Here is a 144,179-nt window from a genome sequence, read left to right as displayed (position 1 = left end):
ACCCTGGCAGTGGCGGGCTGCACAGACTGCCGGGAGGTGGTGGATAGTGATCTGTGCTTGCACACAGGCCTCTTGGGGGCTGTAGCAGCAGCCTTAGCGTCTCATGCGCGTCTCTGGGGTCTGCGCTTTTAGCCACGGCTCGTACTCGTCTCTGGAACTCCTTTAAGCAGTGCTCTTAATCCCCTCTCCTCACGCACCAGGAAACAAAGAGGGAAGAAAAAGTCTCTTGTCTCTTCGGCAGGTCCAGACTTTTCCCGGATTCCCTCCCGGCTAGCCGTGGCGCACTAACCCCTTCAGGCTGTGTTCACACCGCCAGTCCTCTCCCTGCGATCCGACCGAAGCCTGAGCCTCAGCTTCCAGCCACGCCCGCCCCGGCAGGTGAATAGACAAGCCTCTCGGGCTGGTGAGTGCCAGTCGGCACCGATCCTCTGTGCGGGAATCTCTCCACTTTGCCCTCTGCACCCCTGCCCTACCCAGGTACGTGGGGACTTTCTTGACTTTCAGGAGGTCTGAGGTCTTCTGCCAGTGTTCAGTAGGTGTTCTGTAGGGGTTGTTCCACACGTAGATGTATTTCTGATGTATTTGTGGGGAGGAAGGTGATCTCCGTGTCTTACTCCTCCGCCATCTTGAAACTCCTCCGGCTCATGACATTTTAAAAGCAATTCATTTGGTCTTGTTGGCATTAACTTGAGTGTTGATGTTGTTGCAATAGTAGGACAGATTTTCTCCAAAGAAATAGCATGTACTCCCCCCCTTTATTGCACAAAGTGACCAACAGAATACTCAAAATGAATTTAATCTGATTTAATTGCACACTTTTATTTCTTGCTTAATGTAGGAAATAAATTTAGATGTTAGGTACCACAACAAAATGCATGTAGAATGAGGTTTATTTAAATTTATACCTCCCTACATCCAGCTTTATTGTTTTGCTTCTTTTCTTGCATTTATTTGTGTCCTACAGCTGATCTTGAAACCAAGAAAATGATGATTTGATAAATGAATATAGTATTTTTTGAAATAGGTTTCCATTCTTGATTTCTGGAGTTATACTTTAAGGACAAGAGGTAGTTCTGTATGATTACAATTCTCTTATTATTTGGTCCATATCAAGAGATTTGACTGTTGATGTCTCTACTCATTATAATCTGAATGTACAATCCTTGTTTCTGATATTATCCCAGTCACATCTGACTGATATCTGTGGTGTTTCTAATCTATAAAGTGCTCAAACAATAGTAATCATCTTATTCAATGTCTGCTCCCTTTTGTACACCCCAGTCACCATAACTGCAAAACTTAACATAATTGTTAGTAGACATCAGTGGGCATGCTATCAGTGGGGTGATAGGACTGAGGGAAAGGAAAGGGGTTAGTGAGCCAGAACTGATATTAGCATCCTTATAAAGGACAGCTATACAGAAACAAGAATCTAGGAAAGCAGGAAGAGAAGTTCAAGTATCTGAAATTATTTTATCTACTTCAGACAGGTAGATGCAAAAACATTATTTTTATGACTATTCAAGAAATGTATGCAAATAGAAATACATACAAATAAGAATTTACTAATTTTAGTCCTGGTATTTTATTCTGGAAACAAGGACAGGAAGCGTTGAAAAACAGTTTGTCTGAGATGAAAAAATTAAATCTGATAGATCTTTAATTAAAATGAAACTTATTTTATAGATGAGAAAATTGAAGGGAATGTGAAAAGACTTGCTTAGTCTCAAATTTAAGTATTCCTTAGTTCAGCAAGAGATATCTCCCAGTCCAACATTCAGTTAGCTGTACAGGAGAGCAAGTTGCCATGAGTATGAGGTAGGGTGATATTAATTATCCCACCTTTATGCCAGTTTTAGAAGTAAACACATGGAAAAGCAACAACAACAACAAAATGAACCTCACTATTCTTGAAATGTTATGACATGAAGAAAGCATTTAATATTCCATTAATTAACCAATAATTTGTTCTCATTCAAGAGACATTTATTGAGTGCCTACTATGACAAAACTCTTACATAACCTGGAATAAATATCAAAGGACACTTACATACTTTCTTCTTTCTTCTATTGCCTGTCCTTTATCTTTGGCCAAAGATGAAAGTTATTTCCTCTTTTATAAATGTTTCTGTCTTAAACGTGTTTTTCAAAATCTACATTCACGGAAAGTTTGGAAATATAAGGAAAATAATTATTGTCTATGCTTTCTTCGTTGTTGTTTTTTTTTTTCCTTTCTTCCAATTGATTGATCCTATTTCTAGGAAAGTTTGAGGGGTTTGATTTGTACTTCCCTATTTCAGTTGAACTATTAGATATTCTCATGGACACTACTAATCACTTACTTCCTAAAACTAAGTGGAAACTGGCAGAAGGACTCCTGTACAACCACAGCTGTAAGAAAGATACACACATAATCAGGTAAGAAGGGGAGAAATATGATTGGGTCAGGATCTGTGCCCCTGGGAGGGGACTCAGAGGAAAAGGGAGATTACACAGGTTGACATCCACCTTGGGGAGTGAGCACCTCGAGCCACAGATTGGGCACCCCAGTCCTGGGGTCCTAAGTGGAGGAGACAAGCCCTCTTCTCTGGTTGGAGGATCATTGAGACTAATAGAAGGCCAGTGAGAATCCTGGACTCCACTCATGAAGAGCATATGCACACTCGCACCTGAGGCAGGGTGGAGAGAGGTCTGCTCTAGCAGCTGTCTGGTTTCCCATGACTGCCCAATCACACACCCTAGCCAAAGCCAAGCGAATGCTCAGGCCCTGCTCACTCCACATCACAGCATAGCACTAGATATGGGATGGCCATGACTGGGGAAAAGACTCAACAGTGGGACGCAGAGATGACCCAGTCCTGGAACAAAGACTGGGTGAAGCAGCAGAGGCCATTGTTGATACTCAAGCAAAATGTCAGAAGCAGCCCAGAGCTCTCACAGTGACCACTTCACCACAGCTTATCCCTGATACATGGCCAGAGGCCATGTGGGCCCCATCTGGCGTGTGGAAAAATTCCACAACAGGCTGAGGGAAGCAGAGGTTGGGGGCAGTGATTGACTGTGAGAACCAAAGGGGACTTGCACCCAAGACTGCGAGCAGAGCAGTGGGTGGCTGCATAGGCAGCTCATTGGACCTCTGTGGCCTACACAAGCTGAGAGCCCACACAGGTCTCACTTGTTTCTTCACTCACCCCCTGTGGGGCAAAGTTCTGGTACAGGGAGAGTAAAAAACACATAGTTAAAGGGAACAGAACCAGCTTGGGTCCAATCCTCAGGGCTTCTGCTGCAGCAACTTGGGATGAGACCCCACCCCTGATACAGTGGTAATGGCCACTGAGCAGAGGGGAAGTCCCACCTCATACCCAGCTCCAGCTCTATCCCTTTCATCTCCTGCTCCACCTCCTATCAAGTTGATAGCTGCCAGCACACCCTGAGGAAGGATTTTACTTGCATCCAAATCATACCCAGCTCTCCCAGCAAAGGCATTGGGCACACTCAGTCTGCATAGGGAGGCCCCCACATAAAATCAACTTTTTAAGACCACAATAGGTAAGTATTTCACCTAAATTCGTAGAGGCAGAGAAAGGTAAGAAAAATGGAAAAGCAGAGGAAGTACTCTCAATTGAAGGAACAGAAGAAAAGCCCTGAAAAAATAAATCATGAAACAGAAGTAAACAATTTACCAGATAAAATATTGAAAGCATAGGTAATAAAAATGTTAAATGAATTAAGGGGGGAAAATTGATTTACACAGTGAATACTTTAATAAGGAACTAGAGAATATAAAAAGACCCAATCAGAAATGAGGAATGCAATAGCTGAAATAAAAAAACACACTAGAAGGAATGAATAGCAGACTAAATGATACAGAAAAATGCATAAGTGGTCTAGAAGATAGAATAATCAAAATGACCCAATCAGAACAGCAAAAAGAAACACAAATTTTAAAAAATGAAAACAATTTAAGAGGTCTCTGTGATAACATTAAGTGTACAAACACTTGCATATTTTCTGTAGAAGAAGAAGAGAGAGGTGATCAAAAATGTGTTTGAGGGGGCTTCCCTGGTGGCACAGTGGTTGAGAGTCCGCCTGCTGATTCAGGGGACATGGGTTCATGCCCTGGTCCGGGAAGATCCCACATGCCACGGAGTGGCTAGGCCCATAAGCCATGGCCGCTGAGCCTGTGCGTCCGGAGCCTGTGCTCCACAACGGGAGAGGCCACAACAGTGAGAGGCCCACGTACCGCAAAAAAAAAAAAAAAAAAAAAGGGTTCGAGGAAATTATGGCTGAAAATTTCCCAAACATGAAGAAAGGAACAAATATCAAGGTAAATGAAGCACAGAGGGTTCTAAGCAGGATGAACCCAAATAGACCCCCATTCCAAGGCATATAATTAGAACAACAAAAGTTAAAGATAAAGAGATTATTCTAAAGGCAGCACAAGAAAAACAATTAATTACAAGGGAATCCCCATAAGGCTATCAGCTGATTTCTCTGCAGAAACTGTGAAGACCAGAAGGGAGTAGCATGACATAGTCAAAGGGCTGAAAGAGAAAAACCTGTAACCTAGAATAACCTATCCAGCAAGATTATCATTTAGAATAAAAGAGATAAAGACATTCTCTGACAAGCAAGAACTAAAAGAATTCATCAACTCTAAACCTATTCTAAAAGAAATGGTAAAATGTCCTAAGTGGAAAGAAGTAAGAATCTATAGGAAAGGGAAAATCCCACTTGGAAAGACAAATATATAGTAAGGACTGAAGATCGAACACTTAAGCCAGTACAAAGATTAAAAACACACACACACACAAATTGTAAAAGCAACTATAACTAAAATAAGGGATAAGGGATAAGCATGAAGTTGTAAAATATGGCATGAAAAACACAAAATCTAGGGGAACAGAGTAAAAAATATAGAACGTTTAGAAAGTGTGTGACCTTAAATGACTACCAATTTAAAATAAGTAGATATATAGTTATAGGTCAACATGTATGAACCTCAAGGTAACCACAAGTGAAAACCTACAATAGTTACAAAAAAACTAAAAAGAAAGGAACACAAGCATGCTACTGAAGAAAATCATCAAACCACAAGGGAAGAAATAAAAAGCAAAAGTAATGATCAGAAAAGAACTACCAAAACAACAAGAAAACAAGTAACAAAATTGCAATAAGTACATATTATCAATAATTACTTTAGGAGAGGAATCAACGTGGCAGAATAGAAGAATGTATAACTCACCTCTTCCCACAAATACATCAAAAATACATCTACATGTGGAATAATTCTCACAGGAGAACTTACTGAATGCTGGCAAAAGATATCAGACACTCAGAAGTGCAAGAAAGATCTCCATGTAACCAGGTAGGACAAAATAAAAAAAGAAAACAAGAATTGGGCCAGGACCTGTACCCCTGGGAGGGGGCTGAAAAAGAGGAAAGGTTCCCGCACCCCGGGAAGCCCATTCACTGGTGGGGAGATCAGCTGGGACAGAAAGGGAGCTTCAAAGGCTTGGAGGAGAGTGCAATGGCCAGTTGGTGTCAGGCAGAACAGAGAGAGACTGGCACAGAGGATCCTTGCTACCTTGCTGCAATCCCCAGACCAAGATACACATCTGCTGGTACATGCAGGGGCAGGGTGTGGAACCTTGGGCTTTATAGGACAGACCTCAGGAGAAGACTGGGGTTGGCTACACAGAGACAGCCTGATGGGGCTGGAGTGTGGTACAGTCCGCAACCAGGGGTGTACATGGAGGAAGCCTGGCCCTGCCATAGAAGTGAACCATCGCTAAGGAGCACAAGATGGGAGGGTCAGGGCCTACCATAGCAGCCTCACTTTCGGAGTGCTCATGGCAGACATGCATAGCCATTGAAATCCCACTGTTAATGCACAAGTGAGGGAAGGGCTGGACCTGCCATGGCAGCCTCTTTCTCAGTGCTGCCTCTGTGAGCTCTGGGAGCAGGAAAATACATACTCCCATGGCTGGGAGAGGTCCAGCCTTAGCATCTGTGGGCTTTGTGGGAGTGTACACATAGAGGAAGGGCAAGGGTCTAGGCTGCTTCCATAGCTCCCACAGCAGGTCCAGGTACTGTGCTCCTGGTACCTGACTTCTTCAGTGGATCAGTGCCTAAGGATCTCTGCTGGAAGCTTTGTGAACACAGCACCTGAGGGAAACCAGGGCAGATTACCTGCATTCCAACAGTGGAGGTGGAGACAGTGGCAGTGCCAACAGTAGTGTACTTTGTGAGCACACACAGGCAACACCATGGAGCACACTCCCCAGTGGACAACTCTGGCAAAGGAATACTCAGAGGCTCCTCTCCCAGTGAGAGTGATCCAGTCGCACCTATCTCACACTGTAGCCCAGAAACAGATCTAAGGGCTTCTACTCTAATAACTAGGGAGCAGACCTTGCCCCTGACAGGGTAGTGACAACCACAGAACAAAGAAGAGACCCCACTCAATAGCCAGTGCAGGCTCTGGTCACCACGACACCAGTCACACCCCCTATCAAGGGGATAATAGCTGGCACACACTGAGGAAAGAGATGGTAGGCATCCATACTAAAAACAGCCCTTGCACCAAAAATATTAAACCCACACAGGCCACACAAGGACATTCCCACATAAAAAATAGCCCTCCAAGACTGCAGTAAATAACTGTTTATCCTAAACTCATGAAGTAAGACAAATATAAATCAAATGAAAAAGCAAAGGGACCACTCCCAATTAAAAGATCAAAATAATTCCCCTGAAAGAACAATGAAACAGACCGCTTTAGTCTAGTAGACACCGAGTTTGAAAAGGAGATAATGAAAATACTGAAGGAATTAAGAAGGGCTATTGATAGAAATGAAGGTTACTGTAAAAAGGAACTAGAAACTATAAAGAGGAACCAAGAAGTATTAAAAATCACATTTGCCAATGTGAAAGATGAGCTAAAGGCAATGAATAGCAGAATGAATAATGCAGAAGAACAAATAAGTCATCTGGAAGACAGAATAATGGAAATCACCCAATCGGGACAGCAGAGAGAAAACCAAATTAAAAAAAAAAAGAAAGCAACATAAGAGACCTATGGTGTAATATAAAGTATGCGAATCTATACATAATAGGGATCCCAGAAGGAGAAGAAAGAGAAAAGGGGATTGAAAATGTATTTGAAGAAATTATGGATGAAAACTTCCTAAACCTAAAGAAAGAAACATATCCAGGTACAGGAAGCACAGAGGGTCCCAAATAAGATGAATCCAAACAGACCTACACCAAAACAAAATGGCAAAAGTTAAAGAGAGGATTCTAAAGGCAGCAGGAGAAAAACAAAGAGTTAATTAAAAGGGAACCCCCATAAGGCGATTTCTTTGCAGAAACATAGCAGGCCAGAAGGGAGTGGCAAGATTTATTAAAGTCCTGAAAGGGAAAAGACTGCAACCTAGAATACTCTACCCAGCAAGATTATCATTTAGAATAGAAGGAGAGATAAAGAATTTCTCAGACAAGCAAAATCTAAAAAGATTACAGCAATACTAAATCTATCCTAAAGGAAATATTAAAGGTCTTCTCTAAATAAAAAAGCAGCAGGAATCTATAGGAAAGAGGAAATCACAATTGGAAAGTAAATCACTTAAATAAACCAGTACACAGATTAAAAAAGAATCAAAAAAATTTCTATGAACGTGATGATAACCACAATGAACAGCAAAAGGATGAACATGAAGATGTAAAAGAAGACATCAAAATCATAAAATATTGGAGATAAGAGTAACAAAATATAAATTTTTTTTTCCCACAATGTGTTTGAGTCTATATGATTACCAGTCTAAAGCAGATATAGATATAGGAAGGGGTTAACATGGTTGAAAAACAGGGTAACCACAAATCAAAAACATACAATAGATTCACAAAAACCAAAAAGAAGAGAACACAAGAATACTACAAAAGAAAATGATCGAACCACAAAAGGAAAAAGAAAAAGAAAGGGACAAATAAGAAATATAAAATCAATGGGAAAAAAAGGTTTAAAATGGCAACAAATACATATCCATCAATAATTACCTTAAATGTCAGTGGTCTAAATGCTCCAATCAAAAGACACGGAGTGGCATATTGGATTTAAGAAAAAAAAAAAAAATCCTACAATATGCTCCCTATAAGAGACTCACTTCAGGGCTAAAGACACACACAGACTGGAAGTGAGGGGATGTAAAAAGATATTTCATGCAAACAGAAAAAGCAAGAAAACGGAGGTCAAAATACTCATATCAGACAAAATAGTCTTCAAAACAAAGGGTAGAAAGAAAGATAAAGAAGGACACAATATAATGATAAAAGGATCAATACAAGAAGAGGATATTACATTTGTCAACATATATGCACTCAATATAGGAGCACCCAAATGCATAAAACAAATATTAACAGACAAAAAGGGAGAAAATTATGGGAATACAATAATAGCAGGAGACTTTAACACCCTACTCACATTAATGGGCATTGCTTCAAGACAGAAAATAAATAAGGCAACAGAGATCCTAAATGATACAATAGAACAATTAGACTTAATTGATATTTTCAGGACATTGCATCCAAAAAACAGAATACACATTCTTTTCAAGTGCACATGGAACATTCTCTAGGACTGACCACATACTAGGGCATTAAATAAGCCTCAACAAATGTAAGAGAATAGAAATTATTTCAAGCACCTTTTCTGACCATAATGGCATGAAACTAGAAAAAAAAAGAAATGAGAGAAAAACAAATCCATGGAGACTAAACAACATGCTACTAAAAAATCCAATGGGTAAACAATGAAATCAAAGAAGAAATTAAAAAATATGTTGAAGCAAATGACAATGAAAACACACCATACAAAATCTATGAGATGCAGCAAAAGCAGTTCTTAGAGGGAAGTTCATAGTGATACAGGCCTTCTTCAAGAAACAAGAAAAATCTCAAATAAGCAACCTAACCCACCACCAGAAGAATTAGAAAAAGAAGAATAAATAAAACCTAAAGTCAGCAGAAAGAAGGAAATAATAAAGATCAGAGAGGAAATAAATAAAATAGAGATTAAAAAAACAATAGAAAAAATCAATAAAACCAAGAGCCGGTTCTTTGAAAGGGTAAAAAAAATTGACAAATCTCTGGCCAGGCTCACCAAGGAGAAAAGAGAGAAGACCCAAGTAAACAAAATAAGAAATGAAAGGGAAGAAATCACAACTGATGCTACAGAAATACAAAAAACTGTAAGAGAATACTATGAACAATTATACATCAGCAATTTGACAACGTAGAAGAAATGGACAAGTTTCTAGAAACATACAGCTCAGCAAAACTGGATTAAGAAGAAATAGATAACTTGAACAGACTGATCACTAGAAGTGAAATAGAATCTGTAAAAAAAAAAAAAAAAAAATTCCCTACAAACAAAAGTCCAGGACCAGATGGCTTCACACATGAATTCAACCAAGCATACAAAGAACTCATACCGATCCTTCTCAAATTCTTACAAAAGATTGAAGAGGAAGGAACACTTCCAAAGACATTTTATGAAGCCACCATCTCCCTGATACCAAACAAAAAAACAGACAAAGAAACTACCAAAAAAAATTACAATCCAAAACCTTTGATGAATATAGATGCAAAAATTCTCAATAAAATACTAGCAAACCAAATCCAACAACACATAAAAAACATCATACACCACGACCAAGTTGGATTCATCCCAGGATCACAAGGATGGTTCAACATATGCAAATCAATCAATGTGATACACCATGTCAACAAAAGAAAAGACAAAAACCACATGATCATCTCAAGAGATGCAGAAAAAGTGTTTGATGAAATTCAACCCTTATGATAAAAACCCTTATGAAAGTGTGTATAAAGAGAACGTATCTCAACATAAGAAAGGCCATTTATGACAAACCCACAGCTAACATCATACTCAATGGTGAAAAGCTGAAAGCCTTTCCTCTAAATTTAGGAACAGGGCAAGGATGCCCACTCTCACCACTTCTACTTAACGTATTATTGGAAGTCCTAGCCACAGCAGTCAGATAAGAAAATGAATAAAAGTTCATTGGAAGGAAAGAAGTAAAACTGTCACTATTTTCAGATGACATTATACTTTATATAGAAAACCCTAAAATCTCCACCCCCAAAATATTAGAATTAATAAATGAATTCAGCAAAGTAGCAGGATACAAGATTAATATACAAAAATATGTTGCTTTTCTGTACACTAATTGTAAACTATCAGAAAGAGAAACTAAAAAATAATCCGATTTGAAATTGCATCAAAAATAATTAAGTACTTAGGAATATAATTAACCAAGGAGGTGAAATACCTGTACTCTGAATACTATAAAACATTGATAAAGGAAATTGAAGATGATACAAAGAAATGGAATGATATCCCATGCTCTTGAATTGGAAGAATTAATATTGTTAAAATGTCCATACTACCGAAAGCAATCTACAGATTTAATGAAATCTCTATAAAAATACCTATGACATTTCTCAAAGAACTAGAACAAATAATCCTAAAATTCATATGGAACCACAAAAGACCCCAAATTTACAAAGTAATCTTGAGAAAAATGAACAAAGCTTCAGGTATCACCCTCCCAGACTTCAGCCTACAAAGCTACAGTAATCAAAATAGCATAGTACTGGAACAAAAACAGACACATAGATCAATGGAACAGAATAGAGAGCCCAGAATTAAAACCGCATACTTATGGTCAATTAACATATGGCAAAGTAGGTAAGCATGTACAATGTAGAATAGACAGTTTCTTCATTAAGTGGTGTTGTGAAAACTGAACAGCTGCATGTTAAACAATGAGATTAGAACATTTCCTCACACCATACAAAAATAAACTCAAAATAGATTAAAGACCAAATATAAGACCTGAACCCAGTAAAAACCCTAGAAGAGAACATAGGCAGAACACTCTTTGATATAAGTTGTAGCAATAATTTTTGGATCTGTCTTCTAAGTTAAAAGAAACAAAAGCAAATATTTTAAAAGTTAAATACAGGCCAGTGTGTGGGGAAAAAAGAAACAAAAGCAAAAATAAACAAATGGGACCTAATTAAACATAAAAGCTTTTGCACAGCAAAGGAAATCATCAACAAAAGGAAAAAACAACCTACAGAAAGTACAAAAATGTTTGCAAATGATGTGACTTACAAGGGGTTAATATCCAAAATATATAAACAGCTCATACAACTAAATATCAAAAAGCAAGTAACTTAATCATAAAATGGTCAGAAGACATGAATAGACATTTTTCCAAAGAAGACATACAGATAGCTAACAGATGCATGAAAAGAGATTAACATCACTAACTACTAGAGAAATGCAAATCAAAACAACAATGAGATATCACATCACACCTGTCAGAATGGCCATCATCAAAATACCAACAAATAATAAATGCTGGAGAGGGTGTGGAGAAAAGGGAACCCTCCTACACTGTCGGTGGGAATGTAAATTTGTTCAGCCACTATGGAAAACTGTATGGAAATTCCTTAAAAAAATAAAAATAGAGCTACCATGTGATCCAGTAATCCCACTCCTGGATATATCCAGAACAAAAACTCTATTTAGAAAAGATACATGCACTGCAATGTTCATAGCAGGAGTATTTACAATAGCCAAGTCATGGAAGCAATGTAAATGTCTACTGACAGATGAATGGATAAAAAACATGTGGAATATATATATATATATATATATATATATATATATATATATATATATATATATATATATATATGTGTGTGTGTGTATATAAACAAACACAATGGAATATACACAAGCACAATGGAATAATGTATATACACAAACACAATGGAATAATGCACAAACACAATGGAATAATACTCAGCCATAAAAAAAAGAATGAAATAATGCCATTTGCTGCAACATGGGTGGACCTAGAGACTATTATATCAAATGAAGAAAGTTGGTTCTCAAGACAATTTGGCCTTATATAACCTGAATCCTGATAATAATTTAGGTTAAGTTCTTAATATCGTTGGGTGGGAATACTTATTCTTTTTCTTAATGTTTTAAAAAATGTTTTAGTCAGAAATTAGTCAAGACAAATATTAGGTCTCCACTGAAGGCAATCTTTATGATTGGCTCATGTTATATAAAGGTTTTATTTTTCCAACAGGCTGCTTATGAATCATATTGCTTCAGTTTTAATTTTTCTTTTAGATAAACGTTCACTTTTTCCTCATTATCTTGATTAAAAATAATTTATGCAAAATTTTAATTCCTTCAATACATATAGGCATAAGTTAACATTTTTCCTGTAAAATACATCTTGGAATTCAAACTTAGTAGAATGTACATATCTCTAATTGCATCACTAAAATTTTTTCTTCACTATAAAATTTTAATTAGTAAATATTTTATTAACAATAAATTTATTAAATAAGGTAATTAAAAAGAGATAATACACTATACATGATCTAACAGAAGTATATTATTAAGCATTATTTGGACAATTAAATGTAAATCTAATACTAAGGTAAACTGGGATATTTGTTGTATAGTAGAGACCAAGATAAACAATATTTCAGCCTGAAAATGGGTACATCTTGACCCTTGCTTGGCTTTTATTGTGGAATGTTGTGTCAATCAAGTCAGGAGCTAAAGTGAGTTTGGATTTTGTTGTTCTAAGGGCACCCTAATTGTATCACAAGCTTCACATTTCTTTAGAGTCACCTTACTTTTGAATTGTCCTTACTTCAAAAGAAGGGAGGGGAAGTATTGGATTACAGTGTATGTTCTCAGTGCTTGCTCCACCCTCAGCTTTAGGTCTTGCTTTTCCTCTGTGCCTGAGAGAAGGTAAGCTGCTCCATGCTCTTGATATCTTCAACTAACTGCAGAATTCTGTTTCCTGTATCTCAGTGGCCTTTAGCTAGGTTGGTGGCAGGGAATATTCTCTGTTGTTCTTGTTCACCCTCTATTTTGGGCAGTTACTGTGTCCCTGAGTCTCAGGCCTGGCTTTCTCAGTGATTCTGCCCCATTCTCAGATTTAGGAAGACATTTCTAATGGTCTGGGTCCAAGACATATTCTTGCCCCTTTCCCCAGATTCAACAGGTCTTCTTTACCTGTGCTCCAAAGATATCAGGGTTTATTGCCTTTTTCTAGGGTCTTAAGGCCTTTGCTCTATAGGGGAGTTATGGAAGAAGGTGGAATATTATGCCTTTCTTGCTGTGGCAGCCATCCCCTTCCACTATGCCTGCCTCACCAGGGAGGATTTCCCAAGACTCTCCATCTAGTCCCCAGTCCTATGTTCGAAAAGAGCCTGTGAATAGGTACAAATTTCCCTTGTGTCTTTGGCTCCCAGGGTTATTCTCATGATAGCCACATGCAGCATCTAGCAATTCATTACAAATTTTAGCTGAATTCTCCTTACTGGTTTGTATGGCATTGGTGTCCATGTAATCTAGGTAAGCAAAAGTTGGGTCCTGTGTCTCCTTGCATTCCTCTTAGATTCAAGTTACTAAACTTACCTGTAACCAACAACTGTCCAGCAAATTCAAGAAAAGTTGTGGTTTTTCAGAGTAGTCAACTTTTTTGTTGTTTAAAAAGTGGTAGCATTATGATCTTTCCAGATTTCCTTATTCCAGGCAGAAGTAAGAATCTCCACATTTTGAAGTGTAAGCAAAACAAACTTCTTTTTAAGAAATTATGTTGCTAAAATTGACCTATCATAAAGTAGAAATTCTTAGCAACTCAGTGTTAATGGACGAAGCTGATGAAATATGTCTTGGTGCAAGGAGTTTTCAGTTTCGTGCTAGCAACCTTGTGGCTATCAAAAGCATTACATGTTTTCTGAGTTGTTTTCCTCTGTTACTTGGGAAAGAGCAGAGCAGTTAATTGGATATGTGTATTATAGGTGACATGCAACACATGGACTTTTCCTGGATTAGAATTTCTTTTAATGTAATTCAAATAATGTAGTCCAAACCTAAAATTAACCCCAACTATTAGTTTTACTTTATATTGTAGGTATAGAGTCTCAGACATTCTGGAAGAAATAGTTACAATATTAGTATTGTAAACTTTGTTTTGTATATTCTGAAAACATCAGAGAAGTTTGCTAATAATATAAAATGTTATCTCTTTGGTCTGTTTTCTCATTTTAATTTGACAGTTTTCCTATTGTGTCATAAAGAGTTTCATAACTTAAGCCTTTTGTACCCAGTGCAAAGTCTCACATACTTTATGAGGCAGTGATTGTAGAAATGGGAGTACCATTCATCACTTTATCCTCCTTAATGCAAAGTTGGCATTTAGTAACATATCAGTTGGTTAGAATGGTCATAGGGAGGGTGAGGGGGAGGGAGACACAAGAGGAAAGAGATATGGGGATATATGTATATGTATAGCTGATTCACTTTGTTATAAAGCAGAAACTAACACACCATTATAAAGCAATTATACTCCAATAAAGATGTTAAAAAAAAAGAACGTCATAAAATTCTCAAAATGTAGTGAATATGAATATTAGAGTTGGGCAGAATTTCTTAGTTTAATGGTTGCTCATTAGCTTGGAAAACTTATGAGTTAAATGAGCTTTGAGTCTATATTTTCCTCCTAAAAACTTATATTTCATGAAACTATTTCTGATAGAGGTGAATAATAAAATGAATATTGGAAAATACCTGATATAATTTTAATTGAAAATTTAGAAAGATTACATCTTGGAGATGCTCACTCATTGGGGTACTTCATTACCTTCAAATAATTTGTATTTAAATTGATTTAAAATTCACTTTTAGTAATTGCCAACTAATAAATATTTTTTGGATTACATTATGAGTGAAGAAATGAGAAACTGAAATATTTAGTCCATGTTTCACTGAGAAACTACTGTCATTGTTGAAGCCTTTATAGAATTAGAATTGGAAATTTGTTGAACACAGAGTTCTATGCAATTTTTACTAATTATTCTTAACAGTATAGTAATTACCTCAGAAGGATTTAGAAAGTTAAGTTTCTAATCTGGCTTCAGTGTTCGTATTTTATTTGCCAAAGAAAAATGGCTTTAATTCTCTAGTAAATATTTATTTAAAGTAGGTAAATCTCACAGTGCTAAGGGAATCAGATTAATTTTAGAGCATCCTCTAGTCACTTTAATTCTATTTTTCTTTATTGTTATTCATGGAACTACTATTGAAGGAATATATACATTAAGTAGCCATTCAAAAGAAATCATGGTCTGTTTACTTTGAATTCATTACTAGTCTTTTTTATTATTAGCTATTTCCAATATGTGAATGAATATTCCATCATCAAAAAGTGGTTTTTCCTACAATAAATTCCCTAGAATCAAAATATGGAAATAGGGTCAAGAAAATTATTAATAAGTTGGAAATTTTAGGACTGTTTTCATAAACTAAATATCATTTTGATATTTATATCATTTCAATGATATTTGCAATACAAACAATAATAATCAGAAAGATTCAGGCATTCATTTTTATTGTTCCATTTTATCTGAACTGCATAGACTCATATTACACAGACAAAATATTTTTTTACTATCATATGATTGAAATTTAATAATAGCAGTCTATCTTGTTGACTTTTTCCAGTGATGATTAAATGACAGATTTTGAAAATTAACTTACTAGGAGTTCTTTGAGAACTTATATTTGAAATGAACCAGCCCTTCCCATCCAAGTCACTGTTCACATTTCAAGAATGCAAATTTGACAAAAACAAAACCTTTCCCCCCAAAATAGCAAAGCATGAATAATAAAGTAACAATGAATTTTATTTCCTTTGGCAATCAATTTATAGTGATTCTATTAGTCCTTTTAAGATTTTATTATTTTTTATTAGTCCTAGATGTTTATGCAGGGTATGTATGCATATCGTTTCCTGATTTGTAAAAATACTTGGCAATCTACACAACTGAAAGCCAGAGGAGGTAATAGGTAATACATATAGTCCAACTAGCAACCTCTTGATTTATAGTGGACACTCCTAACATTTTATCATTAGAATTCATAATTCAATAGCCAATTTCTATTCTTACCATCTGTATTGGATGTGTATTAAGTGCTCTAATAAAGACGGTCAAACCTTCACTGGTTCAAAGCGGATAGATTACTTCTCTCTCATTTAACATTTCAGAGGAAAGTTAATGATAGGATGGATAGGTTCCTCTGGTTCACAAGATGATCCAGGAATTTAAATCTCTTCTAACTTTGTACTCCACTGGGGATAGATGGTCAAAGCTGGCTTACAGAACCACATGCTCATAGAAAGAATTAAATAGAGGATGTGGAGGGCAAGCAGTTTCTTCTTGAAAATGTAAGGTGGAAGTTGCATGCATGAATTCTGGTTTCATCTCACTGACTAGAATTTACTTACATCATCAAAATCAACATCTGAGAGATTGGAAAATGTAGTCTGTAGATATGCATGTACCTTAATAAATTTAGGGGATTCTCTGCCACTAAAAGAAGAAAAGAGAGAACACAGAGAAAATGAAAAATTGGCTCTGTTGCTGGTGATACTGATAAACAATGTTTTTAAGTAAACCATATTGTTGTTGCAAAAACTGACTTTTGATGGGAACCAGTGATGTTCCCCAGCTCCATTTTGTTCTTCCCACCTCCTGAACAAGGATTAGGATATTTAATTGTTGAATTGCCCTCACTCCTGGGCATTATCCAATCCAGACCTAGTCCCTCCCCTTCTCTAATTTCTCTTTGTAGTCACTTAGCATAAGTCCAAATCCTATAATAAACCCCTCCCAACTTTGAGACACCTTTCCCTTCCTTGTTTGAATTCAGTCATGTTCCTGGTGGTCTTTGGCTGGTTGGCTTTGACAAGGGAGAATCGATATAGGTATACAATTGGTAGTCACTGCTATATCTTGCTTCATAAAATGTTGTGTGTACTATTGTGAATTAAGTAAAGGGGAGGAAGACATTGTCCTTGCTCTCTAAATGTTCTCAGTCTCATGTGGGCAATATAAGCAAGCATGGATACATGTAATATGAGATAAACTAAGACAGTACTGTAACACAAGTATAAAATGCACTGTTATGGAGGGGAATGGGGAGATATTAATTAATGCTCTTAAGGCCAAGTAGAAAAATTTGAATAGTCCCTTTGGAAGAAGAGTGATGTCAACTGACACTAGAAAGATACGTTAAATTTATATTGAAGAAGGGCAATCTAGCTTCTGGACCAAATAAGCACAGATGTGAGTAAGAAAATAGAAGAGCGTAGTAGATGGATATGGCAGGAGTGTGGGTTGATTGAGGATGTAAGATGAAATGGTAGACACCAAATTTAGAGTTTTAAATATAAGATTAAGAAGTTTAGATCCTTATCTCCAGGCAATATGTGATACTGGAATACTGCCTTGAGATTAAAACAAGTTGCATTATTTTATTGGGAAGAGGTAGGTGGATACTTTAGGGAAAAGAGAGAGAATTAGAATATCTGGAGTCTGGAAGACAAGTTAAGAAAGAATTATAGTAATGTAGGTTTGAAGTTATAAATTACAGCAGCAGCAGTAAAGAAAGGATTGCATATAAGGTTGAGAGAGAAGCACTTACAGAATTAAATGTCTACATATGATGCCAAACAAAAAGGAGCTGAAATTTTGAGCTTTCATGACTTGGAGAAAAGTGGAGATATTAAGACAGAGAGATAAACAATGCTCTTGATGGAAACAGTAATGAGTTCTGATTTAGATCTGCTGAAGATGAGTTATCTGGAAACTTGGGTCTAAAAATGAGAGGAATAGCCATATCTAGAGCTAAAAAAACTGGAGAGTCAGCTGTGCAATTTATCAGTGAGTGATTAGACTGGGATACCAGCACTGATCATGGTCTCTCTAATGTTGCTGGCCTCTAGCTCCTTACATTGTCCTCTAAATTCCTTTGCATTAAATGTTTCATATGTGTCTTAAAGCAGGAACCTTGGCTTCTCTCTTTGTATTTGTATCTACTCTACCTACTTCCGGCTTCTAGAGGTAACAACTCAAACAAATTTAACAATTCCTAGAACCTGCTTACATTCCTTCTCCTCTCCCCATGTGGCCATTTTCCTTCTAGAGTTTTCATAGGCCTCTGAAAGAAATAGGACATTTTTGGTAATTCAGGTTTTTTTAGTACCTCTGCATCATCACTGTGAAAATCAGATTTTTCTCTTCTGTTGCATTCTGCTGGCCAGCAATACATGAAACTAGCATATTAAATCATATAACTTTTAACCTAAAGTGTATGTTTGATATACATAAGTTATACTGAAATACATACAGCAAAGTCCATGAAGAGAGTACTTAAATGTTCTGATTACTAAAAGTGTCAATCACCAGGTATGGTTTAATTTCACTCTTGGTTTTTACAACTTTTTTTGCCTATTGCCTACCCAACTCAATTTTTCTGTTATTTTACTTCATTAAGTTTTAACTGTTTGTACAATTTGTATATTAAAAAGTAAAATTTTTAAACTTATAATTGCTTTTAAAGAAAAACAATATATTTTAAGTTAAAATGCCTTCTTTCATTGCTGTATATAATTTCCCTATATCTATAATTGAGTACCCTTATACTGGGGTTTTGTCTAAATTTTCCTTCTAAGCAATTCATGAACACATTGCTTCCCTATTGGTGAGGTTAATGAATAGAACCAGATCTAGGGTGGGGGGATGTATGGAACAGAGGGAGCAAAAGGAACTAATCAAAGCAAAGCCCAGCTCATAGCACCAGAGAGGGAAATCTGGACACAAAATTGAAATATAAAAATTTTAAATCACATGAAGCTTTTTAAATAGCACAAAAACTGTTACTTAAAATATGTCTACACATAAAAGAAAATCTAAAAGATGACTAATTAAAACTTGACACAGATTTAGTTTCAATTCAGAGATGTCGGAAACTGGAAAGAGTGTTTGCTCTTACTCCTAAGAAAGGGGAAAAAAGGTGGACAAACTGCTAATTAATTACTTTGTTTTGAAACAGTCAGAAAACTGAAATTGCAGGGAAAACAACTAACTTGAATTTTAAGGTTGATCCATGTTGATGCATGACTCAATATTCATAACTCTTTACTGCTGATTAGTATGTCATTGTATACATATGCCAGGTGTTGACAGATACCTGAGGTATTTCCAGTTTGGGGAAATTATAAAGTTGCTATAAACACAGATGCCAAAAATTTACAGTCAACTTGTTTATATCTATTTGCTGGGATTTTTACTGAAATTATATTGAATATATAGATCTAATTGTTAAGAATAAGAACTTAACAATATTGAGTTTTCTAATCCATAAATATGGTTAATCTCTCCATTTATTTAGATCTTCGACTTCTTTCATCAACATTTTGCTGTTTTCAGAATAGAGATTCTACATATATTTTGTTAGATTTATACCCAAGTACTTATTTTTCATACTATCATAAATTATCTATTTACTTATATCTCTCTAAATATTGGGCTGGCCAAAAAGTTTGCTCTGGTTTTTCCATAACATGAAAAACCCGAACGCACTTGTTGGCCAACCAATATTTATAGCTATATCTATTCTTTCTATCTACCTATCTGTCTATCTATATTTTAGTTTCAGTTTCCAGTCATTCTTTGCTTTTATGTAGGAAGATGATTGACTCTTGTACATTGACTTTATATGCTGTGACTTGGCTACATTCACACCTTTGTTCTAGAAGATTTGGATAGATTTAATGAGATTTTCCACTTGTATAATTATGTGCTTTGTGAATAGAGAGGAAATCACTTAAAATTTCTATTACATTGGATTTAGTTCTGCCTGTTGAGACTATTCTAGAATGATTCTTATCTTATTTCCATATCACTGCTCTTTCTATACTGGAAGTTCTCCTTTATATCTCCCCAGCACTTAACAGTACTCCATACATCTGCTTCTTTTACTGTTTCTCTTTAAACTCATATTCAGGATACCTCAAAAAACGAGTCAATCTACTCTATGTGACCACATTATTTTAATATATATTCCTTTGAAAAGGTAGTGCCCAGATTATATGCAGCATTCAAGTACTAACTGTTTCAGAGTCAAATTGTACTCTTTGTGGTAGCAGAGCTGTAATAATGGTAATAGACTATGTAAGCACATATAATTCTCACAGTGAACCTATGAATAAGTATTTTTATTTCTAATTTGTAGATAAAGAGACTGAGGCTTGAAAAAATTAGCAAATGTGCCCAGAGTTTCTCAGGTATATGTGGTACAGCTGGTATTTGTACCCAAGTCTCTTATATCAAACCCTTTGCTCTTAAACATTATTCTAGCTTAAACCAGCAGTATAATTGATAGCACATTTTTTTTGTGTATGAAATTGTATTTACACTATAATTTTTGATAATAAAATTAGTGCTATAACTAATAGATAAATAAAATGTTGATTTTATTTCTGTATTACTTATTTATATAGCTCTACTTTTACCTTTCATTCTTATGGATTTTGTCAGTTCTTCAGCCTTAAGATTAATAATAAGACACAGGAGATAACTTATTTAATAATTGCCTTTTATGAAATATTATCTGCTAATTGTTAGTTTCTGCAAATGTTTTTCAAACCCTAGCTTACAAATATGTTTCCACTTTGAGTGAGAGTTTAAATTTTACACAATGAGATAAAATAGTAATTAAAGCAACATCCAAATAGTAGAAGAAATACAATTTTGAAAAGAGAAAAAAACAATATAAATAAGTACTTTTATGTTCTTAAGCTAGCTCATAGCTTCCAGAAATCAAAGAGCATCTGAGAGCACAATTATTAATTAACTAGATTCCCAGAGAGAGATATTTACACAAGCTGTTTTCAGGGTTAAGGTTTTTTTAGATTGCACGTTAGCAGAAGTTTATTAAATACTGATAGGCTAGTGAGAGTGCAATAAAACATTATGAGTAGCTCAATTTATAGCTGAGCAGTTTTCTCTGATCATTACTTTGGCAGCCTTGCCCAACTCTGGTACAGCAGAGCAAAAAGACCAGACTAGGAAATAAGGTAAGTTTACCAATCATATGTCTTCGTTACTTTCGTGTTTCCAAGTAATTGCGTGTTCCTTTAATTCATGTTAGCAATATTCCTGTCTATCTGCACTTGTTTAAAATAGCAACTATAACATATTTTCATTTGCCATTTTAAATATATAGCCCCTTGTACTAAAACAGGAAAAAACATTTCTAAATTTCTTTAAAGAGAATATTTTCTTTGCCCAGCTCTTCATTAAAATTTTTGTCAGACTCAAGTAGAATCATAGCAAGTTTAGTTGAATTGCTCTATATAGATGAAAATAAAGATCAAAAATATTTTGAAATGTAAAGAAATACTCTATGTATGATTAAATATATTTTATTTAAAAAATATATATATGCAGAATAGAATGCTACATTTATAAAGCATTTAATCTTTTGTATCTGATCTTTTTTTTTTTTTTTTTTTTTTGCGGTACGCGGGCCTCTCACTGTTGTGGCCTCTCCCGTTGCGGAGCACAGGCTCCGGATGCGCAGGCCCAGGGGCCATGGCCCACGGGCCCAGCCACTCCGCGGCATGTGGGATCCTCCCAGACTGGGGCACGAACCCATGTCCCCTGCGCCACCAGGGAAGCCCTGTATCTGATCTTTTAAAGATCAGTCAAGTTAGCATCTTATAAAGTATTACTCATTTTGAAAATAAATATACAGAGAAAGGACATCAGTATATAATTTCCCCAAAAATATTTTGCTTAAAATTACTGTGATCCAAAATACGATCACTGTAATTACCACCCACAGCATATGAACAGCTTTAGTACTGATCATTTATAAGTACTCATATGAATAATTTAATTTTGGTACATTAATTTTATTCTGATTATTTTAGCTTAAAGAGGGTTAGCTTCAGGACAATGTGCACTTTTTCTTAGATTTCCCTTAAAAGAAATGCATAATCCTTTTTATTGGCTTTTTGATCTCAAAGTGAAATTACTTTGAGTGATAGTTAAACTTATTTAAAGTGAAACATTAAATGCAACTGTGTTGTTTCTCACATAACATTGAGCAACTGGGTTTCATTTTCTAAACAACTGCTTAGATCATGTAGCTTTATTTAAATTTAGCTTACATTCATTCAGGTTCTCTGAAGATTCCTGATGTAATAAACAGTTTACATATCTATAACAGGAAATCATATGCTAAAATTGAATGCTAATCTTTAAACATTCAATCATAAGGTATATTTTAAAAATTGAGCTTGTACTTATTCGATGTCAGACTCTGAACTACTTTCATGATTCTTGCTATTAGGAATATAACAATCCAGTGGAGGAAATTAACACATGTTTAAATAATTGCAATAGATATACTATGTGCTATTGTAAAATGGGAAGAGGATAGATAAACTCTGCTTCTGAAAGTAGGAAAACATTCACAGATGACATGGCACTTGAACTGGGCATAAATTGGAACTAACCCAGAAGAGCAAATGTGGAAGAATTGAAGAAAGATTAAACAGTGTTTACTAAGAAGACATGTTATTCAAAAAAAAAAGATATTTCATTGGTGGGGATAAGATAAGGGTATAATTCTGAAAATATTCTGGAGGTAGAATCAACAGGACTTGTTGAATAAGTTAATGTGGTAGAAAGATATGAAAGAGGGAAAAGAAGTTTTTAGGTTGGAACAACTGAGTATGTGAGCTGACATAGATAGCTACAGGAGGAGGGACTGGTATGAGAGGGCAAAAAATTTTATTTTAAAACCAGCAATCCAATCTATAAGAGCAATTACTGTGAAAATTCTGAATTTCTATCTAGGTATATGCCATTGAATTAAAACATATAAAAACATAAAATACAGAAAAGCCATGGAAACTTAAAGACTAGGAGAGATAAGAGATGTATGGTCAAAACTAAGTTAAACAAATAAGTTTTAAGATAATTACTAGAGAATAGCTCTTCCCTACCTACATTTAGGCATCTCTGGATGCTAACTCAGATGCATAATGTTATCTGAAATGAATATATATTTTTGATATGAGAGTTTGGTATATTTTATTTGCTATTTAAGGGTGGAACTTGGAGAGCATGTAGTTTAATTTTTTTTATTTTTTTAAGAAACAACTTCTAAATGTATACCATATGTATGTGTGTATATATATATCTGTGTGTGTGTGTGTGGTGTATATATATTTTACATTTTGTATTGTATTCTTTTATATAATTATATTTATTTTCTTTACCACATATTTATATTTATATTCTTTTCCACAATATCCTTATAAGAAAGCACTGTTGGAATTGGAGCGCAATAGTTATAGTATGAAGAACTGGATTTCTTGACTTTGAAAAATATAATATTTTCTCTAAGCCTGAAGTTCCTAATGAGTAAAATATGAATAACAGCATCTCCTTCATACAATTGTTGTGGAATTAAGGAACATAATGCAAGCATAAGCTTTCTTTGACTTGAAAAAATGTTCTAAAATGAGAGAGCAAGATGCACCTACTTGGAGACCTTTTTCCTTTTGTATTTTCATTTTAGTGTACTACTATAATGTGCATCACTAATTCATTCTTTTTACTTAAAACTGCATGTTTTGTTTACACTTTTGCCAATGTGTATTATTTTAGATTATAAACTGATAGAGCTGTCTGTGGCTCTGCTTGTGTTATGCTTAGTAGACAAAAAAAACCCAAATATGTATAATTTTATATTAATAATGGTCACTTATTGTAGTTGTATATTCTACATTTCAAACATATATTCCTTTTCTTTCTTTAGATGGCAAGGAAGAAATTTACTGGATTAGAAATCTCTCTGATTGTCCTCTTTGCTATAGTTACAATAATAGCTATTGCCCTAATTGCTGTTTTAGCAACTAAGACACCTGCTGTTGAAGGTAAATAATGTTGAAAATACTTATTATAGTGAGGTTGAGATAAAGTTTACTACATAATAATTATGGATTTTGAAAAGTAATCTATATGAGATGAAATGCATGAAGAAAGGTCTCAGGTACGTTACACAATTACTCCAATTTTTTCTATCCATTATATTGCAGGTTTTTCAATGAAGCATCATTTAATTAAGGAATCTATGTCCTTTGACATTAATGGCCTTCCCCATATTGTGTTCCTTAAGAAATAGCAAAGAGGCAAAAGGATCAGGATGTTAATGAACAGTGGAATAATCATCTATAGTTACCAGTGAGGTTCTTCTAACTAGTAGGAAATCTCATTAGTGGGGTTTTGCTCTGGGTTTCAGATACCTGCAGGGAGGCGGGGGGGAAATTTAGGGGGATAATCTCTTTGTCATAGGCTTAATTTTTTATTAAGAAGAGAGACGTTGTATGAGAAAACAGGTAGCAGGAATGAAACAGGCTTGAAACGTTTATCTTTTTTTTCTGAATATTTCTATCCATGTTTCTCCACCTTCTTTCTTCATCTCTAAAACACAATTTTTAAGCACAGTGGGAATATACATTTTGTTTCCTTTTAAATCTACCTCAGGACCTCCTGTGAATGTATTTTGATTCTCTGAAGGAACAGTCAACAGGGCTTTTTGACAGTTTTAAATATCATTTGGATCTTTCCCTTTTGGTGACTAGGACTTGAATTTGTGGGGTTTATTTAAATGCAAAGTTTATGTTAATTTTCATTATATATACATTTTTGAATACTTTCAATGTATTTGTTACTTGAAAAATTAATTTAAAATGATGTTTTCTTTTATTGACCTTTTTCTTTCCCAGAAGTCAGTGGTTCTACTTCAACCCCTGCTACCATTCACACAACCACTGTGTATCCTGGTTCAGGAAAATGTCCAAGTGTGCTAAATGATCTCATCAATGAGAGAATAAACTGCATTCCAGAACAATTTCCAACACAGGTCTGCAACAAAAGTCTTTAATATTTTTATGAATAGATATATAGTATGATAATTATATTAAGATAATTATATTAAGATAATTATTTAATATTGGATCAATTCCATATTTTTAAAACTCTAGCCATTAATTAGGCTGCATTTCTTTTTATTGTATTTATGTATGAACAGATGAGAGATAATGGAAATTACTGAGCTTGCTTTTCTGTACTTCCTTTCAATTCAAATTAACAAGTTAATATTTTCCCATGCTTAACAAACTATTGTTAAAATATAAATCTTCATGAAATTCTATCCTCTCCAATCTACTTCTTAAAAAAAATGTATAACCTTTGACAATATAGAACATTTCAGAAAGATATCTACATTCTATTAAAGTATTTGTGATGATAACATTAAGAATAGTCTGTGGAAAACTAAGTAACGTTGATTCTTCTAATTTTTAAAAATTATTTATTTTTATTATTTGGTAATTGGGCAGAAGGGGCTCAAATGGAGAAAATTAAGTGTAACTGAATGGATTCACATAACCTTGACTCTCCCTTGGTCTTCATGACTTGCATGGGATTAAAATGTCAATGAGTGAATTTGTGTGTGTGTGTGTGTGTGTGTGTGTGTGTGTGTGTGTGTGTGTGTGTGTATGTATTCCCATTTTGCAATGTCTATATCAAAAGTCACACATACTTTAGATTCTGTTAGGTAATGACCCTCCAAAATGCTCAGCTCCTATTTGCTCTCATTTGCAATATACATATTTGCATGTGTATGGGTGAACGCGTGTGTGTATGTGTACCTGATGCCATTTTAATTTGATGTTAAAAATAGGAGAGAAGTTAACATGTATACCGTCAGCTGGTGAAAGTGGAGGCTTTTAACATTTTTTTCAAGACAAATAGCCAAGAAGAAAAAGCTCACAAGCATTCAAATTATGAAAACATGTCACACTAATAAATTTAAATATTAAATAGATTTTTGATTATACCATTGTTAACACACAGCAGCACCATGTGACTCAACTTTTACTATAAACATATATAATTTTTCTTCCACTTCATATAAACTTTCCATATAGATCATAAAATTACTGAGAATTTAGTATTTTACTTTATTCATTGGATTTTGCAACAACTGGCACAAACTAGTTTAAATCATATTGAACTACTAATTTTCTGGAAATAACTACCTTAAACATTTTATGTAGACTTAAGTTTAGGGCCATATCTTCATCTTTATAGCCTCACTTGCAACTTGATACATAATTGGTACACAATAAATATTTTAGTTCTTCTGCATTGACTACATGACAACAGAATAGACTGTAATTATCCAGAGGGCAGGAACCTTTAAAATAACATGAGCTTACAATAATGTGTATTGCTATGTAAATTTGATAAATCACAACTCAGAACATCAGTCTCTGATAGGGTGTAATCAATTCAATTCATCAAATATTTATATTTCTTCCAAGTGAAAGGAACAAAAGGATAAATGATATTTTAGCACATTATATATTTGAAGAAATAAGATTTTTTTTAAACATTCACTCAGACATTTATTGGAATGAGTGTATGTTTAAAAAGTAGAGATTGACCCATATGATATCAATACTAACCCCATGATTCCTTTAATAAATGTTTTATCAGACACTTTGTGCAGCTCGAGGTTGCTGCTGGAGGCCATGGAATAATTCTGTTATTCCTTGGTGCTTCTTCGTAGATAACCATGGCTATAATGCTGAGGGAACAACATCAACAAATACTGGTGAGAAGTATTCTATCATGATGATCCAACATATTTTAAGTTGAATGAAAAAAGTACATTTAAAAATTTTCTTTGGAAAGATATCTTAAATAAAATCAAATGGGAAATATGTACACAAAAATGTTCAATTTGGTTTATTAAGGACATTTTTTGCATGATTGTATCTTCCAAATGAAAAAACAAAGTCATTATATGTGACAGGAAAGAAAATTAGAAAATGTGAAAACATTTAATACTTATTAATCTTTGTAAATAAAGTCATAATTCATGCAAACATTTTTTCTTTCTTTAAGGACTTGAAGCCAAATTAAACAGGATACCTTCACCAACACTATTTGGAAATGACATTAACACTGTTCTCCTCACAACTCAAAGTCAGACACCCAAGCGTTTCCGGTTCAAGGTTTGGTCTTTGAGATTTCTAAAGAAAAGTTATTAATAAAACACATTATGAATAGACTTTTCACCCCAACAAGACATTTCCCTCTTAGTAAATATTTATTCCAAAGCAAAGAACTAGTTTAGACTCTTTACTCCACTTCTATGAGACAGTCTAGTCAAATATAACATAAGAAATTTTTCTCTGGCAGTAGTTTTTGGAGAATTTAATAATATAGTCAATGTAAAATATTTGGTACAGTGTCCTGAGAATAAACACTCAAAAAACTTTAGTAATTTTTGTTATTCAACTAAAGACTGTGATAAAACATTAGTTTAAAATTTAATTTGAGAAAGATGTTAATTGTTCTATATCAATGTGACACACTCTCTAGTTCTTTTTACTGATATCACTTCTAGTCATGATTTCTTTTTGAATTTTATTTTTTTTTATACATCAGGTTCTTATTAGTTATCTATTTTATACATATTAGGGCATATATGTCAATCCAAATCTCCCAATTCATCCCACCACAACAACCCTCCACTCCCACTTTCCCCCCTTGGTGTCCATACATTTGTTCTCTACATCTGTATCTCTATTTCTGACTTGCACACCGGTTCCTCTGTACCGTTTTGCTAGATTACACATATATGCGTTCATATACAGTATTTCTTTTTCTCTTTCTGACTTATTTTACTCTGTATGACAGTCTCTAGGTCCATCCACATCTCTACAAATGACCCAATTTCATTTCTTTTTATGAGAGTAATATTCCATTGTATATATGTACCACATCTTCTTTATCCATTTGTCTGTCGATGGGCATTTAGGTTACTTCCATGACCTGGCTGTTGTAAATAGTGCTGCAATGAATATTGGGGTGCATGTGTCTTTTTTTTTTTTTTTTTTTTTTTTTTTTTTCATGTGTCTTTTTGAATTATGGTTTTCTCTGGGTATATGCCCAGTAGTGGGATTGCTGGGTCATATGGTAGTTCTATTTTTAGTTTTTTAAGGAACCTCCATACTGTTCTCCATAGTGGCTGTATCAATTTACATTCCCACCAAGAGTGCAAGAGGGTTCCCTTTTCTCCACACCCTCTCCAGCATTTGTTGTTTATAGATTTTCTGATGATGCCCATTCTAAGCGGTGTGAGGTGATACCTCATAGTAGTTTTGATTTGCATTTCTCTAATAATTGGTGATGTTGAGCAGCTTTTCATGTGCCTCTTGGCCGTCTGTATGTCTTCTTTGGAGAAATGTCTGTTTAGATATTCTGCCCTTTTTTTTTTTTTTTTTTTTTTTTTTTTTATTTTTTTTTATTTTTTTTTTTGTAGTACGCGGGCCTCTCACTGTTGTGGCCTCTCCCGTTGCGGAGCACAGGCTCCGGATGCGCAGACTCAGCGGCCATGGCTCACAGGCCCAGCCGCTCCGCGGCATGTGGGATCTTCCCAGACCGGGGCACGAACCCGTGTCCCCTGCATCGGCAGGCGGACTCTCAACCACTGCGCCACCAGGGAAGCCCTGCCCATTTTTTGATTAGATTGTTTTTTATTTTTATTGAGCTGAATGAGCTGTCTATGTATTTTGGAGATTAATCCTTTTTTTGTTGATTCGTTTGCAAAAGTTATCTCCCATTCTGAGGGTTGTCATTATATTTTGTTTATAGTTTCCTTTGCTGTGCAAAAGCTTTTAAGTTTCATGACGTCCCATTTGTTTATTTTTGTTTTTATTTCCACTACTCTAGGAGTTGGATCGAAAAGGATCTTGCTGTGATTTATGTCAAAGAGTGTTCTTCCTATGTTTTCCTCTAAGAGTTTTATAGTGTCCGGTGTTACATTTAGGTCTTTAATCCATTAGGAGTTTATTTTTGTGGATGGTGTTAGGGAGTGTTCTAATTTCATTATTTTACATGTAGCTGTCCAGTCTTCTCAGCACCACTTATTGAAGAGACTGTCTTTTTGCCATTGTATATCCTTGCCTCCATTGTCATAGATTAGTTGACAATAGGTGCGTGGGTTTATCTCTGGGCTTTCTATCCTTTTCCATTGATCTGTTTTTGTGCCAGTACCATATTGTCTTGATTACCATAGATTTGTGGTATAGTCTGAAGTCAGCGAATCTGACTCCTCTAGGTCTGTTTTTCCCCTCAAGATTCCTTTGGCTATCCAGGATCTTTTGTGTCCATACAAATTTTAAAATTTTCATTTTCTAGATCTGTAAAAAATGCTTTTGGTAATTTGATAGGGATTGCACTGAATCTGTAGATTGCTTTAGGTAGAATAGTCATTTTCACAATATTGATGCTTCCTATCCAAGAACATGGTATATCTCTCCATCTGTTTGTGTCATCTTTGATTTCTTTCATCAGTGTCTAGTAGTTTTCTGAGTTCAGGTCTCTTACTTCCTTAGGTAGGTTTATTCCTAGGTATTTTACTCATTTTGTTGCAGTGATAAATGGAAGTGTTTCCTTAATTTCTCTTTCAGATTTTGCATCATTAATGTAGAGGAATGCAAGAGATTTCTGTGAATTAATTTTGTATCTTGCAACTTTATAAAATTCATTGATCAGCTCTAGCAGTTTTCTGGTGGCATCTTTAGGATTATCTATGTATAGTATCATGTCATCTGCAAACAGTGACAGTTTTACTTCTTTTCCAATTTTTATTCCTTTTGTTTCTTTTTCTTCTCTGAATGCCGTGGCTAGGACTTCCAAACCTATGTTGAATAATAGTGGTGAAAATGGACATCCTTGTCTGGTTCCTGATCTTAGGGGAAATGCTTTCAGTTTTTCACCATTGAGAATGATGTTTGCTGTGGATTTGTCGTATATGGCTTTTATTATGTTGAGTTAGATTCCCTCTATGCCCACTTTCTGGAGGGTTTTTATCATAAATGGGTGTTGAATTTTGTCGAAAGCTTTCTCTGCATCTACTGAGATGATCATATGTTTTTTATTCTTCAGTTTGTTAATATGGTGTATCACATTGATTGATTTGTGTATATTGAAGAATCCTTTCATCCTTGGGAAAAATCCCACTTGATGTGGTGTATGACACTTTTAAGGAGTTGTATTCTGTTTGCTAGTATTTTGCTGAGTATTTTTGCATTTATATTCATCAGTGATATTGGCGTGTCATTTTCTTTCTGTGTAGTATCTTTGTCTGGTTTTGGTATCAGGGTGATGGTGGCCTTGTAGAATGAGTTTGGGAGTGTTCCTTCCTCTGCAATTTTTTGGAAGAGCTTGAGAAAGATGGGTGTTAGCTCTTCTCTAAATGTTTGATAGATTTCACTTTAACCATCTGGTCCTGGACTTTTGTTTGTTGGAAGATTTTAATCACAGTTCAAATTTCAGTGCTTGTGATTGGTCTGCTCGTATTTTCTATTTCTTCCTGGTTCAGTCTTGGAAGCTTATAGCTGTCTAAGAATTTGTCCTTTTCTTCCAGGTTGTCCATTTTATTGGCATAAATTTGCTTGTGGTCGTCTCTTATGATGTTTGTATTTCTGCGGTGTCCATTGTAACTTTTCCTTTTCATTTCTAATTTTATTGATTTGGGTCCTCTCCCTCTTTTTCTTGATGAGTCTGGCTAAAGGTTTATCAATTTTGTTTATCATCTCAAAGAACCAGCTTTTAGTTGTATTGATTTTTGCTATTGTTTTCTTTGTTTCTATTTCATTTATTTCTGCTCTGATATTTGTGATTTCTTTCCTTCTACTAACTTTGGGTATTGTTTGGTCTTCCTTCTCTAGTCCCTTTAGGTTTAGGTTAGACTGAGATTTTTCTTGTTTTTTGAGGTAGGATTGTATTGCTATATACTTCCCTCTTAGAACTGCTTTTGCTGCATCCCATGGGTTTTGGATCATCGTTTTTTCATTGTCATTTGTCTCTAGATATATTTTGATTTCCTCTTTGGTTTCTCCAGTGATCTCTTGGTTATTTAGCCACATATTGTTTAGCCTCCATGTGTCTTTGTTTTTTATGTTTTAGTCCCTGTAATTGATTTCTAATCCCATAGCATTGTTGTCAGAAAACATGTTTGATATAATTTCAATTTTCTTAAATTTACTGAGGCTTGATTTGTGACCCAAGATGTGATCTATCCTGGAGAATGTTCCATGTGCACTTGAGAAGAAAGTGCAATCTTCTGATTTTGGATGGAATGTCCTATAAATATCAATTAAATCTATCTGGTCTATTGTGTCATTTAAAGCTTGTGTTTCCTTATTAATTTTCTGTCTGGATGATCTGTCCATTGGTGTAAGTGAGGTGTTAAAGTCCCCCACTATTTTTTGTGTTATTGCCAATTCCCTCTTTTATAGCTGTTATTTATTGAGGTGCTGCTATGTTGGGTGCATATGTATTTATAATTGTTACGTCTTCTTCTTGGATTGAACCCTTGATCATTATGTAGTGTCCTTCCTTTTCTCTTCTAACATTCTCTATTTTAAAGTCTATTTTATCTGATATAAGTATTTCTACTCCTTTTGATTTCCGTTTGCATGGAATATTTTTCCAACCCCTCACTTTCATTCTGTATGTGTCTCTAGGTCTGAAGTGGGTCTCTTGTAGACAGCATATATATTTGTCTTCTTTTTGTATCCTTTCAGTGAATCTGTGTCTTTTGGTTAGAGCATTTAATCCATATATTTTAAGGTAATTATCAATATGTATGTTCCTGTTACCATTTTCTTAATTGTTTTGGGTTTGTTTTGTAGGTCTTTTTCTTCTCTTGTGTTCCCAGTTAGAAAAGTTCCTTTAACATTTGTTGTAGAGCTGGTTTGGTGGTGCTGAATTCTCTTAGCTTTTGCTTGTCTGTAAAGCTTTGATATCTCCATCGAATCTGAATGAGATCCTTGCCGGGTAGAGTAATCTTGGTTGCAGTTTCTTTCCTTTAGAAAGAAAATAGTTTTTCTTTCCTTTCATCATTAAAATATATCATGCCACTCCGTTCTGGCTTGTAGAGTTTCTGCTAAGAAATTAGCTGTTAACCTTATGGGATTTCCCTTGTATCTTGTCATTTTTCCCTTGTTGCTTTTAATAGTTTTTCTTTTCCTTTAATTTTTGTCAATTTCATTACCATGTGTCTCGGCTCGTTTCTCCTTGGGTTTATCCTGCCTGGGACACTCTGCACTTCCTGGACTTGGGTGGCCATTTCTTTTCCCACGTTAGGGAAGTTTTTGACAATAATCTCTTCAAATATTTTCTCGGGTCCTTTCTCTCTTCTCCTTCTGGGACCCCTATATTGCAAGTGTTGGTGCATTTTATATTGTCCCAGATGTCTCTTAGGCTCTCTTCATTTCTTTTCATTCTTTTATCTCTATTCTGTTCCATGGCAGTGAAGCCTACCATTCTGCCTTCCAGGTAACTTATCCATTCTTCTGCCTCAGTTATTCTGCTATTGATTCCTTCTAGTGTATTTTTCATTTCAGTTATTGTATTGATCATCTATGTCTGTTTGTTCTTTAATTCCTCTAGGTCTTTGTTAAACATTTCTTGCACCTTCTCAATCTTTGCCTCCATTCTTTTTCCAAGGTCCTGGATCATCTTCCCTATCACTATTCTGAATTCTTTTTCTGGAAGGTTGCTTATCTCCACTTTATTTAGCATTTTTCTGGTTTTTATCTTGTTCCTTCATCTGGTACATAGTCCTCTGCCTTTTCATTTTGTTTCTCTTTCTGTGAATGTGGTTTTCCTTCCACAGGTGGCAGGATTGTAGTTCTTTTTGTTTCTTCTGTCTGCCTTCTGGTGGATGAGGTCATCTAAGAGGCTTGTGCAAGCTTCCTGATGGGAGGGACTGGTGGTGGGTAGAGCTAGGTTTTACTCTGGTCAGCAGAGTTCAGTAAAACTTTAATCCACTTGTCTGCTGGTAGGTGGGGCTGAGTTACCTCCCTGTTGGTTGTTTGGCCTGAGGTGACTGAGCACTGGAGGCTACAGGCTCTTTGGTGGGGCTAATGGCAGACTCTGGGAGGGCTCATGCCAAGGAGTACTTCCCAGAACTTCTGCTGCCAGTGTCCTTGTCCCCATGGTGAGCTACAGCCACCCCCCGCCTCTGCAGGAGACCCTCCAAACCAGCAGGTAGGTCTGGTTCAGTCTCCTATGGGGTCACTGCTCCTTTCTCCTGGGTCCTTATATGCACACTACTTTGTTTGTGCCCTCCAAGAGTAGAGTTTCTGTTTCCCTCAGTCCTATTGAAGTTCTGCAATCAAATCCCACTAGCCTTCAAAGTCTGATTCTCTGGGAATTCCTCATCACATTGCCAGACCCCTAGGCTCAGGAGCCTGATGTGGGGCTCAGAACCTTCACTCTAGTGGGTAGACTTCTGTGGTATAATTGTTCTCCAGTTTGTGAGTCACCCACCCAGTGCTTATGGGATATGATTTTTATTGTAATTGTACCCCTCCTTCCATCTCACTGAGGCTTCTCCTTTGTCTTTGGATGTCAGGTATTTTTTTGGTGAGTTCCAATGTCTTCCTGCTGATGACTGTTCATTAATTAGTTGCGATTCCAGTGTTCTCACAAGAGGGAGTGCTGTAGTCATGATTGTAAAGAAATTAATTTCTGCTATTATTTTACCAAGTAGCTTATTAGTATCGTCTTTTGGATTTGGCAGTGAAAACACTATATCCTTTGTACATTACCTTTTAGCCACAATTTCACAAAAATTAAGATTTTATTTTAAACAAAATTCAAAATTCTTGCAGGAGTTTTAAGCAGGTGATCACTGAAATGTAACAAGGATAACTAAATTACAAAATCCCAGTATTCAAGAATCAATATGTAGTAATACTATCATTTTTTTATATTGGTCAATAAAAATTTTTATTTGATTTAGTACCATTATGACCAACTACTTCTATTAATTCTTTTACAATTTATTCTGTACATATCCATTCAGCAATATTAAAGTTAAGTTTATGACTAGATTAATAGCTCATCTATAAAATTATTAAATTTATTATTTCGTGTTTAGAACTCGCATTTAATACTTAGTTCAGAATTGAAAAATTAAGTAACAGTTTTGAATCAAATAATGCTAATTTTTCAAAATCTTTGCAGATTACTGATCCAAATAATAGAAGATATGAAGTTCCTCATCAGTTTGTAAAAGAATTTAGTGGAACTGCAGCTTCTGATACATTGTATGATGTGAAGGTTATAGACAATCCATTTAGCATTAAAGTTTATAGAAAAAGCAATGATAGACTTTTGTAAGTAATTATTTTATATTAATAAAAGATTAAATAATTGATCACTTTTATTATATTATCATAGAATTATGAAAGTCTTAATTTTAGGACATTTTCAGAAAGATTAAATTTCCTTCCAAAAGAGGGTGGGTGTACATGTTTTAAAGATTATAATGTTAAAGGGATTTTAATTTCTCATGGAAGAAAGGAACAAGAACATGAATGAAAGTATAGAAATAGGGCCAACCAAAGTTGAAGGTGAAGAGCATCACTGATACAATCTAAGCCTTGTTTATATTTTTGCATACTTAAAACTCCTGTTGTGTCTTTTCCCCAGTATTTATCATATTCTGTTGTCAATTTGTAGTGTCAAATAGTTACTAAGCAGAGAGTGATGAATTTCCATAGTACAATTAGAGGATTTTTCATATATATGTATGAAATTAAATTGAGTATATATTAACATACAATAAATTTAAATTACTATACATATATTAATTTAAATATTACCTGAATGGCTTCATTATAAATGTATTTTGAGGGATACTTGTTGCAAAGAATTTAATAACTTTCAAGATTATAGCTCTTGAATCTCCAAGAAAGGTTAATTAAACAATTGTCAAGACTGAATCTCAGCAATTATTTTCTGTAAATATATTTTAATAACTTGTGATTGAGTTTATGTTAAATCACAAAAGAAATGCTGTTTAACATTTCTCATAGTATATATTTAATATGCATAAAACATATAACCTTTCTGTTTTTGGAAAAATAATTTTGAACTTAATTTTAATATATATATTAGAGGTGCAGAAACCAGTATAGTACTGTATTTTAAAACTCTGTCTCTATAGCAAAGCAGAACTATGTCTGAAATTTGGCTCTGCTGCCTAACCTTGAAAACATGAATAAATTTGTCCAATTTGTGTCGTTTGTGAAATGAAATTTATAATGGTAGTTATGCTTTAGGATTTTGGTGAAGATAAAAGGAGAGAATGCATGTGAAGAATCATATTGATGATGAAACAAATTGTGTTGATGGAATTAACAAGTTCTGGTTATGGTATAAAATTCATGTGTTACTAAGAATTGATCACAGCTAAAGACTGACATATTTAAAATGAAATATTCTGGATGATAATATAGACCTGTATTTAGTAGAACATTTTATATGTTTCTAGCTCATTTATTTATTTATTTCATACTACAGGTTTGACACCAGCATTGGTCCACTGGTATACTCTGACCAGTATTTACAGATCTCAGCCAGACTTTCCAGTGAATATATTTATGGTATTGGGGAACATATTCATAAGAGATTTCGTCATGATTTATATTGGAAAACATGGCCAATTTTTACTCGGGATCAACTTCCTGGTGATGTAAGCTACTCTCTTTCTTGTTATAGATAAAATAGGTATATTTGAGGATAATTTTAGCCTATTTGAAACCATCATTTATTTGATGTCAGTGATACACATTCCAGAAGCTTGTTTACTTTAGGGGTGAGGATTGATATCAAAGTCCTAAAATAAATAAGTGACCAACTGATTTTATGAATATTTAAAAAGATATTTCCAATTTATGAATGTTTTCTTTTGATTTTCACTTTTATACTTTATCATTCCACTCTTGTACTTAAACCTATCCAGGGTTAGTTATTGCACAAGAATAATTCCAAACACCTTGTTCTACATGGCTTCGTATGATATAGTGTCTGCCTGTCTATTGAACATCATGTCCTGCATCTATACCCACTTTTTCCTTTACCATAACATATGATCATCTTTCTTAAGTTCACATATTTTCACAAGAGGTTGGTTCTCTTTGTACGTGCTAAACCTTGAAGTTCTTTATCATTTATACAATTCATTGATAGTTCGGTTGGTTTCACCTCATAATAACTTTTCCCAAACTCCTCCATGCAGAATTAATCTTTACTTTCTAACCCTTTATTCATATTTTAATATGATAACCATCACAGTGTATTATTTGTATATACATTTGTCTGTACTTCTAGAATATGTGACTCTTCGGGACAAAGACCATACCATTAAAAAAAACTCTTTTTTTATTCATTCATGATTGCTTTGAGTCAAATGTTAATGATTTTTAAAATGCTGATGCTCTTTCATTCCTCAAAATGAGTGTGAGTTATTGTTTTAAAGACCCTCATTTCGTACAAAAATATTAATAAATTTTGCCAATCTTTGTTTACAGCATCACTGTCTATAATAAACACCAGGCTAATAAATACCTCATAGCTATTTTCATACATCTTTCCTTTGAACTTCCATACCCAATCAGTCAAGAAGCCTTTCTTCTTTCACTTTTTAAGTTCATTTCCAATTTTCCTCCACCACTTCATCTACTCATCAGCTCTCAACCACTGTACTGCAAAAGTTCTATGAGGGTGGACATCATTTTGGAATTCCCTGCAATACCTTGGGCATACATGAGACATAATGGATAAGCATGCTATTACCCTATCACAGACAGCTTTATTTTTAAATTGAAGTATAGTTGATTAATATCTTATTAAAACTCATTTAATCATAATAAAACATAAAGGAAAGTAAACTATTAATAGTATAATATATAGTTATATATTTATATCTTAATGTATTAATAATTAAAATATGTTCAATGTTTTTTGTGCTACAATATTTCATATGGCACTTATATAGAGAAAATTGTTATAGGAGTATGGGAGTAAGTTAAATATGAAGAGTAAATTATAAGAATAAATTGGAATCCATAAAGTCCATTTTCAGTGTATAATCTTTTTATTTTAAATAAATTTATGCCTTATAGAATAATAATAATTTATATGGCCATCAAACATTCTTCATGTGCATTGAAGATACTTCTGGAAAGTCATTTGGTGTTTTCTTAATGAACAGCAATGCAATGGGTAAGAGTAATTTATCTGATAATATATTTAAATGAGACTTGAAATGTTTTAATTGCTTTCTTTATTCCAATCATAGGTATTGTATACCAGAGTAAACTTTGTTGTTACTGATTTAGAAGGTGAAATTATTATAAGCATGTTTTGTAGTTAGTGAGACATGGATTTTTGCATATCTGTGCTTCTGTCTGGGGGAAAGTATGCTGTATTGTGATATTCAGGCACTTCATTTTCCCTGCAGAGGAACACTGAACACATCCATACAAATGAATATTCCCATTCACATAGCCTCATTTGTTAAGATAAGTTAATATGTCACTCCAGATAAAAAAGAGAAAGGTCTATATGGGTATAAAAAGAAGGAAGAATGATTTTTTTTTAAGTTTATCATGATTCAAGTAGTGTAGAACCTTTTGTTTTTTAATGTTGTGAATAATGCAATACCTCAATTGGATAGGTGAATCAGTGATAGTAAAAACTACAAAAATTCAAGCAAGAGCTGTATACCATATGGTTATACAGACAATTACTATGTCTTGCATATAGACAAATTAAAAACCTATGTAGTTTTTTTCTTAGAAATCAACATGTGATAATATGATCTTTCACAGAATCTTCAATTAAAATAACTAATTGAAATGCAATTTTGAAAAGAAATCTTTTTGTTGTAAAAAGATGGATCCTCTCTCCCCTGCTAAGCAGTTTCTAGAGGAGCTTTTGCCAACATCTGTAAAAGGCAGCTCTGGAATATCCTATCTTAAACCTCATGTATGGTGGCATTCCACTTTTCTCCTATATTCTTATCTTCAATACCTTATCTTAATCATTTAAAAAAACTGTAAAACTATGTGATTAATACAAAGTACTTTAAATAGACATTGCAATTATTTTATCATATGTACATGTTTACTATTTACATATGCTTCTCCAATTTTTGTTTTGTAGAGATTTTCATCCAGCCTACTCCAATAGTAACTTACAGAGTTACAGGTGGCATTCTGGACTTTTACATTTTTCTAGGAGATACTCCAGAACAAGTAGTTCAACAGTATCAAGAGGTGTGTTTCAGGTTTATTTTATAAATTTTTTTCTACCATACTTTCAAACATGTCTACATATTAAAATGATTTTAGCTAAGATATTTGAGGCCTCTTAGCTAAATATATTTTTAAACCGTACCATTTTTCAGATATGAGAAAGTGGTTTTTATTTTTGTTTTTATTATACAGTGAGACACCTAGGTATATTTAGATGTCTACATTTCAGATATCAAGTTTTTTCTTGCTTCTAGGTAGGTGAGTTCAGTAGTTGGATTCCTTTGAGATGTTGCATATTAAATCTTTACTTATTCATGACCTTCTTTGGTGGGATAAAACAAAAGGAAGTATCTTATTTTCAAGTCTGAGGATACATAATGGACATATAGGTCATACATCCCTTTGATAAGAATCTTAGAGGCAAGTGAGTTATGAGGAAGCCTAGTGAAACTTGCTGTTAATGTACCATAGGTAAATTCCAGGAAAATTGGCTCTGACACTCAGGCTTAGAAGGACAGATATTGAAACATAGTCTGAAGTCTTAACTTCTTGAGGTTATGTCTAAACAACTCTCATTTACCTGTTAAATAGCATCTTAGTGTACCTGAGCCCAAGATGGACCTTAGAAAGTTGAGGAATCCAAGGCTTATTTTAAGCCTAATTCTAGACGTTTCTCCCATGTAAATTGTTCTCCTGTGACTGTTAGTGTATATAATTTCTGGTGTTATGAAAAATCATTTTTATAGATACAAGATTTAAGAATAGTGCCTATTTATAACATCTTGTTTTATTGATAAATCTCTTGATATATAAGTCCCATTTTCAAAATGATCTCAAAAGAGAAGCAATTACTATCAAAAACTTTAGTTAGAATTTAAAAACCTGAAATAAGTGTAGGTAGAGTTTTACACAATTGAGTAATTTACAATGTCTAGCAATTCCCAAATTGCTGTTCATAAATGTGAATTTCAGAAAGGCAACAAGATTTACAGTCTCTATAATATGAAATCATGGTTATTATATACAGTTATCACACCATCAAAAGAGGGGACAGCACATTTTTGTAAGAATTTGATATTTTATTTGTGAAGTATTAGTTGGGATAGTTGTCTATTACATACTGGGTAAAGTCTGTGGTCAGCAGTAGTTGAGTTTGAGTCATGTTTGACATGAGAATGCAGCATTCATGTGATATAGCAGTCCACTTGCATACATCATTTTATGGGCAGACTTGTAGAAGCTTGAATTTAAAGAATAAGATAAATGACTTGTATAGAATATAGCACTATTAATCACTGCTGCATTTCAATGGGGCTCAAATTATGTAGAGAGAAGCAAAAGAAACTACTTCTTGTTTGAAGAAAAACAAATTATCCTCTCTGTATAAATTAATACATTAGTGGTCCCAGTATGTCAACATTTAAAACATAATGCATTTGAATGACTAGATCGTTTCATAAGGTTTAAAGATAATATATACATATGAGGTATAAGATGAATAGTACATAAATTAATATAATATATAATAAAATATGTTTTATATACTTCTATGAAAATAAATTATGTGATACATATAATACATACACACACACAGAAATTTTAATCACATGTCCAAATCTTTAAAGAAGTTCAATGGAACATAAGGTGTTTATGAATAGAGTTTAAACATACTGAGTTTTGGGGGATTTTTATTTGATACCAAGTTTTTAAAAATTAATTTAATGCTTAAATTGAATAGAATACAATAACCTGAGTATATTTTTTTATTTTTACATAGCACTTTTTTTTAACATCTTTATTGGAGTATAATTGCTTTACAATAGTGTGTTAGTTTCTGCTTTATAACAAAGTGAATCAGTTATACATACACATATATCCCCATATCTCTTCCCTCTTGCGTCTCCCTCCCTCCCACCCTCACTATCCCACCTCTCTAGGTGGTCACAAAGCACCAAGCTGATCTCCCTGTGCTATGCGATTGCTTCCCCCTAGCTATCTATTTTATATTTGGTAGTGTATATATGTCCATGCCACTCTCTCACTTTGTCCTAGCTTACCCTTCCCCCTCCCCATATCCTCAAGTTCATTCCCTAGTAGGTCTGCGTCTTTACTCCCGTCTTGCCCATAGCACTTTTTAGACATATATGATGAAGAAATCATGGATCCAAAAAAAATGTATATTACATAAAGATACATATATATAAACATATATATATAAATACCTAAACCAAAGAAAACCCATCATGCCAAATAAGATATTTGTCTTAATGTAACCTAATACTTAGTTTTTGGTGAAAAAACTTAATATCAATTGCACTCATCTTTCCATGTGCAAAATCCTGTGCTCTGTTGTGATGAGGCACTGGTGCTCTGTTGTGAGTTTGCAGTGAGCCTGCTTGGGCCACCAGAGAGCAGGAGGAGAAGGGCCCATTTGGTCCTTGGTGGAGGGAAGAAACCAATGTCCTACATGGGAATATAAGTACCTTATGAAATAACTGCCTGGCATCCTTGTAGAAATATATTTTATTAATATTTTTGCAAACTCAGAGAGAAATAAGTGCCAAAATGCAAGGGAATAGAAATTGTATACTTTTAAATGTCATTTTTTTCTTATGTGATGATCATTCATTCATTCATTCATTTTGTTGCTACAAGAAGTGGGAGTATGGTGGGACAAGTTTCTTTTTCTCAAATCTCTTTAATGCTATTATTTTATTCTCTTTTTTAACTTTCCACGCAGGGCAAAATATACTTTTGTAGATGCTACTTTTTTAAGTGCTACCTTTCTGATTTTTTAACACAAAATTAACAAAAGATGAGTGACAGAACATAAACTTGCTAAGTGTTTCATAACAAAATTCTAAGAGAATATCCAGGACACATTTAGAATGCAGACACAAAATCTTTGTTTAAAATATATAGTTAAACTCAAATCAATATTAGAGATGTAACAATAAGAAGCATATTAATATTTGTTTCTAATATTCGTTATTGAGACTAATTAAATATCCATTTACTTCAAGCTCATTGGACGACCAACAATGCCAGCATATTGGAGTCTTGGATTCCAACTTAGTCGCTGGAATTATAAGTCACTTGATGTAGTGAAAGAAGTGGTACGAAGAAATCGGGAAGCTGGCATACCATTTGTAAGTAGAATGAAGGGTTTGTGGGAATATATTTCAAGTTAAATGTTGTCATATAATAATAAGTGTAGGAAATTGTCAGGATTATCATATATACCATATAGATATAAATATAAATTATTAAGCTGCTTTTTTAATGATAAAGTACACATTATGTCCATATGCAATGTATAGGCCTACCTGAATTTTGAGAACTGATTATGAGTTATAATACACTAGAACACATGTTGAAGTGTGAACAAAATTATAGTCAGTTTTTTAAATATACTTTATTTTTAGAGCTTATATACTTTTTAATGTAATAAAATTTTAATGTATTTTATGTAATGTGCAGTTTTGTTTTTTATACAAAGAACCCATATATGTACATATACATATATATATATATATATATATTGACCTAATACATACCCAGTGATCATAACTGAAACAAATGTGAATAATCATTTAATGCTTTTGTACTTTAGAATTAGAAAAACTAGTTTTATAAGCAATATCATTGTGTCTTTAGTGAAATAAAAGATATCTAAGTTCATTTACTTTTTTTTTTTTTTTTTTTGCGGTATGCGGGCCTCTCACTGTTGTGGCCTCTCCCGTTGTGGAGCACAGGCTCCGGACGTGCAGGCTCAGTGGCCATGGCTCACGGGCCTAGCTGCCTCATGGCATGTGGGGTCTTCCCAGACCGGGGCATGAACCCGTGTCCCCTGCATCGGCAGGCGGACTCTCAACCACTGCTCCACCAGGGAAGCCCTAAGTTCATTTACTTTTTAATCATTATATTTATAATATAAATTCTTTGGACTTAAAGGTCGAGGTGATTAGAGGCTTCTTTCAGTACTGTTTATTGAAATATACTCTGCTAATTTTCAGGATACACAGGTCACTGATATTGACTATATGGAAGACAAGAAAGACTTTACTTATGATCAAGTTGCATTTAATGGCCTCCCTGAATTTGTTCAAGATTTGCATGACCATGGGCAGAAATATGTCATCATCTTGGTAATAACTGATTATATATATTAATTTTTACTATTTACACCTTTGTAAATTAATTGATTTTCTATAGTTTCTTTTCTCAATTATTAGGACCCTGCAATTTCCATAGAGAAACGTGCCAATGGAGCAGCATATGAAACCTATGAAAGGGGAACTGCACAAAATGTGTGGGTAAATGAGTCAGATGGGACTACAGCAATTATTGGAGAGGTAAAGCATGATATTCATTAAGTTTGTGTTGCTCAGATTTTCTGTTGTGCAACATCAAAGTGTTTCTGAGTGTGTGTGTGTGTGTGTGTGTGTGAGTTTGTATGTGTGTGTGTGTGGTTTTATTTCCTTTCAAATCTGGATTTGATATTTAACTGCATAGAGAAATTTTAGAGGAAATATTTCAATTATCTCTAAAACAGTTTTTTTAGAAAGATAATTTTCAGTGACATAAACAAAACTAATGGTAAAAAATATGATAAATTATTTGGATTATTGTAAAATTCTGATCATTTGATGTAAAATAATTGTATGTATAAACTGAGTACTTAAATGCTGGGTAATAAGATTTATAGTGTACATCTTCACAATGAAATCATAAGATAGCTATGATTAAAATTATTACTTTACATGTGGAAAAAAGTGAATTTGAGAGAGGTAAGGTAACTTTCCTCATGTCAGAGAATTAATAAGGAGCAGTGTCAGGAAACAGCCTAGCTCCAAAAGGCATAATTTTTAACCAGGACAAATATTCTTTTGGAGACAACTTTATAAGAATATCAAAAACTCATATCAGATAAAATAGACTTTAAAATAAAGAATGTTACAAGAGACAAGGAAGGACACTACATAATGATCAAGGGATCAATCCAAGAAGAAGATACAACAATTATAAATATATATGCACCCAACATAGGAGCACCTCAATACATAAGGCAACTGCTAACAGCTATAAAACAGGAAATCGACAGTAACACAATAATAGTGGGGGACTTTAACACCTCACTTACACGAATGGACAGATCATCCAAAATGAAAATAAACAAGGAAACAGAAGCTTTAAATGACACAATAGACCAGATAGATTTAATTGATATTTATAGGACATTCCATCACAAAGCAGCAGATTACACTTTCTTCTCAAGGGCAAATGGAACATTCTCCAGGATAGATCACATCTTGGGTCACAAATTAAGCCTAAGTAAATTTAAGAAAATTGAAATCAAACCAAGGATCTTTTCTGACCACAACGCTGATTTCCCTGAAATCAATTACAGGGAAAAAAACGTAAAAAACACAAACACATGGAGGCTAAACAATACGTTACTAAATAAGCAAGAGATTACTGGAGAAATCAAAGAGGAAATAAAAAAATACCTAGAGACAAATGACAATGAAAACACGATGATCCAAAACCCATGAGATGCAGCAAAAGCAGTTCTAAGAGGGAAGTTTATAGCTATACAAGCCTACCTCAAGAAACAAGAAAAATCTCAAATAAACAATCTAAGCTTACACAAAAGGAACTAGAGAAAAAAGAACGAACAAAACCCAAAGTTAGCAGAAGGAAAGAAATCATAAAGATCAGAACAAAAATAAATGAAAGAGAAACTAAGAAAACAATAGCAAAGATGAATAAAACGAAAAGCTGGTTCTTTGAGAAGAAAAACAAAATTGATAAACCATTAGCCAGAATCATCAAGAAAAAGAGGGAGGGGACTCAAATCAATAAAATTAAAAATGAAAAAGGCGAAGTAACAACAGACACCACAGAAATACAAAGCATCCTAAGAGAACACTACAAGCAACTCTATGCCAACAAAATGGACAACCAGGAAGAAATGGACAAGTTCTTAGAAAGGTATAACCTTCTAAGACTGAACCAGGAAGAAATAAAAAATGTGAACAGACCAATCACAAGTAATGAAATTGAAACTGTGATTAAAATCTTCCAACAAACAAAAGTCCAGGACTAGATGGCTTCACAGGTGAATTCTATCAAACATTTAGAGAAGAGCTAACACCCATCTTTCTCAAACTCTTCCAAAAAATTATGGAGGAAGGAACTCTTCCAAACTCATTCTATGAGGTTACTATCACCCTGATACCAAAACCAGACAAAGATACTAGAAAAAGAGAAAATTACAGACCAATATCACTGATGAATATAGATACAAAAATCCTCAACAGAATACTAGCAAACTGAATCCAACAACACATTAAAAGGATCATACACCATGATCAAGTGGGATTTATCCTAGGGATGCAAGGATTCTTCAATATATGCAAATCAATCAATGTGATACACCACATTAACAAATTGAAGAATAAAAACCATATGATCATCTCAATAAATGCAGAAGAAGCTTTTGACAGAACTCAACACCAATTTATGATAAAAACTCTCCAGAAAGTGGTCATAGAGGGAACCTACCGCAACATAATAAAGGCAATATATGACAAACCCACAGCAAATATTATTCTCAATGGTGAAAAACTGAAAGCATTTCCTCTAAGATCAGGAACAAGACAAGGTTGCCCACTCTCACCACTATTATTCAACATGGTTTTGGAAGTCCTACCACGGCAACAGAGAAGAAAAAGAAATAAAAGGAATAAAAATTGGAAAAGAAGTAAAACTGTCACTGTTTGCAGATGACATGATATTATACATAAAGAATCCTAAAATTGCCACCAGAAAACTACTAGAGCTGATCAATGAATTTGGTAAAGTTGCAGGATACAAAATTATTGCACAGAAATTTCTTGCATTCCTCTACACTATTCATGCAAAATCTGAAAGAGAAATTAAGGAAACACTCCCATTTACCATTGCAACAAAAGGAAAATAATATTAGGAATAAAGCTACCTAGGGAGACAAAAGACCTGTATGCAGAAAACTATAAGACACTGATGAAAGAAATTAAAGATGATACAAACAGATGGAGAGATATACCATGTTCTTGGATTGGAAGAATCAATATTTTGAAAATAACTATACTACCCAAAACAATCTACAGATTCAATGCAATCCCTATCAAATTACCAATGACATGTTTTACAGAACTAGAACAAAAAATCTTAAAATATGTATGGAGACACCAAAGACCCCGAATAGCCAGAGCGGTCTTGAGGGAAAAAAATGGAGCTGGAGGAATCAGACTCCGTGAATTCAGACTACACTGCAAAACTACAGTAATCAAGACAATATGGTACTGGCACAAAAACAGAAACATAGATCAATGGAACAAGATAGGAAGCCCAGAGATAAACCCACACACCTATGGTCAACTAATCTATGACAAGAAGGCAAGGATATACAATGGAGAAAAGACAGTCTCTTCAATATCAATAAGTGGTGCTGGGAAAACTGGACAGCTACATAAAAGACAGCTACAGTAAAATAATGAAATTAGAACAGTCCCTGACACCATACACAAAAATAAACTCAAAATGGATTTGAGACCTAAATGTAAGACCAGACACTATAAAACTCTTAGAGGAAAACGTAGGAAGAACACTCTTTGACATAAATCACAGCAAGATCTTTTTTGACCCACCTCCTAGAGTAATGGAAATAAAAACAAAAATATACAAATTGGACCTAAGGAAACTAAACTTAAAAGTTTTGCACAGCAAAGGAAACCATAAACAAAATGAAAAGACAACCCTCAGAATGGGAGAAAATATTTGCAAATGAATCAACAGACAGAGGATTAATCTCCAAAATATATAAACAGCTCATGCAGCTCAATATTAAAAAAACAAACAACCCAATCCAAAAATGGGCAGAAGACCTAAATGGACTTTTCTCCAAAGAAGACATACAGATGGCCAAGAAGCACATGAAAACCTGCTCAACATCACTAATTATTAGAGAAATGCAAATCAAAACTACAATGAGGTATCACCTCACACCAGTTAGAATGGGCATCATCAGAAAATCCACAAACAACAAATGCTGGAGAGGATGTGGAGAAAATGGAACCCTCTTGCACTGTTGGTGGGAATGTAAATTGATACAGCCACTATGGAGAACAGTATGGAGGTTCCTTAAAAAACTAAAAATAGAATTACCATATGACTCAGCAATCCCACTACTGGGCATATACCCAGAGAAAACCATAATTCAAAAAGACACATGCACCGCAATGTTCATTGCAGCACTATTTACAATAGCCAGGTCATGGAAGCAACCTAAATGCTCATCAACAGATGAATGGATAAAGAAGATGTGGTACCTATATACAATGGAATATTACTCAGCCATAAAAAGGAACAAAATTGAGTCATTTGTTGAGGTGTGGTTGGATCTACAGACTGTCAGACAGAGTGAAGTAAGTCAGAAAGAGAAAAACAAATATTGTATATTAATGCATGTATGTGGAACCTAGAAAAATGGTGCAGATGAACTGGTTTGCAGGGCAGAAGTTGAGACACAGATGTAGAGAACAAACGTATGGATGCCAAGGGGGGAAAGCCACAGGAGTGTGGGGATGGTGGTGTGCTGAATTGGGCGCTTGGGATTGACATGTATACACTGATGTGTATAAAATTGACGACTAATAAGAACCTGCTGTATAAAAAAATAAATAAAATAAAATTAAAAAAAGAACTAAACTTTCTTTGGTTTATTTGTATGGAAATATGTTTATATAAATGTTTCAGATATTACATGAAATTCCTAAAAATCTTATATGTTCTGGTAAAATGTTATAAGTCATAATTCTAGTTATTACCTTAAAATGTATATCTCAGAAATAACTAAATTTCCTTGTCAATTGCATTGTTATGAACTGTCTTCAAATTTTTAACTGTGGTCATTTTTAAGTCTTTTGTCATTTAGAGATAGTTCTGGGTGTACTCTGTTGCTTTTGCAAAACTGTTCCTATGAAAGGGTTTCATCTTCAAGGAATTCATGGATAAGACTCTGACAAGTACAGGTTTCTGGTAACTGACTATACTGCTGAACTGAATGAATAAGCATTTTCAGAACTCTAATGGAAAACTGATGAATTCATAAAAGTGCGAACAAAAGATCAAGATAAAAAAAAATTAATTACATGGGACTGAGTGAACTGATGAGGATGATTATAATTTTTGTGACTTTCTGCTTGAATAATAAAACAAAGGAACAAAAAAAAACGTGATTCTGGATACATTGACTTGATAATTCCACTTCTGTTATTTAATCAAAGGAAATAAAACAGGAGAAAAATATCAATTTATAAAAACATTTTATTATTTACAATAATAATAATATTATTATTATATTATTTACAATAATTATTTACAATAATAAAGAATATCCTGACCATCACATTCATCAAAGTTAAAATTACTACTGAAAGTTTTCTTCAAATAATTATGAGCTCCATCAGGAAACAAAACACAATATTCCTCCCCATAATGCCCATTAATATCTCACAGAATACATTTTGTTATGACCTGTTCTATTGAATATGGACAGATCAGATAGCCAATATGCATAATTTGGATATAAAACAATATTATTTATCCCAATATATCTGAAATTGAATTCCTCTTGTTGAATGTCATTATTTTAAATAGTAAGTAAAATAATTTGAAGAAGCATAAATCATAAAGAGGTAACATAGTACATGTAGTGTTTAATAGCGTGGAATCAGATATGAGATTGCCTAGATTTGAATTCCTTCTGTACCACTTAGTAGCGGTGTGACCTTGAAAAACATCTCTGTTCATCACTTCCCCCATCTGTAAAATGGGTTTAATTATACTACTTACCTCAGCTGTAAAGTGATGATAAAATTAGTACCTATCTCCTAAAGTTCTAATGAAGATTTAATGAATTAATAACTAAAAGCACTTGAAACAGTCCCCAGCACACAATAAAAGTTATATTCACACTTGTTAAATAAAAATAAATACACAAGGAATACTTTTGCTTGAATTTCTTGGAAACAAATGTCTTTGGAAATTAACTAATGTAATTTCTTTTATCAGACAATGAATATATTATACAGTTTTTGTTTATTTGTTTTTTAACTTAACCCACTAGATGCTAAAAACTAAATTAGTGAAGTCAAAATAGCAGCTGCATCCCATATTCTTATATTTTTCCCAACTTAAATGCTTCATGTTCTCGCTCTCTCTTTATTTTAACTATCAATACTTTCCCTTAAATGAACTTTAAAGTAGACCTGAGATTATTGTAAATATAGATGGTGCATGGATCACATATACATAAAGAAGTACAATGTCATAACTTCAATAATTTTTTACTCTTCTTCACTCAATTTGATTTTTCATTAATTTTTGAATTTTCATTTATTTATGTTTCCTTTTATTTATGTATATATGTGAATGATCTATTCTTCCAGGTATGGCCAGGATTAACAGTATACCCTGATTTCACTAATCCAAACTGCATAGAATGGTGGGCAAATGAATGCAGTATTTTCCATCAACAAGTGAATTATGATGGACTTTGGATTGTAAGTGGTTACTTTAGACTTGTGATTTTGGACAATGAGCATAGAATTATTTTTCCATAAAAATGATTATTAAGTTGACAAAAATATTTTATAACATATTGAACATAAAAATAATGTTCTTATATTTTTCTAGAATGTACAAATATCATACCTGTCATGTTCATGGGTCAGAAAAAGAATACAAACCTAAAACTGTAAATTGAGATTTTTCTTATCCAGTAATATACTTTATAGGATAAAGTTCATTTCTGTCACTAAGGTGTTGTACCTTTATGACTAATAATTTATGTTGAAAAGAGTTAACAAAATTTGGAGATTAGCCTATAGTAGTGCAACTTCAAAAACTTTTACTAAAGTCTGCAGTAGTCAAGCAATTGCAGCAACATGAACTTAAATAAGCTCTCAGCCTTTAGAAACTTTCTTTTTAGTAAGTTATTAAGTGGAACAAATCAAAATTGGCAATAGGTTAAGTGTTTTATCTCAAGGTAAACAACAATAAGAAACAAATAATATCCTAGATTACTGGTAAAGTTATTAAAGGAAAACACTTTTTTTTTTTTTTTTTTTTTTTGCGGTACGCGGGCTTCTCACTGTTGTGGCCTCTCCCGTGTCCCTTGCATCGTCAGGCGGACTCTCAACCACTGCACCACCAGGGAAGCCCAACACACTAATTGTTAAAAGTTTCTTTGGATGAAGTTTTATGTCTGTAGCTATTGATGCCTGCTGATAGGTTTATAATTTAGGGCTTCCTTACAGTTAAGGAAACTGTAACAATATTTGGGGAATGAAACTACTTGGTGATCCCAGAATTCTATATTTCAGAAAAAAATATGTAATAATCTTGAGCACAGAGAGAACGTGAGGGATTTTTTTCAAAGGTATTACAACTGTACGGAATTTTGGAAGGAGAGATAATGGATATCTGGGAATAGTTAAATTTTTTGATGGTTTAGATCACAGTATCTCTACTTTCCTAAAGTTCTCATTATTAATTCAGTCATTATTTAAATTATTTATTTATTCAATCAATTACAAGTGTTTATTTTGCATCATCATGAAAACGTGGAGTTGAGTAGAAGGTTAGCATAGCCGTCAGAATTCCTATGAAGGTAATAGAATGAAGATGGAGAGGCTTTGTTATTTGACACAAAATCAGTGAGATTACAGTGATGATACCTAGCTGCTGGTAGAAATAACAAAAAAAATTGCAATCTGCTCTTGCGTTTTGTTTTTAATTCTAGCTCCAATTTCAATTATATTATTTAATTTAAATTAAAAGTACATTCTTTCCTTTATTTTTCTTTCATTTCTTTCTTTCTTTTTCTTGTATAGGAAAAATTTGAATCCATTAGAGCAGAGTTACAAGTATAAATTACATTTAGGGATAGTGAAAAAGAATCTGATTGTGCTACATATAGAGAATATACTTCATTTCCTACATCCATTGAAGACTGAAATACACGATTCATCTCCAAAGAGAGGGAGGGATGGGAAGAAGAGGAGCATCTGAGAAAAACAGAGTAGTTATGATACTAATACAGAAGCATTTTGACTAATGCTTATGATAACCAGTATGATCTCAAAGCTCACTAAATATCACTGAATTAATATATGCTATGTATAAGCAGTGAATATTCTGCTTCTAGCTCTTACCTGAATAATTGCCAAACCCTACTGCTAGGTTGTTTCTCAAATTCTTTTTCTTTCTTCAGATTATTTTTTCTGACAGAATGAATATATAGTAAAGCAGCGTTATTTAACTGATGAAATTTTATTTTCATGTCAAATTTTTAGTTTTATAATTTTCTAGATTTTTAATTTAGATTCAATGCTAATGCTTTTAATTTTAAGTTTAAATATTACAATAATTTTGGGAAATGATATGAGCTTAATTGTAATTGAAAAAATAGATTTTTGCTTATAAACACACATTATGGTTGAATTCTCTTTTTTTGTATCATTCTTAAGATAATCTCCTAATATTTGAAAAATAAGAGCCTACTTTATTTGGTATAATTAAGACTAATGCTGTGATTTCAAAATAAGAACACTAGTATTTTTAAAATTCAAAGAATATTTTCATTTTTCTGAAAAAGTAAGCATATTTTTGTGATCATGTTGTTACTATGATTTTATTCTTTAAAATCTAACAAGCAGAATTCTTCCATAAAGAAGTCGAATAATTTAACATATAGTTTTGGGAAACTTAAAATTCATTGAGACGATATATCCAAACACATTCATATATCCAAATAACTGGGGGCTTAATTGGATATATTATCTGTACATTTTAAAGGATTCTTAGGAAAAAAATCAGTTATTTAAAAATTTCTTTGAAAATAGGGTTATTTTTATTTAGATTTAGTTTAAAAGGGAAGTCATGAAATGCCACCAGATTTTTATACAGTTTTCAATAGATTTTAAAGAAATATTCCTAAAAATGGTATTGACAATTCCTAGAAATGGTCATTACTAGACTTGAGATGATTTTAATGATACTGTACGAGTACTTATTACTATCAATCCACTGAGTCCTTTGTCTCATGACTTACAATGCTTGAATCTACTGGCTGTAATATTGACAATACTAATCAAATTCACTTTCACATGACATTAAATAAACATAACATCACTTAAATCCTTGAATAGGTTAGAGAAAAATATTTTCAGAATTTTGAAAGAAGCAAAAATACAAAATACATTAAAAGAGATACAAATAAATTCTATTAAATTATGAGTAGTAAGTTTAACCCATTAATAATATAATCTTGTCAAATAGACATTTTAATAAAAAATAATCAAATATTAAATGCTTTATTTGTTTTAAATATGGTTAAAATCATGTAAAAGTGATTAAATTTTAAGTTATTTTATTATTATATTACATTTATTAAATTCTTTTATTTATTCTTAAATTACATAAAATAAAGCCTATTTTGAGTGAGTGCTATAAGAGCTTGTGAATTTTATTTCAAGTTTGCAAATACTTAGTTCAAATAAAATAACATTAATTTTAGAGTTAAATGTTTTGCCCTTGCACTTCCTTGGTGAATATTATATACAAGAGGTAATAAAATGGTTTAGAAAAAGACTCTTAAAACTTAAGATAATGCAACTCAGTTCCATTTATGAGTTTCAGTAGTTGAAGCTGTTTTTGAATTTAATTCAGTTGGTACATTCATGAAGAAAAAATACTTAGGTTCATCTAAAATTATTGGCTGTACAACTGTAGTATCTCTTTGTATTAATTTTACTGAACATAGGACAACAAAATTGAATATATCAGGTCATTTTAGTAAAATAACCCCAATATGTACTTTAGAATAACTACATAATTGTCCTTTGTGGCTATTAAGAAAACAAAAATCTGTTTCACAATGAGAAATTTATTCTTTTCTCCCTTGAGCAGCCTTCATTTCTCACATTAATTCCATCTGGGCATCATTTTGATGGGAGAAGGGAAGAGTGATAAAGAGAATATACTTCTGAGGAAAACAAAATTAACAAGGGACTTGAATGAGTGTGATGCCTTTGTGAGAGCAGAGAGAACGTATTATAGAGATGTGGGAAATAAGGCTCAAAAATTCTTTGGTGCCATTAACAGAGTTGGAGAAAGACATACACATTTCTTGAGCATGTGTAGTATAATATATGATTTTATATGAATAATCTTTTTTAGTCCAAAGATTTTACTTAACTGGTTATGGACTAGAACTAGTAAACAGCAAGACAATACGGGGGCCTCAGTTTACAAGGCAAGAAAATCCATAAACACAATACCCCACAACTCTGACTCCAAGAGATGTTTAGGTCACTGGTTCTCATAATGTGGCCCAGGAGTGCTAGGATTCCCTGAGAGTCTTCCAAGGATTCAATAAGCTCATAACCATTTTCATTAGAATACTAAAATGCTCTTTGACTTTTTTCACTTTCATTCTCTCATGAAAGTGTAGGAGCTGTGTGCTAGGCAAAAAGTGTTGTGCCTAGCTGCTAGCAAGGCACATCATAGAAAATAGATAAATGCCAGCTGAAATTAATAAACTATGTTGAATAAATGAATGTGCTGGAAATATGTACAATGATAGGCTCACAGTGAGAAGACTGATACAACTATTTAGAAAAGACAGTTGCTTAATACTTTTAATGTAATGTAATATAATTAATGCTTTATATGTATAATTAAAACTAGGTAAATCACATACATTTTGGTTGTAAAAATCCTTTAATCCCACCTAAGATACCCTCTTATCTGGTATATACATTTATGAAAAAACAAATAATATTACTTTTCTCGCTATAATGACTTGTTCATGCTGGAAGTATTTTGGAATCAAGTAGTGAGAACAGTTAAGCAAGTTTGTTTGTAGGTTGGTAGCTTATATATGTCTTCTAAGATAAAATATTTACAAACAAGTAGAGAGTTTCCGCTTATATGATTTAGAATTACTTAAAATCTTCTGTTCTTTATCTTATATCCATTCAGGACATGAATGAAGTTTCCAGCTTTATTCATGGTTCAAAGAAAGGATGCAGTGACAACAAACTGAATTACCCAGCTTTTACTCCTGGTAAATTTCATTTAACTATCTCCTTAACATTAATTGAGAACAATTATCTTTATTTACTGCTAAATTGTAGCATATATTTTTAAATCACAAACTTTGATATAATTTTGAGACCCTGAAATAACTGTGGTATTTTGTTTACTTTTTTGTTTTATTTCTGGCCAAAATATTTATGTCTAAGAGAAGGAGCATGTTTTTAAATTTTGGTGTAGATTATTGATTTGTCTTTACCTCTGATGAACTGCCCATGATTAAATGATTAATGAAAAGAAACAAAATTTGTTTGAAATCATAATTTAAGTGATCAAAATTTTTCCTTGAGCACTTTGCTTTAAGTCTCTGCAGTTATTAGATGTACCTGATGTGAATAGTTACATCTCACTTATTCCAAAAAGCATGTTTTCATCATTAAAATCGGTAAAAAAAATTTCACCAAAGAAAAAGAAGTGCTCTGAGGGGAGTAGATTATTATAAGGACCTGAATAAAGATAACAATAATTATCACAGTACAATATAAGCCTGCAAATTAAAGCACAATAAAAACTGAAAAACAGAGATTTAAATGATTTGTTATTGTGTAACAGGTCTACATGTGTGGAATTACGTTATATTTAAATAAATTATAAAGCTTTCAAATGGGTCTATAGTTATATGATTTATAATAAATATATATATATTTATATATGCATATTAAAGTCTATTTTCTCCATGGCTTTATTTATTACTGAAGTTAGGAAACAGGGTATTCATAATTGTAAGTGCAAATGTAATTGTTAATCAGTAAGAGTAAAGGGTGAAGACCCAACTGGAACTTAGCATAAGTTGTGTCTTTCATTACTTTTTAACTAAATATGGTATTACATAGCACATCACATAAGGATTATAAAGTTTAAAATGGCAAAATATTCCTTAAGAAATTATTTCTTATATTTTTTTCTAAGATATTCTTGACAAAATCCTGTATTCCAAAACAATTTGCATGGATGCTGTGCAACACTGGGGGAAACAGTATGATGTTCACAGCCTCTATGGATACAGTATGGCTATAGCCACAGAGAAGTAAGTGCAATTTCACTCAGAAAGCCCTTTAATATTTATTGTCTAGAAACATATTTGGTAATATACATATAGTGGAAAATAACAAGAGTAGGAAAGCAACAAAATATATTTTCATGGTGAAAAATTAGGGCATTAAAAGCATCGCCTCTTTTACTAATCTTCATAAATTTGAAACTTAGTTATCAAGAGCTACATGATATATGAATAAATCTGATTCTTTTTTAATTCATAAATTGAAATTTTCCTTCGAAATTTTGATTCAGTTTGGTATCTCTGAATATGTGCTCTAAGCATGAAATCCACAATTGGCCTGAGAGAATGATGCTTCTAAAACAAGTCTTTATTTTTAAAAAACAAGAGTTTCAGGCTTCTGCACATGGGACCCTAAGCTGAGGTGTCAACACAGTTGTTTCATAGGAGGAACTCTGGTCTGAAGGGCCAGGTGTGAGGCCTCAGCATTGAGCCCCCTGTGAACAAGTGAAACTAGGCTTAAGCACAAAGGAAAAGAAAAAGTTCTTGAGACCAGGAAATCCAAGATCAAGGTGCCTGCTGATCCAGTGTCTGAACGTGGTTCACACAGTTATGGAGGCTGGCAAGTCCAAAATCTCTAGGATGGCTCAGCAAGTTGAAGACCAGGGTCTTGGTGCTCCAGCCTGGTGTCAGGCTTGAGCCTCTGAGGTGAGAGAGCTGAGCTCAGGACACAGGACCACCAGAGACCTCCCAGCCCCACATAATATCAAATGGTGAGAGCTCTCCCAGAGATCTCCATCTCAAAACGAAGACCAAGCTCCACCCAATGGCCAGCAAGTTTCAGTGCTAGACAACCCATGCCAAACAACTAGCAAGACAGGAACACAACCCCAGCCATTAGCAGAGAGGCTGCCTAAAATCATAATAAGGTCACAGACACCCCAAAACACACAACTGGACGTGGTACTGCCCACCAGAAAGACAAGTACCAGCCTAACCCAGCAGAACACAGGCACTAGTGCCCTCCAGCAGGAAGCATACACAACCCACTGAACCAACCTTAGCCACTGGAAGCAGACACCAAAAAAAAAGGGAACTATGGACATGCAGCCTACGAAAAGGAGACTGCAAGCATATTAAGTTAAGCAAATTGAGAAGACAGAGAAACACACAGCAGATGAAGGAGCAAGGCAAAAACCCACCAGACCAAACAAATGAAGAGGAAATAGGCAGTCTACCTGAAAAAGAATTAAGAGTAATCACAGTAAAGATGATCCAAAATCCTGGAAATAGAATGGAGAAAGAAGAAAAAAAGTTTAACAAGGACCTAGAAGAACAGAAGAGCAAACAAACAATGATGAACAACACAATAAATGAAATTAAAAATTCTCTGGAAGGAATGAAGAGCAGAATAACTGAGGAAGAAGAACGGATAAGTGACCTGGAAGATAAAATAGTAGAAATAACTACCTCAGAAAAGTATAAAGAAAAAAGAATGAAAATAATTGAAGACAGTCTCAGAGACCTCTGGGACAACATTAAACACACCAACATTCGAATTATAGGGGTCCCAGAAGAAGAAGAGCAAAAGGGACTGAGAAAATATATGAAGAGATTATAGTTGAAAACTTCCCTAATATGGGAAAGGAAATAGTCAATCAAGTGCAGGAAGCACAAAGAGTCGCATACAGTATATATCCAAGGAGAAATACATCAAGACACATAATAATCAAACTATCAAAAATTAAATAGAAAAGAAAAAATGCTAAAAGCAGCAAGGGAAAAACAACAAATAACATACAAAGGAATCCCCATAAGGTTAACAGCTGATCTTTCAGCAGAAACTATGAAAGCCAGAAGGGAGTGGCAGGACATATTTAAAGTGATGAAAAGGAAAAACCTACAACCAAGGTTACTCTACCCAGCAAGGATCGCATTCAGATTTGACAGAAATTAAAACCTTTACAGGGAAGCAAAACTTAAGAGAATTCAGTACCACTAAACCAGCTTTACAAAAAATGCTAAAGGCACTTCTCTAGACAGGAAACACAGAGAAGGAAAATACTTACAATAACAAAACCAAAACAATTGAGAAAATGGTAATAGCAACATATGTATAAATAACTACCATAAAAGTAAATGGATTAAATGTTCCACCCAAAAGATATAGACCAGCTGAATGGATACAAAAAACAAGACCTGTATATATGCTTTCTACAAGGACACTGTTCAGACACATAAAGACTGAAAGTGAGGGGATGGAAAAAGATATACCATGCAAAAGGAAAGCAAAAGAAATCTGGAGTAGCAATTCTCATATCAGACAAAATAGATATAAAAATAAAGACTATTACAAGGGGCAGAGAAGGTCACAACATAATAGTCAAGGGATCTATCCAAGTAGAAGATATAACAATTGTAAATATTTATGCCCCCAACATAGGAGCACCTTTATACATAAGGCAAATACTAACAGCCATGAAAAGGGAAATCGACAGTAACACAATCATAATTGGGGACTTTAAAGCTCCGTTTTCATCAATGGACAGATCATCCAAAATGAAAATAAATAAGGAAACACAAGCTTTAAATGATACATTAAACAACATGGACTTAATTGATATTTATAGGACATTCCATCCAAAAAACAACAGAATACACTTTCTTCTCAAGTACTCATGGAACATTCTCCAGGATAGATCATATCCTGGATCACAGATCAAGCCTTGGTCAATTTAAGAAAATTGAAATCATATTAAGTATCTTTTCCGACCACAGTGCTACAAGATTAGATATCAGTTAGACAATAAAAACTATAAAAACAAAAAAACAAAACAAAACAAAAAACCACATGGAAGTGAAACAATACGCTACTAAATATCCAAAAGATCACTGAAGAAATCAAAGACGAAATCAAAAAATACCGAGAAACACATGACAATGAAAACACGATGATCCAAAACCTATGGGATGTAGCAAAAGCAGTTCTAACAGGGAAATTTATAGCAAGAGAAATCTACCTCAAAAAAGAAGAAATATCTCAAATAAACAATCTAACCTTACACCTAAAGCAATTAGGGAAAGAAGAACAACAACAAAAAAAACCTACAAAGTTGGAAGAAGGAAAGAAATCATAAAGATTAGATCAGAAATAAATGAAAAAGAAATAAGGAAAGATAGCAAAGATCAATAGAACTAAAAGGTGGTTCTTTGAGAAGATAAACAAAATTGATAAACCATTAGCCAGAGTCATCAAGAAAAGGAAAAAACTCAAATCAATAGAATTAGAAATGAAAAAGGAGAAGTAACACTGACACAGCAGAAATATGAAGGATCATGAGAGATTACTACAAGAAACTATATGCCAATAAACTGGACAACCTGGAAGAAATGGACAAATTCTTAGAAAAGCACAACCTTCAAAGATTGAACCAGGAAGAAATAAAAAATATAAAGAGACGGATCACAAGCACTGAAATTGAGACTGTGATTAAAAATCTTCCAACAAACAAAAGCCCAGAAGAAGATGGCTTCACAGGCGAATTCCATAAAAACTATAGAGAAGAGCTAACACCTATCCTTCACAAACTCTTCCAAAATATAGCAGAGGGAGGAACACTCCCAAACTCATTCTATTAGGCCACCATCACCCTGAAACCAAAAGTAGACAAAGATGTCACGGAGAAAGAAAACTACAGACCAACATCACTGATGAACATAGATGCAAAAATTCTCAAAAAATACTGGCAAACAGAATCCAAGAACACATTAAAAGGATCATACACCATGAACAAGTGGGGATTATCCCAGGAAAGCAAGGATTCTTCAATATACGCAAATTAATCAATGTGATAAATTGAAAGAGAAAAACCATATGATCATCTCAATAGATGCAGAAAAACTTTTGACAAAATTCAAAACCCACTTATGATAAAAACCCTCCAGAAAGTAGGCATAGAGGGAACTTACCTCAACATAATAAAGGCCATATATGACAAACCCACAGCCAACATCGTTCTCAGTGGTGAAAAATTGAAACCATTGCCTCTAAGATCAGGAACAAGGCAAGGTTTTCCACTCTCACCACTATTATTCAACACAGTTTTGGAAGTTTTACCTACAGCAAACAGAGAAGAAAAAGAAATAAAAGGAATCCAAATCGGAAAAGAAGAAGTACAGCTGTCACTGTTTGCAGAAGACATGATATTATACATAGAGAATGCTAAGGATGCTGCCAGAAAACTAATACAGCTAATCAATGAATTCAGTAAAGTAGCAGGATACAAAATTAATGCACAAAAATCTCTTGCATTTCTATACATTAATGATGAAAAATCTTAAAGAGAAATTAAGAAAACACTCCCATTTACCATTGCAAAAAAAAGAATAAAATATCTAGGAATAAACCTACCTAGGGAGACAAAAGACCTGTATGCAGAAAACTATAGGACACTGATGAAAGATACTAAAGATGATACAAACAGATGGAGAGATATACCATGTTCTTGGGTTGGAAGAATCAACATTGTGAAACTGACTATACTACCCAAGGCAATCTATGGATTCACTACAATTCTTATCAAACTACCAATGGCATTTTTCACAGAACTACAACAAAAAATTTCACAATTTGTATGGAAAAACAAAAGACCCTGAAGAGCCAAAGAAATCTTGAGAAAGAAAAAGGAAGCTGGAGGAATTAGGCTCCCGGACTTCAGACTATATTACAAAGGTACAGTAATCAAGAGAGTATGGTACTGGCATGAAAACAGAAATATAGGTCAATGGAACAGGATGGAAAGCCCAGAGATAAACCCACGCACATTTGGTTACCTTATTTTTGATAAAGGAGACAAGAATATATGTTGGAGAAAAGACAGCCTCTTCAATAAGTGGTGCTGGGAAAACTGGAGACCTACAGGTAAAAGAATGAAATTAGAACACTCCCTAACACCATATACAAAAGTAAACTCAAAATAGATTAAAGATCTAAATGTAAGGTCAGACACTATAAAACTCTTAGAGGAAAACATAGGCAGAAGACTCTGTGACGTAAATCATAGCGAGATCCTTTTTGACCCACCTGGAGAAATGGAAATATAAACAAGTGGGACCTAATGAAACTTAAAACTTTTGCACAGCAAAGGAAACCATAAACAAGACCAAAAGACAACACTCAGAATGGGAGAAAATATTTGCAAATGAAGCAACTGACAAAGGATTAATCTCCAAAATATACAAGCAGCTCATGCAACTCAATATTAAGAAAACAAACCACCCAATCCAAAAATGGGCAGAAGACCTAAATAGACATTTCTCCCGAAAAAGATACACAGATTGCCAACAAACACATAAAGGATGCTCAACATCACTAATCATTAGAGAAATGCAAATCAAAACTACAATGAGGTATCACCTTACACCAGTCAGAATGTCCATCATCAAAAAATCTACAAACAATAAATGCTGGAAAGCGTGTGGAGAAAAGGGAACCCTCTCACACTGTTGGTGGAATGTAAATTTATACAGTCACTATGGAGAACAGCATGGAGGTTCCTTAAAAAACTAGAAATAGAACTACCATACGACCCAGCAATCCCTCTACTCTGCATATATCCTGAGAAAATGAGAATTCAAAAAGAGTCATGTACCATAATGTTCATTGCAGCTCTATGTACAATAGCCAGGACATGGAAGCAACCTGAGTGTCCATCGACAGATGAATGGATAAATAAGATGTGGCACATATATACAATGGAATATTACTCAGCCATAAAAAGAAATGAACTTGAGTTATTTGTAGTGAGGTAGGTAGACCTAGAGTCTGTCATACAGAGTGAAGTAAGTCAGAAAGAGAATAACAAATACCATATTCTAACACATATATATGGAATCTAAGAAGAAAAAAATCGTTCTAAAGAACCTAAGGGCAGGACAGGAATAAAGACACAGATGTAGAGAATGGACTCGAGGACACAGGGAGGGGAAAGTGTAAGCTGGGACGAAGTGAGAGAGTGGCATTGACATATATACATTATGAAATGTAAAATAGATAGCTAGTGGGAAGCAAATGCACAGCACAGGCAGATCAGCTTGGTGCTTTGTGACCAACTGGAGGTGTGGGATAGAGGGGGTATGAGTGAGAGGCAAGAGGGAGGTGATATGGTGATATATGTATACGTATAGTTGATTCACTTTGTTATACAGCAGAAACTAACCATTGTAAAGCAATTATACTCCAATAAAAATGTTAAAAATAAATAAATAACACAAAAATGACAAGAGTTTCGATTAATATATAGGTTTCTATGTATTATCTCACAAATTAATTCTCTAATGGAATGTGTTGCTTGTATATAAAAAAGGAGCATGATACAAAACAAAGGAAGGGGACAATCATATATTGATTGCCTATTCTTTTCCAAGCATAGTATAAGGATCTATAATGCTATAGTTAATAAAAACCAGATTCTGTGTCTATAAATTTAAAATTTTCTCATAATTAACTGTATTCAAATTTTAATTCAAAACCATATTTGGTCCCAGATCATACCATGATATCAGAATTTTATACAGTATCTTCATAGTGTTTGTTTACTTAACAGAGCATTATATGTCATGGAGTATAAGTAAATCTAGAAAGAAAAAAGAGCACTATAGTTCATATATAGGTAATATTATAGAAAAAGCACATGAGAATACTATTATACTTTTACTATGGTAGTCGATAACTTTAGATACTGAATTAAACTTTTGTATCTTTTTTCTGATTATTTTCCAATTATGGAAAAAATTTGTCAACAACATCAAGGTACCAATAGTGGTGAGATGAATAATGCCAATATTGGTGGATGAGGAACTTCTAAGAACAAAATAAAATGCCTGTCAAATATATTAGTTCTATTTCAACATTGCTTGATAATATTTGAAAATGCAGATATTAAGGTATAATTAACATCATTGAACCACAAAAATGTGTATTGTGTTCAAGTTCAGATTACTATATGTTGTATTGTAAAAATATTTTGTAGTGTAAAGAGATTTCAATGGGTTTAAATCATACATTTCAAAAACAAATATTGAGTGGATACAAAAAAGCACATGTTTAATTTGGTAAAGAATATTATTCAAAGTTTAAGTCTTTTCTAGAAGATTTGTTTTCTCTGTGTTTGATCAGAATGCATTTAACTAAGTAAATATTTATAACTAAATACAAAATTAATATAAAATATTGATAAAATAGTTGCAAATATTATGGCTTGGCTCTAGGAGCTGTAATACATGCATTGAAATTAAGATTTTAGAATTTATAAAATCAATATTATTTTAAAGTAAATGTTATTTATTAATTTGATTTTGTTTTAGAGCTCTACAAAAAGTTTTTCCTAATAAAAGAAGCTTTATTCTCTCCCGGTCAACTTTTGCTGGATCTGGAAGCTATGCTGCTCATTGGTTAGGAGACAATACTGCTTCTTGGGAACAAATGGAATGGTCTATTACAGGAATGCTGGAGTTTGGTTTGTTTGGAATACCTTTGGTAAGTGGTGTTATACCATGTTATTTATAAACACTGTAATTACAATTAATTTTGTAGTATTATCATCAATGATTTTCAGTAAAATGATTAAAGGTATGTGACAGAAAATTTAAGTCTTTATTCCTAGGGAATTTATGAGGAAAATAAGATTGTGGATGATGTCTATAACACTCAAGCCATTAGAATAGAAAAACAGAATGAAGAAAATTCAATCAAATCAAACTAATTCATGAAACAAATGTCAGTATAAACAAAGTATAGAAAAGCTTATATAATAAATATAAAGCACCAGAGAAAATGGTAGAGAAAAATCCAAATTTGGGATTGTAATAAAAGTAAATATCGAAAGTCTAGATATATTTAAAATACTAGACTTTCAGTTTAGGTTAAAAAAATAAAGCTCTTTCCTCTATTTAAAAGATAAAAAATAATGACAGAAAATTTTCAAATTTTTAAAGCAGAGAAAACTTATATATGCAATTCTAAACATAAGAAATTTGGTAAGTCTCTATATCAAGCAAAAACAAGAACTATGTAATGTTCATATTCAACACTAAAGAGTGTCATTACATAACAAAATAAATGTAAAACATTTAGAAAATTATAGTTGTTCATTTATTCTTTCATATTCATTGAACCAAATGAAAACCAAAAGCAAACCAACAAAAAAAAGCTAACACACACACACACACACACACATAGCATCTTGAATTTGGAAAGTAAAAAAACACATTACCAAATGATTCACCAAAATAAACTGAATGGAAATGAGAGGAAAACCTTAAAACTGAAAGCTAACAATTGTACTTCATATCAGAACTGTGGGATACCAGCTAAATTGGTATTTAGAAGAAAAATTTTGACCTTAAATGTTTAGATTATAAACAAAGAGTTGAATATTAATTAATGAAGGGCATGAATTAAGAAAATGGAAAAAGAAAAGCAGAATAAACCTAAAGATGTAGGTAATGAAAATAAGAGAAGAAATGGATGCAATGAAAGCAATGTCTCTAGAGAAAAGTTAGCAAAGTACAAAGGTGGCTCTGAAAGTTTGAATAAAATAGACCAATACATGGCAAGTTTTGTGCAAAAAAAGAAGAAAAAAAAAAGCAATGTTAAGATGTATTTCATTTTATACTATACAGTATAGCAACTAATTAATACACAATAACCAGGAGTAAATATTCAAACTAAGTGTAGGACTTTTTAAGAGAAATTTTAATAACTTAGTAAATTAAACATATACCGTTTTCATGGAAAAGAAGTCTCAGTATACTAGAAATATGCATTCTCCCCAAACTATTATCCAAATTCAGTGATATTCCAATTTAAACTATACAGGGAATTTGAAGAATATAAAAGATTATTCTAAACTTCATATGGAAGACAATACAATTTAAAGAAGTAGAAAAGAGCACAAGTATTTGCCTTACCAGATAAAATAATAACACAATGATACTTAACTGTGAATATTCAAATAGATTAATATTGCAAAATAGGACATGGGCCCATACATTAATGGAAATTTGTTTAATGGTAGCACTATCACTGTAGGTCAGTGAGGAAAGTATCAACCATTCATATGGACAATTGATTATCCACTTAAAAAACAAAGTAAAATGGCTTTCTGTCTCACCTCATACCCAATCGATGTGTGAAAATTAAACTTTAAACATCTTAGAAGAAAATATAAGTGGGTAACTTTATGACATTAGGTTAAGAGAAGAATTTCATAAACAGAACACAGAAGGCACAAATAATAAAGATACATTAATTTGGTTACAACAAAATGAAAACTTCTGTTCATCAAAAGTCTGTTTTAAAAAGTTAGAAATAAAGCATTTCTACTACTGGAAAATTATATTTTCAATTCGTATAACCAACAAATGATTAGTATTTAATTTGAAGAACCTACTATAAATCTGTAGAAGGTAAAAACAGTAGAAAAATTAGCAAAGGATATATACAAGCAATTCTATAGAGCAAGAAATCCATATGGATTCAATAAAAATATGAAAAAATTCTCAACTTTCCTAGTAATCAGAGAAATGCAAGTAAAAACTTTGGTAAGGTACATTTAATATATATAGGTGATAAAAATTAAAAGTCTGAAAATATCAGAAATTGGCAAGAAAATGGAGCAATGGCAGCTTTTATGTACTGTGTGCTTATAAATGGTAACAACCAGTTTTGATTAAACAATGTACACTTCCAATAAATCAGGAAAATAATCCTATATATATATATATATACATATATATATTACAGAATAAGACTACATTTTACATATTCACAAAGAAATCTATATAGACACTTCATAGAAGCATGTTTTATAGTGATGGGATCTCATACAATAGAGAACTACAGCCATATTAACATAATTGAATCTCACAAAAGTAACACTGAGAAAAAAGTGAAATACAGTGTAATGCATACAACATGCCATCTATACAAAGTTAATAAGCAATGCAAAACAATGTTATATATTGTTTATAGATACATATATACTATTTAGAAAAATAAAAAAATGCTTGTAAACAGTAAATATTGATAGTAAGTTAAGGATAATAGGGTTTTTTTTGTTTTGTTTTGTTTTTTTTACCCCCTCTGGAGGGTCCTTGAATGATGAGGAATGCAATTATATATGAGCATACATCTGGCAATTTTTTTTATACTATTTTACTCCTACAGTAATATATTATAAATAGGAAAAGTCAAATCATAGGTGATGAGTTTTCGATTAAGAAGCAACACATTGGGCTTCCCTGGTGGCGCAGTGGTTGACAGTCCGCCTGCCGATGCAGGGGACACAGGTTCATGCCCTTGTCCGGGAAGATCCCCCATGCCGTGGAGCAGCTGGGTCCGTGAGCCATGGCCGCTGAGCCTGCGCGTTCGGAGCCTGTGCTCTGCAACGGGAGAGGCCGCAACAGTGAGAGGCCCACGTACCACAAAAAAAAAAAAAAAAAAATAGAAGCAACACATTTTAATAATACAATTTTAGCTTTATACATTCAATTAGTGGCAAGTAATGTGGCAAAAATGGAAAATAAACTTGGCCAAGGAAGAGTATATGAAGACAGTAAAACAAAAAGGTTGTTAGTGCAAATTAATCAGCTGAGGCATAAAATGTGATGCTCTGGGCAAATCTGAGAATCCTTACACTGTAAATAATAGATATATATGTTATTTAGGTTGGAGCAGATATCTGTGGATTTGTGGCTGAGACCACAGAAGAGCTTTGCAGAAGGTGGATGCAACTTGGGGCTTTTTATCCATTTTCCAGAAACCATAATGCTGATGGATATGAGGTAAATGCCTCTTGTTCTCCATGTTTCAAAATAAAACATAATTTTAAACTTAAATTTATATCTATAGAAGATCTGGTCTGAAAGTTTGTAGTATAATTCATAAAGAAGAGTTGGAAGTCCTCTTCTCAAGGTCTATAAATATTTTGTATATATAAATATGATCAAATAAGGAAATCATGAGACATAGTCATAGCATAAATATTTTATTTAAGCCTAAAGCATATACACATGTGTTAAATCACAATATTTTAAGTTAAGGACAAAGCTTTTTGAGTCTGGATTCTTACATTCTAACAATATAAGTTCAGGTAACTTTCATAAAAATATAATATACTATTAAGGATTTCCAGTTTTTCTTTCATTAAAGATACACAAGAAATAAAGATACTTGCAAAGCAGTTTGAGGCCATAGTCTTTCTGTAATAGGTAAAACTGTAATGACAGGTGGGGAAAAAATAGAACTAATGCTTTTAAAACATGCATCTGAACTGAGCATTCAGTATGCAGTGAGCTCTCATAGGTATATTTCTCAAAGGGAATGAGGAAATTAGGTGAAAGCATTAAGTCAATTAAGTACATGTTGGTTAAAAATTATTCACTGTGCGCACACTGGGGCTTAATTCTCTTTGAGAAGAGGGACAACTACTCAGAGCTCAGCCTGGAAGGAAGTGTGATAGTACAGAAGTAAAAGATATAAATTGGGTATTTGTCACTTCCTAATCTGCCTAAGTGATGCTTCAAGAAATTTGCGTTCATGGGAGATCCTGATATGAATTACATTATAATTTGTGTTTATCTCTGTCCTCCAAAAAGCAGATGCCAAGAGACAATTAGACATGTTAGAGATTTATTGGTGAAGCACTTGTGGTAGATAAAGGAGAGGAAGCAGGAGAAAGTGGAGAGAGACTTCAGATCACAATTCAGGTGTGAACCAGGTGAAGATGAAGGCAAAGAAGGTTTGATAGGGAGAGTTATATACTTCAGCCCAGTTCTAAGGAAATTACAGTCCAGTAGGGAGTCCTCAAGGTAAAGTTGACCACTGGGAGACCCCTGTATCTCCCTGGAATGGGCCTGAATAGTAGTCCCACCTTGCTCATTGATTTCCTGGGAGCAGCCAAAGGGAAATGTGACTTTGTGGTAAATATGATGATGAATCTAGGGAAGCAGTAGCTGGTTCGCTCAGTTAATTTTGTTACCCATAGCAGGAAATCTAAGCAGGTTTGCTCACATCATTAAACCTTGGCTGAGAGAGTCAGCTAATCTAGCTTGAGCTCAGCAAGGAGGCTGTCCTTCAAGTTGCAAGCCTATAGGCTGGCCAGGCAGCTCTGTTCCCTGTATCCCTTGGCTAGCAGACCATTTGGGCTTATTGTTCTAATAGCAATGGCAAGGCACAAGGCAGCAAGTCCTCAGGCAAGCACATTTCCAGCCCTTACTTGAAGGTGTCACATGTAGTAAGACTCCATTGGCCAGAGTATGTCATATAGCTGAGCACAAAGCCAAGTGGTGGGGAAGTACAATCCACTGCTAGAGGTAGGTGCAAAGTCACATAGCAAAAGTTGAGGGTACAAGGAGGCATGAAAATTGGGACCAATAATTCAATCTACCACAAATAATAGAAGAGAAGAATGCTTTGTTAAAATAGTTTCCATCTTCTCTAAGTATGTATATTTAAAAGGGAAATGTCCACTTTAAAATAAAGTTTAATTAATATATATATATATCCAAATGAAAACATAAAAGTTAGAAATTCATATCCTTTGATAATGAAATAGGAGTAATCTCAACTTTTTACAAACAAGGTAAAATGTATACATTTTGGTTTTCAAAAATACATTTAATGCTTCTATTTTAATTTTCATTCATGTTTTAACTTTCTTATTTCAATTCCTCTATTTATGCCACAGCATCAGGATCCAGCATTTTTTGGACCGAATTCTCTTTTGGTTAATTCATCAAGACACTATTTGAATATTCGCTATACCTTGTTACCTTTCCTCTATACTCTATTTTATAAAGCCCATATGTTTGGAGAAACAGTAGCAAGGCCATTTCTTCATGAGTGAGTACTGTGTTCAAGAATTTCAGTGTCTTTCAAATTATATTCAGACATATGAAAAATTAATAGGGGTAAATCAAGATGTCAAGTAAATTCTACTGCTTTTTCTTACACTTATGTAAATAAGTTGATTAACTGTGGAATGATAGTAGTAAATATAATTAATTTGGTGAATTGGACAAGATTAATCTAGAAATGTGAGAACTGCATAGAACTTAAAAGGAAAAAGATATGTGGAATAATTTGAGAAATTATATCAATAAGCAATATTAAATATAGAATACTGAAAACATAATCATGTATATATTGTGAAAAATCAACTAATTATAGAAAGTGTATAGTATAGTTACAAAACAATGAATTGTGCTTGTTTTTGTACTTCTTGATCAAGGCAGGGACTTTCCTCAAGAAATGACTAAAGATCCTTTCAAATCCAAGTCAAAATGGGAGTTTATAAAGAAAAAAGTGTAAAAGGAGGAAAGTAGAATATGAAATATTTCTGGTACTTTATGGACCTATCTTACAGGAGAAAAATGAATTAAACAGAATAGTTGTTTATTACAGATAAAAAGGAGCCTTATCATATGTGATGGATTTTTTTGAGTCCCAAATGAATGAATTTCCTCTCTCCCTCTCTCCCTCTTTTCTCCCCTCTCTCCCTTCCTTTCTACCTTCTTTTTTTGAGTATCAGATGAACCATAAGGATGTAATAACTATAGATTCAAAATGACATATCAAATAAGTAAAATTAAAGACAATAATTATTCCCAGGGAGAAACTTAAAACATAAACCAAATAAAGAATTTGGATAAACTTATTTTTTATCTTTGTATTGTAAATATTGTCATTGTTCTTAGGTTTTATGAGGATACTAATAGCTGGATTGAGGACACTCAATTCTTATGGGGCCCCTCATTACTTATTACCCCTGTCTTGAAACAGGTAGGATACAATTTTAATAAATTTATATTTTAATGGAAACTTTGTGTAATCAAATCCACACTAAATTACAAAACATCTGGGTAATAAATGTTACTCAATAGACTGCTTCAACCTGATAAGTGTTAAATTGAATTCTAAAATGCAGAAGAAATTGTGACAAATTATAAATATATTAAGTAGATTTTTTTTCCCTTATGCTGTTCAAATATATAATATGTACTGGGGAGAAAAATGTTGTATAAAATTAGTATTCTTCTGAAAAGGAAAGCTTTATTTATGACATCAAATCAAATCTTATAGTAATAACAAGGAATTCTCATTCAAGTAGACATAGACATTGAAATTTTGCTATATTGTAAATAAAGGTGAACTTGAAAACCAGTGGATCATATGAAAATGCTGAAAAATAGTTGAATGAGTTATATGTTTTTTATCTGTTATTTAAAAGTGGAAATATACGGAAATGAATGTGTTCATACTCACAATTACCATGTAGATTACAGCAATACAAATACAAATGCATGTATCCATTATTTTAGTTGCCACTTAAATTCATTTCATCTTTGCTTTAGGAATATTTTACATTATAATATCTAAAGCTAGTAAAATAGCCTTTTGATTACTATATATAGAAAATATTGGAGTATAACAATACAAAGGAAGTTTCTTTTCTCTTCACTATGAAAATCCAACTTAACATTTGATGTGATTCTCTTCCATTACATATTGAAGTAATATATATATATCTATATATAAATTATCTTGTTTATTTTAGGGAGCAGATACAGTGAGTGCATACATCCCTAATGCTACTTGGTATGATTTTGAAACTGTAAGTAACCTTAATATAATAATAGATCACAAGTACATATTGTTCAACATCTGTACATGGAAACAACTCCAAACACACAGCATATCTTTTCTTCAGTAGTTCTGTTATTATTACAAAAAATAATAATTCCAAATTTTAATAATGTGGAAGTCTGTGCGGGTGTACATTTTGTTGCATGTGAGAAAGTATATGTTTTGTTGCACGTGATTAATACGAAGTTATATTCTTTAGTGTAGAGTTATCCATTTTAAATTGTGGAAATAAAAGGTCAAGAGTAATTTTAAGGAGTAGTAACTTATTTTAATAATTTCCCTATTTTACATATTCATCTTATGGCCAGAAGAACTGAGTATTAAGCTAATCTTAAACATTTGTTTTTATAATGTATATTGTAATGTTTGGGAAAGATTTTCATCTCAATCTTGAATAGGCAGCGTAGCAGGATTCATACACACGACCTATTTTTTTTAATTGACCAGGACCTTCTGAGAATATTTATTTTAAAGGAAAGTATTTTGTAATACACTTATATTTGCTAAGCAGACCCTTTATTTTTATTTTTTTATTTTTTTGTGGTACGCGGGCCTCTCACCGTTGTGGACTCTCCCGTTGCGGAGCACAGGCTCCGGATGCGCAGGCTCAGCGGCCATGGCTCACGGGCCCAGCCGCTCCGCGGCATGTGGGATCTTCCCGGACCAGGGCACTAACCTGTGTCCCCCGCATCGGCAGCCGGACTCTCAACCACTGCACCACCAGGGAAGCCCAAACCCTTTATTTTTATAAGAAATGATTTTTAAAAAATTCTTTCTAGAGGCATGGTTAACTTTAAACCAAAACAAAGAATAAAAAATAGTGCTAATTAAGAATATTGTTAATTATTGTAGAAGAGAAATGGATTTCTCTATGTTGATTTTTTTTGTGAAACCAAACTTTTTACCCAGCTTTCATCAGTAAACTGAAAAAGAGTTTTCTTTAAAAGTTAGAAAATGACATGTTAATATTCACTAAGATGACATGAATTTCTCATAGTAAGAATTATTTCTATGTGTAATTCTTGTAAAATGGGGTTTAAATTCTTTACAATAATGAAAAAAATATTTTTATCTTCCAAATATTAGGGTGCAAAAAGACCATGGAAAGGACAACGTGTTGATATGTATCTTCCAGCGGACAAAATAGGATTACATCTTAGAGGAGGTTACATTATCCCCATTCAACAACCAGCTGTAACTACAACAGCAAGGTAAAATGAAAAGGCATTAACTGAAATCTGAAATATAATTCAAGTTTTAATGTTTCACATTTTTACAAAGAGTCAAATATTGATATTTAGCTTTTTCACCAGAAGATATTTGATATACGTAAGGACTTCTTACATATAACCATCATGGTTATAAAAAGAAGAATCAAATTATGTATATTACTACAAACTTCTTGATTTAAAAAATAAGCATAGATTAGAAATTTATTTCCTATGCCAAAATGTACTGACATTCTCTAAAGAATATGTATAATTAAAGTTAATTGCTGATTCTTAATAAAAAATGAAGTATTAAGTAAGTTATATAATTGATTAAAGTGTCAGTTGTTACATATTTATATTTTCAATACATAAATGTCACAATGTTTTTCTTTCAGCTAAAACGTTTTAAGTTAATAAATGAGGTAGATATTTTTGTTAAGTAAAGAACAAGATAGAAACTAAGTTGTTCAGTAAGAATAAATTTGAGAACTATTTAGAAAAAAAGCAGAAACTTCTAGTGCTTTATCTTGCAACATTCATTCTGGGTACATGGACAGAATGTGTCATATTGAATCTATGCATTTCCCTGTATTCTACAACACCCCAATAGATATCTATTCCTTACTCTGCTGTATTTTCTTCATAACATTAAGAATATCTGGAATTATATTTTTACTTTTTCTTGTATGTAGTGTGTCTACTCCCCCAGACTATAAACTCCATGAAGGCAGAGACTTGACTTTTCACTGCTTTAGTCCCCAAACCAATAATAGTGTCAGCCTATTATGGAATAGGCTCCTGATTTTCTCTAAATATTTGTTGAAGGAACAAATTAATAAGTGAATGGATGTGTGTTAGTAACTTAATTATTTTTGTTTTCTAGAATTGATCACTTTCATATTGTAACTGTTTCATGACGATGTTCTCAAAATAATTGGTTATACTCTAGAGCTGTATAGCCTCATTTTAAAAGCCTATAGCAATATATAACTAAAAAATATTCATCATGTTTCATTTCACATGATAGAATTAGCTTCATTTGTAAGACTATTAGAGATTCCACTTAGCATTTAAAATTTTATTTTATAGTGCTTTTCATTGTTTTGTAACCTTGGTACACTGCAATTTAGGGTTAATGTGTATGTGGCAAATACATGTTGAATTGAGCAATTATAAGATATATTTAATTTTGTTGTTTGAATTGAAATATTTTTATACCGTTTCAATTTTGATGGTGTCTTGGCCCCCAAGAAATTCCATATTGTATATTTTTTAATTAATTTAATTAAGTAATTTACTTTTGGCTGCATTTGGTCTTCAGTTGCTGTGCGTGGGCTTTCTCTAGCTGCAGCGAGCGTGGGTGGGGGCTACTCTTCATTGTGGTGCATGGGCTTCTCATTGCAGTGGCTTCTCTTGTTTTGGAGCACAGGCTCTATGCACACATGCTTCAGTAGTTGTGGCATGTGGGCTCAGTAGTTGTGGCTCACAGGCTCTAGAGAGCAGACTCAGTATTTGTGGTGCACGGGCTTTGTTTTCTCCCGGAATGTGGGATCTTCCCAGACCAGGGCTCGAAACTGTGTCCTCTGCATTGGCAAGCAGATTCTTAACCACTGTGCCACCAGGGAAGCTCTTCGTATTGTATTTATTCCTTTCATTTATTTTCTAAGCATATGAATTATTTTTCTCATTGATAAATTACTAATAAGTATAGACATGAATTTTATTAATATCAGTGTTCTCATGTGAATGCAGAACTCCTACAAGTCCCTTATGTTGAAATGGATTTATTTATAAGATATTTCACTATACATTTATTTTTAATCATATATGCACCCAAACTTACTTAACAGCCGAAATAACCCTCTAGGACTTATAGTTGCTTTAGATGAAGATAACAAAGCAAAAGGAGACTTTTTCTGGGATGATGGAGAAACTAAAGGTAAGTTTCAAAGTGATATGCTTTTAAATGTTCATTTTAATGATGGGAAGTTTTGCCTTTATTATAAAATTAAACAAAAATATCACAAGTTTTAATTTTTAATTGCTGTTTTATATCTATCTTAAGATTTTAGGTTACTTTATGAAATTTAACATTGGTATTTAAATTATATATATTTAATTACAATATTTGTTTTTATCTTTTGGTTTATCATAAAAAGTCTTTGACAAATATAAATATCTTATTAGATTACTGTATAAAAATTAAAATAGTTAATAAATTCACAGATGTATAACTTGCATCCTATTTTCAACTATCTTATATGATTATAGTGGTTAAAACTAAAGTTTTATTACTGTAAAAGAAAAACAATATTAAGGCTTTAGTTAATTAATGTAGCTGGGGAGGGATAAATTGGGAGTTTGGGGTTAACAAATACACAATACTGTATATATAAATAAATAAACAACAAGGACCTAATATATAGCACAGGGAACTATATTCAATATCTTTTAATGAACTATAATGGACAAGAATCTGAAAAAGTATGTATGTATTTTTTTTAGGTATGTGTTTTATATATGTACGTATAAAAAATTATAGCTTACCTTCTATTATAGCTCACTACTTTTCAGATATAGTAAAGAATGCCCTATATGCCTTTGTCTATAGTATATGAAACATCCAAATATCTCTAAATTAACTCCAAGAAATAGCCTATGTATTGGTGTGCTCTCTTACAATTTTGAAAATATGGAATCTATGAAAAAAATTCTGTTCTTTTTTAAGTCTTATCTCCTATGAATATGTAGATTACCACAATATATCTGCTGCACCAGATATATTGTCTTCCCCTTGTCAGTTGATGGTAATTTCATCTCTGCAAGATGCCAAAAACTTTAGAGTTCACTCTTATCTGTCACAACCTAGGAATTTCTCTTGGTTCCACCTTGATCTTGGTTCTCTCATAAACTCCACCATTATCATCACTACTTTTCATTTTAATTACTGCAATAGCTCCCTAACTGGTCTCTAGGTCAATAGCTCTTGTCAATCCCCCCTTTTTTACATTCTATTTACCAACCAGCACGTAGAGTGATCCCTTTAAAAGATGATTCAAATCATTACACTTCTGCTCAAAACCCTCTATCAATTCTCCATTTTACTCAATTAAGAGCCACAGTCTTTACCAAGACCTAGAGCATTCACTATGTCCTTCACATTTTACACACACACGCACACACACGCATGCACACACACTGTGCCCTACCATTCTCCATTTCTCATTCTACGCCAGCACACCAGCCTTCTCCCTCTTTCTCAAATACCTTAGAGTCAAACACACTAGGGTGAGCTCTGCCCTGAGAATAGATTCAAAGCATTTACTACATAGAAATTCTGTAAGAGAGGATTGCAGCAGAAGTAAATTGTTTCGTAATCATCAGGTAAAGAATGTTGTTGAGATAATACCTCTATTGGTAGCATGTGGAACCTGATTTTAAGGTTATTCTCATTTCTCAGATTATATAAATATTTCCAAATTCATTCCTTTTTTCTACTTGCAAAAAATTATATTGATAATTTACTTCATATAAAATGGTTAAAAATATGGAGTTATGATTTAATCAGACATTTAATATGATATCTATATACTGAAGTGTGTTAAAAAGTTAAAATCAAAATTTTCTGAATAATCAATCAAACACAAGACAATAAAATGACCTTCAGTTTGGGTTCTGACTCTATTTTTATTTCCTAGGATTAAAATTTTAAGTAAATTAATGTTATTCAAAGTATTGTATATAAATCCTAGTATTCCCTTTATATTTTCCACTCTTTCTTCCTAATTATTTTAGTTATAATCTTTAGTTCCCTGTTAAAGAAACATGTTGATAAAAAGTTATGTTACATTGTTACATATATCATGCAGAAAATAATTGCTTTCTTCAATTTTTCTCATTAAAGTTTATTTGAAACTTTAATGTCTCCACATTCACTCATTCTTCAAATAATGAAAAAACACACTGAAAGATGTGAACCAAAATTGTGGTGTGCCATGGCTTCCCAAAATAAACTGAATGTTCCACAGTTTACTAAAAAGAGATAAAATATCATTCAAAAATAGTTATAATTATATATATTTTACTACAAGTTTTGTGCTCTCTGAATTTCCAGAACTATTTTAGCAGTCCTTGAAAAATCAAACTGGGCAAAGATGCATTCACTACCTTTACTTCCTGGGAAAATAAACTACCAAAATAGTTTCATTTAAAGATAATTAAGAACCTTAATTTAAAAGAATAATCTGTTTAATTTGCTTCATTAATAAATAATATCTATTTTAAAAAATCCCCTGTGTTGTCTAACTGTAAAAATAAAACAGAATTTAACATTACACTTTGATCTGATAACTTTTTTTTTTCACCATTTCAGATACCATCCAAAATGGCAACTACATTTTATATACATTTTCAGTTTCTAATGTAAGCATTCTCCTTGAACACATAGCTAAATATAATACCTTGTTAATGTCTAGATTGTGCCTTTTGGAATGATGTTACATTTCTCTCCAGAAATCAGTGGAAAGAAACAAAATAAATTGTTCAATTTAAATTATTAAATTATATATGAATTACCTTAAATTTTTATATTTCAATGTAATAGATGAGTTTCTGTTGATAAAATTGATGCACAGAAATCTTCAGACTTCTTGTAGCACTATGTCTGGTTTAAGCAATACATCCTGGGAAAATAATCTCAACATATTTGAAAAATTTTTTAATATACCAATCACAGCAGTGACTGTCATGGATTTGGGGTGAAAATGAAAAAGCTATGCACAAGATTAAATTTTGAATAATTAGTAGCAATGCTTTTTGTAGAAGTTAGATTTCTTCATATATTCTTTTTTGCCAAAGATAATTTATTCTTCACCAATGAAGAGAATGAGAAGGAATATACATGATGTGCATCATGCATAATTTATATGTGAAAATAATTTTAGAGCATGTATAAAAGACAATTTTAAAGAGTTACTAATAAGTGTATTTATATAGGGTACTTTGATGTGAAGAGCTGTTGGGAATGGAGGGATAGATGATTGGTTCTTTTCTTATTATACTATATTATTAAATACCAAATAATGCTATAATTTAATACTAAATAATACTAATTTATTAGTATTATCAGCATAAATAAATTCTAAATTATGTGAGATGTAGAACATTTTCTTAGAATTTTGGCTAATTCCTAAGCTTTCTTGTCTAGAGTTTTTCACTTAGCAATTTTCATTAAAGTATGTATTGGTTAATTATTTTTATTTAGTAAAAACTATAGTTTATACATTTTTAGAACTGTAAGATTTAATCAGTATAAATACACTTGTTATTTCTAATTTGTATCCAATGACCTTCTACTTGATATATAATATTATATACATTTTTCAGAACAAATTAGATATTATATGCACACATTCGTCATACCAGGAAGGAACCACTTTAGCATTTGAGACTATAAAAATCCTTGGGTTGATAGACACTGTTACAGAAGTTTCAGTGATGGAAGATAATCAACCAATGAGAGCTCACTACAATTTCACTTATGATACTTCCAACCAGGTAAATACAATCTTAAAATATTTTAGTTATCACACACTCTCATATTTAACATTATATAACCATTCAGGCTCTTGGTTTTGTGATTTTTTTTTCTTCATTACATATCTTTCTTTTCTTTTCCTTTTGCTGGCAATATTCCATTTTAGGTTATCTCAATTTATGTTGAGATATCAACCTTAAGGTGAACTGATACTACTTCTCCCTCTCTATTTAATTTTATCTTGTGTATCACTTATGTATGCCTTTCTAATATTTTTTTTGATACCATTCTCCTACCCTGAACTCTTACCTACTGCATACGATAAAGAATCTAAAAGTTTTTACCTTCTCATTTAAGACTTCTTAAGGTAATGATTGAATCCATTTCTTCAATTCTCTCTACTTCTCCTTTCATGAACTCCCTTTGTCCTCAATATATCTTGTACTTCTCTTTCAAATTTTTGTTTACAGTCTCCCCTTCAAGTAGTCCCTTTCTTATCCTCGTTCTTGCCTTGTTTAACAAGTGTACTAGAGAGGGAAAAGGAGTAATAGAATTGGGCTCAAATTGCAGCCCTGCCGTCTGTGCATTTAAACACAATAAATTAATCTCTCATTATCTCAGCTTCCTCATATGTAAAATGTCATATTTAATCATAATGTTGCTTCAGGTAAAAAATTAATTATTTAAAATGTTAGACAAAAATAATTTAAAACATGGAAGTGATATTTATTGGCATTTACTTTTCTACCATTCCTATATTCCTAAATATTAGTAATGTTAGCATAAATTCTAAATTGAGATGTAGGACATTTTCTTAGAGTATTTTTGTCTAGCTTCTAAATCCTCTGGCCCAGTTTTTCACTTAGGAATTTCCATAAAAATATGTATTGGTTAATTATTTTTTATTAGTAAGTATACTATAATGTATATATTCCTAGGACTATAAGAACTAATCAATAAATAATACAGACTTATTGAGAACTTTATGACTCTAACAAAGATTATCAAGTGGGCATAATACAAAATTGTTTTATTATATGTTTTTACAATCCCAGTTTATATCTGTTTCTATTTTTATGCTAATGTAAAGATTTACAAAGACACTTATAGATACATCTTTCTAATTCTCCTGTTCTTGGACACTATCCTTTCACTTTTTTTTCTTTTTGCATAATACCATGTTATCTCCTCTCTAACTTGTCCCTCAAATATTATAAGCAGTGGATAAAATTAGGAAAATAAATAAATAATATTCCCCTCCTCTGACTCTGGGAGCCTCCAAATCAATCAAAGTGGTCAACATTTTCTTCCCTTTTTCTTCATTGAGGGGACTACTATTTATTTCATACCTGGTATGCCCCAAGCATAATGCCAGGTGTTTTAAATTTCACAGATCATTTATTCATTATCCCCATTTTACAGGAGGAGGAAATGGAAGATAAAACAGAGTAGATAATTTCCCCAGATTCATGAGCATTAAGTATCAGAACTGAGAATTGAACACATCTGGATTTAAAGATAATGTTTTTTATCAGTATTCTATAATTTCTCATAGTTTTGAGAACTGTCTTGAGATTCTAGCTATTTCAGTGGCATGCCATGTTTTTTCTTTTCTATTCTTTCTTTTAGTATTATATTAAAATTATTAATGATTTGATTTGAAGAATTGCTGTGGGGTTGCTGCATTTTAAAAATGTTAAGTATTTTTAAATTGTCCAGTGGTCAGAAATATTTTAATGTTTTCTTTCTCTTCAAAGAATCTACTAATTTACAATCTCATGTTTAACCTTGGAAGAAACTTTACTGTTCAATGGGATCAAACTTTCTTGGAAGCTGAAAAGTTTACTTGTTATCCAGATGCAGACATTGCAACTAAACAACGCTGTGAAGAACGTGGCTGCTTATGGGAAACGGTAATAAGAATTTTAATTATTCAAGATAAGGCTTTCACATAAATGTTTCAAAGTAAACCGTATATATTATAATTTTAATTCTACAGCATATAAACTAAATTCAGCTAGAGAAGCATTTGGAATTTGAAATTAGGACTTCTAATAGATAATTTATCTTTATCTTAATTCTCCAAAGACATAATTTAGTAAAAGCCAGACTAAATGGATGTGTAAGTTGCTTTCCAGGCATTTTGGATAGTATTACTTTATTTAATAAACTAGAACTCTATTTGTTGCACTTTGTTAGCTGTTAGTTGTGGCTGACTAGCTTAATTGGGCAAGGTATTATGCCAGTAGGGAGTAGTGTTTCAAAAGCATTGTCTCAAGTTATTAAAATTTCTGAAATTGATTGATGGGCTGTATCTGTTCCACTAAGAGGTGACAATTTCTGCCAGTAATTTTGGTCAAACTTTCAAGAACAGGGCTTCCCTGGTGGTGCAGTGGTTAGGAATCCGCCTGCCAATGCAGGGCACACGGGTTCAAGCTCTGGCCCGGGAAGATCCCACGTGCCGTGGAGTAGCTAGGCCCGTGTGCCACAACTGCTGATCCTGCGCTCTAGAGTCTGTGAGCCACAACTACTGAGCCTGCATGCCACAACCACTGGGGCCTGCACACCTAGATCCTGTGCTCTCAACAAGAGAGGCCACCACAATTAGAAGCCTGTGCACCGCAAGGAAGAGTAGCCCCCGCTCACCGCAACTAGAGAAAGCCCACACACAGCAACAAAGATCCAATGCAGCCAAAAATAAATAAATAAAATAAATTAATTAAAAGAAAAACATTTTCAACAACAATGATGGTCATTGATAGTAGACGTTTTTACAGAAAGGGATATGGGAAAAGTCCCCTCTTGCTACACTCATTTTATTTTTTAAATTATGAACTTTTGGTTACATCATTGGGTTTTGTCAGCAAAAAAAGAAATTATTTCATATAATCAATAAATTAAATGCATGTGTTATAACACTGAGAAGAGTCTAGACACATCTGCCAGCAACTTCCCAGAAATGTCTGCACTTATATGAGGGAATATATAGAATCTCTGCCACCAGAGAAATGGCCCTCATTCCTCTCCATTGCTTGATGAAGTAGCATAATCTTTACCATTAGGAAAGTTTATGGAAGAATTGAAGAAAAGAAGTGAGGAGGAGAAATGATAATGAAATCAATAAAAGCCAAATAGTGAAGTATCTTTCCAATATGCCTCCAAAATCTTCTTTTTAAATTCCAACTCTTCATTCAAATCCATACCCATTCTCCATTGCATTCAGTGCATGGTCACTTACTCTCATTATCAACTGAAACTAACACAACCTTGTTAATCAACTATACTCCAATATAAAAGTTAAAAAAATGAATATAAATGATGGGTACTAAAGCTCCAATAACTTCTAATAAGAAAATGTGAAAACTTTATTTTTCCCATTACTATTACTATTCAACATCTTATAGATTTTTAAGTCAAACAAGTGAAGCTTTAACATTAGAAGTCCATTAAATATGATGATTTAGAAAATTTATGTTTCTTTAGACCATCCTGTTTATTCATTGATCCATTTAACAAATTCTTGAGAACTACTATGTTCTAGGCACTGTTCTAGATGAAGAAAATAAACAAAACCCTCTTCCCTGATAGAGTTTATATTCTAGTGTGGGAAAACAAATAGATAACCTAAAAAATTATGTTTTATGTTAGATAAGTATTATGGAGAACAATAAAGCAGAAAAGAAGAAGGGGGGGCGGAGAATGACAGTGGTGTTACTTTAATGATTGTACACAGAAGGTTTCTTTGAGAAGGTGGCATTTGTTAAAAGAGTTGAAAGAAAGAAAGGAAGGAATAATATTCCATAAAGAAAATACATCAACCTGAAGTACATCTGAAGTAAGAATGTACCTGGTATAGTCCACAAACAGCAAGGAGGCCATCGTGTCTGAAACAGAATGAGTGAATGGAAGAACAGCAGAAGATGAAATTATAGACATATGGGAACAAATAATGTAGATCAATTACTTAGACCATTTTTAGGATTAAGATTTTTACTCCGAGATAGAATACTTCTGGAGAGTTTTGAAAAGATGAATGAGAAAATTAAATTTCCATCTTAATAGGACCATAATGGCTTCTGTGTTGAGAACAGACTGTTAGAAGAATAAGGCAGGGAGACCAGGAAAGAGGCTGTTACAGTAATCAAAATAAAATATTGGTAGATTGAGCCACAGTGGTAATGGTAGAATTAGTAATAAGTGTTTGACTTTTCTGCATATTTTTAAGATAAAGCCAAAATGTGTTGTTCCTTGATTGGATATAGAATATGAGAGAAGAGTAAAAATGACTTCAAGTTTTTGGTTTAAACAGCTGGAAAAAAGAAAGTTGATAGTAACAAAGATTGACAAAACTGTGCGGAAATGAACATGGAGGGAAAGAGTTAAGATTTAGACAAATTAAGGTTGAGGTACTCAGTACAAATCCAAGTGCAGTTTTCCAACTGTGAGATGTAAACTAATGAAACTGAAAATTTTATATCATTGGTAAGATCTAAAATTTAGAGTCAGCATATATACAGTGTTTAAAATCATGTGATGAGAGGACATCATCAAAGGAATGAGCTTGAATAGAAAAGGGAAAAGGTCAAAAACTAAACCCTGAATCATCCAACATTTAGACTCAGGGAAGTGATAAGGAACCAGAAAAGAGACTGAGAACAAATTGTAAAAGAAGTAGGTTGAAAACAAAGAAAATGTTGCTTCCTGTCAGCCAAGTGAACAAGGCATTTCAAGACAGAGAAAATTATCAACTGTGCAAATTATACTTATAAATCAGTAAAATAAGAACTAGAAACTGAAGTATGGATTTGGCAGCATGGAAGTCCTTGGTAACTATTACAAGAGAAATACTGATGGAGTGCTGGGAGTTAAAGCCTGGTCAGAGTGAGAATGAGATTCCAGTAAGAATGAAGAGACAAATTAGAGATAGTGAATATGGTGAACCTTTTATATTTTGCTCTAAGGAAAGCATAAAAAAATAGAGCGGTAATTAGAGAAATGAGTGAGGTGACAGTTTCTTTTAAGATGGGAGAAATCAAATTGGTTTATGCCATTGAGAATAACCAATAATAAGTAGAATATTAGTGATGCAGGACAGAGAATTGAGAATTGCAGGAGAAATGTCTTCATTGGCAAGGAGGCGTGGGATTGGGTGCACGAATGAAATGGTTCACCTTAGATAGAAGTGTAGACCATACATATTTTGTAACAGGAGGTAAAGAGGTGGGTGAGTAGTTGTGGTGTTTCGTTCTGATTTTTCTCCCAATTGCTTTCCTTTCCATACTAAAATACTAACTAAAATCATTAGGAGATGATGAGAATAGGGAGGGTTTTTGTGATGGGAGAAAAAAGGAAAATGTTTTTCAGGGCAGTGTGATAGTGAGTGAACTAGGCAAATATAGTATGATTGATCTTTTGGACCCACTCTAACTTTTATGATTATATAAAGGGAGAGCAGTCTACATGATTGTGTGCATTTTTCAAGCCATTCAGCCACACAGTTGTAGGCACTGAGAATGTAGAGGATAGGTTTTTTTCCCAGCATTGTTGTTTTGCAACTGAGTGTAAGAAAGCAAGTGAGGGACATAGGGATTGAGATTATATGAAAAGGGGTGGTTTAGATGGGATTTATACAGTTTCCATAAATTAAATCACAAGATTATTTTCATCATAACTACAAAAAATAACAATGCTGATAAACTACAAAGAAAGATAAATGAGAAAACATAAAATGATAAAGGGAAAGTGATACTGGGCAGAAAGATAGCTATGAAGCAGACATATACAGACTTTCTAAAGTCGATCATTTTCCTGGTTCCATTGGCACTCGATTCCATGCCTTTGGAATGAATACTGAAGTATTCCTATCAGTTAAGGATTGCCTGAAGCTGAAGGTATCAGAGACCTAAAATCTGATTTGGTTAAACAAGACAGGATTTATTTTTCTATTACAGAAAAAAATCCCAGGCCTAATATTCTGGTATCTAAATGTTGTCAATGTTCCCTATTTATCATTTGTCTTTCATCCACAAAGTTTTATTATACAATTACATATGCAGCATTCCAGGCCTGGAAGGTGGAAGAGCAAAGGCTATCCTAATTTAATCAGCTTATATCCTTTTCTTTTAAGGAGATTTGGCAGGGGGGTGTCACATACAACTTCCTCAAAAGAGACTGGGAAATATAGATGGGCACATTGCTTCTTCCAACAATATATTAATTTAATAAGAAAGACCAATTAGCCCTGATCTTTGGCTGCAGTTCCTATTATAATACTGGTAAGGATGTAATTAACCAATAGAAAGACCAGTCATGAAATAAAGAGTAATATACTTTGATTATAAGTAAAAGAAAAGAACTTTATATTCATGCCACTCTGAGGATTATTGTAGAGTCATTTTACACACAAAAAAAGGCAGTAATCAATAAGAAGTGTAAAAACAAGCTTGGGATCAAGAGTTATGAGTAATATACTTAATTATGTTCAGAGACAATACAATCATCTATATTCTGAATTGAAAAACTATGACATTTGATTGTTCTGCTCTACCTGTCTATCTTTAGAGTCAAAATATAAATATTCTAAACATTTTAGTACATGGTGTATCATGTTGCCTAATAGATATTTTGTGCTATGACTGCAATTTCATTTTAGTATTAAACAATAACATTTGTAAATCATACAACATGTGATTAACATGTCTACCTTATTATTTTTTTAAATATTACAATGCTTACAATTTCTGACAATGAACTTGTCTTGTTTTTAGGCTCCTTTAGGATCCAAAGCACCTGAGTGTTACTTTCCTAAAGAAGACAACTCTTACTTAGTCCAGTCAACTCATTACTCATCAGTGGGTATAACAGCTGACCTCCAGCTGAATACTGTAAAAGCTCGAATAAAGCTACCTTCTGATCCCATCCCAACTCTTCATGTGGAGGTGAAATATCATAAAGATGATATGCTGCAGTTTAAGGTATGTTTAATATAAACTATCTCAATGCATGATTCATCTCTCAAGACAGATTTTAAATAGATTTGGTGCTTGGATTTTTCATGTAATACTAAGGATTATTAACTGGGTTGATGACATTTTAATTCTATAAAGTAAAACTTTTTTTTTCCTACAGAGCTCATAGCTAGATGAACAGTAAATAAAATTTTTTGTTTTTGCTAGCTTTGTGAATAATTAAACAAATAGTCGTGATTTTTTAGTTATTTAAATTCTTGATAAATTGATAAATCACTTAGAATTGGACTATGTTGGTTGTCCCATTAAAATAAACAAAACAAAAAAAAACACAATAGGATGCTTACTGTTTCCATTATTTCTTTTTAAACAGTGATCTGAATTTTCTGGCCAATGCAATAAGAAATACAAAAGAGATAATTTCTTTCAATAGTTACACTTAGCAATTATTTTTTACTTAAGAGCTCCAAGGGAATCCATTAAGAAAACTATTAGAAATAGTACGGACTCATATATGACAAATGGAAAGCAATTTCAACTCATACAATCAAGAAAAATATTAAGACCCCACAAGCAGACATTTAACAGAAGAAGAAATAAAATTTGGAATAAAATATTGAAGTAATTATACTCGTTAAAAATAAAAGGAACTAAAGGCAAATACAAAGAATGGGAAAGTTAAATTTGAATAATCGTGTAGAAAATGGTTTATCCTCATCAGCAAGGAAATAAATGACGGTTTGAGAAATAAATGCTTTTTAGTTTAACATATAACAGTATTAGAGTACACATCTTAGTGAGAATATTAATTAGTACACTAATTCTGGAAAACAGTTTACCAATAGTTTATCAAGGATCCTACAAATGTTAGAATACTCTGACCTAATATTATCACTTATAAGTAATGTACTGAGGAAATAAAGATATGAATGAAGATAAATTAGCATTAATAGTCATTGTAAGATCATATATAAGGCAAAAATATTGAAACAACTTTGTCTAACCATGAAGTGATAAATAATTTTGTGTATGCATATAAATGAATATTTAGCTTTAAAGTTCTCTTTCTGAAGATTTCTCATTGTATGGAAAAATGAATTATAAAACATTAAAACAGGTAAAATACAGTACATAATTTGAGTCCATTACATATCTATGTATGTGTATGGAATTCTATATAGATATATGGGCCATGGATACAAAATTAGGAATTATGATAAGAATTCTAAATATTCTTGTTTGAACCATTATTTAAATTAGTTAATTATATGTACCTAATATGTTGGCAATAAGAACTAAACATATCTGTTTTCATTATCTCTCTGTAATAGATTTATGACCCCCAAAATAAGAGATATGAAGTTCCAGTACCATTAAACATTCCAGCTACACCGACAAGTACTTATGAAAATAGACTTTATGATGTTGAAATCAAGGAAAATCCTTTTGGCATCCAGATTCGAAGGAGAAGCACAGGAAGAATTATGTAAGTGATTCAATTATTTGATATGAAGGATATTTTCACTGTGCTAGCATGTCATCACACCAAAAGTGGTTTTAGGTGTATGTATTAAATAATTTGGCTTATATTAACATTTAAAAACTAAAGTCAGCAAATCATTAACAGTTGGTGTAAAATTTTATTTACACTTTGGATGTGATGAATTTCATTGTTAAATATGAGACCCACTCTTCTAATCAAGTTGAGAACCAAGACTCCTATTGAAAAGCACGATGAGTGTTGTCAAAATTAGTAGTTGGAAATGTGTTATGTAAATATTTTATTAGAACTATTGAAATTGGAGTTTTTTGGTCCTGGAATCTGATAAAGTTAATACTATGTTTGTCAGGAATTGATGAAAGGAAATTAAGATATACACATATAGATATGTTTTTATGTCTAATGAATAAATATAAATTTTAAAATATTACCTTTTTTTGGTAAAAAGCTCTACAAACTACAGTGTATTAAAAGATACTTCTATGTAATTTAAGCTTGCCCTGCTATCCTTTACAAGATACTGTCACGACGTGTTCAGGTATTGTCAGTATGGGTACAAATAATGAAGAAAATTATGTTTATATTGTTTTAAAATTTTGTTGTTATGATAATAGTTTTGTTCCAAAGGATAAGAAGCAAAATGATTTTGTAGAAAATTCCTGATGCAGAGGCATTATTTATTGTTTTTCAGGAAGCATTATTCTTTAGTAAATACTTTTCCAAAATCATTAATATAAAAATTTGAATATGTCTCAAATTCTTTTTAATACTTATGTTTCCTTTCTCTGCCAACTTTCTCTTCTTCTTCTTTTATCTTCTTCTTGCAAATGACATTCTCTGTAACACATTTCTTCTGGATTTCTTCATAAACACATGGTTTTATAAATACAAAACAAAAGAAGAAGAAAATGATTGGAAATAATAATAGAGTTTAGAATTAAAATATCCATTATACCTTATAGTTTATTTTGATATTGATTTCTTTTTATTCTATACGTAGTAAAAATTTACTGATTATCTCAAGGGAACGGGACAATAAAGGACTCTCAATTCCTAGGACATATATTATTTCTAGGTCATATATTACTGATAACTTTATATTAATTTTATTTTAAAAAGCAATATATGTCTAAAGACAAACATGTAGCCATAATATGATTATGAATATATGAAACATATTTTAGATATTCCTTAACTTAGCCAAAAAAATGTATTGGAAAAATTATCTATTTCCATTTGTATCTGGGTATGATAGGCCTATAGAGAAAAATACAATTGATTTTTATAACACCTAAGAAAGAATTACCATTATTATTTGTGATACTATTTGTATGTGTATACAGGAATAAAATTGTTTTCTTTTGTTTTCAGTTGGGATTCTCGCCTTCCTGGATTTGCTTTTAACAACCAGTTCATTCAAATATCTACACGCCTACCATCAGAATATATATATGGTTTTGGGGAAACGGAGCACACAGCATTTAAGCGAGATCTGAACTGGCATACTTGGGGAATGTTCACAAGAGACCAACCACCTGGTGTAGGTACCAATATTTGACCACCCCAAGTGGCAACTAAGACCATGATTCAGATCCCAGCCACTTCTTTGTAGGCCTGTACTTAAATATTGAAGCAATGAAAGGGGGCTAGAGATCCCAAGAGCTGCTAGAGTGATTTTCTGAAAAACAAATGAAAAGTCACCATAAATTACAGGTGAAAGTAGAGGATCGAATGGATAACATCATTGACTACAGTGAGAAGTGAGGTTGTGACCCAATTCCTTACCCTCTCAACTGCATAGAAAGAACATTCAGATTCAGAATTCCCTGTCAAATACATGTTTACTTTCAGCTTTTAGAAAATAACTGGCTTCTCCTTGAAATTTTTTTCTACTCCTTAGATAAAGATTTGATGCTTTTCCCTTTGTTACCCTAAGCTGCAGTTGTGCATTTTTATGAGGTTCTATTGCAAGTTACAGTTTTAGAAAATGTTTTTATATGTTCATATCACTTTTCCAATGTTTTGTCTTATTAATGGTGTACATTTCATGACTATTTAATACATTGCACAATTGATATAAACTATAATTATTCTAAACATATAATGGAAAATACATTTTAATAAAAACACTAGCTCATTTCCATTTTCACATGTGATGTGAACTTAAAGGATATATTCAGTATGAGATTATAAATGTGTATAATGTCATAACTGCTTTTTATTGTTAGGTGCTCATACAACTTTTATTTGTATCACAATAGTTCAGACTTATAAAGGCTGTTTTTCATTTATTCCACTTGAAAGAATATGTTCTTCCAAAATTTACCTCTTTAAAATCCTTCAGGGACTTCCCTGGCAGCCCAGTGGTTAAGACTCCACGCTCCTACTGCAGGACATGGGTTCAATCTCTGGTCTGGGAAGTAAGATCCCACATGCCCTGTGGTGGGGCCAAAAAAAAAAAAACCAAAAAAAACCCCTTCAACATTAGTATTGGCATTATTAGTTTAATATAACCTTGATTCTCAATATATAAATTTTCTTTCACATACTAATCAGTTACTGAGATTCAGTGTGTGTCAATGATATCAATTTGATTAGGGATCATCAACTTGTAAGCTTTGTAACCTTGACAAGGTATTTCATGACCCTGAGTATAGATTTTCTATTCTGAAAAATGAAAAGATCTAGCTGAAAATGAAATTAAATGCTTTGGTATATAAACAACATATTATTGTTTAAAATGTTATCAAAATATTATATAAACTTAAATATTATCATATTAAGTACTTAAGGAGTTTGAGTACTTTGATCAGTTTAATCATTTATAGAACATTCTATTATTAAAAAAGAAGTACAAATTTATAAATGAATTAAGACACATAACCTGTGAAAAGAAACCCAACTATTCTAAAACCAATGGCTTTTTACATAAGTTAATGTGGCAGTATTTGTAAGTGTTACACATTTGTATATTCATTCACATTCTCTAATGCAGTAATGCTTCAAATAATAAATTATTTTCTAAAAAAATGTGTTTAATTCAATCATAGTTTGTGTGTGCAATGAAGGAACATTTAAATTCCTAGGTTCAATCGTAGAGTGAATTTAAATATTACATTTACAAAGTTCACATTCTATTATTATTTAAATATATATTATGTTTTTTTTTAATTTTAGTATAAACTTAATTCCTATGGATTTCATCCCTATTACATGGCTCTGGAAGATAAGAGCCATGCTCATGGAGTTCTCTTACTTAACAGCAATGCAATGGGTAAAACAATTTTTTTTAGTTTAACATATTTTGTGTGACTTTAATAAAATAATAACAGATTAAAATGTAATCATATTTTGGACTTCCAGATGTTACATTTCAACCAACTCCTGCTCTAACATATCGCATAACTGGAGGAATCTTGGACTTTTATATGTTTTTGGGCCCATCTCCAGAAGTCGCAACAAAGCAATACCATAGAGTATGATTGCACATTTTAAAAAAATATAAAGTTTTTTAATAATATAAAGTCATTCTCTTTGTTCACAAATAATTTTTTTTTTCAAAGGTAATCGGCCAACCAGTCATGCCACCTTATTGGGCTTTGGGATTCCAGTTATGTCTTTCTGGGTACAGAAATACTTCACAAGTTGAAGAAGTATATAATGACATGGTGGCTGCTCAGATCCCCTATGTATGTATATCAATTTTTAAAACGGTGTTAAATATGTCATCTATAAAATCAGAATGAAATAAGCACATATACTTTAAAATTATTTTAAGCATTTGGCAAAAATCAGTGCTTGTTAGTAGCACCAAATGAATTGGATATGAGATTTTATTAGTAGTCTTTATCAGATGGATAACATAAAGGGATAATACCATTCCCTTTCCTTCTTTCTCACCTGTTCCATGACTGTGTGTTGTACTAAACAAGTCACTGTGCACTTGCTTTTCTCTCAGAAGCTCTGGGTCTCGTACGTAGTCAAACACATTTCTTCTCTTCTCATTAAATGAGAGTAAGAGTCCATAGGAACCTATTTCATCAACTAATGTGACAAATTACAGAAAAAGAATTCGAGGTGAAACAATTATTTTTGCCACGGAATAGACAATAGTTGTCATATTAGAATACAGAATTAGTGGGCTTGCAGAATATCTTCTTCCCTCAGTGTTTGGGAAACTAAATATTCTTAAGTATCCAGAAATAATCACTTCCTGTGATTTTTACTTTTTAGGAAGAGTAAGGAATCTCAGGGATCCTCCTGGTAACATCTAAACATTGAAATCTAGAATGCTTTGTATATAAGAACTCATTCTAAGAAGAGTAAGAAGGACCTTATTTATATGACATCAGTACCTATAGTAGAATCCAATATATGGTTCCTGAATACATTATTATAGGGAAACTAATTGTTTAGGTTGATTATGTAGCAATACACAAGTGAAAAAAATCTTTTAAAAAAGGAGATTTTTTCATTATTAGGTCTACTATGCTAGCCATATTTTTATAACACCTAGAAGAAGAAATTGTCTATTAACAGAAAATAATGTTTTAAAATGTTATTTAGGCCTAAATTAAAGATTTCATAAAGCATTTATTACTTTAAATATATTTGTAAATACCTACTTGTAAACAATATTTTGCTTATTTAAGCTTGGGCTGTTATTTCAAAAGTGACTTTGGTGGATAATAAAAGAATAATTTTATAATTATTGATGGATTTACTAATAATTCTTTCTTTTCCTTTGGCAATATTAGAATTATTTGAAATTATCCCATATTTGCTTTGTGTTTCCAGAAATAGAGCAATACATATTTCTATATATTGTACAAAATTTCAAATTGCCATTTAATATAATTTCATAACCTCATAAGTCCTTTACTCCTGTGTCTTCCTATTTCCTTTGGAAATTATATAACAAAAGATACTGATTTGAAAGAATTTGTACTTCTAAATCAAAATTACTATTTAATGAACTGCTAACAAAACAGAGCACTAACACGAACTTGCTCTTAGAATATTTTGCATCTATACATGCTACTTTTATTTCTTGAACATTACATTACTTGATTAATTCTCTTAGGAATTGAAACTTTCATATTGCTATTATTTTCATAAGTATAACAGAATGTGACAAACTCCCTCTATTGAATCTTACGCCACTAAAATTCTTATACCTTTCAGGATGTTCAATACACAGACATTGATTACATGGAAAGGCAACTAGACTTTACGATTGATGAAGAATTCCGTGACCTTCCTCAGTTTGTTGACAAAATAAGAAGTGAGGGGATGAGATACATTATTGTCCTGGTCAGTGTTTATATTTTATATTCTATCTGAGCCTTATTATCTTAGTTTTGTTAAGATTTCTCTCTTGAACGAGGAAGGAAAAGGTGTTTCAAAATATGAAGTATGTAATTTTGGATTGTACTCCCAAATCTAAATCTTTCTTCCTTTAACACTTCATTTCATTTACATGGCTGCCGCAGGCTACCTTCATTCTTAGGTGTATCCTTAGAGATTTAAGACTAAATAAAGCTGGGAATCAAAGGCAGTTTGTTTTCTAGTAATCACCCAAGCTACAGACTGGTCTCAATTTACAGACACTATCACAAAGTGATGATGGATTTTCTATTCCTATACAATTCTCAACTTATTCTCTGGGACTGCTTCTTATGCTTGTCATGTTTAAAAATTTTCCTTCAAATTAGTGATTCAGCGGCTTCCCTGGTGGCACAGTGGTTAGGAATCCTCCTGCTAATGCAGGGGACACGGATTTGAGCCCTGGTCCGGGAAGACCCCGCATGCCACGGAGCAACTAAGCCTGTGCGCCACAACTACTGAGCCTGTGCTCTAGAGCCCGCGAGCCACAACTACACTGAGCGTATGTGCCACAACTACTGAAGCCCGCGTGTCTAGAGCCTGTGCTCCGCAACAATAGAAGCCATCACACTGAGAAGCCCATGCACCGCAACAAAGAGTAGCCCCTGCTTGCCACAAGTAGGGAAAGCCTGTGTGCAGCAACGAAGACCCAACACAGCCATAAATAAATTAATTAATTAATTTATTTTTAAAAGTTAGTGATTCAGTGGGAAGAATATTTCATCAATATGTTACAGAAAGCAAGGTAGGTAGCCAGAAATCCCATGGATATATAAAACCAAAGCAAAAAACACCTGTAATCTTGCTTGAAATCATAGCTAATACATTTTCAAAAGTTCTTAAATTTTCCTTCTAGGGAATTTAGGAGACAATCTAACTAAAACAAAAAAGTTTATGCCATCAGTCCCTTTGTCAGTCTATGTAAGAATACAATATAATGATAATCTAATAATGGGAAATTGTAACATTTTATTACAGCTACTCAAGTGGCTATACTTTTATACCATAGTTACCTGGATTGTATTTCATTTTAATTTTAGGATCCAGCAATTTCAGGAAATGAAACGAAGCCTTACCCTGCCTTTGAAAGAGGACAAGAGAAAGATGTCTTTGTCAAATGGCCTAACACCAATGATATTTGTTGGGCAAAGGTACTGAATTGATTATCTTGAAAGAAAATAAGTGTAAAAATACTATTGGAAAGTTTCTATTTAATTAAGCCACAGTTAAAAACATATTCAGACGAAGAGATGTAATGACTTAATAGGTAATAAATAAAATAATACTCTTTGAGTTCAATCCAAATTATTAGAAACAAAGAAATAGTTTATATGTCCTATGTCCAAATACTATTTGTTTCATCTTTAAATTGCCTTTTATTGTATTTCTTAGTACCTCTTGTGTTTTATTATAAAACTGACATTAATAATATGGTTATTCACTATTCTATACTACATGGGTCATTTAAATGTTTGTACTTCTCTTAAAAACATCTCATTGATAAAAGAAACAATGTTTGTAAAAGCTATACTTATAGTATTCCTGACTTGAACAGGGAATATAATTCATTGTATTTCATTTAAGCAATAATATCCCAACCTGTGTATATTAACACATTATAGAAAGCATCCTGATTTGGCTTATATATAAAGAGTAAAGAAAAAATCCACTAGTCATAACTAGAATGAAAAAAATCCCATAATGGGAGATGTAATTAAATGAAATATGGGAGCCTTTTTGGATCTTGGACCAAAAATAGAATGTTAGTGATAAAAGTGGTGAAATTCGAACATGGACTGTAGATTAGTTAATAATATTCTACTAATGTTAATTTCTTGGTTTTGATAATTGTACAGTGGTTATAAATATGTTAATATTAGGGGAAGAACAGTGAAGTGTATAGAAAAACACTAGGTATAATGTTTGTGATGTTTATATAAGTCTGAAAATATTTCAGAATAAAAAGGTAAAAGTAAAATAGAAAAACTTATGTGATAAACAGTGAAAAATCATGTTTTAAGAAACATTACAGGTATACAGTACTGACTACAGAAAGGGATTTTTTTTCTTCTTACTTTCTCCTCATTTTATATTTTCTCATTCTATACATTTTCTCAGATTTCTACCTTTCAAGCACTATTCTCTATCAGCAACTAATTCCTTGTATGTAATTACAACTCTGTGGATTATTTACATTTTTATATTTTAATTTCTACAACATAGATTTAAATCCCAGAGCTTTTGGCCTGATTGAATTTGGGCTCTGTTCTGTGTTTGTGGTTGCGGTAGAAGAAAACATTGGTAGGCAGGGGGCAGGGGCTGGAGTAGGTGTGAAAACCAAGAAGATATTTGCCTCAGCATGGCATCATCCAACTCAGATCTTCAATTCCTTTCATATAAAAATATATTTTTGTTTTTAGATTTTAATCCTGGAGTAATTATAGAAAGAGTTTTAATATACCACATTAAATTAAATTTAGAATATGCTTTTCATATTAATTCTTGACCAGACCTTTTGGTTACATGCATTGCTTGCAAAATCGCTACTGACGACAAAGGATGGTATTCTTTTCCTTATTTGCCCTACTAAAGAGGAGATTAATATGGAAAATGGGAATAGTTTGCAAATGATACATATACCAGAACACAAACTGAAAAAAATAATTGAAGGAATTACTGATCTGGGGATCTTGAGTCTGTAATATGCTTCTAAAACTCTATTACACTTTGTTTACAACAGTCATACCACACTGAATTTATTTTGAACTGGTTTCCCATTTCTTCTCTCTTTGTAGGTTTGGCCAGGTTTGCCAAATGTAACAAAAGATGAAAGTCTAATAGATGAAGCTGTTAATGTAAGTTTCATATTGATTAACTATTTAAGTGAAAGAAATTCAGCACTGGGATTTAATGACGACTTTGACCAATAATTCAATTTTAATACTTTCCTTAAAAAAGTGATGGCTGGGGCTTCCCTGGTGGCGCAGTGGTTGAGAGTCCGCCTGCCGATGCAGGGGACACAGGTTCGTGCTCCGGTCTGGGAGGATCCCACATGCCGCAGAGCGGCTGGGCCCGTGAGCCATGGCCGCTGAGCATGCGCGTCTGGAGCCTGTGCTCCGCAGCGGGAGAGGCCACAACAGTGAGAGGCCCACATACTGCAAAAAAAAAAAAAAAAAAAAAAAAAAAAAAAAATGTGATGGCTTATTTTCTAATTCTCTATATCACACCATATTAAATCAGATTTATTTATTTTTTTAAATACCAACATGTTTCAGTCACTCTATGAAGCAATTTTACATTTTATTGTATTTAATCCAAGGAACAATTCTTTTTTTTATTTAATTTTTTTTGTAGTAAGAATGCTTAACATGATACTTACTCTTAAAATTTTAAGTTTAAGATATAGCATCCTTCACCCTAAGGACAGTGTTGTACAGCAGATCACTAGAACTTATTCAGCTCGTGTAATTGACACTTTATGACTATTGAATAGCAACTCCCAATTACCCCTGGAACCCCAGACCCTGGCAACTACCATTCAACTCTCAGATTCTATGAGTTTGACTATTTTAGATACCTCATATAAGTGGAATTGTGCAGTATTTGTCTTTCTATAAATGGATGATTTTACTCAGCATAGTGTCCTTAAGGTTTATTCATGTTGCCCTGTATTGGAGAATCTCCTTCTTTTTGAAGACTGAATAGAATTCCATTGTATATACCACATTTTCTTTATCAATTCATCCATCAACGGACATTTAATTTATTTCAATATCTTCACTCTTGTAAATAATGCAGCAATAAATATAGGAGTTCAGATACCTCTTCGAGATCCTGATTTTAGGTCTTTTTGGATAAGTGTCCCCAAATGGGAGTGCTGGATCATATGGTAGTTCTATTTTTAATTTTTGGAAGAATTTTAATACTGTTTTTCTCAGTGGCTGCACCATTTTTCATTCCCACAAACAGTGTACAGGCATCCAGTTTCTCCACATCTTCACCAACACTTGTTTTCCCTGTTTTTTGGATAATACACATCCCAACAGGTGTGACGTGATATCTCACTGTGGTTTTGATTTGCATTTCCCTGATGACTAGTGATGTTGAACATCTTTTCATCTATCTGTTGGCCATTTGTACGTGTACTTTAGAGAAAAGTCTATTCAAATCTTTGCCCATTTTCTAAGTGGGTTATAGTGTTTTCTCTATTGGGTTGTAGGTTACCTTTTCACTTTGTTGATTGTTTCTTATTCTGTGCAAAAACTTTTTAGTTTGATGTAGTCTCACTGGTCTATTTTTGGTTTTTTGCCTGTGCTTTTGGTGTCATATCCATAAAATCTTTGCCAAGACCATTGTCATGAAGCTTTTCCCTTATGTTTTTTCCTAGAAGTTTCGCAGTTTCAGGTGTTACGTTTAGGTCTTTAGTCCATTGTGGTTTGATTTTTGTCTACGGTATAAGATAAGGGTCTGATTTCATTCTTCCACATGTGAATATCCAGTTTTTCCAGCACCATTCTTTAAATAGACTATACTTTCCTCATTGTATATTCTTGGCACCCTTGTCAAAGGTCAGTTGACTATACACGTGTGGATTGATTTCTGGGCTCTTTATTCTGTACCATTGGCCTATGTGTTTATTTTTATGCCAAGACCATACTTTTAATTACTGTAGCTTTGGAATATATTTTGAAATCAGGAAATGTGTTGCCTTCAGCTTTGTTCTACTTACTCAAGATTATTTTGCCTATTCAAGGACTTTATGGTTCCAAATACATTGTAGGATTGTTTTTTATATTTCTGTAAAAGATGCCATTGGGATTTTGACAGGGGTTGCATTGAATCTACAGATTGCTTTCAATACTATGGACATTTTAACAATATTAATTATTTCAGTTCATGAGCATGGATTATCTATTTTTCTGTTTCTTCTTCAATATCTTTCAGTAATGTTTTGTAGTTTTCAGTGTACAAATATTTCAACTCCTTAGTCAAGTTTATTCCTAAGTATTTTATCGTTGTTTGTTGCTACTGTAAATGAGATTATTTTCCTTTCAAACAGTTTATTTTAGTCTATAGAGATGTAACTGATTTTTGCATGTTGATTTTGTATCCTGCAACTTTCCTGAATGTATTTGTTAGTTCTAATAGTTGTGTGTGTGTGTGTGCGTGTGTATTCTTTAGAGATTTCTACATATAAGATTACATCATCTATAAACAGGGACACTTTCACTTCTTCCTTTCTGATTAGGATGCTTTTTTTTCCCCCCTTATTCATATCTAGTTATTTGGATTAGGATTGCCAGGACTATGTTAAATAGAAGTGGCAAGAGTGAGCATCCTTGCCTTGTTTCTGATATGAACTAAAACTCTGAAAGTTTTTTTCTAAATGAGTATATTAGCTGTGGGCATTTATTATAGAGCCTTTATCATGTTGAGGTAATTTCTTTCTATTCCTAGTTTGTTGAGAGTTTTTATCATGAAAGAGTGTTGAATTTTATCAAATAGAGTTTCTGCATTGCTTATTGGTATGACCGTGTGATTTTTTTTTTTTTTTTTTTTTTTTTTTTTTTTGCGGTACACGGGCCTCTCACTGTTTTGGCCTCTCCCGTTGCGGAGCACAGCCTCCAGACGCGCAGGCTCAGCGGCCATGGCTGACGGGCCTAGCCGCTCTGCGCCATGTGGGATCTTCCCAGACCGGGGCACGAACCCGTGTCCCCTGCATTGACAGGTGGACTCTCAACCACTGCGCCACCAGGGAAGCCCTGACCATGTGATTTTTATCATTCATTCTGTTGATGTGCTGAATCACAATGATTGATTTTTGTATGTTAAATAATCCTTGCCTCACAGGGAAAAATCCCACTTATTCATGGTTTATGAGCCTTTTAATGTGCTGTTGAATGTGATTGCTAATATTTTGGTTGAGGATGTTTGCATTTCTACTCATCAGATATTGTTAGGTTGTCTGAAACTAGAAATGCGTCCATTTCTTCTAGGTTATCCAGTCTGTTGTATAATTATTTATCATGGCCTCTTATGATCCTTTCTATTTCTGTGACATCAGCTGTAATTCTCATCTCTTTTTTTCTTAGTCTAGCTAACAGTTTGTAAATTTTGTATATGCTGTCTATAAGAAACTCAGTTTAGATTTAAGGACACACATAGGCTTGAGTGGCTGGAGGAAAATCATACACATTCATTAAAGTTGAGATCAAGCTGCCTTCACTATCACTTGTGAATCTGACAGATAAATGTGTGACTGACTGTTCTCTCTTATGACTTTCTATATGTGGGTCTAAATTTTGTTTTTACAGGGTTCCAGAGCTCATGTAGCTTTTCCAGATTTCTTCAGGAACTCCACAGCAGAGTGGTGGACAAGGGAAATTATAGATTTCTACAATAACCAGATGAAGTTTGATGGCTTGTGGATTGTAAGTAAACTTCAAGAAATTTATATTTTAAGTTATTTATTGTGTATTGATTATGCAAAATTCTTACTAGATTTTAATAATGTTAACAAAGTATTCTTTATGAAATTAGCTCACTCATTTTTTCCATAGAACTTTCTTATGCAAAAGACTGTTAAAATTCAGTTTTAACAATTCAGTTTAAGTATTTAGTTGCTTTTTCCTGAATATTAAAGTTGAATATATTCAACTTGACCAAGAGACCAAAATAGTCTCTTTATATAATGATATATAAATGCTTATAAATATTTATTTTATTTTCATTCAATATAGATATGTCTCACACTCGGCTGTCAGTCTTTGGTATAAGAAGTCATAAACTCTTACAGATGTAGCAAAATCATCTTCTAAATAATATCCTAATTTTAACTTTAAAATTCTGGCAATAAGATTTTTAATATAATTTTGAGATAACATAAAAAGAATTTACTTTATCACAAGTAAATATTTAATACAGGAGTTATTTACATAATAATTATCTAGATTTTTGGAGGTGACATTTCTACTCTGCTGATTTTTCAATACGTATGCATTAATTTACTTACTTTTTTAATTAAAGAAACTTATAGGGGTGCTGTTATGTACAAGCCTTGAGGATGTAAAGTTGTATAAAGATAGTTTTTTTTAATTATATAAAGTTATGTACTATAAGGGATTCCATTAAATATATCCCCAATAATTATATCTTGATCCAGAAAAGATAACCTTTTTATGATGGAGGAATCACCTTTAAATGACAACTAATTTATATATTTATATGATGGTCCGTTTATATATGGTACTAAAATTCTGAAATGTGTACTCAATAGAGATACTCTTTGAAATTTTCTGTATTTGGAAACTATTATCTTATGGTTTTAAAAACCACAAACCATTGTTTTAAAAAAATTGATACAAGGCTCCAGGGCAGAAATGGAGGGAAAGACATGGGGGAATATACACTATTATAATTTAATGTCTAGAAACATAGAAAACAATTCACTTTTATATAGATTTTATCTACAGAGAAAAATAGGACATTTTATGGTTTTCAAAAGGAGATGTGAATTGTAAAATGTTAAGAAAGACTGAGCTAAACTAAATGCTTTAGTATTGTTGAGATGCCTTATACTTTTGCTTTTTAGAATAGTAAAGTACTATTATTCAAATATCCTACTTTAATTTACTGGGTCTCTGAATTAGTTCTTTTAAGAAGATATGCCCTAAATTTGTTTTTTGTTTACTTTTCTTTCTCTTTTTAAGGATATGAATGAACCATCAAGCTTTGTAAATGGAACAACTACTAATCAATGCAGAAATACAGAGCTAAATTATCCACCTTATTTCCCAGGTACAATATTGCTGCTGTGCCTTGGCTGTTATCATGCTATTATTATTTATTAATCAGGTTTATATACCTTATGACATAGAGAACAGGATGCACATTTCCAATACTCACTACCCATCTACACACTGGACCACATCTCAACCCGTTACCAATATCATCTAAATCATCTAACATTACTTCGAGAAGAAAACTCAAGAAACATGTTTTATCTATATGAATAGATTTCTAAATTTGAAGTTGTTACTTTGATTTTCTTAAGAATCTTTCCAGATGTGAGAATTCTAAATATTCTTTAAGATAAAAAATTAAAATCTTTTATAAAGATTTTTTAAAGTTTTTCTTTATTAGGAAAAAAGTGAAACAATGCTAACAACACTTCTTTGGTTGTCCCTGACCTAGGAGGGAAAAGTACGGTCTTTCAACATTCATCCTCATGCTCTTATGTAGGCAGTAAACTGCATAAACAGTTACATCTAAAGTGATGGCAAAGCTCTGAAAATTTGCATCTGAAACTGAGAAAATATGCCAGGGCTTTATGTTAGCAAATGGATTTTTTTTTTAAATCTATTTAATCAGTATTTCTCATCTAAATGCATAAAATATAGTAGACTTTTCGGAGTACACTTACTTTTCAGGTTTTTATGAGTTCATGTTAATTAGTAACATTTTTATTATTGAATATAGTAAAACTGTGCACATATTTTCCAGTCACAACTGTAATTGCAATCACATTGCAGACCATTTTTTCATTTATAATTAGCATAAACAAAGTGCACAAATGGTTGAAAAATCAGTAATATTTTCAAACAATGATTAATGTTTTGCCAAAATAATTTATAGTTACAATTTACATATTTCAATATAAGTTACTTTATAACATATTAATTTTTTTTTATTAATTCTCCCCAGAACTCACAAAAAGAACTGATGGATTACATTTCAGAACCATGTGTATGGAAACTGAGCAGATTCTTAGTGATGGATCATCCGTTTTGCATTATGATGTTCACAATCTATATGGATGGTCACAAGCGAAACTTACTTATGAGTAAGCAATCTTCATAATCATCGTTTCTGACTCTTATTTTTTAGATATTAAATTTAATGTTACCTCTTTTGAGTCCTTCCCTGCTGACCTTATCTTACTTGGTCCTTCATGGCACTTAGAATAATTGTCTCTCTCTCTGTATCTTTGTTTTAAATTTTTATCCAATTCCCAAAAGAACCCTGAACCATTTTATTTTGTTCCCCAGTATGCACCCAGCTTATAGTAGCAAAATGCCTAACAAATAGTCGGTGCTCAAAGAATAATTTTTAATGAATAATTGAGTAAATAATATATAGTTTGATGTCACTAATTAAAACATGAAATCTGACTAAATCTACTATTTAAATCCATTATTAGCAAATAACAATAAATGTCAATGACCTTAAGCTTCTTAAACGTTAATATCCATATTAAACAAAATCTTATGTGAGGCTAATGATGATGGAATACAGGCCATTCTTTGAGTATCAAGTCTTTATTAACACTGTGCAATAAAATGTTCTGCAATGATAGAAATGTTCTATAATTCTATTGTCCAATATGGTAGCCACTAGCCATATATGGTTGTTGAGCAATGTGGCTAGTGTGACTCAGGAATAGAATTTAAAATTTTATTTAATTTTCATAAATGTAAATTAAATAGCCCCACATGGCTAGTGGTCACTATATTACACAGTGCAGCTCTAGATCACTGGTTCTTAACTACACACTGTAATCAACTGGAGATTATTTTTTTTAATTTTTATTTTATATTGGAGTATATTAGATTTACAATGTTGTGTTAGTTTCAGGTGTAGAGCAAAGTGATTCAGTTATATGTATACATATATATATTCTTTTTCCATTTAGCTTGTTACAGAATATTGAGTAGAGTTACCTGTGCTATACAGCAGGTCCTTGTTGGTTATCTATTTTAAATATAGTTCAAACTGAAGATTTTTTAATAAATGCTGATTTAATTAATCTGAACTATAGCATAAGCATCTGAATTTTTAAAAATCCCCCAGGTGGTTCTAATGAGTATCCAGGGTTGAAAACCATGGTTCTAATATATGATGGAAGTTGGAAAAAGAATGAAAAGCATTTTGGAGTAAAGGGTATGGGTAATATTTCCTCACTTAGTGAAGCATGCTTATCTTATTTCTAGCACCAAATTCTTTTTCAACCTAGAATATGTGAATTATTTAAGATATTATTACGTGAATGAATGACTACAGATTTGTTGACCAAATCCCAATGTAAGGGCACTAAGAACATACAGAAAGACTAAGGAACGTCAGCAGGACAGGAATAAAGATGCAGAGAATGGACTAGAGGACACAGGGAAAGGGAAGGGCAAGCTGGAACAAAGTGAGAGAGTAGCATTGACATATATGCACTACCAAATGTACAATAGATAGCTAGTTGGAAGCAGCTGCATAGCACAGGGAGATCAGCTTGGTTCTTTGTGACTGCCTAAAGGGGTGGGATACAGAGGGTGGGAAGGAGACACAAGGGGGAGGGGATATGGGGATATATGTATGCATATAGCTGATTCACTTTGTTATACAGCGGAAACTAACACAACATTGTAAAGCAATTTTACTCCAAAAAAGATGTTAAAAAAAAAAGAGTAAACAAACTGACAAAAAAGCAAAATCTGTGTAATGTGATAGATACTACAATAGTGTTATGAGAAACAAGGAGAGTGCTCAGCTAACTCTATCAGGAAAATAGAAGTGACATCAAAAGAAAAGTTATCATTTGAACTGATCTTGAAGAAAAAAAAGAAATATGCTAGGGAGTAAAGGAAGGAAACTACATTTCACCAAGGCAAAGAAAGTAAATGAAATTTGTCATAAGCTATTTCTAGGATATCTATGGCCACCTAAACCATAATAAGTGCATTATAGCTTCTACAATTGGGATCTCTGGATAAGAATCATGGATTTGCTCTTTGTCGATCTGTGAGAAGGATATGGTTGGCACACTTCTAGGATTTAATGAATGTGTCAGTATGTTACTAGACAATGCCAATGAATTTTAAATCTCCATGGAGAGAAGAATAATAATCAATTAAAATATATTTGGCTAAGTGGAAATAAAACAATGCTGGTTCCTGGGAAATAAGGATCTGAGGTGAGGATGAATTTCCTTGTCTTGTGCTAGAATTTTGTGTTGTTTGACAATAACATCAAAATAGAGGCTCTTCAAGATTATAAATTCTATTATGCAGTAATTCAAAGTTGTGTGTAAAGAGAAACTACTTTGGAGAAACACTAACAATGTCAACTTGAAAAAATTCGTAATAAGTATTTTGTAATATAAAAAAAAGAGTAAACAAACTGGTCTTCAATAATGCCTTTTTATTGGGACAAATGCTTCTTTAGTTAACCCTGCTGGAGCATAATATTGGAACACAATTATCCTCAGCTAACCTCACTTTACCATAAAGCTATAGATATTAAACATAACAAAAATATTGAGAAGTGAGTGATGAACTCTTTGGCAAAACTTATGCATCTTGAGATGAAAGTATGTACTTTAAGGAAAATTGGAAGAAAATATTTTTTTTCATAGAGGGCAGTAAATTGAACTTCTGGAGCACATTACAGAATCTAGCATGGTTCCTGACACACTGTAGGATGTTTAGTAAATGTAAGTGAATCAATTTTTATCTCACCACAACTATCAAAATTATATAAATAAATTCAAGGCAAAAGTAGGTAAATTTCTAAATAGTTGATATACAAAGGTGTTTAGAGATGTTTAAGACCCATTTTTAACTCTTAAATAACATTATGAAGAAGATATCAGTACAATCTTCCAAAGAACATCCCTTTAATAATGTTAATTTTGCTCCTGTCCATAAAATTTTTCAGTAAAATTTAACCACATTTGTTGTTTAAGTTAAACAGATTAATAAATTTTAAATGTTGAGTTAAAAAGCCCAATTTATGCATAGCTATAGACTTTTTATATCTTTTAAATACTTTCTTACTATTTATTTTTTTCAGTTATATGAGAAAAAAAATTGTTGAACTCTCCTTCAGATATTTTAGAGATTAAATATAGTCATTATACGTTTAAGACCTTGACAAGTGTAAAAGGATGCTATAAATAAATTACGTTTAAGCAAATAATGGAGAGTAAAGACTTTTTATCATTTGAGAAAACTGAAAGGATTAAGAGTGTAATTTATTTCTTAAGTTACTCAGACTGTACCATTTTATTGTTCCTTTCTGTGACTCATTTTCTGTTTTCAAAATTCGCACACATTTGACATTCACCTAGTTCTTGTTATTGTGCTCTTCACTTAACATGAAACAAACAACTGAAACAAGGAAAGAACAGAATGAGTGGATGCAGAAATAGGAGGTAAATAATCAGCTTGAAAGACTGCAAACAGTTTCATAGAAAAAACCTTGGAGATCAGTGGCAAATGAAGAAGTTTCATGTATAAATCCCATACAAAAAGTTTTCAGTCTTCAATTGATCTTTGTCTTATTTAAAATTCAATATTGTACTGAAATAAAGCCTATGCTTCAGATATAGGGAGAAATATATTTTTAAAATTTCAAATTGTGTGTTTAAATCTCAGATAATTATCCAAGGATTATACAGCTATATATTCCGTACTTTCATCTTCAACAATACCTTGAATGACTTTTGAGAGTACTACATATTTTTCATTAGAAAGAACATAGAAAAATCAAAATCTTTGACTCCCTTTGGAAGTTCAGGTTGTGTTAAGTACACAATTTTTAAGTAAATGCCCAAGATTTTTGTAATCTTAATTTAGAATGAAATAAAAATGTTAATAAATATAAGTTCTTTTCTCAGATATTCCTAGAGACTGGGTTATTTAGCAACTTGGAAAATTATGTTGCTTTTCGATGTTTAGTGAATCTAACCTGAAAAATAAGAGGGGCTTTTTTTTTTGGGAGAATTGTGTACTATAGGAAGTGACCTCTTCTTGCAATTTTTTTAACAAAAAATAAGACCGGTATAGATTAAAAAAAGAAAAACACTATACAGGTCATATATAATTTGGAAGTTTTCTTGGTTATAGCTGTAACTTTCTCTTAATTAACTGTTAGTAACTTGAAAAAATATGGAATACGTGTCTCTTAGATATTACTTTCTGATTAATATGGCTGAGTTGAACATTGATATAGCTGGTATCAATGTTTAAAAAAGATTGAGATCTGAATCCATAAAACCATTTCCATGGTTTAGACTTTCACATTCTTCTCACTAAAGAAATCTCAAATTTAAGTTTTACTTATACACTCAGAAACAATGGAAATATTTCAGCTTACAAAAACTTGTTATCCAACTCTAAAACTGAAATTACATTTTCTGATCTAATGGTGAGTCTCTTTGAGTTGTGAAACTGGCAAGTTACTATTTCTAATGGATAGTAAATATATAATACTAAATTTTTTGCTTTCTAAAAATATAATTCAAAAGAAGTCTTTAGTTTTCAAAGAGATTTTTTAAATAAACATTGAGAGAAACAATCCTGTATAACTTTCTCTTTTCTGAGCATTACGGTCAGTATTCTAAAATAATTTAATATCACCCAGTCAGAGACAGCAGTATTGGGGGTATATTTACCAATTGATTTCATCAGTAATTAAAAACAGTAGTCAACTTAATCATTTTGAAATTATTATCTTTAGAAACCATGACAAAAATAAAGATATTTATTTATTGTTAGGGCTTTAAACTATTTAATTTTTTTTTCAGTTCAATATTCTCCTTTCACATAACCCACATTTGTAATCTACATGTACAGTTTTCTAAAAATCATTGTTTTCCTTTAGAAGGACTTTTTTTCCCAATAACATAAGATATTTTTATAACTTTTCTAATACTTTTAAAAAACTGCTCATGTAGACAATTATAAACATGTAATAAAAATGTTTCTGTAACACAATATTGAAATTCTTTTTATAAGCTAAATTTTCCAAATCAACTTGTAACAGAGAACAAACTGTATTATGGTTGAAAAGTGTTTCTTAAAATTAAATTAAGTTCATTGTGATTAACCATCTGTAAAGTTGGAGCATGATGGAAATGTCTACAAAATATTTATAGCTATGTAATTTTAAATTATAGTTTTAGTGGTGGCAAGTGATTTACCAAATAAGAAATATTCTGTGAAGGGTTACAAAGGAGATTTTTCTAATGCAAGAGGTTACATTTCCCATAAGAGAAAATTGTTATGAAAATATTTTATGCAGAATTCTTCTCAATCAGAAATCTAAAAAGGCATATATTTGGTTATTAACTTAAAGCCTCAGTAAAGACTTTTTGCAAAAGTAAGACATAAGGCAGAAGAAAAGAACCTTCAATAATATGTATTTCTTCTGTGTGGAAACATTAAAGATTTGGGACAACTCTATCCTTGTAAATAATTTTTATATCAATTAAATAAAATGAATTTTCTTTACCAATTAACTAAACTTAAGATACAAGTTTCCATGAAGATTCCTAAACTGATCATCAGTTCTTCCATTCCCTATATATACATTCATTTCTTGTTAAATGTCTCCAAATACGTGTGACATATGTTAAATATATTACTGATTCTCAATTGACTAGATCCTTTATATTTGTTATAAAAAATGAAGCAGTGAAGATCGTTTTCTTATATGATTTTTTTAAGAGAGACATACAAGTAGGAAATTTTAAGTTAGCAAATACAATATTGTTTCTATTATCAACATATGGTTCAATATATCATCATATATCTGTTTAAAATATTTTCAGTTTCCTGTAATTTTGAGATATTCATGAATTCAAAAGTTTCTTAAGCTACTATTATATGTATTAGGTGTAAAGAATATAAAGAAGATTAAGTCAGTCCTTAACCTCAAGAATCTCAAGGTGTCATTTAAGAAGCTTTATGTATAAACAAATCAGTACAATTACTGTGGTCCATCTTTAACAAGGAAATGATTAGATACAGTTTATAACATGGTAATGGGTTACAAATCTGCCTAATTAAGTATTTGAAATATTTCCTCCTGATATAGTTCTCTAGTCCTTGTTCATATACAAATTATTTTAAGTAATATAAAAATAAACATTTTCTTTCCAATTAATATATATATATGAATACTCCCTAAAACAGGGAGTATTATAGCAAATATTCTCTGCAGAGTAATATGAAGATTAAATGTTGACAAATTATAAATAAGAAGGGTTGGAGCAATTAATGGAGCCTAAATCTTTATAAGAGAACACATTTAAGTAGAATAAAATGTGTTCATTCAAAAACTTTCAATATAATTAGTTGATTTGATAATATCAATAGTTGACTTGTATTCACTGAACCAATAAATAAAGGGCCACTTAGACATGTCACTCTGGAAAATGTTGGAAGGAAAAAAGATGTCCTTTATGCTTGTAAGGATTTTATAGTATAATGAGCAAAGATTCACTTATAAAGAGCTAGTCGTAATAAGAGACAGCATAGACACCATAAATCGGATAGTTTTTTTCTTTAATGAAGTGGTCCTAAGTAGAAATATCCAAAGAAAATACCTCATATAAAAACTCATAGATCCTCTCCATCTATATTAGTGCATTGCAGAAGGCAACTGGCAAAAGAGGAATTGTTATTTCTCGTTCTACATATCCTACGGCTGGAAGATGGGTAGGACACTGGCTTGGAGACAGCTATGCAAAATGGGACAATTTGGACAAATCTATCATTGGTATGTGAGAGTCACCATCTTTATCATTATTCTTTTAAATCTTCTATTAGGTATTCACTTTTGCTAGTTCATATACTTTGTAAGTCCTTCTCTGAAATGTACTTTTGGCATCATATTTTATGACAAACAGCATAATGAAAAGGCAATGGGCCAGAAAGCAGGATCTAGTTTATTTTGAGAAAATAATTTCATCCCTTTTGGTCTCAGTTTCCTTTTATGAAAGGGCAAGATATGGGAAGGATAACATATAGAGCTAAGAATAGAAATGCTTAGAAATTCTAGATTCTAGGGAATAAGAATCACTCATAGATGCTAAAGTATGAAACATCTCAAACCAAATTTTGGAAGTTTTCTGACAATAGTTGGATAAAGAGTAAATGAAATTTATTTTAAAGAGAATATTTTTCTGTTTCATATCTAAACATAAAAATTCTTTACTATTTATATTAGGATTCAAGGAAAACAATCAATGTTTAGAAATATTCCTTTAAAAGAAGAGCTGGGAGGGGGCTTCCCTGGTGGCACAGTGGTTGAGAGTCTGCCTGCCGATGCAGGGGGCACGGGTTCGTGCCCCAGTACAGAAAGATCCCACATGCCGTGGAGCAGCTGGGCCCGTGAGCCATGGCCGCCGACCTGCGCGTCCAGAGCCTGCGCTGTGCAAAAAAAAAAAAAAAAAAAAAAAGAAGAGCTGGGAATTCACATGCTTTCTATTTTATTAAAATGATCATTCCTCAGGAGATTTTTAGCTAATAAGGATAATTCAATTTGTTTCATATAATGAGACCTATGGTTAAATAATTACAAAGACAGCATTTTATTTTAAAAATAAAACCAAGGAAGACTTCCCTGGTGGTGCAGTGGTTAAGAATCCGTCTGCCAATGCAGGGGACACGGGTTTGAGCCCTGGCCCGGGAAGATCCCAGATGACACGGAGCAACTAAGCCTGTGCTCCATAACTACTGAGCCTGCACTCTAGAGCCCACGAGCCTCAACTACTGAAGCCCGAGTGCCTAGAACCCGTGCTCCGCAACAAGAGAAGCCATTGCAATGAGAAGCTCACACACCACAAGGAACAGTAGCCCCTGCTCGCCGCAGCTAGAGAAAGCCTGCACGCAGCAACGAAGACCCAATGCAGCCATAAATAAAAAATAAATAAATAAATAAATTTATTTTTTTAAGAAAGGAATCACTAGCGCTTTCTTCTCATACTATAATGTGTTCGTAACAGTTTTGTGATCTAAATGTGTCATCTTGAAAGTGTCAAGGAGGCATTATTAGAGTGTCTTATTTTTATAAATGTCATTAACATTATAAAGTAAAAAATACATAAATTTCATGGGAAGAAATGAAAGAAAAGTATATCAATAACCTGAAAAATGTTTCATTGAATTAGAGGTCAGTATTAGAAATAGAACATCTTCATAAATAGAAAAGAAAATGTCAAAATATATGAAATAGTGGCCTTCTATAATTTTTTTCCTAATTTTTTTAGGTATGATGGAATTTAGTTTGTTTGGAATGTCATATGTAAGTAGCTCTATTCCTTTTGTCTTCATCACTTGTTAATATTAAGAAACAAACTATTAAAATTAATTAAATATAACTGTATTTTAGACTGGAGCAGATATCTGTGGTTTCTTCAACAATTCGGAATATCAGCTCTGTGCCCGCTGGATGCAACTTGGAGCATTTTATCCAAATGCAAGAAATCACAACACTGCATTTACTGGAGTATGTAATTACTGCATTTACTCTCATTCCTTTGCCCCACTAACCTTAAACGTTTTTGAATAGAATTCACCCTTCCTGGCTGATTTCCAGATGAATGTTTTGAATCTCTTTACATTTACTGACGGCATCTGAGCCCATCACTCTGAGAAGTTTCTGACTTGGGTTTTCTTTATACTTTGGGTTTCAGGACTTGGTTAGCTGGCATACTTACTGCTGCTCTATATAATTTTGAATTAGCCAGAAAAAAAATTCCTTCTGGAAATTATTCCAAACCTGGACAGAACGATAAAAAAAAATCAGTTTCAAACTAAATAATTAGAAAAGCCATTTAAAATCAATGCCCGAAATGGGCAGATTTAAAAAGCAAATGTTTTAAAAATGAGTTGAGAAACAGAAAAAAATAAAAGGAAAAGGGAATCATGGAAACTAATTTCTGAGTGGTGACACTGTTTACTTTACTATATACTTTACTAAACTGGAAGAACTTTTGGAGACAATAATAAAAATTATGAAAAAGTATAAACAATTGCAAGCAATATATAAGTAAGTGCTAAATTTTGTTATACTTTCAGTGAAGACATATAGAAGAAAGATAAATTATCAAAATGCACCTCATGGAAGAATTGTAGACAGAGCTGGTCTTTTAAGGATGGGTTCTAGCCATAGTAACCGAATGGTAGAGCTCATCATGAGTTTTGAATTCTTCATGTCACCCTGAGAAATTTTTTGTCAGAATAGAAGGGAGAATTTATATTAGAAAATGAAAAATAAAAATGAAAATCTATACAAAGTTAGAAGGCAGTATGGGACCACATTTTGGAAAAATTTGAAAGTTGGGCAATAGAGACAACTTGATGGCATAGGAATATTTTAGCAGGAAAACTTTATGTCAGTAATGAAATTCAGAAAGCTGTATTGTTGGGAGAGTAAGGCATGAATCAATAAAATCCTGAACAGGGATTCATTCAACAAGAATTCATTGAAAATCTATTATTTAATATTTACAAAATCCCTGCCCTAATACTTTATATAATGCAGGAATGATAGAGATAACAGATAATAGACAATTTTATATATATATATATATATGTATATATATATATATATATATATATATATATATATATAAAACAGCAGGTACAAATAAATCGTATGAGGGAAAACTAGAGTAAGCTAAAATGATAGAGATTTGTGGGTGTTCTGGTTTAGAAGGGATTCTCAAGGTGGTCCTCTTGGATGAAGCGACATTAGCATTAGAGCAGAGACTTGAGTTGAGGAAAGCAACAAATTTATATATATGGGGGAGAATTCCAGTTCTGGGGAACAGGTGAAAGACTCCAAGATGTGAATGTGGCTGGAGCTTTTGAGAAGATGAAATGGGAGAGGGAAAGACTGACGAAGTACTTCTGAATAAAAATCTACAGAACTCAACTTAAGTTTAATTATGAGGTAATATAATTGAATTTAGGAATGCATGGTTTAGAATTAAATGCTTGTGTTTTATCATGTTAAAACTGAAATAACATCAACAAAGTCAGTATGCAACAGATATGATCTTTGCCTTTTCTAACTTGACTTTGAAGCTAGTAACAGTAGGATCATATTGATATATTGCTTAATATTTCTTGGACCGTTGCACTTTCAAGGTTTTGCCTATTCTAACACTACATGTACCAGTGATAGCAATCGGTCATCATTCAAACGTTCTTACTACTTAAATCTAGAAAAGTTGGAATCTTCATAGATATGATACCACTCTTAAGTGCTCTGCTCCTATTGATAAAAACAAGAAAACATTGCAAGTGTTGCCCCCTGGAGTTATGTAGCAGCCTTGTTTTTTCCCTTGGTATAAATTAGAATGTAAAATACTAATCACTCTCCTTATTATTTTTTTTAGCCACTAAGTGCAATAACATTTTTTAGAAGCTTTTATCTTTCCAGTGTCAATTTTAGTCTTTTTACCTGGGGAGTATATTCCAGAGCAGACATGGGCATGTTCTTTTTTATCCAACATTAATTAGATCCCCTCTTCCTCCTATACTATTAATTCTTTAGTACCATAACTTATTCATTTCTCATGAGAACACACAATGTGCAGGGTCACCATGATGGGCTCTGCATGTCTGTTTATTTCAATGCACTTATATATAGCATTCTGTTTCTCTCCTAGACTTTTCACCCTACACTGAGCATCACCACAGTTGACAATGTGTTTGTCACCTATTCAAATGTGAACTGCTCTTTACATATGTTCACCTAAATGAAATCAAGCCATGGACTTAATTTGCATTTTCTTATTAAAATATTAGTTATGCTTTCTCTTTCCACTGTATGAGATAGAAATAACTATTCCATAAGGTTTTTGTGATGTAGCACATGACAGTGAATTAAATTATGCCTTATTTTTTATTCTTCAAATATGTATTTGAAAATTATGATTTAAACAAGGACAACAGCTTATGACACTTTCATTTTGCTTTGTTTCAGAGAAAACATCCTGCTTCCTGGAATGCAACTTTTTCTGAAATGTCAAGGAATATTCTAAATATTAGATACACTTTATTGCCCTATTTCTATACACAGATGCATGAAATTCATGCTCATGGTGGCACTGTTATCAGACCCCTTTTGCATGAGTAAGCACAATTTTTTTTTCCTATCACAGAGAGAGATAGCTTTCATTTAATTTACTTAGTAATCAGTTATACTGCCATATAAAACATTTTAAATTGAAAACTTTTTCATTGTTATTTAAGTGTACATTTTGGGTTAATAAGCATTTACATAAATAAATCTACTAATAAACAGACTAATATATGCCATTAAAAATGAAACACAATCAGTTTTTAAAAAGTAATAATTCTTAGGAATAACTATTGTATACCAGGTATTGTTTGAGAGAATTTACATACCTTATTACATTGAGTGTTTACAAAAGGTCTTGGAAATAAGTAATATCTCTAAATTATGGTTGACTTAATTGAAGTTTACAGCAGTTAAGTAAATCCACCATATACAAATGCCTGACTAAGAAGACCATCCAACTCCTCCTAGAGGTGTTCTAATTGGGTACCCTAGAACAGTTCTACCATTCTCTGTGACAATTGTTTTGGATTTACTCCTTGAAGCTCAAACTGATATATGACCAAATATTGAAATTCTATTCTATGGAGTATAGTTGCAAAAATTTTAGCCTGTTCTATTTTTAAGGCAAATACAAGCAATTTCTTATGGATGTTACAAAAAAAACCCCACACACATTCAACCATAAATACAAAAAAACCCTTGAAATAATCATGATATACTTAGCTTCTTGTGTGCCCTATATTACCAGAGTAATTGATTGGGGTGATTTGTTAGATTTCACCATTGATAAATCAGTAAAAAATAAACAGCGAATATTTACTCAAATTAAACAGTAGTAGCCAATATAAAATTACCAAAATAATAAGTAGATCAATATGCCTTCTGTTCTAATAATAAAATATCCAACTTTCCAAAAAAAAGGGAAAAAAAATACTTCCTAGGTTCAAATTATCCTCTAGTAATTTATTACCGTAATCCCTTCTTTATTTCTGGTAACATTTTATTAAACTCTTTCCTCTTTTATTTCTAGAATTTTCCTCTTTGTCTTCTCCCTATTAACTTTCCAGAAGAGCTGGAGTATCAGCACTGGTCTGAGTCCCCAGCCAGAAACATTATTATTAACTATGCAGACTCTTGTCCTGCTGAGAACTTCTGGGTTTTTGTTCCCATAGGAAGTACATAGAGGAAGAACCCAGCAGTCCAATTTAGCATTAATCTCAGTTTAGAGTAAAACAAAACACAAACAAAAGAACAAAAATTAAAAATGTATACTTCCATTTCAATTAAAGAAAAAATGTGGACATTAATAGTTGCAATTCTCAAACTATAAAAAGCAGATTTTGTTTTTTCAGCCATTTATATCTCAAACTCAGAAAAATATTAACAAATGGAAGAACATTTAAGGATTTATAAATTCACTATTCAGTTAGCTTAATTTACATAGGATGTGCAAACTCTTTTTAAAGTTACCAAATTAAGATTCTTAAAACACATTTGTCTCACACTTTTCTTCCAGAGTGTTTATAATTCTTGCTTCCTGGTTTGTTGATCTTCTATTAGACAAAGTTAATATTTGAATTTATGTGAGTTCTCTTCAAAGGAGATTTCTCACTCGGTCTTACACATCCATGGCAACTCTGTGCTTTGTTGGAAGGTTTAGTCATGGTCTAGATTTACTTATAAAGTATTGTACACTGCACACTGAATTCCAAGTGATAAAATTGTTTTTGATTTTTTATGTTTTGATTTTCATTTCAATCCACAAAAGTCCATACTGCAAAATGTGATTTTAATAATTATTTTATGGTATTCAGAAGAGATAAATTTCTTTGATTTAATTTTGTAAATATTTTGTCCAGGTTCTTTAATGAAAAGCCAACCTGGGATATATTCAAACAGTTCCTGTGGGGTCCAGCATTTATGGTTACCCCTGTATTGGAAGCTGTAAGTCCTACAACATATTTTTGTTCACAAAATAATTTTTCCATGGTTTATATGTTTTTAATGACTATGTCTTTAAATTCTAGTATGCTGACACTGTAGAAGGCTATGTCCCTAATGCTCGGTGGTTTGATTACCATACAGTAAGTAGTTAAGGAATTCTGGGGGATTGACTAAACAGAAATGGGTAACAACTTAGTTATAGCCTTTTTATTAACAACGTACTTGTTTTCCTTTCCACTTAAAAAGAGCAAGATATTTCTTGCTAATTATATCAGAATCAAATTAACAAACAGTGAAACAGTTAATTTATTCTGCCATAGTTTCTTATGTAGTCATTGATTTATTTTACCAAATAAACGTGGAAATTATACAGTATACACAAAAAGGTCATTGCCCTTTATTAGGTATGCAGAAAGATCATTAAAAGTAATACAGTCCTTTAAAGAATAATGTATATGACAAATCAAAAATAACTTTTGTGACCCATCAAGAACCATATATTTTCTTCATGTGAGCACCACAAAAACAAGCGGTGGTAAATTACTTTCAAAGCTATCAATAAACTAAGGAATAAGTACATGCTTTAACAACATGAGCTCCTGAATAAATGTTTGTGGTTTTATTATTTTTTAAATTAAAAAGTATATTATTTGATTCTATAAATGTGCCCCCTCAAGTACCAATATTGCTGGTGATTCTGCTTCTTATTGTTTTGTTCTTTTGTCCACCGCTGTCATTTCCAGGGCAAAGATATTGGTGTCAGAGAAAAATTTCATACATTTGCAGCTCCTTTATATGAAATAAATCTACATGTCCGTGGTGGTTATATTCTACCTTGTCAAGAGGCTGCTCAAAACACATTTTACAGGTAAGTGAAGTGTTCACAGAACTCAGATTAGATTTTGAGAGACAGCATGCTAAAATTGTCAAGAACCGGGAAAGGTCTGAGATTTTATCCTACTTCCAAGCTTACAGGTTAGCCTGCCACAGTTTCATGGATTCTGGGTCTGAGACAAAGTTCTTTCTTACTCTTGGCATAGCAAGAAATATGAGCTTCATGTTTGCTCCAGTTGCCCCTGTCCTCCAAGTCTCATATGGGTGACATCAAGTGGCCTAGGTGGATACTGCCCACCCAGGAGGCTTATGTCACAGCTAAGGAAGGCAACACTTTGGAAACTCAATCTTTTATAATAGGCTGTAAGCAAAAGCATCCATTCTTTGCTTTGAAGGCAGAAAAACTGTCATTGCTCCTGTATGCAAAATATGTAGAAACTTGAGAAACTCATGGAAAATTGTCCTCCAACATGATAGAATGTTTCCCCAACCAAAATACCAGTGGAAACTTAATGTCCTCTGTGTAAACATGCAAAGGTATTGATAAACGGATGTCTTGTATTTTAAATGCCAGTCTCACGTGAGACCTCATCATTTTTTCTGAGTCTATTTGGAAAGAAATATTATTTACTTTATGAAAATATGTTTTTTAAGTGAACTTTTCTGTGAGCTTTAAGCAAACATGGCTCAGAGGGCTTCTCTTTCCTTCCATCTTTTCCGCTCCCCCTTTTCTACCTCCATCAGTCCTGTGACACATACCCAGACCCACTTTAGTCTATGAAATGTAGATATCCATTGACAAGATCACTACTCCTTCACGCTATTTAAGTCCTCTGCTGTCTGCAGAAGAACCAGACCTATTTGTAGCAACCTTGTCCCATTTAACAATGAAAGGTAACTCAGATTTTCTATCCATTATCATCTATAACTGATCATCTGCTAAGACCCCTTATGTGATATTCTCTCCTTCACAGTCAACAACATGTCCTATTTCCATGGATCATGGGTCCATTCTGTCTCCTGTGACTGATGTAAGAGCAAATTTCTGAGACCAGTCATAGAGTCTATTTCCCCTGACTAAATTCCTGGCTTAAACATTGAGATTCTAGAGGACTCAGTTCTGTTCCTCTTCTCATCTCAGGCTGTACTCACTCTTGTGGTGATCTACATGCTGACAGCCCCAGTTGGCATGAGTAGACTCTTTCTAGCTTCTGGAGCTACCCAGATCCATTTCTATCAATATTTTACCCTGATGTCAGTTGAAGAGGAGAAAAATGATTATACCTGAGAAATGAGAGTTTCATGGAGGAGACCATTCATAAGTTGTGTCTTGAGGAATCCTTATGTTATGAGAGACAAGTAGAGAGGCCATTCTGGGTGTTCTGGGTGTGTGTGTGTGTGTAGGTGGGTAAAGTAAATAAGATATTGGGTTTAGGTATACCGTGGACCTTTGAACAGCATGAGTTTGAATCACATGGGTCCACTTTTACATGGATATTTTTCAATAGTAAATAGTACAGTACTACTCAGTCCATGGTCGGTTGAATCTGTGGATGCAGAGGAACTGTGGATACTTGGATACACATTGTTCATTGGTCAACTGTATATACAAGGTAGAATGAAATTTGTGAAACTCTTTTAATCTTATTTTAAGTACGTTAGGAAATTGTGCGTTAAACCAGATTTTAATATTTCTAATAAGATCTACTTATCTTTTACCTCAGTGACTATGAATTGAAATGCATATATACATGCATGTTAAGACATGCCAATATCTGTACATGGAAAATATAAAGTTGCTGTGGAGATTTGAACTCTAGATATTCTGGATATTTTAGAAGACTTCCATAGCAGTATAACCTTCAACACTTGTGATTGGAAAAGGCAGATAGCTAAGCATAATTTGTCTGAGAAATCCTTCCATAGCAATATGAGGCTGTCAAACCAAGTTTGCATACTGAGCATGGAAGCAGATATTTAGTTCATAGACAGGCCTATGGTAGGCACAAGCTTCGGAAGTACTGTCCAATCCAAGGAAAAGACTTGCAATTCTGGCTACTCTTCACATTCTTATTAACAATTGCCAATGATAATCAAGTGATTTATATACGTAAATGTGAGGAAAGCTTAAGTCATATGAGATTAAAACATGCTATTGAAACAGCTTTATGTTTAATGGTCAATGACAGTATTATCAGAGAGAAGAATAAATAAATATATCAATAAACTTAATATGGTTTTAATTATAAATGAGGCCACTTCTGATTTGTTACAGTAGGTGAATCCTTGATGTCAAAGAAATGCATGATACGGGCTTCCCCGGTGGCGCAGTGGTTGAGGGTCCGCCTGCCGTTGCAGGGGACGCGGGTTCGTGCCCCGGTCTGGGAAGATCCCACATGCTGTGGAGCGGCTGGGCCCATGAGCCATGGCTGCTGGGCCTGTGCCTCCGGAGTCTGTGCTCTGCGACAGGAGAGGCCGCAGCAATGGGAGGCCCACGTACCGCAAAAAAAAAAAAAAGAAATGCATGATATTTTCTATTAAATATGAAGGATTTTATGGTTTGTATAATTTCCATTAACTCATTAAAAAAGGAAAATCCTTCTATTTTCTTTGCCTAAAACAGTCTGTGTTCCTTTGGACACTTACATGGATGTCATATCATAACAAGAAATATGCTACTCTATAAACCTTGGTAAAATTGTATTTCTTTCTTATAGTCGAAAAAATTACATGAAGCTCATTGTTGCTGCAGATGATAATCAGATGGCACAAGGATCTCTCTTTTGGGATGATGGAGAGACTATAGGTAAGTGTTCCATTTAGGAGATAAATATAACTGGTAACATACATATTATCTCACATTACTTTTTTGTTACCTATTATAGTACTTTGGAAGCTGAATAAAAAGCCAATAATATTATTCAAAGCTAAAATAGTTTAATAAATAGTTGAATCAACTTAAAAAATAGACTTCTACATATTTAAAGACTTTCTTCTTATCCTAAATATATTTAATCCCTGTGATCAGTGTCTAGATGACTAAGAGTTTTGTGTGGGCAGGGCTGATATATTGATCATCTTTGTAGTCCCAGAAGTTAGCCCAGTGCTGTTCACATAATAGGCACTCAGTATGTGTGAGGTCAACTGAGCTGAAAATCCATGTTCCCATGCGCACATATTGATGCACAAAGGATGCTTCTAAAACATGAGAGTTCAGAAACAAAACTCAAACTTGTTCTCTGTGCTTAATGGCTATAGCTCTTGTTTTGTTTTTGTTTTAATATTCAGCAGTTTTTTACATGAAAAGCTTAAAGATTTAAACTTAAATCTTTGTTTACTCCATGGCTACTCCTCAAAATCAGACTGAACTACTAAACTTTTAGCAGTGCGTGCTCTGCTACCTGGGATAGTTTGTAAAGAATGCATATTCTGGGACCCATCTAAATTCCATTAATCTGGGGAGAGGCCCAGGAATCTGCCTTTGAGTAAAATGCCCCCAGGTCATTATTATGCTGTTAAATAAACACTGTTAGAGGATTAGGTTTACTGACTGCCATTAGTAGTGCCAGCTCTGCTAGATGGGACTTCTGAGCATTCTCTTGACACAAATCTTTGTCTTAAAAACTAACATCTGTGTGGAGCTATAGGGCAGTTCACTGCAATTTAAATAAATTATCCATAGATGAGAGATTTTTCATTAATAGCAAAGACATCTTTCATCTTTTCAGGTAAATCATAGTTAATATTCTGCAAACATAATAAATAGGAATTTATTAGTGAGTAAAGCATATCAGAAAGTGATATAAGAATCATATGATAATAAGCAAGACTCAAAAATAAAATTACCTCTTCCTAGTATTTTGTGATTTAGAAGGTGAAGAACTCAACTGCTATTAGTTAAAATCATATGTTTTCAGAGCCCTGAACTTCATTAATACATTAAGGGAGGTTCTAAAAAGTTTGCAACCTTTCTGCCTCACTGGGCCCGGCAAGAGGCACTTTGAATTTGCCTACAATTTCCCAGGGATGCAAAGTTGAGTTATACATAATTTGCATGCTTGTCTTGGGATATTTGAATCTTACTCTCTAACAAATTAAGTTAATTTGTTTTAACAGTAATGGGGACAAAGCTTCTCTTAGAATTTTTTTTTTCCAGCTCTTTCTATCAAACTAAGATAGCAGATGAAAGAACTTGGTATAACCTTTACCCTATGGAAGATTCATGGCAGATTTTTTGTTTTATCACTGGAAAATAACTGAACATAATTCATATATTTCTCTCTGTTCTCTTCATGAAAGCATACAAAATTGTTCTGGCCCATTACATTTACTTTTTTGGTTCTATTTCACAATCTCAGTATATTTGTTATAATTAAGTATAAAGATCTCAACTAATCCCCTGAAATTCCTTGAGCGAACAGCAAAAACAATACATAACAAATGCTCGGAGTCTCTGGATTTATTATATCAGAATCTCCAAAGAAGTCTTCTCTCACAGCAAGCTTGCCAATCTACTCGATAAACTAGATGATATCTAAATGATTTCGTCTTTTAAGTACTTTTAAAATTTACGGAATACTATTGAAATCTTAGAAATACGTCTTGGTGGGCTCCAAGGAGCTCCAGTTCTTTATGTCTCAGCACAGAAAGTATTAAATGAGAGGCAAAGTGATAGATAAGAAATGATTCATTAGAATAGGATGCTTGTGAGGTTTACAAGCAGGCAGGCAAGAGGGTGCCACGCAGAGAACTTAGTGGGCTACAGTTTTATAATCAAAGGAAAAATGGGGAGGGGGAGAAGACCACCTTCTTCCTCATTCTTGAATAGATGTCAAGCTTCCTTCATGGGGCTGGGAAGTTTTTCTGGTTCCTACATGGTCAAACCGGGACTGTCATGGCACAATGGAAATGAGCAAAAAGGCGGTAACATATACTAAAATATGGTAAATCATCTCAGGTTTCAGTATAATGTCACCTTTTCCTTATATTTTTGTTTTAGTGTGGTCAGAAAAGCATGTCCTAGGAATCATTAACTTACTGACCTCACTGGGCAGGATGTGGGTCTCATTCCACCATTGTTTTATTGTTTTGGGGCATGTCTCATGCTTATGCTGTATGGTGTTGTTGCTAAGCAAGCCTGCTTGATTTTGTGGTTAAGCAAACCTACTCTCTTGAGTGATCACTAACTTACAGGTTTTTTTCCTTTACTTACAATCACCTACTGGAATTAACTATTTAATCACCTACTTGCTCCCTTTACTCTGTCCCAATCACTATTATTTGTAGACATATTTTTTCTCAAAAAAAAAATAAAGCAAAATAAACTTATTTTGAAATGTGTATACATTAAGTAAATTTTGACTGTTCTAGCTAATGAAATTGTAGCTTAGTAAAATATTAATTTGTCCTACTCATCTTAGTGAAATAGACATATGTCTACTCTGGACTAAGTTCATATGTGGTATCTTTCTCTTATTCATTGAAAACAGCAAAACAGCAAAACCGTTCATATCCTCTTAATAGCTTCACTTTTGTTTTCTCTCATTGATTTGTACTTTTAAAATTGCTCTTAAAAACTTAAGCTATAATTATATATTTAAAATTAAGACTAAAAATTTTGCCTCAAAATGTATATTAAATAAGCGATGTATACATTAATATACACAGAGAAAGTTTGGGGCAGAATATCATTTAATTTTAATATAGGCATAATTAGTCTCAAATTAAGCAATTTTTTTCCGAGAATTAATGAATATAATGCTGGCATGCATAAGTGGAAAAGAGAATTAAAATTTGTTGCTTTTTCAGTGTTATCCTAATACTTGTTTTAGTCATGCATTTGACTCTACCTTTGCCTTTTTGTCTTACACGTTTGTTTGGTTTTACATATGACACAATCATATAAGTCAGAGAAAACTGGACATAAGTCTAGACTTGATAATAATTAGTTGTTTCACTTTTGGCCATGTATTTTTTTCTTTTCCTCTTTTATACAGTGAGAGTAATAATAATACATGTCTCTTACAGCATTGTGATAAAGTACTTAGAATAACAAATACTAAATAATAAATTTTCGTTCTAAGATTATTTTTTAAACTGATTTTAAATTTGGCAAGATTACATCTTATTTAAAGAGCTGGATATAAAGCCTGTGTTTTATCAGTTTGATTTCAGTTGACCTGAAATAATCTCTCACAATTGAATATTTTTCTCAAATGACACTAGGATAAGTTACCATCATGTTCTCTTTTCTTTATAATATTATTTTATTGTCAGTCACTGAGGTGGCCAGTAGGTGTCCATGACTATCACACCCAATTCTCTTTATTCTTACACTTCTTCCACCCTCCCAGAGCTGTGTGAAGGTGATTTTACATGTGCCACTGCGTTAGTGTTACTCTCCTACATACAAACAGGCACACACCAACTTACCCATCCATCTAGTACCCTCTCTGGTGACTCATCCTTCATATTTCAGTGCTCCTTGGACTGTGTTCAAATAAGATATATAAACTTAGAGAAGATTAAATATACATTGATGGTATTTGGTACCCTTTTACTGTGAAAGAAAAGCAAAATATACAGTACTAGTATTTACTATTGCTCTTCTTTGGAAATATAAATACATCACTCTTTTTTTTTTCTCTATAGACACCTATGAAAGAGACCTATATTTCTTTGTACAATTTAATTTAAACAAGGTATGTAGTCACTACAGATCATTTATTTGCAATTGTGTTAAATAATATTTGAAGTTTTATGCTGTATTTTATATTTACATATTTTTTATATATTATATAACATACCTCTTTTCAAATATATGAATAAACAATTTGCTATACTATGAGATACATTTTGGTTAACAGATATATGCTTTTTAAAGATTTAATTGCTTTTGCTAGATGAAGGGTTTAATTTCTTTTTCTTTGTCTTTATAGACCATCTTAACAAGCACTATACTGAAAAATAGTTACATAAGCAAAAATGAAATGCGGCTTGGATACATACATATATGGGGGAAAGAAAAGACTCCTGTTAGTGAGGTTAATCTCATATATAATGGAAATAAAGAGTCTGTTAACTTTGAAAACCCAGACCTGGAGGTAAGTGATGTAAGAAGATGTTTCTTTTTTAAATGGAGCTATTCAAAACGTCTACATGAATGTCTTGTATTTTTTAGCCCTAAAGAAACATAATTATGGGTCAACTATTGCTTCCTTGTTTATTTATTTTCATTAAACATCCATATCTATTTCCATATTATCATCCTTGGTAACATATAAATCAACCTAAGGGCATCTATTTTATAATTGCTCTGATATAATCAAAGCAAAGTTAAATTTGCATTAAATCTTTAAATCATTTTCATCCCTCAAAACCTAATACTTGGGGCTTCCCTGGTGGCGTGGTGGTTGAGAGTCCGCCTGCTGATGCAGGGGACACAGGTTCGTGCCCCGGTCCTGGAGGATCCCACATGCTGCAGGGCGGCCGGTCCCGTGAGCCATGGCCGCTGAGCCTGCGCGTCCGGAGCCTGTGTTCCGCAACGGGAGAGGCCACAACAGTGAGAGGCCAGTGTACTGCAAAAAAAAAAAAAAAAAAAAGCTAATACCTTTCAAAACCAAAATGTTCACATTTGAACATTTAATATGTCTTAGATAAAATATACTTGAAAATCCTTGCAAAATTAATAGAACTGTCTATTAGCATCTATGAATAATTTGACATAGAGCTGCATGAGCATATGATTTACACAAAGGAGTCAGGATTCTTATGTTAAAATCTCTTTGCTGCTAGTAACGAGCTTTTTATGTTGAATAAATAATTTCAGGACTTCTTTTTCCTTACAGTTAAGTAAGAATATGCAAGTAAACAACCTCTTAAACTCCTTCCAGTCTTAAATTCTGTGAAAGTAGATTTCAAAGAACATATATTCTAGAAGCCAGCTAACTGTTTAAAGTCTTTGATCCAAGTTTAAGGCTACATCTGCACTGCTAAAACTTTGACTGTGTGTACACATACCTGTTTGTGTTTAAAGTTGAATAAAAACAATTAGCTTTTTATCAACTAAACACTTTGGATGAATTTAACTTACAAAATAGCTAGTTGTTTGTCTGACTACAACTTAAAAAAATAGTAACTGTATCTTGGGCATAATTTTAGGTTTTCATAAATTGTACAAGATGTAAGAGTTGAACAGCACCTGAGAAGCCGTTTCTTCCAATTGAAATTTAGCATCTATCCTATTGTTATTGCTGTTCTGTAGGCAATCAGAATTTCACCTTTAATATGCAACTATTTCTTAATTACTACTTTGGCATTAAAATACTTCTATTTCTTTAAATTCTATCAAGGTTGGAAAATTAGAGTTTTATATATTTAATGATCCTCCATGGTAAAATAAAAGTTGATAACCCACCACCTCACCCCCATTTTTCTTCTTTTAAAATTTCACCTGTTTATAAAATTCCAAAGTAAGGGAATCAATGATTTAGTCCAGTGGTCTTATATGGCAAACTAAGAAATGGAATCTTTAAAAAGGAAAATTAATTCCTCAGGAATAGTCAATGATTATCAATCATAATTAGAAATCAGTTTTTCTGAACAGCCCAATGTTCAATGAGATTAAAGAACACTGGTTTTCCTTACATTTTTTCTTGTTCTTATTTACTACAACAATGGTGAAAAATAAAGCTCACAATTTTTACTATAAAAGTAAACTAAATACAGTCAGCTGAACAAGGTCAAATAAGATATTTTAACATATCAAGTATTATTTCAAGACAATTTTGACCAAATACTTGGCATAAAAAACACCACTTATAAAGAAAAGTTCATTCCACTGCTTTCAAACACATTCACAAAGAATTTTAAATATTAAGAATAAATTTTTACATGGTTCATTATCTCAATGATTCCAAAAGAAGATATTAACTTTACTAACAAAGGAGTAGTCCCTTCTAAGTGTATTTAAATAATACAAATATTTATGAGCATCTACTGTTTTCTGAGTTTTTATAGATATATGGGAAAAGGAGGGAGTAGTCAAATTCTTTCTCTATTTTGGTTGCGCTTTCCATGAGTGTAGAAATTATATGCAAAGGACATTTAATTGCTCTATCAATAGAATTTTTAAAACACTTTCCTAGCAGCAATTATGCCTAGTTGCCATCTGTACAGGTATTAAAATCTATGTGAGGTGCTGCTTGTTTTTCACTTTTGATATAAAGGAACTAAGTTAGGTTTTGGTGTAAGATGGATCAGTTTCAAACCTAATAGATACTAAAAAAATTATTTACCTTTCAAACTCTTCTATTATGAAGCATGGGAAATAAATCCTAAGACGCTGTGCTTTAGTGAAGAATAAATTTTATAAATTCCCCAGTGAGTGTTTGGTATTTGTTTAGCAGTAAAGAAATGTTGGTTTTCTTCTTCTCTTGCATATTTGATGACTGAATTCAACTTTCTGAGCTAAGGCACTGAGAGTCATGTGAGTCTATTGGAGCAATGGAAAAATCTAATGAAATCGACATATTATAAAAAGATTACAGATGATTGTTTGAGTACAGTGGTTTAATTGGTCACCTCCATACTTAGTCCCTATATGGTCTGACAGAGATTCTCTCCAGTGAAAGAAAGTAACATGCACAATGAAATCATTGGCAATAAATTCAGCATGTTAAAGCCCTTTAAGATTGATGTAAAAGAAAACATATTTCTAAAATCTAAGTTTTGTCTCTAGATGACTGGATAATATTTGAGGGCGGAATGCATAGAGATCTATGTAGTGCAGTTATGAATAACTGCATATTTAGGAGTCATGGAGAAAGAGTAAAGTAGTAGAAATAAGATAATTGGTTAATAGTCTCAGTTTTTAGTTGTATTTTGACAACGATTCTCCCCCTCTGAGACTTATTTTCATCATCTGTATAATGGGTGGGTTGGGTGAGACTATTACTGAAATGGTTGTGAACTCTCTGAAAAAAAAATTAATCAAAATGGAAAAGAAAAACAAGCTATACCTGTTTACTAATAGAGCATTTATTTATGGAATTAGTTTTTGTTTAAAAAACGGTTCTGATTAAGCAATTAATTACCTTTTTTTTTTTTTTAGATATTAAACATTGATCTAAGACAGAATAACGTTACTCTAGATGAGCCAATAGAAATCAACTGGTCATGAAGATCACCATCAGTCCCAGCTGTCAAAGAGAAATTAACATCTGGATTTAAGTTTCACCATACTTATTTACTTATTCACCCTAATTATTTACCCTCTTCATTTATTTCTTATATTGTGTAAAATGTGATTTTCATAACATCTATCTAAAGTTATTGCACAGTGTACAATATTAATACTGATTTTATAATATTAATGTGGCTTTGATTCAATGTTTTAACTATTTAGAAGAATTTAATTGTTCTAGTTACTCTTGCTAAGTATCAGCTAAAACTGTATACTAGTTACTAAATATATATGTGTGTGTAATTAAGATATAATTAAAATAGGTGATTTTTAAATTAAGCAAAAGTTTTATGTAATTTTATATATTTTCTTCAGTGTTTAGTAGATTTGAGTTATGTACTAATAATTGTCATCAGATTTAATTATTTCTTAGTGTGTACATTTAATTAGAAAAGAGAAAATAAAATATATATAAGTACATACAGTGTACATTTTAAAAAATTTTCCAAAAGAAAATTGTCTTGGTTTGGGTTGCTATAACAATTTACCATAGAATGAATGGCTTAAACAATAAATATATATTTCTCACAGTTATGGAGCCTGGGAAGTTTGAGATCAGGGTATCTGCAGATTTGGTGGCTGGTGAGGTCCCTCTTTCTGCTTTATGGACAGCCAAATTCTCCTTGTGTCCTCACATGGCACAAAACAAAGAGAAAGGATGCAAGCTCTCTGATGTCACTTCTTCTGACACTAATTCCATTAATGAGGGCTCCACATGCATGACTGTGTATGTACCAAAGGCACATCTCCAAATACCATCACACTGGTGATTAGATATTCAACATATGAATTTGGGATAGGGGGACACAAACTTCAGTCCATAACGAAGTCCAAATTTCTTCTTCTAACTTTGCTTTATGGATAGGAGAAAAAATATTACTATCTATTCTATTTAGTTAGTTGAATAAATCATCTTAGCTCATTCATTAAGGTTGGAGGACTAAGTCATGGCCTAAAATAGTAATCGTTGATTTTTTTTTAACACTTAGGTTGCTTTGAATTTACTTAATCAACTAATATCTGTAACTTGATATAATTCTTTCCTAATTAGAATATTAGAATATTGTTATAATGAAATATTTAAGACAATTCATAACTCAGAATACAAGGACCAGGGAAAAATAAAATGATAATGATGGCTATAATCAAAAACACAAGAAACGAGTGTTGGTGAGGTTGTGAATAAAAGGGAACCCTTGAGGACTGTTAGTGGCAATGTACATTGATGCCACCACTATAGAAAACAGTTTTGAGTTTCCTCAAAAAATTAAAAATAAAACTACCATATGATCCAGCAATTCCATTTCTGGGGATTTGACTGAAGAAAATGAAAACACTAACTCAGAAAAATATATGTGTCACCAATATTTATTGCAGCACTATTTACAATAGGCAAGATATGGAAACAACCTAAGTGTTCATCAATGGGTGAATGGATAAAGAAGGTGTGATACATATATACAATGGATATTATTCAGCTATAAAAAATAATGAAATGTTGCCATTTTTGACAACACGGATGGAGTTTGAAAGCATTATGCTAAGGGAAATAAGTCAGAAAGAGAAAGACAATACCATATGATATCTCTTATATGTGGAATCCAAAACAAAAACAAACAAAAAGCAAACAAGCAAACAAAAAACTCATTGATATAGAGAACAGATTGGTAGTTGCCAGAAGCAGGGCTGGGGAATGGGAGAAATGGGTAAAGAGAGTAAAAAGATTAAAAATAAATAAATAAATAAAATTAGAATATCGCTATGGTAACTCAGAATACAAAGAACAGGAAAAACAATAATGATAATGACAATAGTAATAATAATGAAGTTTACTTCCAAGAAATATTATAACAATTAAGGGGAATTGACAAGCAAATTATAAATTAAAAAACCAGATGCTGAGAAGAAATCCAGTCATTACAGATGAGATTATAAATGAGTGCAGCCATTTTTGGAGGGCAATAATGTCATTTGTATTCAGTAAAGTTGTTTGTATTTTCCCTTTGACCCAGGGTTCCACCTTGAGATATTCTCACAGATGTGCAAAAAGACGTATGTACAAGCATACTCACCTCTTATTGATGAAAAAGAAAAAAAAAATGACTGCTGTCAGTTTAGAGTTAGCTTGGTCCTAAAGATTATGCTGTGGTGTTTTTCTGTGAAAATAAGTATTTTTCACAGAACACTTACATCAGACAAGTTCATCTGTAACCACAATGGAACAAGACAATAAAAAGACCACTCCATAAACATTTTGAGAACAGAAAACAATAGAAAGACTCTCCACCACAAAATACCAAACAAACACCTGCTTCTCTAAGTTAATATGAGTGACTTGCTTTTTTTAATCAATTGCAGCTTTAGTCCTACTCCATTCCTTCCACCTCCAGAAAAATAAATTAATTTAAAAAATAATTAACACAAAGGCATCAATTTTGACTATGGTATCAAAGAAGTGGAGATAGTGTCTATCCTGGTAGTTCTCCTAATGACAATATCCTATATGAGACCTAAGTCACTTTGCAAAAAGAAATTTTGGTCCTCATAATGAAATATTAGTTAAAAACATATCAGCTTTCAATATACACCTAACTGGTTCAATGTGATTATTACTAAAGCAATTGTTATTTTGTTTTCAATGTCATACTTTATATATGAGTGTGAAGGCATCTAGGTATACATTTTAAAAGGGAATGATAAGTTACTTGCAGCTATCCATATAAAAATGACATTTCTATACTTTGTCTCCTAAACAACCTGAGGATGTCTATGCCTTTGTTCTATGCCACCACTATTTCTCTTTATAATATCTCTAATAGACCCACTAATTTTTCCTTGCCTTTTCCAGGCAAGGAAGAACTGACACCTTAGGGAACTTCAGGGTATCAAAACAACTTCCCCTATAATAGAATCCTATTGCTGTGTTAAAAAATTATTACAAATGTAGCAGCTTAAAACAACTCAGATTCATTATTTCACAGTTTCCAAGATTTATGAGGTGGGTCATGGCTTAGCAGGCTGCTCTGCTCAGGGTCTCAATGGCTGAAATCAAAAGTTGACTGGGTTGGGCTTCCCTGGTGGCACATTGGTTGAGAGTCCGCCCGCCGATGCAGGGGACACGGGTTCGTGCCCCGGTCTGGGAGGATCCCACATGCCGCGGAGCGGCTGTGCCCATGAGCCATGGCTGCTGAGCCTGTGCATCCAGAGCCTGTGCTCCACAACGCGAGAGGCCACAACAGTGAGAGGCCTGCGTACCACAAAAAAAAAAAAAAAAAAGTTGACTGAGTTATGTTATCATCTTGAGACTACACTGGGGAAGAATTTACTTCCAAACTTTCTTAGATTGTTGGTAGTCTTTATTTCCTTGCATTAGAAGGACTGAGGACCTGCCTTCTTGGTGGTTGTCAGCTACAGGTTGCACTCAACTTCTAGATATTGCCCTCATCTCCTAGAGGCCACCCATAGTTCCTTGCCATGTATGTTTCCTTAACATGGCACTTAGTCAAGGCAGCAAGAAGAATCTCTGGAGTGAGTCTGCTAACAAAATAGAGCAAGGGTCCCCAACACCCAAGCCACAGATTGGTAGGAATTGGGCTGCACAGCAGGAGGTGAGCGGCGGGAGAGCCAGTGAAGCTTCATCTGCTGCTCCCCCCTGCCACTCCCCATTGCTCTCATTACCACCTGAACCATCCCCACCCCACCCCCTCCACCCCGTGCATGGAAAAATTGCCTTCCATGAAACCAGTCCCCGGTGCCAAAAATTTGGGGACTGCTAAGATAGAGTATTGTATAACATAACATAATCATGGGAGTTATATCTCATCAAACTTGTCATATTCTATTTATTAAAGGAATTGAAAGGTTCTATTCACACTCAAGGGGAAGAAATTACACAAAGGCATGAACACCAGGAGGTGATGATGATGAAAGCCATCTTAAATTCTGTCTGTTCTATCCCCAAACTTACCCATGTGCCAAACAGAACACAATCAGACAGATAAAATAACTCACTATCAGAAATAAGGCTCCACCAAGGATTCTAAAAACACTAGACCAAAGACAATTATGTCTGTACCTGACAAACCATGGCAAGCACTATAATAATCAATTAACAATATTTACTGAGTATTAACTACACACAAAGATGTATAAGACATCATATTGGCATTTGGAACCAAATTTCAGGTGAAGACAAAAGATTAGCATGAACTGACAATCAGTCCCTCATTCCATAAAAAGCCAACCTATATTAGCAATACTAAAAAAAAAAAAAAAGTTCAAAATGAGTATTAGGCAAATGTCTATCAACAGATGACTGAATAAAAAAGATGTATATATATTTACAATGAAATATTACTCAGCCATAAAAAAGAATGAAATTTTGCCATTTGCAACAACAGGGATGGACCTGGAGGGTATTATGCTTAGTGAAATAAGTCAGACAGAGAAAGAAAAATACTGGATGTTATCACTTATATGTGAAATCTAAAAAATAAAAATAAATAAATAAATATAACAAAACAGATTCATAGGTACCACAGAACAAACTACTGGTTACCAGTGGGAGTAGGGATGGGGGGAGGGGCAAGATAGGGTTAGGGGATTAAGAGGTACAAACGGCTATGTATAAAATAGGTAAGATAACAAACATATATTGTACACCACAGGGAATATAGCCAATATTTAAATAACTCTAAAAGAAGTGCAATCTATAAAAATATTGAATCACTGTGTTGTAAAAATGAAACTAATATCACTTTGCACAACAATTACACTTTCATAAAAAAACGTATTCTGCAATTAAAAACTATTACACTAAATATGTAATATGCTTAAATTATGATTCTTTATCTACCCAAAATAACTTTATGAGATTTATGTTCTTGCCAGTGATACAGTATGTTAGAGAATGGAGGTTCCTTAAAAAGTAAAAATAGAACTACCATATGACCCAGCAATTCCACTACTGGGCATATACTCTGAGAAAACCATAATTCAAAGAGTCATGTACCACAATGTTCATTGCAGCTCTATTTACAATAGCCAGGAGATGGAAACAACCTAAGTGTCCATCATTGGATGAATGGATAAAGAAGATGTGGCACATATATACAATGGAATATTACTCAGCCATAAAAAGAAACGAAATTGAGCTATTTGTAATGAGGTGGATAGACCTAGAGTCTGTCATACAGAGTGAAGTAAGTCAGAAAGAGAGAAACAAATACCATATGCTAACACATATATATGGAATCTAAAAAAAAAAAAAATTGTACTGAGGAACCTAGTGTCAGGGCAGGAATAAAGATATAGACATAGAGAGTAGACTTGAGTACACGGGGTGGGAGGGGGAAGCTGGGGCGAAGTGAGAGCAGCATCAACATTTGTACACTACCAAATGTAAAATAGCTAGTGTGAAGCAGCAGCATAGCACAGGAGATCAGCTCGGTGCTTTGTGATGACCTGGAGAGGTGGGATGGGGAGGGTGGGAGGGAGTTTCACGGCAGGGAGGGGATGTAGAGATGTATGTGTGCATGTGGCTGATTCACTTTGTTGTACGACAGAGACTAACACAGTATTGTGAAGCAATTATACTCCAATAAAGATCTATTAAAAAACAAATTTTTTCTGTTTTATTTTATTTGTTTGTTTAATTTTTGAATTTTATTTTATTTATCGTTTTAGACAGCAGGCTCTTATGAGTTATATTTTATACATATTAGTGTATACATGTCAATTCCAACCTCCCAATTCATCCCACCACCACCACCACCCCCGCCACTTTTCCCCCTTGGTGTCCATACATTTGTTTTCTACATCTGTTTCTCTAAAATAAATAAATAAATATTTTTTTTAAAAAAGAGAGAATATGGGGCTTACCTGGTGGCGCAGTGGTTGAGAGTCCGCCTGCCGATGCAGGGGACGCGGGTTCGTGCCCCGGTCCGGGAGGATCCCACATGCCGCGGAGCGGCTGGGCCCGTGAGCCGTGGCCACTGAGCCTGCGCATCCAGAACCTGTGCTCCGCAGCGGGAGAGACCACGACAGTGAGAGGCCCGCGTACCGCAAAAAAAAAAAAAAAAAAGAGAGAGAATAGTATAGACTAGAGGTTTAGAAGTGTTGTCCCCTAAAGAACCCTAACATTTCTGTAGAGGTTTCTCCAAATAAACGAAAAGAGAGATTTAGCAGGCCAAGTCCCCTAGCCCATTCTCACATTACCCATGTTAGCTCTGGTATATGTGATTTATGCACTTGGCTACCCAATAAGCTAAAGTCGGGCATCAAACAGATTTGAGTTTGAATTCTAGTTCCAACATTTAATAGTGTGATGTAGAATGTGCTGCATAATTTTAGCTATCCTCATTATCCATATATAGTGATTAGTGGCTACATTTCAGATCACAAAGTTATATATATGATGTAGAAAATACATGGTATTCACGATCTTCCCTAGTGATTCACAAAATCAATGTTACAAATCTGATTTAAGGGCTAAGAAGAGTAACTCGGTGATGATTACATCAAGGAAAATTTGCAGTAATACAAAATAAAATAGCCCATATCTTTAAAAGTCATATATTTTATATTTTAAGCCCCTCTTCAGTCTATTATCTCCTCTCTACTTTTGCTCAGGTCAGCATTGTTTCTAACCTGAAAACACTTTTTAGACGCTCTTAAATATTTATTATTGCTTCCACTCTCATCTCCTCCAACCTTTCCCAGTTATAACATACTACAAAAAAAATCTAAGATACAAATCTTATCATTTTATTTTCTTTAATGATTCCCCTCAAATAAAATCCCAAACTCTTACTAGCAAATAAAAGGCTATAACTGAATGGGAAAAAAAAAACTGTAAAGTCCTACTAAATATTTTAGACAGATATACCTTATTTTTGATAAAGAGGTTTAATTTTAACCTAATCTCCCACCCTCATTTTGTTTCTTCCCCACCTCATTACCTAGAATGTTGCTTCTTTCTGTCTTATTCTTTCAACAAACTCTTGTTATCATATTATAGCTATGCTTCACTGACAAATTAATGGGCAGATTTTCTAACTCCTCAAAGCAAAATTAGTTCTCTCTTCCTTCAAGTTTCCATAGTATCTCCTGTATTACATTACCTTGCAATGGAAATTGGCTATTTATACCATCCAACTAGATTATGACCTTTTGATGACAAAATACAGGGATTGATTGCTGGCTTTTTTCCAATGACCAATACCTAACTCTGCACACAGTAATAGGTGTTAATAAATGTGCTGAATAAGGAAGAAGAAGAAGGAGAAGGAGAAGGAGAAGGAGGGAGAGGGAGGGGGAGGGGGAGGGAGAGGGGAGGAGGAGAGGATGGCCTGGCAAATTGATGGCAGCATCTTTCTAGACAAGCTACCAGATCTGTGAGTTTTATATTCTTTTCTCCCTGCTTCTCCTTTCAGTTGCTTGCCTCATTGCTGGTAATGAAAATCTTCATTAACTTCCCAGTGTTAATTTCACTGGGATTTATGTTTAAAGAAATTGTCTTATTATATGTGTATTACACAAGTTTCCATTATTAAAAAAATAATCTGTACTCTATATTAAAAATTCCCTTAAATGATTTGACATTGAAAAGATTAGAACAACATAAAACAATAAAAGTAAAAATGATAATGATGTGGAAATTAAGTCTGAACTATGTAAATATCATGCACGTTTCTGTTTTCCTCTAAATTTGTTCCCCATATGCAACATGAAATTAAATCATATCTAATGTAGTTTCCTCTGCATTCAAATGGCAAGTCTGTATTTGACATAAATAGAATGGCATTCAAATGGCAAGTCTGTATTTGACATAAATAGAAATAGTGGTTGGTGGGTGATAAATTAGAAAAAAGTACATAGGATTTTTAATAAGTTAAAAAAATGGCTTTTTTTTTTTTTTGTATGGATTGAGAAAGTCATTCTAGGTGAGGAGAAATCCAAGAATAAGGGAGGGACAAGCTAACTGGTACCAAGCTCTCTGCAAAGAACAAAATGTATTTAACTTAGTCTATCTGAAGTTAATATTTTTACTTACATCAAAGGTGTGAGAGCAGCTGCACACAGAGGACTCTCTCCCTGGGAGAGCTTCTGGTTTAACTAGGTGGAAAATGTTGAAACATCTTTTGAGCAGTTGAAAGACTGCAGAGGAGATTGTGGTGCTTTTATCTTTTGTCATTACAATTTTTTATGAATGCATGTTTCAAAATTAATACAATTTGCATAATATTAGGGGAAATGAAATATTATTTTATTAACCCATATGTTTTACTTTTCAAGATACAACTCTTAGATTCCAGAGTTTGACCATAATGACAAACTATCAATAAACAAATCATCTCATAATCTCTCTTGAGAGCATGTATAATATCAAACATACATAAACTGAGTACTATAGTTTGCAGTTGTTTGTTAATATGTTCTTAATTTTTATATCTTCCAAAACATATCTTTTTATCTTTTCTCAAAATTTAAATATTCTTCTCCTTATATTTTCTTTTAATGAAATTGTTGTATTTTCTATTCCAAGCTCAATTAAAGTTGGAGAAATTATTTGAAGTGTGTTCTTTTATAAAATTCTTTTTCTTCTGCTTCTTGTCTATTTTTATAGCTCCTTATTACATTCTTAGGTATTTCAGCTATTCTCTGAATAGCTGGATATAAGTTTGTTCCTTTTTAAATTTGACATATCATGTAGGACTTGAAATTATCAGCCATTTGATCAAATAATTATTTCCTTAATTACCCAGGTCTTTCACATTTTGTTCCTGACGTGTGTTACTGCCATAGCTGACTAAGCTTTTTCTCCTATGATATATGTTATTCATGTCTCTTAACGTCATTTTAGTAAATATTTTAAAACTCTTTGCTATAACTTTCTGTTTACTATGAATATGAATGTTGGTTCATTTTTTACATGAATATTAACTGTATGTAGTGACCACACATCATTTTTCTTTAAAATGAGATTGCAATAAAATAGGTTGGTAACAAAATACACATATTACTTTCAGTCCCTTTATCACTTTGGACTTTGTAACTTATTATCAACTAGTATTTCATTTCTCAGCAGTAAGTTTGGGAAAATATTATAGCTCACTTAGGTGAAATCCATACTTGAAATATATGAATATGATGTAATATTCAAAAAAGTCACAATACATGATTTGGGAAAAATAATTATCTAGAAGTACAATAAGATTAAATAGCATTTATCATACATTTACTCTTAAACTTCATCTGATGTGGTAGTATAAGTGTGAAAGTTATTATCAATACACAGAAGTTACGGTAATGTAAATCTTAAGAATTTGGAAGTAAAATGTCTCTGAAATCAACATGCAATGGTTCAGAGCAGAAATATGTAAATTAACCTTAGAGGTATTCCACATTGCCCAAAGGCTCACTACATCCTTTTCCCTTCACAGGTCTTTACTTCTCTACCTCTTTCTCATTCTCTGAACCATTCCGCCTTCACAGTCAGTTAATGCCCAGATCTTCAACTTCTCCAAATATTCCCTCAGCACATTTTGTTGTCCTTAGCTGAAACTTGTCTGATTCCCCCATGGCACTGCTTTTCTAGCTATTTATTACTTCAAGCTTCAGCAATCTTAAACTCCAGGCCAGGTTTCTACCATGGGCTTCACATCTGCATATTCAACTCCCTCCTTTTCAGTAGTTTCTTGGACATCTACAAGCACCTCAAATGTGAACTTTTCAAAACTGAACTCATGATCTTGCCCACCTTCTCAACTCCACTTTAATTGCCAAGCTTGCTCTTCATCCACTCCTTCTCTCCTCAGAATATGACCCCACCATTCACCCAGTAGTTCATGCCAAAATTTTGGAGGGGATCATTTTTGACAGTGATTTCTCCTTTACACCCCAGAACTAATGTGTCACCAAATTCTGTCGATTCTAGGTCCTAAATTCTTCTTTCTGCTCTTTATCTCTCCAGCTACCAACATAGTACAAGTCATTGTTATGACTCATCTGGAACACCACAATAGCCTATTAATTACTCTATCTTCCTCAATTTCCTCAATTCTTTCCCTCTCCCTATCTATCCCCTTTACAGAAGCCAACATGTTTAATAAAAACAAGAATACAATTACGTTATCCTCATGCTTACCCACCAATGGCTTCCCTTTACCCTTGGCTTAGAAATAAAGCCTTCACATGAGCCTTCCTGATAATGGTGTAGTTCTCCATACTTACCTTGTGTCACACTATCCTTCACTCTCCCTGCTTCAATTATAGTTACCTTCTTTGTGTTCCTAGAAACACTATGCTTCTTCCCACTTGAGAAATTGAACATACTCTTCTCTTTGGACACTCCTTGTTCTCCAGGTAATAGCACATCTGGCTCCTTCACTTCCTTTAGGTCTTTGACAATCGTTGTCTGCTCAATGAGGTCTCCCTGACCACACCCCTGCACTCCTTATCCCTCTTCCATGGTTCATCTTTAGCACTTATTACCATAAAACATGCTATAATATTTATTGGTGTATTCCCTGTCTCCCGTCCCCAGAATGTGAGTTCTTTGAGAGCATGACTGTCTTATTTGCTCATTGCCTCGTGCCTAACTCCTAGAAAACCACCTGCCAATGAGTAGACACTCTATAAATATTTTTGGAGAAATTAACTGATCTTAACTATCCTGACAACACAATATTTATATAATTATCTCTATTTTTAAAATGAGGAAGCTGACTATTAAGGTCAGGCAGCATGAAATTGGTAGAGCTGGGGTTAGAATCTCAGCTATTCGGCTGCAAGGTATTCTGGTTTGACACACTCACATGCACTTGCATGAATAAAGAGTAGCAGAAAAAAAAGTGTTTCCTCCAATAGAATGGTTATTACTTTACATGGACATCCCCTGTTTCTTTCTTTCTTTTTTTTTTTTTTTTTTTTTTTTTGCGGTACGCGGGCCTCTCACTGCTGTGGCCTCTCCCGTTGCAGAGCACAGACTCTGGACGCGCAGGCTCAGCAGTCATGGCTCACAGTCCCAGCCGCTCTGCGGCATGTGGGATCTTCCCGGAGCGGGGCACGAACCGGTGTTCCCTGCATCGGCAGGCAGACTCTCAACCACTGCACCACCAGGGAAGCCCCCCTGTTTCTATTTTAAATGATGTATTTTATAAGGAAACAGAAATCAGTATTATTTACCTTGGCACTGATGTGTTTCTGCATTTAATTAGACACGTATGTGGTAAAATTTAGCTGACCCGAGGAACATTCTCACCCCTGAAACATCAAAATACAGAAAACATTTGCATTTGACACAGTGAAAATATGGATGCTTCTTTTTTCAATTCAACACATTCTAATAGGTGTAAATTTGTTTAAAATAGGATTCAGAAATGTGTTTTATCTCTTCAGATACTGTTAACTTTTAAAATAGACTTTTCCTTAAAAGAAACAAATTTTTCCTTGCTAGAAACAATGCTATGAAATGAAAACTTTAGAAAGTGCATCCTACATTCTATGTTTATAATAATGAAATTCCCACAAAACACTGCCACAGCTATCGTCACGACAATTATCATAGCAAATATATTTTGTGGGGGGTGGGGAACTTGGTATATTTGCTCAAAAAAGATCACAGTAACCAGATAGTCATCCACTTAAAGCTTAGTGAGCTGAAATCTTATCTTTGGTCTATTTTTATACCCAATTGTGGTAAGCAGAACAATGCCTAATGCAAAGATGTTCATGTCCTTATACTCAGAACCCATGAATATATTAAACCACACAGCAAAGGAAAATTAATGTTGTAGAAGAAATTAAGTTTTCTAATCAACTAACCTTGAGTTGGGAAAACTATCCTGGATTATTTGAGTAGTCCCAACGTAATCACAAGGATCCTTTTAAGTGGAGGAGGGAGGCAGAAGAGAGTCAGTGTTAAGGTTGTGTGAGCGGCCATTTTTGGCTTTGAAGATGGAAAGGGGGCACAAGACAGGAAATAAATAACAGAACCACTTTGGCAAGAAAGTCTGGGAAACGTTTACAGGCCTAATGCCCTTGTGGTAAGAGTTTAGAAAGATAGGTATGGTTCTGAATATCAACAAATATTATTGAGACTATTAAGTGTATGACTTTGGGCACATTATGTAATTATTTTCATCTGTGAAAAAGGGATAATAATAGTATCTACCTTGTATATTTGTATGGATTAAAGAAAATGATCCTTGGAAATAATTTAAGGAAAGTCTGATACACAGAAAGATTGTAATATAGTTTAACAATTATTTTAATTTCAGAAGAAAATATTAAAATAATAATACATGTAAAACTTAGGTGGTCATGGATTTAACTCTTGATTATAGCATCACTTACTAGTTGTATTCATTTGCTAAGTTGCTTAATTCTCTAGCTCTTCTTTCTTTAACTATAAAATGTAGACACATTCATCTATGAGATAACACATGGCAGACACAATTTGAGATCGATATATTAAAGTCAGTGTTATTATTAATAATTACTATCACAAATAATAAATTTAAATAAATATCTTCTTATTAGATATGTTTTGTGTATCAATAAATGAGAGCTGAATGCAAATATATAAAATGTGAAGCAAGACTTGTGATTACATTGTAAGTCCAGCTTTATCTCGAAAAGGGATGTTAAAAGAAATAATTCATGAAGAGCATTTTCTCGCTAATCCCACAACAATCAAAAACTGGTGTATATTAAACTCAATTGACTTGAAACCTGGGCTTTCTATTGTATTTAGTGAATGATAAAAGCACACAATAAAGCAAATAATTTAGAATGCTTATATAATACTTAAAGGCATTAGAAAGGATTTTTGTTATTTTCAATTGTCTATTATTTAAGGAAATATAGTGTATTGAAATTTTTTTTAATAGAACAAAGCAGAAAAATACAAAGAGAAGACATTTTAAATCACACCATCCAGAAATGACGTTATTTACATTTGATGACCGCTATTCTAGAGATCTCAATATTTATATGTACAGAGACACCAAAAACTGTTTCTTATAGAACACCTCATTTTCATTGTTAGTGTCAAAGCATAACAACTTCAGTAGCTTTTGTATTCTTCTTTTTGTTCTTATGCATTTTATAACTAGTACTATCTTGGAAAAATATGTAGACTTGTAAGTATAGGGGTTACTACACTACAGTTTTGTTCAAAACTGTCATTTTATAATGTTCTGCTCAGATTGTCATTAGGAAGGTGTCAGAAAAGATAAGATTTTATTCTCTTACTTCTAGGACAAGAAAACAAAATCACTTTCCCTATAACTTTGATTTTGACCTCTGCTGAACGTAAAGCTACAGGTTTCCTAGCACATGTTTTGTGTGTGTGTGAGTGTGTGTATGTGTGTGTGTGTGTGTGTGTTATTTTCAAAGGAGATTTATTTAATTTTAATCTTTAATAGGAAACAAAAATTTGTAAGCCCATTCCCAGGATTCGAATTTCTAAATTTTGTTATACAAATTAACAATGAAAACTTTAGGTAACAACCTTCAGCCCTGAATTAAGTTTATAGAGGGAAGAGACACAAGTGGAAAAGAGGAAAACTACATTGAATTTTTGATGCTGTGTAGTAAATTAGGCTCACTTCCCTGGTGAATGTCTCCCTTCCACATTTAAGACTTCTAGCAGGTGTATGATTGAAATTTGTTTCCTTGCAAAGTTGCAAATTACCATGCCATAGACTTTCCAAGTCATTCATGAATTGTCCAAACCAAGAATGCAAATGAAAGGTTTTATGGCATCCCATTTCAAATATTTATATTTGCATTTCTGGCTTGAATTTCAAGAGGTTTTTTTGAATTATTTAAAGAAGGCTATAACTTTGACTTTTCAGGCTTGAGAAAAATGAATCCACTCTTGGTGACTTTATAAAAATCATTCTCCCAGGGCTTCCCTGGTGGCGCAGTGGTTGAGAGTCCGCCTGCCGATGCAGGGGTCACGGGTTCATGCCCCGGTCTGGGAAGATCCCACATGCCTTGGAGCGGCTGGGCCCATAAGCTATGGCTGCTGAGCCTGCGCGTCCGGAACCTGTGCTCTGCAACGGGAGAGGCCACGACAGTGAGAGGCCCGCGTACCGCAAAAAAAAAAAAAAAAAAAAAAAAATTCTCCTGAGTTTGCAAGACTGCTGGGCAAGTTCTGATGCATGGCTAGTTCAGTAAGGCAGTACTAACTTGTGTCTCCACAAACTGATTTATCTGAATCACCATGGGGACAGTGGCCAACTTTCTTCTTACTAGAGAGCTCAAAAAGGTGCATTTAAATTTTAGCACTGTAAACTATCAGATAAATTTATTATTGTTCTTGAGAATAGAATCTGTTAGCTCTGAGATTACTAATATATGGCTGTTTTGAAATTTTATAAACCATTTTGACATAGTTGCTCTATATTTTACTTTGCAGAAATGAGAATTTCAGTAGTGTAAAGAATTGCAGCACAAAGTTGATTGATTGCCAGGAGTAGAGCATCAAAAGGAATAGCAGCAGTGGAAAAGAGCTGGTTCAGCAGGTGCCTATGTAATTTTCTTGAGTGGCTTGATAACTGGAAGATGGTGGTATCATTAACTGAGATACTGAGATAATGAAGTAGGGAAATGGGGGAAAATTCCAAGGATAGAGGGGGAGTTGACGGACAGATAACTTAGCAGGGATTTGCTAAAGGTAAAAAACTTTTTTTTTGATGTACAAGGAAGGAGCATCTTGTTCATTATCATATGAAATATACAGTGAACTCATAAAATATTGAAACCTATATAAATGAGTTTACATACCAATTTTCAAACTTATATGTCCATCAGATTTATTTTCCATAATAACACTTTTCAACATACAGTAGAATTATTGTCCCAAAGAATATGATTAGTAGAGTATTGGTATAGTCTCCTTCTTAAATTTACTTATTCTCCGTATATTTGGGTTGTACCAATTTGGGGAGGCAAGGTAACCCATTTTCTGAAATTCCTAGTTTTATTTCCTAGATTACACAGATTATTTGCATAGTTGAATTTGAATAACCTTATAATTATATTTCTCAATTAGCTACAATTACATTGTGATTCAGTATATCATATTCCAAATTATCATAAGAATATTTTAGTAAAAGCATTTACTACTTTCCTTTTTTATGGGTAGAAACTTAAAGCTTCTCATCTGAGAGTAACATGATAAACAATTAGAACATTTTGAATTAAAATCTACTTTTCTTCATTATCATTCAACACTAGAAAAGGTCTCCCATCTATTACTCAAATGATTCTCTGGGAAATGTACACAATAATTTTACTCTGATTCTTTGAATATCTGTTACAGTATGATACATATGAAGGGTCATATGCATGGGTCAGATGTGTATATTCCTCAATACTGCTTCTCTTTTCAGTAAAGGAAGAAAATGGATTTTACATGATAAAACATATTTTATAATTTAAGATTTCTGAGAGGTTTGAATACATTATCTTATACCTCTAACGTGTGTTTGTTTCCAGGATAATTTAAACATGGATTTTTGTTTTTTCTTTCTCTCTCTCCTCTCCCTCACTCCTTTTACTAAGGAGCATATCTCCACATCAGTACCAAGACACATCAGGAAGGACTAGTATAGTTTCCCATTATAATACTCTTAGTTTTTTGAAATTAGGAGTTCAAAATCATTAATTAATTAGTGTAAAGATAAATAATTTGTTTTAAAAGTATTAACAACATTTTATAAAATCATGCTTTTAATTTAATTTTGTTACCTAGTAAGATATTTCTTAACATCATTGAATCACATTGCTTAGGTACTCCAGCAAACTGAAACATGCTTTGGAATTTTGGAAATAAAAAATATTCCAAATATTTTGACAAATATGACCATTTGTTCTTGAAAACAGAATATACATGATTTTTAATTTATTTTTATTTTATATAGTGTAATAGTATTTTCAGGAACAATCAATTCCAGCTATTCTGTTTTGTAGTCACGTAAAGTTGTACACAGTTTTATATTCAGAAAGCTAGTGTGTGTGTACTGTACGTGAGCATGTGTGTTAATGAAGTCACTTACAGATGAACTATGAAGAAAGTTCAACCTTGCAGACTTCTGTATGGAATGTCTGCACAAGTGTACAAGATTACTTTTACTTCTCCATTGTATGTATACATTGAAACTAGATGCAGGAGACTACTGAGGAGGTTAGAAACTGGTCATCAATATAGAGAGTTTGGCTTTATTCATCTCTATATCCCTATTTCCCCAAATCTTCAGTTCTATGCTACCAGCCAAACCTTCTGAGAAAGGAATGTGTTGAATAGACCTAGTGCAACCTAAATTATGATAAAAAGGAACTATAACATTGAGTACGCTTACCAAGGAAATGGACTTTAAATTTATCTTGAAAATGATAATTCATAAACTCATTAATAAACATTTACAAGTTCTATTCTTCTTCACTTTCTATAAATTTAAAACAGTTATTTTCAGGAAAAAAATCCATCTTGTTTGTGATGGTCCTAAAATGTTAATATTTATAAATATTTACAAATAGAGTGAAAGAACAAGGAGTATGATACCCTCAGGTACATTGATTATGGTTTATGTATACCAAATACAGAAGAAAACAAAAAAGAAGATTAACAGAGAGTTAGATAATTATTTGCTAACTAGAGGAGAGATAAGACTGAGAATTCTGGAAGAAACTGAAGAGAAAATTCCAAGGAAATCTTGAGGTTCAGATCAAATGTATAAAAGTAAAGTAGAAACAAATCGTGAACGTAGACTAAAATGAGGTCAGAACTAACACAACAAATGGCACATGGAGATTCAATAAATATCAAGTAAGAGAGTAAATTAATATGTGACAGTAATCTGATAATTTTAGCAAAAAATTTTTTTGAAAAGACACACAAGAAAGAACCAAGTATAGAACTCTCCTATCTTAAATATTGAGTTATATAAAAAGAAAGAAAAAATATAAAGCAAAAAAAACAAAAGAGGAGATTTTGAATAGTCATTAGAAAGCAATATAAAAATAATGCATTTCCATGTCAATTCACAAATGAAGATAAATTGAAGATGGTGGCAAAATAGAGGATAAAATCAAGAACATTAAAATATCAGCTAGGAAACCATTTTTATAAAGGAATTCTATGCATGTCAATAAGATATAATTTATAGCCTACATAAAATAGGACATTTATGACAATTTGGGGCCACCATTTACTACATCTCAAATAAGAAATGACACTTTTAGAATTTTCCAGGCAAGAGAGAGTTTTCACTCAAAACAATGTTGTGGTAAGGAAGAGATTGCAAAGATGTCAATCATCATGATGATAAGTCAAAGCTGGGTAGAAATTGAAATTGGAGGGGGCACCAAGCCATGTGGTAAAGAGAAATGTCCAATTGAGACTTGTTTATGAAGAGCCACTAAACTTATATTTGATGTAGTTATACCCCTCTTGAGAATTTATCATAAGAATACGAAGCAAATAACATGAATATTGAGTAATAGTTATCCATATTAAAAGACAAAGATTAGTGATATCTAAAGATCTTTAGAGTTTAAGTAGGAAAAAAATCCAAAGTGTTATGTATACAAAAATTAAACTTCATATGTCTGAATAAATTCTGGAATGCAAAATGAAATAGTTAACTTAAGTAAGTATACATATACAGGCAAGTTTATTAAATAGATTGACAGAGATATATAAATTATTTTGAGTTGAAATATATTTTGGGAGCCTAGCATTTTTATATTAAATGTATCACCTGCTTATTATAATAGAAAGTGAGCAAAAGGACAATAAAAATGAAGAACATCTATAATTCTCTTAGCCAGAGAGATAACCACAATTAACTTTTAATGTATTTTTCTTTTAATCATATTGTACGTAGATGATAGATAGATAGATGGATAGATAGATAATAGATAGATATTTCTCTTTACATCTTATACACAGCACTGGAAACATCCTATTATGCTGTCTTTTTATTTGCAATATGATAATGTTTATTTTTAGTCATTAAAATTCTATTTAGTGACTATAATATTTCTAATCATTTTTCTCTTAATCAAAATTTAAGTTGTGTCCATTGTTTTGCTCCTTTTTGTGTTGTAAAACACCCTATTTTACTCTGAAATGGCAAGATGGTAGTACCAGGAATCTTGATACAAATCTGTTTTGTTCTCTAACCGTTGGGTAAAAAGAACTAATGAGCAATGAAGAGACAGAGAACATGAAGATGGCATGGTATCTATTTCCTATCCTTGCTTCAGGAACCTAGATCTGAACCTAGTTCCTTATAGGAGGAACTATCACAAGAACATGACGTTTGAGCTAATGAGTAGCAGGAAGGAGGCAATATGCAATAACCTGAGAGGAGCCTGGAACAGCATGTGTTGAAGCCTTGAGATAAGAACTAGCCTATGGTGTTTGAGGACCCAAATGACCAGTGTATCTGGTGAGGAGGGGGTAAGGAGGAGAGAATAAGAAATTTGTGGGAAAGGTAGGCATAGGCCATTTCAGGTAAGGTGTTTGGGGTTGCAGAAATGAGAATATATTCGTTCCAGCTATAATGGGAAACAGAAAAGAGATATAAGTTCGTTCGTATTTAAAATAATGACTCTATTTGATGATAGTTTAGACATTTTAAAAAAATTTACACAGTGCTAAAAATCTTTAAAAATGATAATTAAAGGAGAATCACTTATTCAAAAAGAATAAAAACTTAAGGCATGTGCAGATGTAGGAAGAAAATATATGTTTCCTGTGAAAGGAGAATAAAAATTGGTGAGTTTTTTTGTGCCTAATAATTCCTCACTTATCAATATGACCCACAAATGCAGCTCAAATGGAAAAAATAACTATTTTTCACACCTGTTAAAAAAAATTTAGAGTTAAACCAAAAAGATCTCCTAGCAATTAGAAAATATCTGAGTAGTCCATACAATTTCTTACTTTAATTAAAATGATAAATAATTAGAAATGCCTGTGTAAATAAACATAAAGGGAACAAAGATGAGTATAAATAAGATTATGATCTGCTTAAAATAACTGGAAAAGTGTAGATAGAGTCTTGAAGCTGCTAGTGATATACATTCTTTTACTTTTTTTTGGCAAAAATATCTAAGTATTTAATAAACAATATTATAACAAATATGGAGAATAGTCACATTGAAGAAAATAATTAAATGATATAGACCTGAGCATGAATGCAGATTCTTTTGGCAGAGCAGAAGTTATACTACCATAGGTTGTGGATACAAGTGGCTAAAGCGTTAGAACATATACAAAAGCATATACTGAATAAATAATGGTAATTTGAACTTATTTCTTTATAAAGAATTGTCAAATTTTGGGAGAAAGTGTGGTGATTGATCTTGATATATTTAAATAACTTTTGTAATGGATCTGTGACTCACAAAAAAAATTTTATGTCAAAGACTTTAAATATATAATTCAGAGAAGAGGATGGATGGGGTTTTCTTCCCAGTGAAAAGTTAATTCTGTGACTTCTGGGGACAGCTCTTTCTCATAATGTGGCTGGGAAAGGCAGCCTAGGACTAATTATCTGGAAGAAATATGTATTCCATTCTTCCTGGGCCCTCCTAATTAAAGCTTGAATTCCTTAATTCTTTTATCTCCATAATGTTCCTTGCCATCACTAGCCTTCTTATCCATTCTAGAGTAACCTTCTAAAGACACTTTGCAGGTTTGGGTGCTTTCTGTGGTTTAGTTACTCTGTTCAGGAACAGAGTGAGCATGTGTTCCACAGGCTCCAGGTTAAGTGCCGTTTCTACTCTTTTGGACTCTTCCAGCCTTGCTTCTTCAAATATAAGGATGCAATAAAAAATATTACTATGGGTGAAAATGTGTTCTTTCAAAAAATGTGTTCAAGTACTAATCCCCAGTACCTTAGAATGTGATTTTATTTGGAAATATGGTCTTTACAGAGGTAATCAATTTAAAAAGAGGTCCTTAGGTTGGGCAGTAATCCAATAAGACTTATCAAGAGAGGAAATTTTTACACAGAGACAGGCATACAGAGGGAAGATTATGTGGAGAGACATAGGGAGAACATTATGTGAAGATGAAAGCAGAGATTGGAGGCATCTATTATACAAGCCAATGAATGACAAAGATTGCCTGCAAATGATGAGAAGCTAGGAGAGAGGGATGGAACAGATTTTCCCTCACAGCCCTCAGAAGGAACTACTCCTATTGATACCTTGATCTTGGACTGCTAGCCTCTAAAACTTTGAGACAATAAACTTCTGTTGTTTTAAACTACCTAGTTTGTGGTACTTTGTCACAGTAGCCTTAGGAAACTAATACGATGTGTTTTTAAGAGGAAGTGGATAGGCACCTTCACATTAATCACTGATGAATTATTTTAGTGTCCTCAATACTCTTTCCATGCTTGTATTAACCATCTAATCACAGTTTTTAATTACATTTTTGATTATTTTAGAGATATGATCTGGGAATTAGTGGCTTTGAGTAGCTGCCATAAATCACAGAAGATACTATCATAAGTAAGCAACATGTTAATTGCTAATCTGTCTCTTGATTGTTATTGTCTAGATGTTTTTTTCTGCAGTATTATTCAGTTATTAAAAAGTATTTTGAGGACCTACTATGTTCAGCATTGTACTAAAATTTGGCACTGTGAAATATTCCTTCTTTCTTTCATAGAAATGATGAGTTAGGGCACAATATCTGAACTGTTCATGTCTATGCAAATACATAGCTGTACCAGTGACAAGAGTTGCACTTTCCGGGCTTCCCTGGTGGCGCAGTGGTTGAGAGTCCGCCTGCCGATGCAGGGGACACGGGTTCGTGCCCCGGTCCGGGAAGATCCCACATGCCGCGGAGCGGCTGGGCCCGTGAGCCATGGCCGCTGAGCCTGCGCGTCCGGGACCTGTACTCTGCAACGGGAGAGGCCACAACAGTGAGAGGCCCGCGTACTGCAAAAAAAAAAAAACCAAAAAAAAAGGAGTTTCACTTTCCACCCAAGGTATCTCCCGTTATCCTCAGTAACTACTTACAATGTCCCAGAACTTCATCTTAGTGTAGTAATTTGCATCCATTCATCCTACTTTAAAAAAAAAAAATTCCTGGTAGGCAAGAATTAATGCATTTTAATTTTCTAGAAAGCATATCAACAATATACATTTTCTGAATTGGATCCTATTTATATCTTCTATCATTTATAAGATAGTTTCCCATAGTTTTGCATGTCACTTCTTTTGTTTAACATACATTATGCCAGTGCAAAGCAAAAAAGTTTCATGCACCTTTGGCTGTGGAATCGGGGTGATGCCGAAATCTCAGCCTCTGTGCACTGGTGCTGAATTGAATCTCAGAGACAGAGTTTTGGGTGAAATAGAAAAGAATAGCTTTATTGCTTTGCCAGGCAAAGGGGGATGCAGTGTGCTCTTGCCTTCCAAACGGTGTGTCTGGCCTGGAAAGGATTTGCTGAGGAGTTTTATAGTAATGGTTCAAGGGCAGGGTTGCACAAGGTGCAGGGCCTGCCCTCCTTTAATCTGGCCTCAGGTGATCTCCTGATGAGCTTCGAGTTTATCAAG

At 33.1% G+C, this 144,179-nt stretch overlaps 1 protein-coding gene across 1 annotated transcript; it reads left to right on the top strand.

The window, feature by feature from the left end:
- The first annotated feature begins 23,806 nt into the window (after positions 1-23,806).
- On the top strand, positions 23,807-122,522 carry SI (sucrase-isomaltase). The gene is made up of 47 exons (XM_019946049.1): positions 23,807-23,924; positions 24,777-24,913; positions 26,554-26,671; positions 26,965-27,074; positions 34,108-34,259; positions 35,449-35,620; positions 37,053-37,152; positions 38,095-38,207; positions 41,210-41,335; positions 42,203-42,334; positions 42,422-42,541; positions 48,683-48,796; positions 53,280-53,364; positions 54,303-54,420; positions 61,756-61,927; positions 65,119-65,235; positions 67,140-67,294; positions 68,149-68,233; positions 69,009-69,065; positions 70,184-70,308; positions 72,159-72,247; positions 74,681-74,730; positions 75,694-75,864; positions 77,602-77,757; positions 82,612-82,818; positions 84,144-84,298; positions 85,685-85,853; positions 87,491-87,587; positions 87,677-87,789; positions 87,877-88,002; positions 89,498-89,626; positions 90,739-90,849; positions 92,494-92,553; positions 96,013-96,129; positions 97,408-97,495; positions 98,402-98,540; positions 105,114-105,247; positions 106,740-106,774; positions 106,862-106,978; positions 109,466-109,614; positions 111,424-111,508; positions 111,592-111,648; positions 112,252-112,376; positions 115,060-115,148; positions 118,994-119,043; positions 119,281-119,445; positions 122,454-122,522. Exons 1-47 carry the CDS (start codon positions 23,807-23,809, stop codon positions 122,520-122,522), a joined length of 5,478 nt encoding a protein of 1,825 aa, XP_019801608.1.
- Positions 122,523-144,179: the final 21,657 nt, after the last annotated feature.

The sequence above is a fragment of the Tursiops truncatus genome, chromosome 4 (genome assembly GCF_011762595.2).
Source record: "Tursiops truncatus isolate mTurTru1 chromosome 4, mTurTru1.mat.Y, whole genome shotgun sequence".
NCBI classification, from domain to species: Eukaryota; Metazoa; Chordata; class Mammalia; order Artiodactyla; family Delphinidae; genus Tursiops; species Tursiops truncatus.
Note: the sequence above shows the minus strand (reverse complement) of the source record. Positions and strands in the feature narration are given on the sequence as shown.

Excerpts from the sequence above, each read along its gene's own strand:
- SI (XM_019946049.1), top strand. The coding sequence starts at position 23,807 with ATGGCAAGGAAGAAATTTACTGGATTAGAAATCTCTCTGATTGTCCTC. Across the intron at positions 77,758-82,611 it reads GTGGCTGCTTATGGGAAACG|GCTCCTTTAGGATCCAAAGC; the intron begins GTAATAAGAATT and ends TCTTGTTTTTAG. Across the intron at positions 85,854-87,490 it reads CAAGAGACCAACCACCTGGT|TATAAACTTAATTCCTATGG; the intron begins GTAGGTACCAAT and ends TTTTAATTTTAG.